This window comes from Dufourea novaeangliae, unplaced genomic scaffold (genome assembly GCF_001272555.1).
Source record: "Dufourea novaeangliae isolate 0120121106 unplaced genomic scaffold, ASM127255v1 scaffold28, whole genome shotgun sequence".
Taxonomy (NCBI): Eukaryota; Metazoa; Arthropoda; class Insecta; order Hymenoptera; family Halictidae; genus Dufourea; species Dufourea novaeangliae.
In genome coordinates, this window is record NW_015373917.1 from 218,070 (window position 1) to 330,264 (window position 112,195).

The 112,195-nt window shown below is 40.7% G+C and overlaps 1 protein-coding gene across 1 annotated transcript; it reads right to left on the bottom strand.

Moving 5' to 3' along the window:
• Nucleotides 1-6,453: 6,453 nt before the first annotated feature.
• Nucleotides 6,454-83,362, bottom strand: LOC107194222 (prolyl endopeptidase FAP-like). The gene is made up of 5 exons (XM_015583812.1): nt 83,225-83,362; nt 82,913-83,132; nt 59,764-59,858; nt 59,332-59,406; nt 6,454-6,510 (listed from the first exon to the last, which is right to left on the bottom strand). The coding sequence occupies exons 1-5, from the start codon at nt 83,360-83,362 to the stop codon at nt 6,454-6,456; spliced, it is 585 nt and encodes a 194-aa protein (XP_015439298.1).
• Nucleotides 83,363-112,195: the final 28,833 nt, after the last annotated feature.

The window sequence follows — 112,195 nt, forward strand, 5'->3', positions numbered from 1 at the left end:
ATGGCTTCATATCACTTGGTGTTCTATAGTAAATTAAGAAAATTGGCAGCCCAATCGTGCAACTAACGCCTGACCGATACAGAGTTATTCGGCAATAGTGGGCAAGGGGTTACGGTCCAGAATTCCTGTTGGTACGATGGTGGAATTCGGGAAAGGATGTGCAACTCGATTGTGCGGAATAAAAATTGATAGAATTCCGTGCGTACACGGGACAGCCGTGGGGTGCGGTGGTGTATCGATCGTAATCAAATTCGTTTAAACGACTTGATCCCGGGCCTGGAAAGGCTTGATTGAACAAACAGAGCAACCGGAAACGGCGGTATTCTTTTCCATCAGGCCGATTCTAATGGAATTTTCCGATCGAGCCTCGGAAAGGACCAGAGGCCGGATCACGCCCCGGGAAATTTATCCGACCGGATGACAAACGATTCCATCAATTTCGTTAATCACGACTGACGAATAATTGCTGTGGTTCCACGCCGCGTGAACAGTCAGCCTTTACCGGGCTGCGATTTAAATCTGTCGGGGCGAATACCGAAAAGTGGCTGTCAATTGACTCGTTCGAGTTTTTGGAACGGCAACGGTGACGAGTTATCGGTTCGAAAATGAACGGGGAAACATTGTAACATTATTGTCCTGTTCATCGGCCGGGGATATTGAAGAGCGTTCGAACATTTGACAGAATCACCGAACTTGGTTGTATTTATTAGTTTTCACTGCTAGACCGATTCCAGTTACCATTTAAAATTTTGTAACGAATTAAAAGAGAAGTAATTCAGACAAATTATACTGTCCGCTATATTAACTGCTCCGAAAAGGGGAATAGGCGCCGTATATGGTCAGGTAAGTAGAATAAGACCTGTATCTGAACAGACAAGGAGAATAACTCATTCGTGTGAGCAGACAAGTAGAATACGGCCCGTATGTGATCAGACAATTAGAATAAACGATGTGTATAGTCGGACAAGTAATATACGATACGTGCATGGTCAGACAAGTAGAATAATACGCGAAGTACCAGACAAGTAGAATCAGACTAGAATTACCAGACAAGTAGAATAAGACTTGAATTACCAGTTAAGTAGAATAAGACGCGAATCACCAGATAAGTAGAATAAGGCTCGTAATGGCCGGACAAGAAGAATAAGTGAAGTGTATGGTCGGAAAAGTAATATACGACACGTGTATGGTCGAGCAAGCAGAATAAGACGCAAATTACCAGACAAGTAGAATAATACTCGAATGTGTTCAGATAAGTAGAATAAGGCATGTGTATCACCAGACAAGTAGAATAAACCACGCGTATGGTTGGGCAAGTAAAACAGGACGCGTATGTGGTCAGACAAGTAGAATAATCCCTGCGTGTCGTCAGACAAGTGGAATAAATCCCGTGTGCGGTTAAACAAGTAGAATAAGTTCCATATATGGTCGGACAAGCAATATACATATAGCTCGGTATATTATCGAATAACCCGAATGGAAGCCGTTCCTAAACAGATCAGTGGATAGGGTCAATATATAGTCTGGCAAGCGGTAACTAATTACTGAAAACAGAGGGGAAGTTCCGCGCTTGGCCATTCCGTTCGAACTTTCCATAGTTGTTGTTATGGTTATAACTACAATTTAAGCATCGTTACGTCCGCTTTATGAACTTCCATCGTTGGCGTTTGGCGGTCGGTTCCAGAAGATGTGAGAGACAATGGCCGCGGCTATGCGGGGCTATTCGCGTAATTAATTTGTTGACGTTGGAACCCGGTAACGAAATTAATCGAGAAGCCACTAAAGAAGTTACCAGGCGGATAACGTTTAAATAATAGGTCGCCGGGTGTTTTAGCCCGAATCCTATTAAACGGAAATTAGGGGCCCTGTTGACTGCGCGGCGACGAGAACATGTTGATTGAATTTCGCGGGTTCACTCGAAACAGCCGCCGCTCGTCCGCGGCTTATTTTACATTTATCGTTCGCTCGAACCGACGTGGCTTCCCCCATCGTTTGAATATTACGCGTCTAGGAAGCTCTGCAGTTTACTTAGGTGCCCCGAAAGAGGCGATTTTCGTGGAGCGTCAAACGCCATGTTTGCCGACAAAATGTCGGCAGCTCTATAGAGAGTGGCAGCAGCCAGAACTCATCGTCGTCGAAGCTGCCCCATTTTCGAGATCGAGAAATTCCTACGTTCTTTTCCTTTTTCTTCAGCCTTCGACAGTGCATCATCGTCAGAAGGCCTAACTGAATTTCTATTTAGACACAAACTGTGTCTTTATTGACGAATAAGGGAGTCTAACGAAAAGAAAATACGCGACTGAGGAAAGCAAATACTGTATCAATAATCCAAAGCTAAATTTTTCATTTCTTATTGCTACAAAGCGATGCAACAGAGTATTTGAAACAGGGATCGAAATAAGGAGTTATCCTTCCTTTTTAAACAAATTCTGTTCGAACTTATATCTGGACCCTAGAGCCGGAGTGTATGAAGTCAGACTTTGCAAACTTTAGAGAAGAGCAAGTCAAAGGTGTGAAAGTCTTGTAACATTGGAACCGTTGGCTAAGAATTGAGCAAGAAACAAATGGTGAACTTTGCTTTAATTTCCCTATGTGATGGACTTACATTGTATGGTTTCGAAGAAAATATGAACTTTATATTATTTTTCAACTACTATATGAAAAACTACATGACTTAGAACAAAATAAATTTTACCACCGAAAAGAGTGAAATATTTGATACAGAAAGCATGTAAAATGTAATTTTTTTTAAAATGTGCACTTAATACACTCTGACTCTGGGGTCCAGAAATATATATTTTGTTTAAGAAACTTATCTGATCCTAGGGAATTTTTTAGGAAAGTAATTTTACCCTCAGGAACTTATTACAATGACTGAGAACTTTCTTAATATGATGAACAACATATCTGTTCCTATTATAGAAAAATTTTTAGTTTTATACTTCATAAATTCCAGTCGAATTAAAACTATTATTTTCAAGAACTCATCTTTGTTCTCATCGGAACTTATAATGTGACAACGCTTTTTAAAAATGTTTCACGGTCCATGTTTTAAATAGAATCTATTAAAAAGTTCCATATATTTTCCGATCCCTGATTTAAAACATTAGAAACTTAGCCGAACGTGCTACCAACATGAAGAATATACATATATTCCCTGTAACAATTCAATCTTATATTGATCCTACATTTATGTTCACGGACAGTCCTACGAAAAACGGTGACCGAAGTATAAAATACAAGAAGAATGGGGATTCCTCCTGCTTTCTAATCCCGGTTTCGAATATATTTAGCAGCCGTCTGGTGTCGCGACGCGAAATATCGAGGGTGAAACAACGCGCGCCACGACAAGATGTTATTGGCGAATTGAAATCGGGAATTCATATCTGCCATGCCGCCGAGGCGAATCTTACATTCGACGTCCGCCTGGAAAATTTCCCTTTCGCCTGTTAGCAATCCGACCGTCTCCGTGGGGTCGGGAAAAATGTCACCGGCAGAAATGGTAACGTTTCAACTCCCAACCCCTATTCCTCCCCTCCACTTTCCCGTGCCGCTTCATTCATTGTGCCGGTCACGTCACCGTAGTCATTCATGCGCGCCGCCCTACTACGTTGCCCGCGAGCCTCTGTTCTTAACTTATCGGAACATTTCGCCAGCCCTTTGCACGCCCCTTCCGGCAAACTTTCGCTGTCATTTCACTCGTTCCAAGCTGCTGCTCGATGAAACCGATGTTCGGAATATTTCACCCACCGACGACGACCGTGGATTTCAAGCTTCTCGCGCTGGTATCGTTGTGTCCCGACGAAACAATTGTAAATACAGTGACTGTCATGAATATAGCAACCCCTTCAAGTTTACGTATCTTGAGACTTTACGGAAATAAATTACATCAGAATATTACGTTCCACTACTAGATAATGACGTGCAAAATAAGCATTGAAATTATACTTTTTGAACAGACCTCGTACGCTACCAAAAACAGAAACTCCCTTAACCGACCTCTGGGTGAAAACTGGATCCGATCGAACTCATTAACACTGTCAGAAATCGCTATTTCTTTACTCCTACTGAGGTGAACGTTGAAACTGTATCAACCTTAATGGATTAAAATCAGACGCTTTCAAATCCGCGAAGAAACGTCAACCTGTCAGGTGTCACGGCAGCCTCGCAATTACAGCTCGATAATGCAGAAGTCTGACATTCTGTCCCCTCTGTAATTCTGGCCACTTTCGTCCCGGCAATTTCGCCGTAATTGCGTCCGACGTCAAAGCAACGAAGAAGTCCCCTCCCCCCCCTTCCTTCACCCATCACCCTTCTTTTCTTTGTTCCCGATCGCTAATTGGAATCGTTTGTCGTGGCCCGATCAATGTATGATAAAGTATCTCACGAGGCCGCGGAACGAACGGAAACCGTTCGCCACTTTATCTCAACCATCCGCTTGGACAAAAACATCCGAGCAAGTTTTTTTTATGCCTCGCTTCGCCGACGAAGCTTTCAGGGTTTTAAAGGTTCCTGCAGAGGGTCGAGAGGCAGGAAAGTTGGGGAAAAAATAACGGCCACGTAACATATTTCTTAACATCGAGGGTTGAGGAGAGGAAGGGGTTGGTTTTAAGGAGAGTCTGGCAGAACTTTCGGAGAGTGAAATGATGTAACGAAAATGCCGTTGAATTATGCAGTGGCCGTTAAATAATAAATGATTAACTGTGTTTAAAGTCGAGGTTCGCCCTACCCCTCCGGGATCATAGCAAGCGTCGGCTACAGGTAGCTCGGCAGAATGTAATATCGTTTCCTTCCAAAGTATGGGAGAAGAAAACGTATCCTTACTTTTTCGGAACCAATACGGTGGTTAGAATTGGTACCGAAAGGAAACTGAAAAGATCACAAGACCCCGTTTGTGTAAAACTCAATCGAATAAAGAATTCTGTAAAATTTAATACTACAATTTTTAATTCTTTTTTATTTAAATTTCATTAAAATTTTTTCTTCCATTTTATTTCTACCCTAGTAAAATCCTTGTATAGTAAAACACAATCAAATAACGAATTCAGTGAAATTTAATACTCCAATTTCTAATTGTTTTTCTTTTAATTTAATTTGAATTCTTTTTCCATTTTATTTCAACTTGGGAAAAAATAAATCTCTGGCATTTCTCTCTTAGTACTTCCTTCCTGCTGAAAATGGTAATGAGAGGTAACGAATCCAGGGAAACGATAACACCTGGTATACGAAAACCATATATCACTCTGAGGAACTTCGAATACTGTGTGTAAGTATAGTTTATGCAAACATTTGAAGTCCTTCGTGTTCACCGATGCGCGAGATGAACCGAGATATCCGGCGAAAGTCATTAAAGAATAAATTCAGGTATGGGGATATGGAGTGGGGGCAGCATCACACGCGTCTCGTCCGTTGAACGGTATTTTCCTATTCGAGTTTGAAAGACGGCTTTCATCTGTCGTCAGCGTATCTAACGCGAAGTTGAAGGGCCGAAGTTTAAAATACGTCCATAAAGGGATAGGGAGAGGACAGAGGATAGGGAAGTTTCCTAAGAACTATTTTCAAATTCCTCGAACAATATCGGTTGTTGCTCTTTTTCCAAAGTTCCGGACGACAGGCTCTCCCACGGAACTTTATAAAACGGGCTGCTGCTGCCCGCAATTTTTCGTACGAAATTCCCGCCGAAAGAATGGAGCAATATTGTAAACACGTCGAAGCTTAACGAGAACCAATTTCACGGTCTAACGAATTTTCATTGTTGGATTCGGAATTCTCGCCGTTCGCAGCTCTTCGACGGTAATGGGAAATAGAATGATTCGATTCCTCTAAACATTAAACACACGCATCCTGAAAATTCCGTGGGACGGACTATAGTTTCAAAATGGTCCCAGATGGAAATTATGAAAAAAGAGCAGATTAAAAAACAAAAGTAAAAATCAAACTAGACAAAAATAACGATTTTAGGATAGATCTCTGGTATCGATAGATCTCTAAGAAATATCCTCGATTCCCACTGCAATCCTCAGCATAATTCTTCAAGGTCACCTGGTACAGATGAAACCCTCAGAGGGTTAATCCGCTCGCACCGAGGGTTGGGAACGAATCCTGAAGCTAGAAATCGAGGGGGTGGCGAGGGGGCGTTAATCGTGATATAAGCGACTCTTAAACGACGAATTAAGGTTCGAGGGACTGTGAGAGGACGATTCGGTCGCGTCGCTGAGGACTCGACGAAGATCCCAGAGTCTGAAAATTTCGCGGGGAGAGGCCATAATTTGCGGGGGCGACCGCTGTTTCCAGCCGGCGGTGGCGCGAAGATTAAAATGCAAATCTAAACTCGACCGCGGGAATAAGTTTGAGATACGATTATCCTAAATGGCCCCTTGGTGAGGAGTACGGGGAGGCGAGAGGAGGGGAGGGTGGAAAGGAGGAAGTTGGAGGCCGGGTCGGCTCGTTTACTTACAAGGTTTTCAGGTTCACGATCCTGTAGTTGGCCAGGTACGTGTGCCGATAGAGCTGCAACAGAAAGAAGAGGGACGGTGAATGTTTATTAGCCGTGTTTGCTCTTGCCAGGCCGAGTCGCTGGGAAATTGGATGCCCGCCACGATTTTAAGGGTTAAATAAACGCCCCGGGGTTACGACTGGCCGACGCAGTTACCAGCCCTGCACAGTGCAGGAATCAGTGGAGAAAAATCGAAAAGCCAAGTACAGTAAATTCTGGATGAGTGTTCGAAGGCTCCTACTGAATACTGCGAGTCGAGAGACGGTACGATTCGGAGTGGTGGTTTCCGTGAAGGGTCTTGAAGGCAGGGGTTGTTGGTCAAGATGACCTCGAGAGTGATTTTATAACCCGCTTATGGACCTCGGTTCAGTGACCAGGAACAAGGATTAGGTCGAAAGAAACTGGAGGACAATAGCAGGTTTGGAAAAGATGAAAATGCTCGGGTAAGGACCGAAAGACCGTAGGAAGATGTGTGTTATTTATATACGTAATATATAAATTCTACGTAGAATGGCTCCACTTGTACGGTAAATCTACAGAGAATAAAACTAAAGCTCGCGACTTGTAACTCCAGTCTACGTGAAACACGATCGCTGGGTCGTTTGTCGTGAATTTATGCACAAAATAACAGAGTCACGCGGCGACTATAATTTCTTCGATTCATTCGACGTGGAAACGCACGACCACGATGGCAGCATAGACTTGTAATATCTAGACCGCGCGTTTCGAATATCTCGCATAGTCAGGCCGTGTCAAAAATTAGAGAAACTACTGTGCTGTAGACTCATTTTCGTCTCTTACTGCGCATTCCAACTTTCCGTCGTATTAAAATCTGACCGCCAAGAAAACAATTTGGGAGCATTATGCAAACGTGGTGTGAACGCAGTCATTTTAATTTGGGATCTGACATTCGCTATGCGATACCTGATAGCGAGTAGGTTGTGGTAGCCATCTCAGTACGTATAGCAATTATAGTTAATAGGATTGCCCATATAAAAGTAAACTAAAGCGGTGTCAAATACCAATATTAAATAGAAGTCTGTGGCAGTGATGCCAGAATAATACAAGGCTTTATTTTATTTTGTAGCGTAATGTATATTAAATTGTTTCTATTATATTAAATTTTTCTACTAAGAATTGAAAGTGATAATGGAAAAGAATGCATTTTTCATTGGTAATTCGTCCGCTACTTTGTATTTTAAACTTACCGGTTCTTAATGAAACGATCGTACTGGTTTACAATGCAATATGGAGGGGGTCTTAGGAAGGGCACGTTATTGGGTAATCTCGAAGGCTTCGCACGTGCACACCTTGTATCCTTGCATCATGACTCAAAGCATGCTATCTTTTTCAACCATCTAACGGCCTATTGGCCAAATGCGCAGTCTAGATATTATGCGTCTATGGATGGCACCGTAACTTTCGTAGACGGAGTGGAAGAAAAAAAGAAAAGAAAACATCGAACATGAAACGATGATCCGTCTCGTCGCCATGCATTTTCAAACGCGTGTAAATTTTACGGATGGAGGGAGGGAAATTATCCGACCGAGCGAAATATATCGCCGGAGGAAATAAAATCTCGAGAGCGAAGGAGCGCCGGTCGGTAGGTACCTCGAAGTCTGAATTCTCCTTATCCCCGCCTTCTTATTCTTCGATAAATACTTCCGTGCTTCCGGCACGGCGGAGAATTCGCCATCGTGGTGTTCCCGTTCGTTGTTCGGTGGAAAAGTATGTAAGTGCTGGCTCGGTCACGACGAGCACCGTGGATCGGCCAGGGCGTGCGCTTTTATCTTTGTAAATGTGTAAGTGGTTATGGCACTTCTGCGTTCGCCCCTTATGGTTCATGGGGTCGTGTGCAGTACAATCTTATCGAAGAAGGGGCGAGGGAGGATACATAGTAATTTTTCTCACGCGGGTAATTCACCGTGCTCGTACCCGCCATCCTATCGACTCCCAGACACACCGGGCAATAATGGTAACTGCGTTACCTTTTTATGCTACGATACGAATACTTCTCACGTTCTTATTTTACTGCGTTCAACGAACAGTGCTTTTTTTTCAGGCTGTACGACGAGGGGAATGGATGAAGATGGTTTCACGGGAGGAAAAAGTTACTATTGGAAGTTTAAAATTATCTGCGACACTAGCGGTCGGTACGCGAACTAATTTAATATTAATGACAATAATATTAGCGAAATATTAATATTAATGAACGTCGTAATTTACAGACTCGTCCCGATTATTGTCCCGAACTCGTGTCCGCGCCGGGACAATAATCGTATAGGAAGAAATGCTTGACTCTCGTAAATTCATTTTTCGCCCGAAGCCCGAGCCTCGGTAAGAAAAGTGGAGGGGCAAAAAAGTATGCGCATGACAGGTTCCACGCCCCCTCCCCTCCCCAGTGGTGGGATTGATGCCTGGACAATAATCGTGTAGAACAAGATAATCGGACGATAATCGCGAGGAGTCTGTACTACTGTTCACATACACATAGTACTTGCAATTTTCTGTGATTATTACAAATAATAGTTGAACCCTAAGCCAAAACTACACGTAGAGACATCTGCAAAAAAAAATGGCGACCAAGTACCGAAGTATCCACCCCAAATGTTTGTAGTAAATTCTTTCAGAAACAGTCCTTTATCGAGAAATCCTGACGCACAGTTTTTACACAGGTAACAAATCATTCTGGTGTACCATATACTGTAACAAACTGCAAAAATACGAGTTACAAATAATTGAGAGCGCCACAAATCGGCTGTGAGGTTCTTCCAGCGGTCAGCTTCGTGTCTGTTAAAGGCTACAATCGCATCTGGCACGGTTCTCGTATTCCCGGGAGTTACGTCCTCGTCCTTGCGATTTCAGGAACTTCGTTGCAACCAGTCCACAGAAACACGGTGGGTGGGGGATGGGTGACAGTTGCATTGCGAACTGCGCGCGCGATTATGAAGAATTCACAGTCGGTGGGTTTAAGCATCGTCCTTATGAAATATTCCGGCCGGTTGTTTGTTTGATGTTTGCCCGTGGATAAAGGTGATATTCCATTGGTCGGAGTGCGGAGCAGCGTGCGCGTTTTAATGACGGTTCCATTATACGCGGGATCTTAATGCGACTTAAATGACCGTATTCATACCCGCAATATAAATAAATGCTCGCGATACATAGCCCCTGTCTGGTAGCCTTTACTTCTGCTTTGTTTTTTGGGAATGAATGACGGTGACGATGATAACGAGTAAACGAAAAGCTTCCCAACCGAATTAATGGTTATCATCATTTATTATCAATATCTTTATCGTAACATTAAACGTTCTTACTGGTCGGGATTTTAACGTCGAACACGCTGGTCGACGACGACCGAAGTGCAAATTCTGTTTCCGTTTCGAGTTCCATTATACGAATAATTGGATTATAACTTTAACTGCTTTTGGGTCTTAACGAATCGGACGAGAATTGCGGCCATAGATGTCTCCGTGAAACTGCGGAATCGTGTTTCTGTAACGTACGAAAACGGGATTACGAGTTTGCACCGAAGTCGATCTCCGATCAAAGTACGGGAATGAAATCTGCAGAAGTGAGTCGCAACGATTGAAGCTGTAAAGTTCGCGAATCGTGTTGAAATTAAGTATTTTTCAAATTGGTCGAGTACAATTACCCGAGAAAAATTCCGTGCTCCACGAAATGAACACGAAATACAGGGTGTCTCAGCTAACTTGATCACCTCGAAAAATGACTTAACGGTACAATACTGTATGAATATTTTGAGGAATGAAAATTAAGTGGCATCAAAGGGCAGATTTTATAAAGTACGTGCTTTTTTGGTGGGTGGAGGCATTTCAGAGATTTCAAGGTAACCCTGATTTTCTTAACGGAATGTCCTATTTTTCGTGCCATACATCGATACAGTATCAAATTCTGAGTAAAAATGTGTTGAGTTTCAAATAAACGTAGAAATTCTGTATTTACAATGAAAATCGAAAGAAATAAAATTTTGTGAATTTCCCATTTTTTACAAGATATTCGAATTCAGTAACCCCGAAAACACGAGAATACCGATTTTTATGAACATCCAATGAAGTTATTTATTTTGGCTAGCTTTTCGGCAAAAAGGACGGCAAGAGTAAACGGGAGGAATGGAAGCGGAACGGAGTCCCAAATTGAATCCTACAAGTCGAAGCCACAAGACACACCCAAGGTTGTCCTATAAAACTGAACTTCCATAGTTGGAGATTTAATTACAAAATTGAAGCGTTCCCTGTCGGTATCTGCTATCAGACCTGGAGGTTCACGGAAGTTTCGCGAAGCAAAGCCGCAAAATTGACGCGCTCAAGGGGGGGGGGACCATTCAAGCCCCCGAAAATTCGTCCGCAGAATTGAACCATCCTCAAAATCTCGTATCTCGACCCACGCAAAATTGATCGTTCAATGATTCGAATTCCCGTTATAAAATCGCGAACGAGTAAGCCGTCCTTTTCCGTCATTCCGTTGCGGAAAATCCGCTTGATTCCTGCCTTCCTCTCTCTCTCGATTCCGATTTCTCGCAAATTAAAAATAGAAAACAAATTCCACCGGCACGATATCAAGATTTAACTTGGCTGTCGCTTCCACACATGGCCATTATCTTTGACCTGTAAATCAATTTTCGTCGCCGTTCGCCAGGCCGGAAAATCCTGGCGGCGAAAATATTTTCGAGAAATCATGTCTCTCTGTATCTCTCTCTCTCGCTCTTTCCGGCCTGCCGTTACGGAAAATTCCCCGTTCGATTGATCGTTACCGCGCCATTCATGACGCTGAAATGTAATTAATTAACTTTCGGCCCCGGCTGCTGTTCGATAAATCTGCTGCGTTTTTCCATTCCATCCCCTATACTTCTCGCACCCACTCCATCCCTAACTGCACCCCAGATTTTTCACTCGTCAGAGAGTGTCGTGTATGGTTCGTGTGGATATACAGTTTGGGACCCGTTTCGGAAATGATTCGGAAGTTTGAACGACCTGTTTATTGGTAGGGTCAACTTTGAATGTTTCCGGTCTAGAGAAAAATACTTAACTTAGATTTCGATTTTTTACTATGTTTTCTTAAAACACTCCCCATGATTGTCTACATATAACTGCATTTAGTTACATAACCCGACGTGAAACAATCCTTACAACAATAATATTTATGAATTTGTCGGAAAAATTTTTCTCGTCAATTTAATTGTACAGATTTGTTTAATACTTTCTTCACAATAAATTCCCAAAAATTTGTTCATTTTTAGCCCGTTCACACCAGGCTCCCCCTTAAAGTCGTAGTAGATCATAGCACGAAAATATTAGCGCTGAAGTTCCACGGTGACGATTGACTTTTTATTTTTCTAATTTACGAAAATGGGGACATGAAGCACGAAGCCATAGTATATCTTATGACTCAGACTCTCCCTGTATGTTAAGTCGAAGTACAACTTACCCCGATTTTTCTGTGATCCTAGACCGGAAACATTCAGAATGGACCCACGTATAAATTTCAATTGACAGCATAGCGTGTGAAAAAAAAAACGTAAAAGAAAAGAAAATTGCAAACAACGAAAGTTTACGATTCGTGACCGTGTCACGTTTTCACATCTAATGAGACCCGTAAATTCTCGATATTTCCCGGGTCTCTGTTCTGATTTTGCACGGATAACTACGGACTGCTGATTTTCCCCCGTTTATAAGAAAATGAGTCAAATGCGTCGAGTATGCTTAGCGGACGCTTCGTTCGCTCCGTGGAAATCGTATTTCAGGCTGCGTCCTGGATTAAGCTACCATTAACCGAGTGCGCGAGATTGTTTAAAGCCGATTTCCACGGGAATGTATCATACCGAGCGGAGATTCTACAGGGTGTAACAAAAATGTTGGAGAACCCGCAAATAGGAGTCTCGCGAGGTGATTTGAAACAAGTTTGTCCTTAGTAAAAATGTTATCTGAGGCTTTGTTAACATTTTTGCTAAGGAGAAACCTGTTTAAAATCACCTCACAAGTCTCCCATTTCCGGGTCCTCCGACATTTTTGTTACATCCTGTATACTTTCCGTGTATATTCCACACGGTGGGTGAAAATCCGAGATTTTTGCTTGAGTCCATCTAATATTGTCACGAAACAAACTGATCGTTCCACTGGTGTGGAAGATGAAAGAGGGGTGTTACTCTTCAGAAAAATGTCAATAAATCAAACTCAGCCCTAGTAATTCCGATACAATATCGAAGAATAATTCCACAATTATTTCTAAGAATTGTTTCAAATGATTAGAAAATAAAATAACATGTTTTTTGAAGTAAAATTTCAAAAAATATCATTTGAGAAATGCCCAGGTCTGGCTGAACTTGCGGGGAGGATGGAGGGGGTGTCGATAATCAGCGACACACACGCTAAAGTAGCATTATACCATTCTTATCGGACAGCCATGATGTACGCTGAGGAGGAGGGGGGTCGCGTTCTGAAAGAGTTAATGGTGCCAATAGCAGCACTGGAAGCGAGGCAGAAAGGTTTGGGAGGTGAGCAGCACGTCGTGAATCCTTTGGTATCGCGGTAACAGTGTCGATGGCGTTGTTCGATGGTATCGCGATCGAACATCCTACCCTCTCCCCGATCCCCTTTTGTTATTTATTGCCGAAATCCGGCTGTTTTTCGTTAATCGATCGCCACGGAGAATTTTGTGCGTGTTATGCGAGAGATAAAAAGGGCTCCCTACGCTCTGGTATACCGGAATTTTATAGCTGACCACACATTGAAATATTACGGGGCGAAATTTATTTTAAATATCCGAACGAAAGATCACTGCGTTTGTTCCACCTATCGAAATTTACTGTATCGTTTCAGGTGGGATTGAGCATTTTCGGTGTGGAATGTTTTATTGTTCAATTGTAGAATTGGGTTACATTATTGGAAAACGTAATTTTTCGTATTGTTTTTCGAAGAATTAGATTCAATCCTTTTCAGTTTTTCAATAATTACTAAGGAAATAAGATATAAGAAGATGTGTATGTTGAATTTTTAATAACCTATAATTCTGCATACACAAATTTCTTAATTTTTCGTCTTATTTAAAAGCTCCAAAGCAATCCCTTAAAAGGGTGAGCTTATTTATAGCTTGTACACACCTACAAGTAACGGGCGAAATATTATTTCTTAATGTTAAAGATGAAAAGAATAGTAAGTCGTCACAAATGTGCAAGAAATGACCCACAGTGATTCCTTGATCGGCTTTGTGCAAAATAATAAATTTATTAGGGGTTGAGAACCTTTCCGCCTTGACACGAATTCTTCGAAGCGAACCCGAGTCAGTCACACTCTTCGAGTCATTATGAACTTGCTTCGCTCTATAGCCAATAATGTAGTCAGTATGTATTGGAAATATGTGAAAGACGTAGTTTGGTACGGAACGAAAAGTTTCGAAACGGTACACGATGTCAAGTAACAAAGTTGTTTATTAATTATTTCGTCAAACATAATTAATAAGCGTATGCGGGTCCCTCTTTCCCGGGTTTTGTTTCACCGCTAAACCCGTGCACACGACGATGCATAATTTCGCGTCCCTGCCGAAACTGCGCGGAGAGTTTAACAAGTTCTCCGAACGCAGGTATCTCTTGCCAGGGGCTTCGTCGGCTATTATGCTTATCAAAGTTTTTCCTCGTGGCCTATAAAGTGATTAAAACTTCCGCAGAATTATTACCGTCCGTTCCCATCGAAAACGTTCGGGAGGTGTGATTGTTTACCGGTTGTGCGCCGTTCCGCCGGAACGTAATTTCTTCGAGGGAACTCTCGGCAAACAGAATGGCGAACGGAAAAATCGCTCGAGAATTTTCGTTGATTTATCAGTTCCTCGAACTTCTGTACTTTCACAGGCAGACAGTTACACTTTGATTAAGTTCTATCGATTAAAATGATATCGAACTTTTCTGCGTAGAACCAATTTCATTCTTTATTAAGTGATTCCGTCCTTAAGTGAATAATTTTTAATATACAAGTAGTGGCCACTTTTAAAGAACTTCGTAACCACTTTATGGACAGCGATCTAATTAGTGTATTATACAGTGCTCGTCAGACTTAAATGGCAACAAAAAATGTTCATGTTTATTACCTTGCATGAATTTCTAACACATGAAATGAACGTAGTTCGTTGAATTCTGAATAAAAAAATTATTTTCGATAGGAAAATGTAAGATGTTAACTACATTTTTAAAAATAATGTCTAGGCCAAAAATTACAAATACAACGTTAATTAATACATTAAAACTAGCAACATAAACATTATTAATAAAACCGCCATTTTTTGTAATAATTTAACAAATCGCAATTTTTTCATATACCAGTAATACATGGAAGATAATGAACTTGACAAATTTTAAGGTGCCTTATAAACCCGACGAGCACTGTATGCATCTGTAAAACTTGCATAACTGTGATACAAAAAGCATACATTCATGGTCGTCACTCTGTGTGTTCTCTTCAACATCAATCAACGGAATAATGCTTGCGTAATCACGGATATTCTGCAGGCCGAAATTGCATAAGAATCTCGTTAAACGAAACATCGACAGAACGAAAGGAGTTTCCGACGTTCCGGAAACTAATTACATTTTGTGAAACCTGTTACTGTATCTACAAACAAAGCGATGCCAGGAATTCCCGGTATCGATGCAATTCCGCCACACTTTTGCGTTACTATCACCGTTCATGTTACGCAATTAATTTGTACAATAGCGAAAATTCGAATTGTTTATACTTCTCGATACCAAGCTGTGAGCGAAACGAAATCGGAACACGGCGAATCAACACATTGGAAACAACCGTGTGCTCGTTATTAACAATTCACCGAAATGATAATTATAACAAGGGAAAACAACGAATGAAAGGTTCCAAGCTGTCGGTGATTAAACGCGGTTTGACAGCCGGTGTTTTCGTTACCAAAAATAATTCATTGTACGGTAACAACGGAGACAGAAAAACGTCGAAATCACATGAAAAATGATCTTTACGATCAAACAAGAGAATTATATACAGATTCCATTCGCCTGAAATGCAACAGAATCCCATTAGAAATCCATTAATAGAACGATACAAGGAACGGAAACAGAATGGTGAAGAAGATCAATCATTGTAATTCTTTTCCTTCGAAAAAAGTTTTGATCCTTGTGGAGGTGAACAGTGTTGCGAAAGAAACGATCCGCGGAATACAGATGGCAATACAGAAAAGAATCGTAAACAATCGAATAGAAAAATTCGGGATTCTCTTTAATCTTCCGAGAAATATAATCCTTAATGGTCCATTGATATACAAAAATTGACTTTAAAAAAAACGGATTTTCGAATTTCAATATTTAAAAAAAAAAACAAATGTAATTGAAACAATAAAGATGTATTCATACGTATTTTAACACTTTGCGGTTTATTTAATATTTATGGAACTACAAAAATATAACAAAATAAAATATACTCCATATAAAACTAAATAAAAAACAACTAAAATAACTAAAATCCGAACAAAATAAAAATTACAAATCTTTATTTCAACTATTATTTTTCTTCAGAAAATATGATACCAAAAAACACAAAATGTCCACTCAACCATTACTTAATCTTGTTCTTATTTCAGATACAAACTTGGCTGAAATAGAAGATACTCTTTTACTGGCTACTGAATTTGGTTTTATCATTTCCAATGCATCAAATAATAAATCTATCTTTTTTGGTCTTTTAGTGGTTGCCGCAAATACTAAAAAATCCAAGTCCCAATTTAATAATAAAATTCTTTGTATACAATACTTTATACGTTACGTTTCACTAAATAAAATAATTAAAATCACAGTATTAGGGACACTGGCAGTGATTGGAACATTTACCCTAGAAGACCATCAATTTCCAATAAAATAACACCAACAATTATTACAAAGATTCCTCAACTTCCAGTAAAAGAATCCTTCGAATACGAAATATACTGTATCGAGTGCAGCTCGAGGCGAAAGATCGTCGAGGCTTGAAAATCCAAACGAAAATCGAGCGAAGTGAAAACGAAGAAGTGGTAAATCCTTTCATTCAGCTCGCGATGGAATCGGATTCCGCGATAATCGGCGGCGGTTCATTGAAACCGAAACCAGCTCGAAAGTTCTGCGGAAGGATGATGAACGATCCGCGTCGGTGATCGAGGGGCTCGCCGAGATTCTTTTAATTTGAAATCCCCTGGCCGAAACCGGTCCATGGGACGGGGGAGGGGGCGAGGGCCAATCTCTGACGGGTTAATTAATCGTCGACGAACGCGGGGGAAAAATGAGGATTTCACCGAGGAAAAGCTGGTGTGTGAATAATAATAATACGACCGCGATATACGCAGAGAGGAGTATCAAGAGTGGGGAGACGCGGCGGGGAGGGCGGGAAATACGCAGAAGATCAATACTGTCCTAGTGAACGCACAAGACGTAACCACTGCTGCGGTTATTTTCCCGTAATTGCGTTTGCAGCATCGATTATACGTTCGGGAACTTCGTTTCAGTCGTGTGAATCTGCAACGATTCCACGGCCCTTTGATTACGGAGGCAAATGGCTTCCAACGGTAAACGTCCACCGTATGTGCCCCTCATCGATCAAAAGGTTTGCATTTCCTGTCGATATTTGAAACAAACCTGGACACTTTTTAAATGATATTAAGTGAAATATTATTTAAAACTAGCTTTTTTCCCGCGGCTTCGCTCGCGTGGATTTCGGGATTTGGCGAAATTATTTTTGCAACAAAAATGTTTAAATTGAAGAATGGTAAAAAAATAAAAAAAATATATATATATATTATACTATGTTGTTAAATTTATCCCCGTTTATTCGGACACCTTTTCGCCCCCTGGAGATGGAATTTCGAAGAGTTCTGAAATTACATTTCAGGTAATTGTAAATATAAGTATCATTTTGAAGCAAAAAACAGTCAAACATTACGTCTGGGTTAAGAGATATTATGAAATACATAGAAACAAATTTTACACCTTTTCACCCCCTGTAGATAGAATTTCAAAAAATCCCGAAATTACTTTCTAGACATTTGATAAGTAGCGTTTTAAATCTTGTATTAATGGGGAGGTGAGGGAAAAAGCGAATGATTCCCGGAACACTGAATATTGTCGTGTTTTGCACTGTACGAGTAAAGCTCAGAAATGGGAAAAATATGAACGCTGTAAAGTCGTGAATTTACGGTCGCTGTAAAATGGGGTAAAGTAGTCGAGCATTCTAGTGCTCCCGACAATTGATTTATTGCGCTCGTTGAGATGTCTGATAACATTTTCTCCATTAACGCCCGAATTTCTGTTTGTAATTGGGCAGTTATGCAACAATCAAACAAGAACAATAATGACGTTATTTCTTCATTCCAAATAAGCACCGTTAATGCTTATCGATTAATGAATTTATCTCTTCCCACGAACTACAAATACCATATTATCATTAACAATTAATTAAACGGTTCCTACATACATTGTTCTCCATTAAGATATAACCATTAATTTACTTAACAACGTCCATGAACAAATAATAATATTTTCCTTCATTACTATTGTAATTGTAATACTGTTTTATAATTGTACATAATATTGTAATACTGCTTCCTTAAGTGAAACATTTTTCTGTCAGAAAATACACAACCTCAATAATATTCGGTTCAATTTCTCATCGTCCTGCGCTACTTTCGTTAAACAACCAGAATACAATAAGTTTGACCAAAATAAAGCTGTACCTGTCAGTTTATTGAAAAAATTATGGTTTTTACGTTTAACGCGCCCAACAATGTTATCTGTGCAACACAAAGGAGGAAAAATTCGATGAAAATAGAAGTTTCGAGCGTGGCAAAAATTGATCCACAGAGTGGCACCATTTCCCGTTCAATCTTTATCTACAAAATTCACGGGGGGAGGGAGTGGGGTGGGGCGCAATTCTTTCCCCGTTTTTATCGAAATAATCTGCATCGCGCCGGCTCGGGGAGGGAACAAAAAAATCGCGAAACGAGATCCCTTCTACGGTGGTCGAGAAAACGCTGTGTCAACACTGCAACGGTGGAAATGCAAAAAAGATCTTCGTTCAACGTTTACCGGTCCGCGGCCGCGTTGTTATTTACCGAAACCAACGACGGCGCTCCGTGATTCGTGTTCCACTTCTTTTTGTTTCACGTTTTTTGTTCCGTCGAGCTTTCGTAATTCGCGCCGAAACAGAGGGAATGCGGGTGAAAAAAAGTCCGTGAAGCCTTCTATCATCAGCAACTGGAACAACTCGTGACAACAAAAAATATTATATCGCCCATACCGTTTCAGAAATAACCGGGAACACTTGTCAATATTAGCCGTCTAATGAAACACGCGGAAATACTGAACGGGGTTTTTGAAATTCGTGTACACCCAATTCCGTTTTTACACGAACGTTTTGTGCACGATTTTGATCCAACACGAATTAAAAACAAATTTCTTTTGCTTTGATTTAACAGGATACACCGAAATTCAACGAAAAACATTTTAACGAAATGTCTTAAATGAAGGTCTGAAACTGGTCAGAAAATGTAGTAATCATTTTGGTAAATACATGATTCCAATGAGGAAGAAGATGGGAAGTTTCAACACGATCTGATGTCATTAATGGTCTCTTACAGAGAATCATACATTAGAACTATCGAACCCGTCAAAATGACGGATTTCAGAATTTTTATTTTACAATTACGAAAATCCTACAGATACTTTCATCGGAATCTATGTTAACTTTTAATTTACCATAAATTTAATATTATCCTATAATATGCTACATGGTATTATATGTATATTACGAATTGATAGGAATTATTCCCGATAGACTTATTAAGCTAACGAACTAGTTGATATGCCAATCCCGCATCGTGTATCTGCAAATTAATCTATTATGTATGTAACTAATCTATGAGAGATAACAGAGTTCGAGAGTGGCCTTTGCTTATTGTAGCATGTATACACTCACAACAATCCCGTTAACGATGTTATTATCAACAATCCAACTTCCTTGTAATCAACGACTATGTAATATGATGCACCGAATTGATTGAAAATATAACGACAGGTATTAGATCGAAGTGTCGTGATACTTTTACTTTCTACTGCATATGAAAAAAGAATTCTCATTCCGAATCTAAAAACAGTATCGCTTAAATATTCTTTACATAGAAAGTCATTCGATAACACTGAGTCAGATTACGGTTGAATCACTGACTTCGATCACTCTTATATCTAAACAGAAATATGCAAAAATCATTCTCGTAGAATTTACTCTCTCAAAAATACTTCTCGTAAATTTAAGTACCACTCATTTGTATTTTGATTAAGAATGGAATTGAAAGTACACTAATAATAGTACCTTTTTTATTACAAAACATATTGCTATGTTTGTGCTGACATATGACAACATTTATAATTTATCAAAAAATATATGTATCAATATTTCGTCACGCTACCCTTCGCGTCTATAATTGCTTAAACTATTCTCGGCATACTTTCAATATTTCCTTGACACAATATAATATATTACTGTTAGAATAAACAATAATCAGGGAAACCAACAATCACCAACAGAAACGCATAAATTGATAGTAACAAATCATACTTACGAATTCTGAACGATTTCTGAACTAGCACAATTTGTTAGCTTATTATTATACGAATATGCGTCTTACTGTACACTGATTACTAAACATACCAACATATACTTATATTATGTAATTGTGTATTGTAAATTCAATATTATTGAAATCATAATAACACCGAAAACATAAAATATGTAATTTCTCCATCTGTTCATAATAATTTCATCACCCACTATATCTATGCATATCTTAACACAGAACACATTGAAAACGAACACACTTCACTGTAAATGTGCACAATGGGGTTGAATAAATAACGATCCAAGGATAATGAATTGGACATCTCCATACCCAATCGCCTAATCCCGTACACTCGAGTGCCTCCCAAACTTGTCCAACTGCACTTCCCGAATACTCGAAACATTAAAAATCGTTCGGCGAGCCCGGAAGAACGCTTCGTCCATTAATAAAAGAATTTCCATAGCCTGGTCCTCCAAACTCCACTCGTCTATCCCCCTACAGCACCCCACTCCACACCCTACCCCGCCCTCTCGAATCGAACTCCAATGGAAAATATCGCAACAACAAGCGAGCCGGCTCCCGGAGAGGCGAGACGCTCTCGCACAAAGGAGCAAGGGTAATAAATCTCGGCCCGATATCGAGTAAAGCGTTTCAATTCCGCGGTCATATTTATGCACTCCCGACGACAAAAACCGACGCCTTAAACGCCACCGCGGTTCAATTGCCTAATGCACCGATCCTCGACGCAGCCGTGAAACTCGAAAGTGCACACATCATTTCACTTCACCGACACAGAATGAACCGATTGTTCGCGTGATCGACGGATTTAAGGCAAATGGCCCCTGGTTCGTCAGGAATCGGTTTGTATCGGTACCACTTTGCATGGAAGATGGTGCAAAACTCTGTACTCGATTGTTCGTGTGATCAATGCTATCGATTCGAAGGTAATGGTGGCCTGGGTTCGTTAAGAATCGGTATGTATCGTTATCGGTTGGCACGGAGGATGATGGAAAACTTGGTACTCGATTGTTCGTGTGATCGACACGACCAATTCGAAACTAACGGGCCCAGATTTGGTCAACAATCGGTATGTATCGGTATCAGTCGGAATGAAATATAATGGAAAACTCTGTACTCGATTGTTCGTGCGATCGACACCATCGATTCGAAGGTAATGGTGGCCTGGGTTCGTTAAGAATCGGTATGTGTCGTTATCAGTTGGCATTGAGGATGATGGAAAACTTTGTACTTGATTGATCGTGGGTTCGAAAATTGTACTAAGCTCGGAGCTCTTCCGTGAAGTCCCTTTGGGACGTTATTACAGTCCGGGGACTGTTGGGGGCTGTATCGGTGAAAATACATTGTTGGATGATTTCTAGACCGGCTGGTGTGTCTCGGGAGATATCGAACGGTACAAGAAGACGTTGTCGTTCGGGCAGCAATAAAGTTTCTGCTTTGAAGCGGTAGGGTACAAGAATGCACACCGAGACACTCGATTGCTTTTGGCACAAGTGTCTTGTATCAGATGTTCGGTCCCTGGGATCGTTAGGAAATCGCAACTCTACAGATTTCAGACTTGCTTTTGGAAATTTCAGGAAGGATTTCGAAGGAGTATACTCAGTTTCTAGACTGGTAAACAATACTTCGTGTCCAAATGTTCGACTATACTAACCGCTAATTGGAAGCCGTGACGTTTACGGTGGCGGCTTTGCACGAACTAGACCTTTATGGGTACAATGGTGTACGGACCACCGGATCTAGTTCAAACAGCAACGGCGTCAAAGGTGTGATTAGAGTATTCAACAATAACCCGATCATTCACAGACAATAATAAGCACACGCCGCGCACTATATCACCAGAGTGCATTAGAAATGATGAATGACTGACACGCTACGTCCCGCGGCGAGGTTTTAACGATCGAATCAATTCTCATCAGCCGCTGTACCACGTAATTAGAAACTATGGATTTCAATGATAATGCCATTATTTAATAAATTAAAATAATTAACAACATATGATCAATTGTTCATCGTGTACCGAAAATTAAGTATTTCTTTTTCTACTTTCTACTTCTTTCTACAGGAATACAGTAAATCCGCGATGAGTCTTCGAAGGCTCCTCGGCGCTAAATATTAAATATTTCATAAACTAATAGTTTCTGAACACTAGAACTACCAACGATAAATGCATATCTTTTTCGATCGATCGATAAATATGACACTTTTGAAAATTTACGAATTTATAAATTAACTAATTTCTTCAATGTCGGATCGTAATAAACGTTACAAAAGATCTGAGAAAATGGATTGTCAAAACATTTGAATCATCGTTGTAAGAATGTATTGGCAAGTCATTTTGAATTACTTGGTAGTTCTAGTGTTAAAATTTTCTTCGCTTCCCTTCAATGTATCAAAAGCAATAGTATGAAAACACTTTTTGAGTTCACTGTACAAATCCCGGAAAGGTGGCGTGTCCAGCTACTTTTACACGCTGTTATACATTAAACAGTCGGTCGGGTCGTGATTGCGGCGAGCAGCAGATCTAAATCATTCCCTAAATCATCGTACGACTGCCAGGACCGTTTCAACGCTGTCGAACACCGTTATCGAAACACGCGCGCGCAGGTCCCTCCCGTTGACGCATAATAACCTTCACGTGCAAAGATAATAATTGCGTTGCACAGGCACCTGTCTAAACGGTTCTCGCGGCTGAGACACGAGAATTCTCGTGATTCCCCGCGCCATCCATTATGCACGGGTCACGAGGACACCGGCGCTCACCCCTCGAGAGTTTTAGATTTAATTGTCTCGACAAGCAAACGCGCGCCCCGGCATAATTACGCGCGCCACTGGAAGAAAAAATATTGGACCGTCCCTCGTTAATGTCTACTCGCTTTAATTTTTCATCATTTGTACGCGGTATATCTGATTTCCGTCGTTTCTAACTAACGACAAAAATTATGTGGCCATCGGGGACCATTTATTTTTCCGACCATTTTCCGGACTATTTGTTGGGATCATTTTCGGCTGAGTTTCGGACCATTCTTTGGACCATTTTCAGTAAAATGTTGTGCACTATTCTTTGGACCATTTTTTGGATCATTCTTTGGACCATTTCGGCAAACATTACAGCTATTGCATTATGAAATGTTGAATAATTCAATCGCGACCTAAACTGTAATCCGTCGATAAGTGCTGCATGTAACGGCGTGGATTACCCTGTGCACATGGTGCATACTTTTATCACATTCCGTTTACGAAGAATTCAATCGAAAGTTCCTCGACTACATCGGAACGGAACAATCATAAAGAAGATGGGGAAGCCTGAAGGTGGGGTAGCACTTCTCGACATATTAATTGCTATTCAATTTCGTCGACGCTGGAACAACGATACCAGGGACGAATCCCATGGAAAACCTGGTGAGGAAAGAGCCATTAAAGGTGATCGTCGGAGGTGCTTCCGGAGTCCCAGGGATATTCCGGTTGGTTCATTTCGCGTGATCGTTTCAACAAACGCTCTATTCGATGGCAGCCTTGCGAGCCAATCTTCCCTCGGGTTATTCGCATGCCCGCATACCGCATAACCACAACTCACGTGTTCCGCGTACCAGCATCCCCCATCCCTCTCTCTCTCACTCTATCTTTCTCTCTCCTGCCCCATTCTACTGTAACACAGACGTCTATTCGTCCTCCGCCAACTTTCCGCGGTCCTAATTTCAGGATCAAGTGGATCAGGATCCGGTCTCGTATCTCCTTCAAGGAATTAATGGCTAGGGGACCCACCTAAGTATTTAATGATAGATCTACCTAGAATAGCACTTGCAGGGTCGCTTGTGATTCCAAGAATATAAAGAGATCCATGGACGCATCCACAGGATCCCTGTTAGACCGACGAAATCGTCGAGCGATTCCAGGAGTAGACTACCAACCGCGATAAAGTCTAAAGATAAAAGGATCCCGAGAACACCATTCGTGTTCCATTAGATCCAAAAATGGTGTCACGCCAGATATCCAAAGACATTTTAATGAGAATCACGATCCTCGAAGAAGTTCGAGTAAAAGTTCAAGAGATTCCGTGGAACACCATCGGGATACTCCAAGAATCTCGAAAGATTCATTGATCTCACCGCGGGAAATCCCACTGGATCCAAGAAATGGTCAAGTGGTTCGCGGGATACCGCAAGGAACTGCTAAATCGAATCGTGTGGAGAAATCAAAGAAGCAATCGCGCTGCGAATTCCTTGGAATTTCGTAAATTCCGCTAGGATTTCGTGGAAAATTTCGAGGTGAATCGTGTGTGACTGGGATATGCGGGGTGACGCACACACACCGGGGAATTCGGGGGAAAATTTTCGGAAAACGCCAGACGGCAACCAAACGGAGCGGAGTTTGATCATTCCGTGGATCCGTTTATCGCGAGAGCATCATGGACTGGGGGGATCGATGGGGGACACAAACGTCGGCTCCACCGCCGATTCTACCCCCTCCCGCCCCCCTTTTTCCCCGGCCGCGGATCAACTGTTATTATCAATGCAGAGTGCAATTTGCATCTGCTCGCTGCCGGGCGCAATTGGCGTTATTAAACGACACGGACCGCCGGACTCGATTTAAATCGGTATTCCCCGCGACATCATTCATTAAACGAAGTTGCCGGCACGTGAAAACGTTATTCGGCCCCCGTCAAGTTCGAAATGAAAACCCCGGGAAACGAAGACACCCCAATGATGGCATAGAGGGACGGGGAAACCCTCGAATTAAACTAGGTCTATCGTTCTGTCGATACAGACTGATTCAAACATGGTATCGGGCATACTTGTACATCCAAAATTCCTCAATGTTATACTAATAAATAGACTGCGGATATTTACGCAAATGCATATTTTATAGAATGTAGGTAAAGTAATATGTAGACTGCGGATGTATCTGCGAATTTGGAATTTTAGATATTAATTTATAAACATGAAAATTAGCATAGACATTTAGTTCATGTACTAAATGTATTTATTATATTGACAGTATGTAATATATAGATATCATTAAGTATTATTAAAATCTTTATTTTACTGAATTTTGCATGTTAAAATTTACTATAAGTGCATAAACATCCGCTGTCTACTGATTAAGGATACCTCGAAGAATCACTTTTTCTCTGACCTTTTTTTCTGAAAGGGTATTCCCCGCTCGAATTTCCAAACGAATCCGCTCGCAGGAATACAGCCATACATTTCTCTGACACCCAGTGTACTCGTTTGGGAATTGCCACGGGGACTTCGCTTATCGTTCCGATAAAAATCTGCATTTTTCCGCGGCCGAAAATTCCGCTCGCGATTCTCGCGTGGCGTACACGCCCTTGCCGCCTCCACCCTGATGCTGCTGTTCAACGTTCGAAAATTTCGGTAAACAGATTTGACTGTTTAATCGAGCCGCGACAGCCGGTCAAAATGAGCGGAACGTTAAATAAATTTAATCGTATGCTCGAAACTGCCGGCCGGAAACGTGCATCGATTGCTTCGCACGAAATAATTATTTGTCGGTGGTAGGGCGACCGTCGAATAAAATTTCGAGCGGAACTATCGCGTGATGATGGATGGGGACGAGAGCTTTTTTAAGCAGAGACACTCGATTTCATTACATGTACATTTCTCGAAATCGTACGGTTCTTTTATTTTTTTTTTTTTTACGGTGGCTCCGACAACAATAACTTCACGACTATTAGGATGATAAGTATGTTATAAATAATATATCCTTACTCAAAATGTCCAATTTAACAAATTATCGTTTTTCAAGATTCTTCGAAATATTTGGAGTATCACATGATTGTCACTTTTTAGTTAACGCTAGAATGCACTGCGTGCTTTTTAGTGCTCAAGAAACAGCCCAGTTATAAATATTCGCGACAGAGTTTTTTGTTACGAAACACAGACGGCAAGAACATTTCTGTGTTTTAGTCGGAAAAACTGATTCGTACGAAAAGCTTAACGATTTTTTTCCCCGTTGTCGAATTGCATTGCAAGCTTTTAAGCTTGTAACGTAGTGATCGAACCAGAAAACAGAACGTTCCACTTATGAACACTTACACCTGAAATTTTTGAAGTATAATCGGATGTTTCAAGGAACTATGACTAAATAATTCTTAAAGAGTTTAAAGTAAGTGTATATCAGTCTATTTGCCACGGATGTAGGACAGCATAGAAACGTTTTCTACGATACTCGCTCGTGTAGAAGCTACTCGAAACGTTTTTAACGCGCGTCCCCATCGATTTCGCAGAAGCGGAGACCGAAAAGTGGAACGCACTTGCGATACACGATAACTGCGGCGTTAAACACCGTGTACTCGATTGTTTCCGAAGCGTTCAGTAAAACTTTCACGATATCCGGAGAGAAAAGAGTATTTTTTAACAACCTGTCGACTGGCTATTTTTGAAGGGCTCGCAATGGCCGTCACATTCAAGTTGCTTCTACGCTTTTATTTTATCGACCGAGAATGTAACTTTTAACTGACGAACCGTTGTAGTACAGTGCCTCTATAACTGTCACCTCAAAAATTAAAGTAATTCTTATATACTTTAACAATTCATTTTGTACAATAGATATAGATTGAATAATGAAATTACAGCTCTTTCTTTAATATGACTTCGGTGTCACATCCTACTTACGTAATGGTGTTTTGGACGCTCAAATTGCACTTTCATGATTCAACCTACATTTTTAAACACCGGGTACATCTAACCTATCTATGTATTTCTTCATATCTTTAAACATATATGCTAAACTATGTATTTCTTCGTTGTCAATGTAAAGCAAAGAGTCCCAATTTACTAGTAATATTTTCCCGTACATAATATTATACGTTACGTTTCTATGATTAATATTTCTATTCGTTATTTTATTACACGTTACGTTTTTATAATAAATAAAGTGGCAGTATTAAGGACATTGACAGTAATTGAAACATTTGCATTTACCCTATTCGACGGAAGATAAATAAAACCACTGTTTACTTTTGCATCCAACACCTAATGCATTGGTTCCCAGCAACGTCGTGTCGATTGTCCTTAAAACGTCTTTGATCGATCGATCTCGAAGCAGCCTCGAAAAGTAGCTTGGAATGAGCGATGAGATTCTTTTCCATTTAGATTCGCTTTATTCGTATCGAGTCCGACGTTTCGACTCGATTAAGACCATTCACGATGCGATGGTAATCGGACGACGGCAGCCGCCCTTTTAGCAAAATGCTAACGCCTCGTGTCCGAAGGAACGGGAGAATGGGGCCAGAGTGGGTGGTGGTGGCTGCGGAATAAACGGAGGAAAAACAGAGCCGCGTGGAATTTTAAGGAAATGCCGTGTGGCTCGCCTTGGAACTCGGAGAAAATTAGCCCGACCCTTTAAGGAAATTGCTCCGCTCCTTTTCCGCAAGTTTGGGAATTTTTAGAGACCCACTCCCCCTGTCCCACAAAGTCCCCTTTAATTCCATAAGTAGCATCAAATTTACGAATATGCGCCAAATACGCGATATACATATACAGGGTGTCCGCGCTAACAGTGCGATATTTCTTAAACTATTTGGAATACGAGAAAACTGTTTACATAGAATTGGATGGCACGAGGAGGCTAATTTACAGGCTATGACGAATTTTTTTCGACATTATTATTTTAAGAGATACGAAGGTCAAGTTTGGTTTTTTAAATGGAATTATATATTTCTTTTTAGATCATATGATAGTGCGTTTCGAGACGAATTCAATTAATCTTAATGTACATACCCTTTTTTAAATTTTTAATCACTTAATCACAATTAACCTTTATGTTTAGGTCCTAGGAAACTAAGGTAAGTAGGTCCTATGAGTTGGATCCTAAAAACCATTGTTTTGCTTTACAATGTTCAACAATTTTTTGAAACTTTTTCTCGATCCACATTCGGAACCAAAAGATGGTTCAATTATAGGTAGTTTATAACAATTTACTCATAGAGAAAATACCTACTATAAAAAAAAGAGATTACTTGCTTTTTTTTCTTTGCCGAAAACGTATATAAATTGTGCGGCTAGAATAAGCTTTTCCTTAGAACTCACCGACAGAGAAACACTATGATACATTGGACGCAATTTCTGCTCTTAAAATACTCTTGAAATGTTCATTTGCATACATGTTGCGTCAGTTACGGCTTCATATCATTTCTAGTTTTGCCACCGCACTCTGCAAACGCGAGTAAATCCTGTCGTCCATTCTACGAAGCTCACGAGCATGTACAACAGCAGTCATACACGTCTACAAAGAGGAACTACAATTCGGATTATAAATGTTACGTATAAATATAATTTTCCGTGCAATCAGCAACATCTTTCTCTATTCCCTTTGGTTCTAGGCTTGCATGAAAATGAACGTAGATCCTCAATTACCTTCGACGAACAGTAATAGAAATAATTTCTCGAAGCCAGATACGGTAAATCCTTGATGCGTGTTCGCAGGATCCTCGGCACTTAACATTAAATATTTCATAAATTAATGGCCAGATGCAGCTGAAACAAATATTTTTGGCTTCAGAATTCCAAGCGCGGTAACTATTTACAATAAACTAACCAACTCTGAATTACGTTTTCTCTTTAACTGTGCCTGACTCTGAAGCATTATATCGATGAGAGTTGTTTAGAGACAGTTCATGAAAAAAAAAGTAACATTCCTAATAACAACTACCCCAAAACAATAGACGAGTTTCTACTTAAAGTGATACACCCGAGGAAAGGGGTTAAAAAAACACACCTGGGTAAATACATTATTTATCCATTGCCACGTCTCATCGATCGGTGCAACGATCGCAGTGTCATTTTTATATCGACGCCCATTATATCCGACACTCTTGCATGGGGCTTATTTTTGTTTAGAAAATGGGTACGTGCGAGAAAGGGTGGGTTTAAGAGCCGCGACGCCGCGTCGTGTCGCTTCCTCTACCGGTCGCCGCCTAAGAGCAGAGATAAACTTGCCCGGGGAAATGTAAATTAGATGGAAAAGTATGGAAAAGTACGCGGTTCGCGCGTACACCCGCATTTAGAGCATGCATTTGGCCGCCGGCCAAAGTGCACGGATTACGTTGTGTTTTAAATCGCATTTTTATTATTCCCCCCCCCCCCACTCCTTCCGGTTCAGCCGGCCGCAATCAACCCCTGCGGCTCGATACGCAAGCGTTCGTTGTAATATCGCCTACAGGTACACGGTTTTTGCTGGTTAACTAATAATTTCCATCGATACTATCGATACCTGAAGCGTGAAACCGGGTAAAAGCTGCGTTACAATTACGACCGCAACGCAGAGCAGCTCCGAGGCTTCTTGATCGTTAACCTTGTACGCACATGTTTCCAACTGCGCTCGAAACATCGATTGCCCGAATTATTCGGCGAGCACGATTGTCCACGAATTTTGAAACCAACCAGGGGCCGTGGTTACCTTACCGATACCGATTTTTATGCGTTCCACGAAAAAAGGACATAAATACCGACAATAGGACCATGGATAATATCATGTTATTCAATATCTGAACACCAGAGCCAGAGTGTATTAAGTCAGACTTATAAAACTTTAGAGGACAGTAAGTCAATGATGCGAAAGTCTTGTAAAGTTAAAGATCTGTTCGAATACTTTCGAGTGTTTCGAAAATTTTGTAACTAAAAATTCATCTTCACGTAAACCGAAGTCTCACGAGCGCTCGAATATTCGAGTCGTTTGAGTTTTTCAAGTATCTCGCATTTCTTTCAAACAGTTCGTCGATTTCAAGTAGGTTGACAAATTCAAACACTCGATTCGGCTCGATCATTACTTGACTCCAATAATTCGAGTACCGACACACCCCCAGTTGCCACACGAGAAAATTTTCTGTTTCGTTCATTTAACACCGAGAGATTGCGATGGCGGTCAGCGAGAGAGCTTTGATGTCGACGTGAACGAGGAGCATAATTCAAAGTGCCCCACCCCGTGTATTAAATGTGAATTCATTAAACACGTAACGGTATATCGACGGGGCTGTTGACCGGGGTTTTAAACATTTTATTTATCGGCCGATGTATCGATCTCGTCGTCGACGGGGACGCTGAAAGTTCCATGGTTTTTATCGGGTCCCCTCTGATTTATTTCAAGAACTACCGGGCACTATATGAGCCACTTCTGTTGGAATGCTGCCAGTTGAACTGAATAGGTGGCGCGGCTCGCCTCTGGGAAATTAAGTGTGTACACGGAAAAACGTGCGAAACCAAAAACGCCGCGCCTACACCACCACCACCACCACCACCACAACCACCGCCACCACCATCAACACACACCGGTTCACTTTAGTTACCTCCACCTGAGAAACAATTTAATGGATCCGGAGCTGTTCGATGGTGGAAAAACGGTAGTCTTGGCTACTGATGAAAAACGTGTAACAACGGTGTAGTACAGAGGATTATCCGAGTTCTTGGAAGAGAAGGATCCCAACTGTCCGATTCCGATTTTAACGGGGTTTTGTAAGATGATAGCATACAGGTGATTAATGATGTACGTGAAACAGTAGGTGTGGACACTCGATAATTTTAAAGATATAAACAAGTAAAATTACATAGGGGTTGAAAGTACCAATTTTTGGTTTTCATAAAGTACAATAGTCTATATTTTAGGTAGAGATTTAATGTTAATTTATACGGATAGGTTGGGGATTCGATATTAATTCTATAGCGATAAAATGTTTTTAAAGTAATCGTGAAAAAAAATGTTATGACCGTGAAAATTGACCGAGCCGGATTATCACTTATTACCCAAACTCGCGGTTAGAAGTTGGGGGTAAAGTTGTACCACAAATAGAATAAGCAAAATTGTGCACAATGAAAAACGAGAAATAATTAAAACTAGGTAATAATTACAGAGAATGAACATAACGTTATAGTTTCCCCTTTAATTGACTCAACAGAACATTATTGTTTTCGTGCCATCATAATCTCCTTAAAGAAAATCTATAACCACCTAATTTTTTATAAAAATGTCACTTTTTGTATCTGACTAAGAAGTGATTTACTTCTCAGTATCAACTACAGTGTTAAAAAGACAATTTCTATAACGTTTCTTTTTCAACAATTTTATCGTTGACCTTGCGATCTTTTGATAGCAATCGAAAGTTGAAGCTTTTAAGAATGTTCTATTAAATTTTCAACGAAATTTATAATTATTAAAAATTTGTGTGAGCCACTTTAATGTTCTATTCTCTAATCGAAAAAAAAAGACGAACACCTCCGTGAAAATAGGAATTCACGGAGATCAAACTTCGCGAAAGAAACTTCCAAGCGTGTTTTCAATAGACGCCCTGCAAGTCGATGATTCGCAACAAAACGTGGGGAGCCGGGGGGCTCGACTTTTCCACGGGCGCGAAAAAACGCGAGCAATGCCGGTCGTTAGACAACGAACGATGTTTTATTCAAGGCGGCGCGTTAAATCGCAATAAATGCGGGCAATTCTGTTCGGCGAGTTTACACATTCCCAGGATACATAATGCATAGCGTATTCAACGCGCGGAATTCATGGCCCGCGACGATGAAATTGGGGTTACGCGATAAATACGCGAGCCCCCCATTTGGTTTGTCGCGGTGCTTTCTCCGGTTTTCGAGTTTCTTCTATGCGATTCAAGTTTCCCGCGCTTTTCCCGAAGAGAATCGTCTGTTTGCTCCGCGAACATCGTCGATTTATTCAGAATTAAAACGATCGATTCGTTTTAAGGATATGGTAGAATCTTAAACAAAAGTCCATGAAATTTGAAATACTTGATTATACAACGTCGTTACACGTCTCGATCACATACAACTGCAAGTATAATAACTCGTTTTTCTATCGAAATCTCTACCCACATCCGACATTTCCAAAAAGCCGTGTTCCCCGTCGATAAAATAAAGCAGCATCACAATTATTGGAAGAAAATTCATGTAAGCTTGACGAGAGAAACTATTTCACCCTTCCAAATTCCACGGGAAATCGAACGATCCATGGGTTTTTCCATGGTAAATTTGGGTCCGATCCGGATTCCTCGTAAGGCTACCTCGAGATAAAACTTCCACTCGCAATCGACGAACCGATCAAGCACTATAAAAATCGAGGTCAGTCGAATTCCTTCCGAGGTATGCATCCCTACCCAGCCCCCACTTCCCTCAAGATTGAATTTCCACGGACAATTTAGAAGTCGGGTGGTATTTTATAAAAATCGATGGCCGAATAGTGGGCCGTGGTATGATTCGGCGCGGAATCACCCGGACATCTGTCGTCGGGCAGCACATTCTCCGGCTCCGTTTTGTCGCTTTCATAGGCAAAGCGGGGAGGATCGACCCGGTATACGATAACCAGTGGCCGCTACACGAAACGATGAATTCAGCAATTCGAACGGAACTGCCGGCCGAACGGGGTTAAACGCTTTATACATACGTAAGCCACCGACGACGATAGACCGATTCGAACCTATTTTCCCCAGTGTTACACACCCCACCACCCCCACCCTGGTTTTCCTCTTTTATCTTTTATCGTCCAGATGCGTGCAGATTGTTTGCTTATACGGGCCAGCGATCGGACTGCAACGTGATGGATGCTCGATTGTAGGAACTGGACAAGATAATCGGACCGATCATCGCTAGACGGCGGATTTTATGCATTTATAGTCTACAGAACTCTGTGAAATGCAATAGTAGACAAACTTTCGTCGGATGCAACGAGTTCTTTGTTTCATTTTTAACCCAACAAGATACTTAACACTAGAACTACCGACGATAACGTATAGCGATTTCTATCGGATTGATAAACATTTATAAATCAACTGATTATAATCCGTAGTCTAATCGTCACTTCACAGTGTTCCTTTTTTACGATGCTAGTGACTTCATGGAAAAACATGATGAAGGAAAAATTTGTGCTGCGCAATTTCTAAGGCTGGTATTTCTATTCGATTTCGTAAATAGAACAATAGAGTTAGATTGAAGGAAGTTCTGACAGAAACAAGACGAAATGTGTAGAAACAAAAAAAATTATCCCGAGTAATTGAGTAGTAATACAGTAAAAAAATCAGCCCCTAAACGTGAAAAATAGACTCAGGAGAAATACTCAGAGACATGGAACACTTTGTATTTTCGGAATCGGCAATGCGTATTCCCATTTGCAAACAAGAGGTGGAACAGGAATACACAAATTTCGTTGGGTAGAGCGCTATCGGTCCCAATACGTTAAGAATTAATCCTAATGCAGTCGGAATTACCGCGAATTAAGGACGATACACGAGGGTCAGGAGGATCCTGGCTCGAGCACTTATAGTTCGACATGATTTCGGGGCGGCTGGTCAGAAATTCAGACGAAGTGGTCCAATGTAAATCATGAAGTGCCCGTACCACGAACCCCTTAGCACATCCACGGGAAACCTGGCCGCGTTTTCTCAACCCTGAAAAATTCGGCGGCCACCTTGGGAATTTGCATCGCCAGCGAATTATTGCGGAATTATTTACGAGCCGCCGAGCTGTTAGACGCGATGCACCGTGCGTCCAGAAACAGAATTTAGCAACTTATATTTACCTCAAGCAACGAAACATTTTGATACTTATAATTTAAGTAGAAGAAAATAACTAAACAAATTTTTATCAATTTTATCAGGAAAGTTTAATTATTTACGGAACTTGTTAGTTGAATTCTTGACTAAGATTGATGTCATGAAAAGTGTGAGGGGATCAGGAATGCATGAAACATATATTTCATTGGTTGGCGTGAGTTTCTTTGGAAAATAAATGAAATTTGTTTTTGATCATTCGAGCTGTTAAATTTTGATTCTGAACCTGTGTGAGGATGAATAGAACAGAACGAAATAATAAAAATCGAAAATACATACTTCTTGGGTGAAAAAAAACCCGATGGAACCGAGATTCGATGTAGCTCGCGATAAAGTTTTAATTGTTGGTGTCGATCAGAGGAAACAATGGGAAACGTGACGCGAAATTCTTTCACGTCACGACTTTTGAAATTCGGTAATTTTAGCAGTTCACACTACAATCACCGTTTGGAATGCGAATTTGATCAATTATGCTGGTGTACTCGTGATCATATTCTCGGCTCGTCATCGTTTCAAAACGATCGAATTCAGGGTGTCGGCGAACACGTGCTCCAGAACGTTGAGTCGGAAAAAGGTATGATCGCTTTAATTGCAGAGGCGCGCGCGCGCGGAAGTTTCAGTAGTTCTCGTGGAATGTCACCGGAACGAGCAATTATGACGTCGTGAATTCCTGATCGAATCGAGGTGGTTCACGAGAATAATTCAACTTTTCGAAATTGAAATACTACAACTGAAACTGTTCAAACTTGATTGGATATACTAAAATAATTTCAGGGAATATCAATCGTACGTTGAAATTAAATGACGCTCAAACGTCTGATGATATCTCCCAGTCAAATACGATAATATACAGAGTGAGTCAATAAGAAATACTATCTTAAATAACTCGTTACCTATTGATTTTATCAGAAAACATGTTAATCAATTATACATATAGCATTTTAAGAGATGCATCAGATGGATACAATTGTTTTCTTTTATATTTAATTTCTTTTTGAGATATCAAGGTGACCTTGAGTTTTTTCAAAGTCAATGCATCGTTCTTAATACCACGTTGTTGCCAATAAAAGGAAGATTTCAACCACCTATGCCATGGTAGTATTAAAAAAAGATGTTGTAACAAAGTATGTCTCTACTATATTGGAAAAATGCAGTTATTCGGTTAAGGGGTTAACGGGCTAAATGCTGGAGCACACCCATTAACGAATTAAAGCAAATGTTAATCTCTTCTTAATCCAAGGCAATTCGATCAACAAACCGCGGAACCCTCTTTCAAATCGTTCAAGTTATTCACCAATATAGAAGCGATTGGAAACGTACGGAAACTAACGGACAATTACTACCGGGGGCAGCTAATTTTTCCTCTGAAAGTGGACTCCGCGAAATCGAAGCTCCTCGGCGTAACGACACTGTTACATTGCCCGGTTCGATATCTAACGAACCATCTGTCCCGTACGATCGAGATCGCGGGGCAGAAATTGCCCGCGGCAATTCATTACCATAATCAGAACTCGCTCGCGCGCTGCGTTCGCCAATCCGATTTCTCCAAACAGTGTGTATCCCGTTAATGGGCTCTCCGCCACATCCGAGATTAATACAAGAAGCGGGTATGTGTGCGTTTGTGTGTGCATGCACTGGTTGTCTGAAGGAGAAGGCGGCTGACGCCACCTACTGTCTTCCGGAACCACACCAGCTCGATCTCTCCGTATCTCTCTCATTCTCTCTCTCTCTCTTCAAATTCATGGCGGAAGTCGTAAAGTTTGTACACTGCGCAAGGAGTGAGATAGAGGGAGAGCCTAGTCTGGCAGACACGGAATTTGATGGGTCGTGCTGTTTCAGGGAGAATGAGTTCCGTTAAACACGAGGATCTAGGAACACAGTTTTCCGACGTCGAATTCGACGCGGAGAAACTCGAGTCTCGTGCGTACGATGGTGAATGTTTACTTGAACAGTCGGGTAAGAAATACGTTTGAGGAACAGGCTGAGGTGATTCGACTAGACGGGGGAGGAGCCTTGACGACTTAGGGGATTAGAAAAGTCTCCCTGTGTTTCACCGGCCGCGTAATCGAGACACATTGGTAGGGGGTGGTTTCGACAGTGGTGGAATTCGAACATCGCGTGGGCTGATAATGTGTGGTTGCTACGGTTATAAATGAGAAAAAGATAATGCTATAGTTGGAAAGAAAAAAAAAGTAATGCTATGGTTGGAAATACGAAGTTAATGTTACGGTCAGAAATAAGGAAAAGGTAATGCTATAGTCAGAAATAAGGAAAAGGTAATGCTATAGCTAGAAATAAGGAAAAGGTAATGTTACAGTCAGAAATAAGAAAAATGTAATTTTATAGTCAGAAATAAGAAAAAATGTACTGCTCTCGTTAGACATACGAAAAAGGTATTGCTACGTTTAAAAATAAAAAAAGAATGTAATAGTACGATCAGAAATAATAAAAAGGTGAAATACTCAAAATAAGAAAAAACAAACTTGCACCACTGACAAAATGTGATCCATCAAAACACGTATACTAAAATTTCGAATTAAATTAATACTTTCGTTAAATTCGACTCGAATGTGGATCCTAAAGTTATCCCACCAAAAATTGACAGCAAGATCTCATGCATGGATCCAGGGTAGAATGTATCAGACCGGAATGGAATTGCATGAGAAAAGTAATTAGCTCGGCGTGTGCCACGATCGCCGTTGTTATTTCAAAGAATCAGGAACTCCGCAATAAAACATCGCATGGCGATGGTAATTGTTCTCGCGTGGACCGTGGTTCCCATCGATAACGCCTGATTAGGGTAATATTTCTTACGGCATACGCGAGTAAGTAAAGTACATGCCGGGATAATAGAAATTTAAATGCTCAGTCGTGACTGGACGAAACTTATGCTCGTTTAACGGTGACAAATTGGGGGCCGAATGTTAATGGGTATCCTCGTTTCGACTTGTCACGATCGAGAATTCAACGTGTTCCGACGAAGAAAATTCGAGAATTTTTACTTCCGAGACGAGTCGACCGCGGCATTGGGGTCTCATACATTTTTGATACGCGCAGATACAGTGAAATGGAGGATCCACACATTATTTATTACACGCCATCACTTTGCCCAACGCGTCCTATTTGTTTAATGGAAATCTTGCGACGTGCAGACACTGCATGTACCGTGTCTCGAAATATTCTTTCGGGATATTACGATTATTAATGGATATCCAGGGTATTGGGAAAGTAAAAAGTTCGATGCGTCAACTAGTGAAAGAAAATTAAACTACTGAGAGTAGGTCAAGTATCTATGATCAACAATCCAAGAAAACCAGTGTTTCTATATTTGTTGTGCTATTTAATTCTTTTAAATTAATCGGTATAATAACAGTCGAAATTATTTAAACGGTTTTCAAAATTTACACCATGGAATTTCCCCTAAAAAAAAATACAAGTAAAATATATTACTGTGTGTACATTACATTGTATGATATTGTTCGCTTTTACCATTTTCCCAAGCAAAAAGAGAACTTGGTGAAATTAAGAACTAAATTAAATCAAGAAAAAATTAAATATGAAGGACGTACTGTCAGTAGTTTTCCATCTTACTACCAAAGTGCCAAAATGTAAGCCACGCCTCTACCGACTTTCAAACCACCAAAAGTTCTTTGAAATCTAGTATTTTGCCACTCATAAGATAATAAATTAAATAATGTCTTTTATCACGCTGGATGGCCCAGCACATATTGAAAAGATCGATCTGACTGAACCAGACAGAGACAAAAATAACACGAATTAAAGTTGGGGAACAACGAAGATCAGCGAATAAGGAACACACAATTCAATCCGACCCAAGACAGATAAACTTCGAAATGACAGAATTCGATTGCTTAATAAAAATCTTTCCTTATCACGGTACACTCTTGAAGATTTTCCAAGCAAAGTTCCAAGTTAGCGGCACGTCGATCGCTATAACCCGGGCAGAACCCGAAGACGGCCAACAGTCGGTCGAACTGAACGCTCACCGGATCGAATCCCGGAGTTAGTCTATCAGGTTTCTGAAGTGCATCGAAAGCTGGAAGAACACGTACTCGAGGTCAGCGATTCCGAACGGAACCTCGAAGACGTCCGAACGTTTCTCTGAACGAACAGTTTCAGAATCCAATTTGAACTTATTTACATATATCTCATCACTTCCTCTCTCCGACTCAACTGTTTTGAATGTTCGTTTAATCTCCCTGCGATTTGAAAGACCAAAAAATGGAGTATAAATAAGTAATAATTCGATAAGCTTCCAACAGATTGTATGCAGTCTAACGGCTAAAAATTTCATTTCACTAACTGCAATCAATCGATTTCACCTAACCCACTCACTATCTTTGTCTACTGTACAGGACATCAATTTTGTCAATGGGTTACTAATATCAGAAACATGTTTTATCAATCGTAGACTCATAGATTCTTTGAGTAATTCCTAAACAATAGAGAATCGATGTAAAAACTTCTTTTGTTAAAAACACGTATTTCGTTTGCATGTTCGTAATACGTCCGCTATAGTAGACAAATGCAGTCAACGTTCTATAATCAGAAATAAGAAAAAAGGTACTGCTGTGGTTACAAATAAAGAAAAGGTAACTCTATAGTCATAAATCAGAAAAAGGTCACTCTGTACTCATAACTAAGAAAAAGGTAATTCTATAGTCAGAGATAAGAAAAAATGGTGCTGCTCTGATTAGCTCCGCGATGATCGATTTCGAAAATTCCCCTAAAACACGCGATGTTCTTGATGCCAATAAGTAGAAAGAAAATACAACGATCAGACGTGCATTAATCAAATACCAGCAGTTATTCAAATTCAATTATCACGAAAACAGAGCCTCTGACGAACAAATATTATTCTAGAAGTTTCATTTGTGTCGCTCTCTATGACTCCACTTTCTTTATATTATACAGTTCTGTCTAGAAATCATCGTGGAATTCGAGCAGGATGGAGAGATTCGATTCATTCCAGGATGTTCACGCGACCCCCACGAAACCTTTCGTTATGAGCACATCCTGCACGCGTAACACGCCGCTTCGTACCGCGCATAACAAATTCCCCGTACAATTTCCTCGGCTGCGTAAATGGGACGGACGGGGTCGGGGGCTCATCGAAATTTAAAACTCGCAGCACGGGCTTGCATCGCGCGTTAAAAAACGGAGAATTTATTCCCGTTGAACCGTGTTCCCAATTTATTCATACCCTTTAATCATCGCGTGAAATATTTCGGTCGACTGGCAAAGGGTGGGGAGGAGGAGGGGGGGGGGTTACAAATGCAGAGAAAAATTCGTAAGCAATAGAACGACACGCGAGCGTCGCGAAATCGATCGTGGATTTTTAAATTGAGAAGCTTATAATTTCACGTGTGCGTTTAATCGTCGAGCATTTTATTTGCAATTCCTGTTTAGTGTATATACCGATCATCCCCACTCTGTGCTTCAGCGCGCATTTATAATGGGCAAGCATCGCTAAAAACAAATCCTATTTGGCGGACGGAAACGTAATGAATGGGGTACGAACACGCGGGCTCGTGCAAATCCACGATTTCATACTGGGTGAAACGCACGGAGGCTGGAATTAAACCAAATTGAATAATTATACCACTGCTATTAAGGAAATCTACGAGGGCCTTTGTTGAATCTCTTGCCTGATCTCATTCTACCTGTACTATACGTGTATCCGATGCAACTGTCTGCCGTTTTTTTTTTCTTTTTTACATTATACACGATGGGTGAAAGTGTTATTTACACATTCGGTTCTCTGGTGCAAAAATATTGTGAAATATTGTTGAACAGAATGTGAAATACGCGATGGTAGAAACGCCATGTGTAATGTTCACTCACTGGTACGTGTTTATTTACTGGTGCATCTACCTATCATAAAATAAATGTATGCAATTGTAAATATACAAATTAAGAACAGTTAATATAGGAAAATTCAAAAAAAAAAAAGAAGTATTTTTTTCAAAACTACAAGGAATACCACTGATCAACGTGATCTCGAGTTTCCGCGATTTATACGTAAAACACGCGTGCAATAAACAACGCGTTCGCCACGGTGTTTCAGTCGTGCCGAAACACAGCCTCGTTTATTTCTCCCCACGAAGTACAAAATAATTTTTAATTCGAATTCCCCCGTTACGAGAAATTATCGCAAGTCGATGTAAACCGCGATCAAGCGGAACCACACCCTCCCCCCCTTCCCAGCGCGCATTGTTCCCGTGGTTTTCTCGATTAATTTCGCCGGTGAGCGTGCAACGACATCAAGAAGGATCACGAGTAGGACAAGGCGATTAATAGAAACGGGACCGTGTTTGAAAAAAAACTAGGTACGATTAATTCTGGTGAACAAACTTGTCGAACAACGCACAGCCAACTCCCATAAAAGGGATTCGGGCAGAGAAGATTTTCGGTGGGGAAATTTATTCAACTCTTCCACCCCCGTCACCTCTCCGCACCTTTTCATCCTTCAGCTATAACGAAATTGCAGGTCGCCAGTTTTCGCGGAATTGTCCGCGGTGCTTTTCGCTCGCGCGCCCCTCAATGGCTGAATTAACTAATTAACGTAATATTCCGCGTTCCGCGCGTCTGCGCTCGCACAAAACGCCTCGTGAGAGTTCAACAAAATGCGGAAAGAGAAGGAGAGAGAAGCACGTCGCCTCCGTGGACCTTAATCCCGTACAGTACCGAGAATGCTCTGTTAGCACGAGTTTCCCTCCCATTGTTAATCCGTAATCGTTGGGAACAAAGGGGGGGGTGGGGGGAATTACTCGGCCGGAAGGTCTGGCATCGATAGATCGAGTCTACCGATTCGGTGAACGTTTCCGGGGACTACTGGGGTCCGACGACCTATCAGTGAATCCGATCGATCGTTTATTATCGTTTATATCCTGCAAGCTCGGTTGCTTGGAACTGATTCTTTAACGAGGTTCGCGAACGCACACACGCGACGGGTTCCAGGGTGATAATTGGACGTTTTAGCGGGCTGTCCGGAACATTTGCAGGAACAACGGAGGACGTGTTACTCTGTTTGAAAGTGTTTCTCTTAGGAGATTTAACGGCCGATTGTGTACCTACTTGCTGTGAAAAATCACGGGAAATGTTAGGATGACGGAAAATTTGGAGAGTAGAAATTTTAACTAGCATTTCTTTTTGGTATTCTGTACGAAAAACTTATGTTTTTTATAAAGTCAAGAAGTAATAGTCATTTGAAGACTATTTGAAACGTTTTTTGGTGAAAGTTATGTTTAGGGGATGCAGCTCCGACAACTTTGATCTCAACGTGTGTTGTTAAGGACAATTATCTGTGTGATTCCTGAGATGATTTAGCCGTTGCTCGTTTTTTATTGAGATGTTATCAGCAAAAAGATTGTAACATATATCAGTTATTACAACCATTTATTCTAACCAACTTCGATCAGTGTAATCAGAGACCATAACTCTTCTGATTCTTTTAATATAACTATTCTATTAACACCTTTGTTCAAATGATTTTGGTTACGAACTACTATTATGAGTGATTAAAATTATTTTTGCTAACCAGTGACAATTATGAATGGACGGAATTTTTTTTGCTTATCGGTAATCAATATGAAGGATGGGAATTATTCTTTGGTGACCGATAACCGTTATCGTGGACAGGCACTTTATTTTGGTCACGTATAACCATTATCAACGACGAAAAATTATTTTGGTTACATTCGGCCATCGTCGATTGTTATTAACACTACTGATAATTAGTATCAATCAACAACATAAAATGAGTCATAGAATGCATATATTTTACTAAACAAAAAAGAGTTATAGACATTTATAAATTTGTTGACTTCAACAATTTATAACTTTTAAAATAACCTTTTTTTCTTAATAAAATATGAGTCATATGATTATTTTATGTTGTTGACGGATACTAATTATCAGTAATGTTAATGACAATCGACGATGGTTGAATGTAATCAACAAAATGTTTTAGCATGGATAACGGTTATTCGTAATCAAAATAAAATTCTCGTCATCAATAACGGCTTTTGTTGAAAAATTTCACACAGAGATTTTTTGTATAAAATGTATCAAAATTTTATTTTAGTTCAATTATGTTTTATTTTTGTTAATTTCACGATTGGTATGTATAACGTCCCACCATGCGAGTTGAGTATAAAAAAAGATGGGACATTCTTCATACCATCGTGCTTCAAAGTGTTAAACAATGTAATAAAACTGTCATAGACATGTACAAAATTTAATATAATATGTAGAAATAATCAATATCTCTTGAGAATTCTGAATCTAAAGCATATGTAAGCCCCCACTTATGCTTGAAACGTTTAAAATAATGAAAAAAAAAAACCACATTTCGATCATTTAAAAATCAGTGTAAGAAACCGACGCAAGTCATTATACTCTGAAAAATCAAAGAATCTCATTCAAGTGAAACATTGAAAAATCAAAAGGTCTAGAATGGGTACTATTTTGGCAAATTAGTCCACGAACGTGTGAATGAGCACAATTATCCCGAATCTAATCGATCTACCATCTAACATGCTTCTGCCAAAGGATCGTAACTTCCGTGATATTCGCGTCAGCTTCGTGTTACGCCCTACAGAACCGATTCCCACCGAAATTCTTGCATGCACGACGAATGTGCAGCCATCGAAACGCAGGAGGGGGTTTGAAGCTTGTACAGGGTGCTCTCGCCATTTGCACGCTGCCGTCCGCAATGCATCACGAAAATTGGCCATCGGACGTGCATCGGGCCCGTGACGTGCGTTTAAGTCCATGGATTAATTTCTTCGTGCCAACGCCGGGGCCGCCCTCGCGCTCGAATCATCGGCAATTTTTCAAACGTTCCTCGCACCTGTCGGCGGCGACACGTGTGGCACGGTCAACAGAATTGTCTGCCAGTCCGGCACAATTCCGCCTGTACCGAAGCAGTTTACCCACAGAACAATTATTTTTTGTATCGCCCCAAAGAAACATCGAAAAGCGTAATTTCCTCCATTTAACCGTTTACATTCAGAACTCGTCTCGTACCAGGTGACAAATACAGACTTTCGTCGACTAATTATAAGGAAACTCGAGTGAGAACAAAGAAATTGTTCATTACACGAAGAGATCTGTCAAATTACAAACAATATTGAAACCTAATGAAACACGACTAAACCTTCTACAGAATTCACTTCGAAACAATCCCGTATGATGTAAATCTATTTATCAGAGAAGCACACATACATTGCAACAGAACGTAATTAATTTCACGATGAAACAGTTTTAATAATCGAGAACTACCATTTTCTTGAATCCAGGAAAAAGAATTTTACTCACGAATAATTTGAGTTGCCGTTACTGCGACTCCGTTGTAATGAGAACCGAGACACTAACCACATCACCACTCGATGCCAACTGCGTGTGAAATACTGGACTGTTATCAACACGTTCCCTGTCCTTCGGTGTTTACTACCTGTGTTTTTCATTGGAGAGGCCGCGTGGAAGGGAGGCCGAACTGTGTACCTAGTGTACGTAGCCAGTCGTTCGGAACATTGACCCCCCGCTGTGTGATGGTTCGTATCGTCTTTCTCTATTCTGTCGCCGCTGCAACGGCAATCAAGGACTAAAGATGGGGCAAATTACTGCCGTCCGCGTTAAACACCGAGAATCTAAATGCTCCGGCCATTAGTACCGTCGCGTCGTCGCGCGCTTTTATGGATACAGTAAAGTCGCGTTAACTGCGCGAAACTCGGGACCGCATGCGCGCAGTAAGCATGGACGGTCACAATTTCAACCCGTCGTAAATTTCGTGCCCCGATAAATACCAGCAACGACAACCCCAGAAAAAATTGCCGAGAGTATCCCACGTAACACTTACCACGATTTTTCAAGCACTTCCGGCGACGAAAAAGTATTGCAAACAAAAGTTTTTCAGTTTTTAATCAGCTACATGTTACAAAAAAATGACAGAAAATTCAACCTTGAAGTCACTTTCAATGCACTAATTTTTTTGGCAAAACATGTTTTTTTATGAAAAATTGCCGGCAATCTAATGGTTCGTCTTTTTTGGGCTTCCCTCGTTCAGCTGTCGACTCATAGAAAGGATACCGTCGGCGTAATGAATCATACACTGGACTGGTTTCAGAGGGGATTCCCCTAATGGTGCGGATGACGCGTGGACCGTTAACGTAGAGACCTTCCCACGCAGTTACAGCTACTTTACTGTACTTACACAATATAAAAGTTGAAAAGTTCACGGAAAGTACATACCTGTCCTCCATATTTCACAGCACTTTATTCGCGATGTGTGATAAATCATAGATCTCATAATGAAGTAATAATAATAACAGTCTCCGGTCGGTACCGGTCACGACAGAAATAAATCTTACAGTGCTTTAGATCGTTTGAGATTAGGGTGTCTCGAAAGCGTTGGTTCGCGTGCCTGTTGACGAATCACACAGGCCGCGGGAGCACTGTGCTTGAGACAAAAGGGTTCCGTTCGACGATTACCAACTTTCCGGCACGGCTTAAGACCGCTGCTCTCGGCGTTCGATTCCGCCGACGATCTCGCTAATCGCGAATAAAAGCAGAAACTTTCTGATTGCGTTGTAACGTTTGCCTCGCTCGCGAGCTCCAGTTTAATCCTTTCGGCTGCTCCGACCCGCCGCTGCGGCGGAACAACTTCTTTAATTCCATAAACTTTCCTTTTAGTGACCCCCGAATACATTAACGGGGGCCAAAGTAAGGGGTGGAAGGTGGGGGTGGGCCACTAAAACTGTAATTTATCTTGTGAGATACTCGCGCGACACCGTTTCTTGCGACCACCCTAACTAAATACTGGCGAGTCACGTGACGTGTACCCACGGTGACATTGTTTTATGATACTCTTGTTTAATTTGTCCTCGTATATCCTATTCTGATGTGAATTCGGTTATTAGTAATCTAGTCACGAGGAAAAGAAATAAGAGGCGAGAATAACGATAAAAAATGGCTGACTGGGAATATTTTCGAAACGGCGCGGGGCGCTATGAATCCGAACGGAAAGTGAAGGGTTGGGAAAAATATCGGAGAGGAACTAAATTTCTACAACTTTTACACGAATTCCGAAACCCGTGCACCGAGAACACGCGAGTCACCGAACTGCATTTCTATTTCGAGTCCCGATCAAAATCGACCAACACGCCCCCGCCCAACCCCTCTTTTCAAACCTCGGAAAAAAAGAAGCAAATACTCACACATACAGCTCTAAGCAACGCGTCAACGATAAATCACGGTCCGTGTCACAATAACTCGTTCCACCACGAATGTAAATGTCGCGGTCCACGAAAAGCCAGCAAACAAACCTGGAAGAGACTGGGGAGCATCGTTGCGCTATTTGCAGCCCGCGGCCATGGCGGGAGGTGAACGCATTCGAGGGTCGTTGGATTTGCGGCGAGAATTAATTCGTTCGTTAATATACACCAAAAGAATGGGAAATTTTGCATTTTTCACCGTACTTTGGTTGACGCATATCAAACATGCTCATGGTTCTTCCTCGACTATTTACCTTTTTAATACGTTACGTACACTACCTTGCTGAAGTATTAGGACACCTGGTCTGCACGAAGGAAATGTGACGTTTCGTGAAAAAATATGTATTTTACGCCCCTTTTATTACTCTAAATTTGTTCTTGGAGTTTTAAATATTTGCAGTATTACGTCTACTCCATAGTACCGGATACCTACAGCCACCAAATTATACCCATGTCTGACTAGCAGAGGGCTCGAGATGACCCTCTGGGAATTAGATGTGCTTTTGCAGAATAGTAAGGCAGGTTAACCCATATCTAAATCCAAAAACGTAGGTTCGAACTTTCATCAATTTTTGAAATAATCGATATCAAAGTTTTATGGAGCCCTTACATACATTCAGCGCGATCGTTGTACTGTCGGAGTCGATGAGACAGTGGCCTAGATCATTGCCTATTACCACACGCCTAATATATACATATAAGGGCCCCGTAAGACTTTAATATCGATTATTTCGAAAACCGATGAGAGTGGACACCTATACTCTTGGATTTCGATAAGGATGCATTTTGGCTACTACAGTAAATTCTCGATGAGTGTTCAAAGTCTCCTCGGCACTGAACATTAAATATTTCATAAACTAATGGCCATATGCGGCTTGAAAATTCCAAGATCTATCACTGTGCTAAACCTCATGAAAAAGTCAGCGTTACACATGGGGAACTCTCGTTGCCAGTGTCGAGGAGCCTTCAACGACACATCGAGGATTGACTGTATTCTGAAAATACGCATCAAAATCTCAGAGTGTGACAAATACGACCGTGAAGGATTAACATTCCCCTAAAGAATATTTATTTCACCCTTCCAGCAGTTTCATTATGCCACGTTACATTTACTTAATTAATACGTACGAGCAAAGGGGAGAGGGAGCATGTGTAGAAGTTAAAAGTGTTACGTAACGATTGAAACGGAAAGGATGATAGATGACCGAGAAAGAACGGAACGGAACTGTTAATTGAAAATCGTTTATGCGCACCTTGAATACGGAAGCGGAAAGGTTGCACAGTTTAGGGGAGGGGGGGCAAAGCTGCACTCGTAGCTACCCTCTGTTAAATAGCGTCACGGTATTCCCCCCGGAAACTTGGATAATCTTAACATTTTGAGCAGCGACGACGGCGGCGGCGGCTTCCTCGCGCGCGAACAAACTTGAAACTTCGTAGTTTGTGTTTCTTTCGTCGTGGAAGAGACGTATCCCGGTCTTTCAAGTGGGTCTAAAGGACCGTTCGGAGCGAGAGCGCCGAGGCATTGCTGTATTTTCAAAAGCCAATTAGTTGTTTCGCTGCATCGACACGCGCTAATCGGCCAACTTCGGGCCGCGCGACAGGTGAATCGTACGTATTCCAGAAGCCGAACTTTTGGTGTCTTAAACTTCTCTGGTCGATTTTGGGGACAGGACCATCGGATGGTTTCCTTTTAACCAGTCTACCCAGCCCGACATGGACATCACTGATCGCTTTTGAGTAAATCTTACAGGTAAATCGTGTGACCAGTTTGGCTGATTTTACGATACTCGATCACCTGTACTTCCTGCCATGAATACCTTGAATAATAATACTGATTACCCCAAGTTAAGAAGCATGTAAAATCCTCTTCGAATCGATCCAGGCATCAATGGATTAAAAAGTCATCGTTGATGATCGATAAAGAAGCAAGTGTTTGCCTAACAGGAGCGGATTTATAGGCTCAATTAATCGACACCCGCCGGATACAGTAGAGATTAACGTTACCTGCTAATGTACCAAAGCTTCGGAGGGAGGGTGCCTGATTGACTAGCGTGATTGGAATCTCGGTGCGATCGCTCTGAGACATGCTGACAAAGGAAAGACGGGAATGGAGTGGGTACGGTGAGTAAACAAGAGCGTGAAGATAATTAACGAAAATCCCGGCTGGGGAAGGATTGGATCAACGAAATACGGCAGACAGGGTGGTCTAGGCAGATCCTCGGGTAGTCTTAGGCTATCTTGGATATTAGCTGTTTTAATTGTCGAAAGTTGGGAGGGAACTTCCCCACGAAAATTACTTCTTGGCGCAGCTCTCCCAGATTCAGGCGAATGTAAACGTACATCGTGACTCGGAGGATGAAACCAGTACGAAAAATTCTACAGAACCTGATCGACCTAGTGTCAACTGGAACGATCACAAATCTTTTCCATCTCAAATAACTCAGTTCAGACTGTCCAGTCGCAAGATACAATTTTTCACCGTCCCTCTCCATGTTTCCAAGCTCGTCGTTCATTTTTTTTTCCACCCAAGATCAATCACCCAACAGGACAGAGGTACCCAGTACAGAATATTCCCGCGACTAATGTAGGAATCTGTTCCCGATCCGAATATCAATATTCCCAGCTGCCTACCAGGCACACCGCCGCGCCGGAATTATGTAACGAACACCTACTTCGCGTCGGGCCAGCGTAAACAGTACCGTCTGTCGGAGGCGAAACCCGGTCGCCAAGGCGGCAAGAAAGCTCGCGAGTTGAATCACGACCGAAATTATACGAAATCTCATTGGCCCTATGCATAATTCACCAGCCGACGATTATTGAAAATCGGCTTCGAGGGAATCATAAATAACCAGGATCAAATAATTCCGATATCCAGCAGGGGGTAGACAGGTGGAGGTGGATGGGCAAAAAAGAAACCAGGGACCACGGCACGGTTTTCAATCGTTCCAAGGGGGGGGGGGGGGGCCGTTTATTGCTCCCGGTCGACGCACGAGCGACGAATTCCAGATCGCCATGGAGAATATCGATACACAACCGCGAGACTCTTTACCGTTGACATTTTAATGGGACCCGTAGTCCCTTCGCCCGGTGTTGCGGAATTTTGCTAAAGGCTTCTTGCGGCGCGCCACACACCGGTCTACAAGCTAGCAGCGTACGCCGTTCTTTGTGGCCGGCGTCAAAGGCCCCGCCGGTGGTAATTGATCGGTCATCCGTTTCCTATGGTTCATTGTTATTGCGCGCGTGCGCGCACGGTCTCAATCTCCGCAACGGCGTTTTCGTCCGACGTTACACACGAGACAACAATGATTAATTAATGAGCCAGGGCCTTCGACGCTGCTGAACTAATGCGACAGTTTTTACCACATCTTCGTTGCCAACCCCCTTAAGATTGCTCGAATAAAACAGTCTGGTCGTACGGGAAAGAGAAGGTCTAAAGGAAGTAATTTCGCGGTAGAGCAAGTAGATACAATTAAACGAAAATTATATTGAAAAATGATAATATAATATAGACGAAAATTATTGAAATAAAGAATTTATACACACAGTTCCAAGATCTTTGGAAACACCCCTCGTAGAAGTCTGTATAATTGTTTTTAAAAGAAGGTAAGATATGTAAAACATCCAGGCAATGCACTTGCACATTTCCAATAGTATGTACGAGGAAAAGTGGGACAGGTTTATCGAGATCCAATATAGGGCGACGTCGATCCTCAAAACACGCTGCAATCGACGAAGAGGCTGCTCGATGTCGCTCTCTCGTGATAGTCGAATTCGTAAACGAATGTTTATCCCTGAAGCATCCTCTTTCCTTCATCGAAGTTAAGAGCCACGGTCGTGCTCCCTGAAACTTCCCTTATTTTTCCAACGTAGGGGCAGCGAGTCGATTTAGTATCCCCTTTTACGCGGGGTGTGTTCCGCCAAGCGGAATATATCCAGTTCCCTCTCTGTTTCCACCCCTCGTTTGCGCCGGTCCTTTTATTCTGTGGGTGTGCGAATAATCTCCAGGTATTTTAAACTTTCGTATTTACGACACCGGGTGGCGAAACTTTCCTATCCCGGTCTCTGAAATTAAAAAGAAGCGCGACCAGTAGCTTGCATAGAAGGCTGGTCGCTAGCGCCCGTTGCGGAGGCAATATTAGTTGAAGGGAATTTTAAGAGTGGTGTATTTACGATATCGCCGCATGATCCTGAGAAGATCGGGCTATCGTCGAGGGGTTTGGGTTTGGTTTCCAATACCAGGCAGCTGGCGTTGAAAGCGCCGCGAACGGAAGAGCCGTACCACCCCAGCGGTTCTCAGGACAGGGCGCGATGGCGCACTGAGTAGAGGATGCTAATGCGACCGATGAACAAACGAGTTCGCTTTCTATGCATGAGCCCCCGGCCGAATGCGAAAGTGACTTTTTGGAATGTCGGGCGTGTGTGGATGTGTGTGTGGCTCCGACGATCGAACCGACCCTGGATCGATACCCGAGTATCGACATTCATGAATTTACAGCGTACCCGATTTAGTACGTACAGGGTGGTCTAATTAACCGGGGGCCAGTGAAGACAACGTTTGGGCTGCACTTTGGCTCTTTATGCGACTATATTTTCTATTGACATGTTAACGCGAGATGTGTCCTGTACACTTTTTAACACGTTGACGCCCGACCTTTTTGCCTGCAACCTGACACCCTCTGTTGCGGCGTAGTCGCAATAAATAATTAATACCCCGGAGCTCGTTGGAAATGTGGTGTGGTGGTGTTAAACGGGGATATGCAGATCTTCTGTTTCTTGTGAATCACCCGCTGTAGAAGGAACTATATCTGTGGTATTTTTATTTTAAATATATTTCTTGCCTTTCGTCGTATATTCTATGCCTAAAAGTGGCTAGTGAACTAAAGGAATCCAGCGACTCCCAGAATTTATTGACGCAATTATATGAATGCAATTATGTTGGCCATAATTTGTGTGAATATCGGGGCAGACGATGAAGCTATTTTAATCTAATAGTAAGTCAAATGTGATACGTCTGCATTCCAGGGACGACACTTTGAATTGATTATGCATATGTAAGAGAAATCATGGTCGTAAATCGACAATTGGATGACCCATTCGATGAGCAGCCAAAAGAAATTGTTTAATGATATAGAAAGTTGTCCAAAGATAATCTTCATACTTTGAGAAGGTTCGTGTTATGTTTGATACCATGTGTTATTAAATTTCGAGCTCCCGACACAGGCTCCAAAATGATTATGAATAACGATGTATACCTAATATTACAACGAGCAGTCTATTGAGAAAGATAGTAATGTTTAATATTAACAATCCACCGCAACGAAGTACGTAAAACGTAGAAGTGAAAATCAGTGTGTTAATGATTAATGCCCGGCCCGTTATACCCTTTAACCCCATGGATTTTTTGTTAATAGGAGAATGGAGCGGTGGAGTTTGTCCTGACGGTGGCGGGCGGGTGCGGTATTGCCGTCGTGCAATTAATCATAATGATTAATGCCGTGCCGCGCAGTAATTAACGCGTGTAATTAATGACAAATGTTATTATTACCCGGCGGTTTACTTGGAGGGAATAAGTAAAGTGAGTTAGACCGATGATTAAGACAATAAATCAGATCATATTAGCGTACAGATGTGCCCGTAATAAAGCTCTCTGCGTACGCAAGAAATTCTAATAACGATAGTATCATTTCAATTTCTCACGCACGCATATTACGTGAACGTACACATTTTCTCGGTGATTTAAGGAACGTCTACCGTATGCCACCCGCGGCATGTTTCAAAGTCTGCCGCAGCGAAAGGGTTAGAAGAAGCAGGTTAAAGAGGGAAAATTCGCAGAAACAGCGAACGAAGCAGATGAACGGGGTGGTATACAGAGAGACAATAGCAACGAGATCTGCAACTCCAGGGGAAACACACGCCAGCGATCCGATAGGCCAGTCGAGAGCTAAATGTAAATGAACCGATCAGGCGGTTTAACAAACAAGAAGGAACAGAGTAATCAAGGGAAGCCAAACGGAAGCAGCGTCGCTTCGTACCCGTAAAATAAATATAGCGTGGCGTAGCGAGCAACGAGGAATAATACTAATTGGCGCGTGCAACATCACACAATGCCTGTCTAACGAATTTCCGGTCGTGACTGCATACACACACACAAACACACACACACATACTCGTGGCACAGAGTTTGCTGATTATTGGAATTTTCCATGCGTCATTAGAGGACGCGTCGCGACTCCGCGATACCGTGTCACGGTTGCACACCTCATAATGTGCATACACACACACACACACACCTTATGCGACGATTTTTATCTTTCAATGAACATCGCCTATTTAATGAAGTCACGCGGAGAGGCCACTGGCGCCGCCTGGAAACATTCAAGGCGGAAAATCGGCCGCGACGCGCGATCCCCCACCTCGTTAACGTCGGACTTGTTACTTTTACGCCGTGACAATAATTCTCGCCCTTTTCTGTTTACATCCCCCCACCCCCCAAACTCCTCCCGTGCAGCTACACGCGTTACAGTCACGTACGTCTGAGGTTCAAATAATGGGCAGTCGCAGACGGTGTAACAGGGAAAATGGAACAATTTGTGACCGTATTCACTGTCAGAGAATCTACGATCGTTTATGGGGTTGTGTACAATTGGTAAAATAAAATGTGCTCGCACACGCTTTAACCTTTATCTGGGCAACCGAATACCCAGGTATCCAGGTACTCATCTCTATATTCTCTTTTTCAAGTTTTTATGTTCTTGTATAAAACAGTACTTGTTATATTATAGGAAGGGAAACTAAGAGTTGCGGAAAAGTATGACAGTAAAATTATGCATATTTATCTAATCGGTCGGAATAGAATGTTTGGGGTACTCTGATTGCTCAAGAACATCTTATTATTTAGTTATTTCAAACATTTTGGTTGCCTAGACAACGGTTAAAAGTGAACACGTTTGTTAAAAATTGACCAACCGACTAGGGTTGTTTTTATGACGTTCGAAGGATTAGTTTATATAATGATGTGTAAAAATAAATTTTCACATCATATTGGCAAATTTACAATTGGTCGGGATCGCGAGGAATATAGTAAAAGTCGTTTTTTACACCATAAAGCTGACCCTCCTTTGCAGTTTTAACCTACATAATTAATAAGCAATAATTTATTAAAAACTTCTTATTTGACTTGTGGAGCGGCACGACTAGTGTTATTCAAATTACTGTAACTTCGTCTATAATTCAAATTTTTGAAATTGAGAAACGTACATGACCCCTTAAATTGCTTTTACACTGAGTAGATAATCAGACTTCACTGCGTCTATGGAATTATCACACAATTGATTCGATGGAATAGATTATACAGAAATAAGTAAGAATTCCACGATGACTGTGCTATCGGACATTCATCTACAAGAATATCTCACAAAGAAATTTCTGAATGTGGAACGATTAACGATACAGGTTAACCAATCAGTAGATTCCATTTTATAAGAGTCTCGAAGGATTTCTGTATTCGAATGTCATTTATCATTTTTTCCTGGTATAACTGTTCGATGCGATTGCTGTGCTCCACATCGAATAACACCAATGATAAACGTCAAATATCGCGATAATACAGTCCGGCAGGGGTGGTTATCTGCGCGTGTTTCCATAATATATAAACAAGGTATCGCGCTTCACGCGCGTGCAATAACGATCGCGTTATAAAACATTAATCGCCACAACGATCAAAATTCTGCGAATATCAAAGATAAATACCGAGTGATACAATGATGTCGTTCTGTACAGGCTTTTTCTGTGCCCAATGATACAGTGACAATGGTGGCTCGAATCGGCAGGCATTTGAAACAGAAGCTATCGATATTAATATCTATTAAAATATCGTTTATATAGTTGAAATTTCTAAAGCAACCTATTATGAAAGAGACGGTACTAGGATAAGTGAACCAATTACGGATAAATTCGTGGCCCCATGAGCTTGTTTTTGTTAAGAAATAATAAGAAATTATTGATAATTGCTTCTTTTTCGAGCTTTCTAGTAAGTTTCATTGTTTTGGGATCCGCAAAAAGGAATTTTTTATGGAATAATTGAAAATTAGTAAACTACCGAACGAACGAAAAAAAATATTTGTTGCACCTATTATGGAATGTCTTATTAAAAGTATGATATTTAGTGTATGTATGTTTCTTTTTATTTTATTCCATAAAAGTATATTATTTATCTTTACTCTCGTGCATGTGGGACTTCTTAGCACTTTCGCTTGGACTGTTTGAAGAATCACGACCAAATTGTCAGTTTCAACATTAAAATACGAAACTTCTTTTTCCATCGTATGAATTATAATTTTAATTGTATGCAGAATTTTCTCTATGTATGCCTACACAACGTTTATTTATTATTTTAAGAAAAACAGTCCAGCCATCGAAATCATAGTTCTATCAAACACATGTTGACCGCACGAAAACGGCTGATTAACTACCAGCACACAAGTTTACAGATCCAAGATTCGAATCCGACAGTTTTCCCACGCGCGAAAACACTGTTCCCGTGATCCGAGATACCATCGTGCCGCGGACAAACGACTCAGAGGAACGAGCCTGGCACCGCGGACCCGTTTGTAAAGATCTCCATCAAAGCGGGCAACAGCCCGTTCGTGAGTGGCCGGGGGCCGTAAAACACCCGAGGTCCCTCGTTTTCGTGGGACGACCATGAAGATTTAATACCGTCGGTCATCATCGGCGCGATCGCGAACCGTGGACGCGTTATTTATTCACCGCCTCGCCACCCGATAAAACTCTTGGCGCCGTTCGATACGACCAACCACCCACCCCCTACCTGCGAACGGTTACTTCGAATATACGCAACAAAAACAAAAAACAATCGCGCGCAAATGACGCCTAGTAATCACCGTGCGTCGTCGTTCCCCGCCGAATCGTGTCTCGAACCGAAAGGATTCGTTTAGTCGAAAGATAAACCCGTCCCGTTTCGACTAGGACACGTGTTTTATTCGCCCCCTTTTTTTACGATCTCGAAATCTTCGTTCCACGGAAGATGGATGGATGAATGTTCGGGGGGAGGGGGGAGAGAATGAAATTCAGGGAATAACTTCGATTTGATACGACATCCTTGAAGAGTGTCGGGATTATCGATACGGTCGTCCTTGGGGATAGCGTGTAGATGGTAGTATCTGGGCTTGTTCGATCTCTCGTGCTACGTAGATACAAACACTGTACGTACATATTTCAATTCGTTTCGGATATTCAGATTCGATAGAACCTCGGTTCACAATTTTCTCGTGATCGTCGGACGTCTAGGGATTACCGATACCATCAAGGTAATGATACTTTTACTCGTAACTTGTATCGAAAAAAAGTATTGATATTTACTTACAAGAGAATATCCCGAATTGATAATCGCCGATTTTTATGCAGCTCTCTGAGATTGTAGTTCTCATAAAATTATTTGACATGTATTGTGTTTTAGATTCTGTTATGATAAAGCGGTGAGAACAGCCCTCAAAGTTAGGGGTGTGAACTGTATTTGGTCAGTGGATCGTCATCATATAGCTGAGTTCCTTATGAAAAAATACACAATATTGTAAGTTATACCGTTTTTCTATCTCCAATAGTTTCCGAGATGTTCAGCCGCATACAGTTCACACCCCTAACTTTGACGGCTGTTTTCACCCCTTTAACGTGGAGAAGAGCAGTTAAAAAACAATACTGTCAAATAATTTTATGAGAACTACAATCTCAGAGAGTTGCATCAAAATCGGCGATTCTCAATTCGGTATGTTCCCTTGCTAGTATCGTATCAAAAGTATCGATACTAGATTATTAACAATCACGGTTAACTTCCATGCTCGTGACACATACGGGCATTCCGAAACGTACGAATTTAAATTCTCAATTCGGTATATTCCCTTGTTAGTATCGTATCAAAAGTATCGATACTAGATGATTAACAATCACGGTTAACTTCCATGCTCGTGACACATACGGGCACTCCGAAACGTACGAATTTCAACTATAAACACACGAATTTCTTGACAACAGAAACCAGACTTCGTGCATTTTTGGAGGGAAAATTCCAAAGAAATTTCACCGTTAAGGGGTTGGTAATCCAACGAAAAGTAACATCGTGTCGACCCAAATCCCAGGTAGGTTAGTTCCACAATTACCATCAGCCGTCCTCGCAGTCTTCGCGAGCGTTGGCCGGGAACAGCCGGTTAAGAGGAGGCTGGTGTGTCCTCCCTTCGGAAATTCAGCCGGTTAAGTTGAACATACATAACTCAGGATTTCACGTGCAAACGGTAACAGGCCGCGCCCGTGGTTCGTTGCCCGCTACAACGCACCATGGGACGCGGCTGGTCGAAAAAGGGGTTGGTGCATGCAGCACAAGCGGCGGATGTAGCGCGCGGGGGATCCGAGGCTTTGAAACGCGGGCAAATAGGAAAAGAAGAAGATCGTATGAAGAGAAAAGTGCTGACATAGCAGCCAGCCAGCCGACGACAAAACGATGCAACCGAAAGAAAGAGTGAGAGCACAGCTTGACGAGAGAGGGGATGGGGATGGCCAAGGGGGAAGAACAGGCGAAACGGGATTCTAAAATAAACCTATTGGATTCCGAATCTGAATACAAGGTACGCGGCTATGGCGAATGCTGTATTACACACTGCGATGGGAACCGAAGCCGGGTCTAAACACGCGACGATATACAGGGTGGTCGGTAACTGGTCGTGCAACCGGAAAGAGGGGTGATTCTAAAAAATAAGTCGGAAATATAGAATTAAATTGTTTCGTGGGAAATTTCGTTTTCGAGAAAATCGAATTCGAAAATTAATCTGAAACGCGTGTATTTCGAAAATGGAGTCCTAAATGAAAACAATTTGATTTTATGTTCAAGACTTATTTTTTTATGTAGAATCCACCCAGAAGCAACGCTAATACAACTTTTAGCTGTCTTAACTCTGCTTCCCTTCCTTTCTCATTCGCTGGTCTTTTCTGTGCTGGCAAAATACAAAGGCCAGCTGCAGAGTCTCGGCTCGAAAATTTACGAGGGGTTGAAACATGGTGACCGTACACGCTTACTACGGCATGCGGTCCCCAATTTCGCGCAGTTACGGCGACTGTACTGTATCTGGTTTTACTGGGATGACGAACCCCTTTATAAACTCGATAATAATGTAGTATAAAGCAATGTTGTTTCTGTTGGAAGATATTTTTCTTTTAGCAAACAATGCTTACAATCTTAATTCCTATTCTCGTGGTCGATTTCAAATAAACTGTAGGCAAGGAGAATTTGAGAAATAACACGAAGAAAAATTGAATTCTCATAGATGCTTTTGAGTCTCAGTTTGTCGCTGTAAATTCATGAACACTAAAAGGTCCTGCTGTTCACTTGAAGGAGAATAAAAGTTATCGGTTGCAAAACTTTGAAAGAAAGTTAAATCCACGCACAGAACCGAGGAATACTGATAAGAGGACCGGCGAGACGCGAGAGCAGGGCGAGAGGCAAAGATATTTTGGATACAGTGAGCATAATATATGCAATTGGGACGAGCAGGGGTGGTGGCCTGTTGGTCGATTATGCGTGGTGCTGAATGGCGAGAGTCAGCCGAGAAAGCGGAACAGAGGGGCCAGGAACGCTCGCCTCGTCCACGCAGATGCTATGCATGTCAGGTATTATATGGTATTTAACGTGTATCTGCTGCTCCACGCACTCCGTTGTTTAGCATTCTGCAGGTGGAATTACGCCGAGACACGTGTTCCAAGAATATCGTGCGTATGGCCCGATTAGAGATTCCCTGCTGTTCCGAGAGGCAAGTGTTAACGGCGCCACTAAAACGCTCGACGACAGAATATTCCCACGACCACCTTGTCGAACTGATTCTCCTGTTGGGATTTTGGCTTTTGAAAATGGGTATTCCGACAGTGAACCACACATCGAACGTTCTTAATGAACTACAGAAGTTTTAAACTGTATTCAACTTATTTCTTTATACAAACTATACTTTATATTATTATAAAGTTCTTCCGTTTTATTGTAACCCCCGTATACCAGGTGATTCACGAGGCACAGAACACCTAAATATCTCCGTTAGAATTGGCGATAGAAGGAAACGTTAAAAAGGAATGTTGTACTGTTCAAGGACACACAAATGAGGATATAAAAAAATTTTAATTGTTGTTGCCTTCAAGGTCTTGTAAAGGTCATCGATGGTTTTTTAAATGGCACCATATATTTTTAACTTCATAATGTCCATCACTTTCTAGAAATTGTTTTAGTGCAAGGTCATTTGAAGGTCATAGTATACTACATCGTTGAACTTGTCTTGACATCAGCTACTACACTGTGAAGTTAAAAATGTACCATTTAAAAAATCATCGATGACCCTCAAAAAACCTAGAAGACAACAGTAATCAGAAAATTTTGTTATGTCACCATATTTGCCTCCGTCAACAGTACAACCTTCCTCTTAAAGATATTAGGTGTTGTGTTTCTCGTGAATCACCCGATATATGGTAAAATTCTGTTCTAAATTTAAAGTTCTGTAGTTCATGAGACACCGGATATATCGAGACGCTCAACTTCCAGCGAGGTCGATTTGAAAAATTTTGAAACCTCTCAATTTCTTCCAGTTTTTCTCGTTATTGCTGTCTCGAACTAGGCCACCGGATACGCTCGATACGCTCTCAAAATCACTCGCACAGAAGAAGCACTTCGGGTGCGTATATTTGCCGCGGTATAGCGCTTGCTGTGACCAACTTTCCACGCGGGTATAATTTTCGAACTTGATAATCCACGGTTCGTGCGAAAACATTGGAAAATTCGCGGACAAAACCGTCCAGAAACGAAGATGTAAGTGGCGTTGACGACTCTACTTGGAGAATGTGTAGTGAAAATATACAGGGAGGTCTGTTACTTGTAGTAGAACTGATCGGAAAACGAGTTTTCCAGATGTAAATCGAAAGTCTAGACGAAAATGTTTGCAAAGTGGCCTAAATTTATTATGCAACTTTGGCTGAAACGCGAGCAATGAAGAAACGCTCGTTGTGTCTGACCATTGCTGGTTTATACTACTTATTTAATAGAACTGGCATCTGTTAGTCGTAGTAGGGTGGATGCACCAGTAAATGAACACGTACCAGCGTATAAAAACGAGTAACTTAAATTATTGAAGTAAGCAAATTATTAAATATTGATTTTGTCAATTTCTCGTTTCATATCCAAACAATTTTTGCGCCACTGGTTATAAATCCATTTGTTGGTTAATATTGTTTGTTCACTGGTGAAATATGTATTTTTGCTGTTTAGTGTAATTGAACATTTCTACAATTTTTCAAGCTGAAATCTATACGTTGTAAAAAGCTATAAATAGTAGAAAATCTAATTTTCATGTGTCACATATTTACTAACCCACTAAATGCATTTGTGCACTACAGTAGACGCCTACTTTGTCACTTTAGTGAGAATATTTGTTTAAGTGACATTCAAGCATTAGATAAACAGTGTTACTGTGACTAAAATTTCGGATTTATTGTGAGCAAACACATCTAAAAATGACAGAAACAGTCTTAAAATGACTAATGGTTCTTAATTTTTATGAAAACAAAATTTCTTCTACAAGATACTAAAACGACACATTCAACGGATCCATATTGTTATTTAAAATTCGACTTTAATAGATGCAAGATCTCTTAACTGTTGTTTCATAGGTGCGTTTACTCTATGATACTATCGTCTACCACAACCATTTAATATACAGTAAGTTAAGAAACAGGGTTCAGTAGAAACAGTCATTAATATGTCAGACACGTTAAATATTCAAATTCGATTTTCTCGAAAGCAGAACACGGCACGAAAAGAATATTCCGAACACTTTTCAATTTATATCCGCACACAGAATTATCTCGTACACAAATGTTTAATGTGCCAGTTATTGAATATCGAAAAACAATTCAATTTAATCGTCGCGAATGGATTCGACGTTAATAATTCCGGTATTTCATCCATTAAAAGTGATCTATTGCTCGTTCGTACGCGTTGTTGCGGAATTTCGTATTCGTTTCGACCGACGAGCATCATGCGTTTCCTTTCGCGAGCCACGGGAGTAAATGGGTGCAGGTGTCCGACTATTGATCGGAATTTATCAGACGGGATAATTTCGTGGGCCGCGCCGGAACAAAATTTACTCGCAGTTCTGGCTACGTGACAGCGAAATTTTCGTTTCCACTATTGTCCCGCCACGGTGCTGAACGAGGCGCGGAGGATTCCCTGCTCGCGACGACAAAAGTTAGAGGATCGTAAAACGCGTGCCGCGACGTGTAAAATGGTACGTTACCTTCTGGTAATCGGTGGCCAGTAGAAGATACTTCCGGTCGGCTGAGAGTTGATGGTCGAAACTCGATATCAGCGCCTGGAAAACAAACACAACGGCGACAATTAATTTTGCTATTTCGGTCTCTCTTCTGTTTGACATTACAGTCGGTGAAGAAATTATTATGAACACTTCGAAGTACCACTCGTTTGAATTTTTATCGAGAACAGCATTGAAAATACACTTATTATAATACCTTCTTTATTACAAAACATATTGTTATGTATCAATATTTCGTTACGCCAACCTTCGCATCTATAATCGCGTGAATTCTTTCCGGCGTACTTTCAAAATTTTTTTGAAGCAATGTAATTTAATAGTACCAGGCGAAACTCTTTTGTTAAATGTCGACGATGGAAGAAATGTATTCAAAAAAAAAAACGTGTCCACACTTACCGCGTTACTGGAGCTGAGGACTTTCCTCGGCTGTCTCGACGTGACGTTATAGATCACGAGATTTCCGGTTTCATCGCGGTACAGTATCTCGTTTCCTGGAACAGAGAGATAACATGTTTTCCTGTAATCTGGAGGAGAATCATCGCTGTGAAAAAAAAAATTGTTTCGCGATAAGAACGGCCTTGAGTAGGAGAATAAGTGAAATTGAATTCGTTGCTCGCGATGTTGAGATAGAAAATGTTGAGGTGGATCTAGAGGCAAGTAATCGATTGGATCGAGACTGAAGAGAACTTTCAGTACTGTACTTAGTTGCCTGTGAGTTAGATTTGAATTGTGATTAAATTGGCTAACTCGTGGTTCTGGATTTTGATTGTGGTAAGGTCTCGAGAAGTCTGTTTGGTCTGTGAAGTCTCCGGATTAACTCTGTACACCTCTGTACAAACTTCATTAGACACATCAGATCTAGATTAAGATACTAATGAAGTCACAGTTGGGATATATTATGTTTTCTCGAATGTCTGTTGGATTTACGTTAGATCTGCGCTTTGCTAGTGTTAAGCACACTTTAGACAGACACATTAGACCCCGAATTAAACGTAATTATGTGCAACAGCATGAATTTCGCTAATCGTTTCGGTCATTGGCGTTTCTAAAGAGAGCCAAACGATAACGTGTACATTTGTCCTCTGGACAATGAATATTAATTCGCAGTCTCGTGTGTTCCACAGAGTCACTGGATAATTGGCATACGCGGGGGGTTAAGCGTGTTTAATCTCGGTTAAGTCCAGATTTGATATGTTAGGTGTATTAAACGCACAATGAAACATTGCGCCTGTATAAAACATAACGTGACAATTTCGAAGTGACCAAACGTATCGACTGCAATGCTACGCTAACGGGAAATACATAACTAATCTCGTTCGAAAAAAGACCACAATTACTTCTTTACTCAACTTACTAAAACAAAAAAGTTTCTGTGCGATTACTGCATGTGACTTTATTCTTCAGTTTTTATTTCATCTCTACCTAATGAAAACGTTACTTTTGTGTGGGGCGAAATTTGTGCCCTTTACCCCACATTACCCACTGAAACGAACAATTCTCCCTCGAAGCCTGTTTTTTACCGACCAGAAGCAACCGAGACATTCGAGTTTTAATCGACTCACCCAAATACGCCAGACGCCACCTTTTCGAACAAGTTCGACCACGGAGAACCGGAACTCTCAACCCCCCCTCCCGATACCACTAAAGCTTCTCTGCTCTATTACTCGGAGCCAACCCGTTTCGACTCAATTGATCCGTTTAATCCGAACGTCTATCCCTAATTAACCGATATTGACGAACTTCTACCGACAAACAGAATCAAACCGCAATAATCCGCCTTTAATCATTAACCCTTACCGTTCCCGATCACTTTGAATTAACCGGGCACAACTCCAACACGCGATCCTCCACAGTGGGGATCTACACACACACACACACACACACACGCACACAGTCCCGACATCCGGATCACCCGAAAGATCGGATACATCACGCGAATGAACCGCCTGAGGGCACCATTGAACACTCTAGGCCCGCGGATATTTTCCCGTGTGCTTTCTTCTCGGGTTATTGCGTGGACGGGAGGGTTGGGATAGGGAGGGTGGAAAGGGGAGTAGGGAGAGTAGAGTATGCGACGCAAACTGTGACGAGTCACCATGGATAGATCAGAGGAGCTTTTAATATCCGCTCAGAGAGCTGGGAATAGGTGAATCAACGACGGAATCGGTACACAGTCGAATGAGGATCGTTTGAAATTGTAGGAACTGTCGAGATATTTACCTGACAGGAACGACATTCTGCACACGGGCTCGATTTCGCGTTCGGATCGATATTACGAATGATCCGATTTCAACGGCGATGATCGTTTGTGACACAGGTAACGGTGCTCGAGTTCGTAAACTGATTATAAATTTCAATGCTTTCTTAGTCGATTCGTGAGAGAAAAGGTGTGGTTACCCGAAGGTATTAGAATTTTCGTAAGCGGGCATGCTCAGTCAGGTGGCCGAAAATAGTGTTACATTTAGGAATTTTTCTCTTAAGAACTGTAACACCTTCTTCAATAATCCTTTTCTTATTTGAAAGAACGTACTTTGAATTACCTCTATGAATTTTGGTATTACAAAATATTTATTAATAACAACGTTATTAGCGATCCCCGACAGACCACGATATCTCGGTAGTGGATCATCTAAATTGAAAAATTCTCAAAAAATTAGTTAATGTATTAAATTATCTAGGGCGCAAAAATTAGTTAATATATTAAATTACCTAACCTAGACCTGCAGTAACATTGGCTACGTGCTACCGCGGGAGCTCAGCCGACAACCTCGTGCTCTAATTGGTCGGGGTTTTTCATTAATATCTCGTTAATAAAGCCTCCGAGATTTTTTTGGTTAAGGTAAAAGTTGTTTCAAATCACGCCAGGAATCACCCATGTCAAGGACTTACGACTATTTCGGGACACCCTGTATACCTAAAGAGACCTAGGAAATTGTTGCAATTGCGGCCAGATCATCATTCGCAGAAACTCGATACGCGAGCGAACGACTGTTTCATATGTTTCAACGGAGATCTATGCGATCGCTTTAGATTTCACGGGTCACTGTTGTCTATCAACGCGCACGCGGGCACCATTACAAAGCGTAACTTCGAAATGTGCTGAACTCAACGGTACACACGTTCCACTCGCTCACGGTGTCGAGTGCGTCGCGTAGCATTTCGAGTATACACACACACGCAGTTGTGTTTGTAAAATTCACACCGACGCGGAATGCGGTCGAACGACACTCCAGCGATAACGCCTACAAACTGACGTATGATTATTCCTGACACCACTTCTACATGGACTATAAATATCTATGGAAAAACCGATCTTGACTCACGGCTACAGAATCTGGAATTTCGAAGAACCTTACAAATTATGTACCATAAATTATGAATCATTTATTATTAATGCCAACTTATTCTTTCGTGTCGTTTGATTTTCCCTGCACTTAAACGACCTATATTATCTCTTATGCAGAATACGTAACTTACTCTTATCTTTTATTGTTAATTTTCTATTTTTACACAGTTCTTTCTATTTTTCTGTTTTCTATTCCGTTATTTGTTCTTTAATTGTACTTAAAGTCAGCCTTACACCTGAGGACATCTCCTTGTCAATACCGAAGAGCCTACGAGCGCTCATCTAGAATTTACTGTAATGTAAGTTTAAAGGTCAACATGTATGTTTACATCTTTCGAATAAAAAAGTTCGATTATTATGTATTTATTAAATATCATTTAACATCTTTAATTCCAAAAAATTCTAAAATTATGAGCTCATCTAATTAAACAGTTCGATCCACCTTGACAGGTTACCTAACCCAGACCTCACTAAAAGAACCCAGTGTTATACCTGGGGACCTTGTCTTGTCAATGCCGAGGATCCTTCGAACACTGACCCAGGATTTACTACATACACCTCGTCCTAAAACACGTCATGACCTTTAATTTCTCCATGGTATCAGCAAGGATACCGCAAGAAAGAATCTAAAAATACCGCTGGCCACGATCAGTTAATTAATCCACGGGGAACAGTGTTGATCCGCGAAAAAGAAGTCATTCCCGCAAATCCGCGAAACAATCCGCGAAACAATCGGCGAAACCAGCCGGGGCGCGTTTGCACGGGCGTCGATTTATTTACAGAGCGAGAAGCTGAGGAAGGGGGGGTGGTGCCTTGATGAAGTTCCCCCGTCGAGGATAATTATTCGCGCAGCTACGTGGCCCACTTATAAAACACTTCGCTCGCGCGTTCCTCCACGTACGAACGAACCCGATTATTACGAGACGCTGACAGGGGAAGGTTGGGGTGGGGATGAAGGGTGCAGCCTCGGGTCGCAGAGGCCACTCTGGCCACGATGACGCAAATTGGAAGCCAACAACGGCTATCGATATGTCAGCGTTTTTTAAACACGAGTCCGCTAAACACGAGGGTTCGTTAAAAACTAGGGGGTTGGGGGGCAGGTTGGAGTGGATCATCGTGAACACTTGCGGGGTTGATACGAGAAGTGATGGCATGGGGCCAGGAAGAGTGTCTTAGTAACTGCCTGGAAATTCTGATTTTTTTTTTCATTTCTTTCTTTTTTCATATATTTTTGGAGGGAATACTTGAAACTTGGTGATCCATACAATGATGTAGTCCAGACGTGGTAGAATGATGGTTTATATGGAACAGATCGTTATGCTTGAGAGATTTAGATGGAATGTTAAAAGTTTGTTAGCTCTAGTAGATCCGGGAATATAATAAATCCGTTTACTATTTTATAAATATAAATTATATTAAACACTAAACATATTAAACACATATCTTGATTATTTTCAACACTGTCATTTCTGTTCAACGTACGACGTGCTGGCAGTCCGGTAACTTCAAATGAAGCCAGCCCAGCAAGAAAAGTTACGCAGCACAAGGTGCGGCTTATGGGGCAGTGTGTTTCAAGTGAACGATGCCGTTTAGAAAGAAGAACGATCACGGAGTACTTGCTGCGTGTGCATGCTTTTATAAGAAACTTGGAGCAAACGCGTCATAAAGCCAAGGAAAATGCTTAGGGCTATCGTTACCGTCGGTGCTGCCGCGATTAAACTTCACGAACTCAGATTTCCAGCCGGAGAATCGTCGTGTTTGATGACCAGGAGTTTCGAGGGACCAATTCCCAAGACACACAAGAAGGGTTCACTTATCTTGCACCTAGAAAACTCAAGAGACTCTACTCTTAATGCTTCTACCGACTACAATGATGTCTCACATGCTCTAGTCTCAAAATTTCTAGCTCTTATACCAACAGCTCTAATGATCCAAAACTCTAACGTTAAAAGAGAACTAATCCCTCGTCACTTGAAACGTCTGATCTGTTCAGCGTGAAATCTCTACTTCGACAATTCAAATGTTCCATCCCCCAACGTCCTGATACCCCCGACATCATCCTTTCATGCTTCTAATTCTGATCGCCCAGAAGCTTTAGCCTCCGTGGATCAAAAGCTTTCCTTCACTCAGAATCGAAACGATCTTCCACCTTCCTCTATCTCTTAAATCCCCCAGTGCGAATAGAAGTTCACCACAGTTCCAATTTCGGAGCGACATTAAATCTCATCGTAAAACTTCTTCGTTGAACTTCGCGCCAAAACTCACACGTCATCGATCGCACAATTTATCAGTTAGAAACTTCCTACTAACGCGTCCATTTTAAGTGAGGTCTGTATTCCTGGGAGATTCTAGGGTAAGTGCTGTTCGGTCACTCACAGTCCTCTTACTAAAAGGCACCGTTGCCTTCCCCACTCTGTGGCCAGATCCTCTAGGAACACTGTCCTTATTCTTAAAAAAAAAAACGCAACATAGGGTTTCTTGCCATCCCTAACTTTTACTCATCTGTTTCACATAAACAACCCTCTAGGTCATTGACAGCCAAAGGACCCAAATTGTCTCCCACCACCATGTGACGCCAGGCCTGTATAATCTCATGCACCCTCTATCAAGACATCATGCATCCTGAAAACCCTGTCATAAATTCTTTAATAGTCAATAAGCGACAGACTCCAGTTAAAACACCTTGACGCTGACAGATCAATATCACCCAGCGATGATATCAGGCAGTCAACAAGGTCCACCCAGAAACAAGCAAAAATAACGAGTCGATCAAAGAGCGGGATCACATCCAACAAATAAATCCACCGCGAGAGAAACGAACAGCGAAAACAGGGAGTGCGGAGGGGTCTCGCCGCCATTGGAATTTATTCACCCCCCCCCCAATCTTTCCCGAATTAATAGCCATATTCGTGACGCGCTCGGCTCGCAGCGATGGTTCGTACGCGATCGAGAGATGAATACATAAATATCGCTCCCTCATAGATTTTACGGGCGGGCATAAAGCGTGTCCATTATTTCCAGGCCGTCGGTTGTATTCAGGACTGACACCGCCGCGAGCAGCAGCAGCAACAGCACAGCACGTTTGGGGGTTGTAGGGTGTGCTCCTGGGACGATTCCCATAGAAGGCCACGATTCGTCCAGATGTTCGTAATGGCGAGAAACAGCACGTCATTTGAAACGGCCGTTCCCGCCGCCACCCCCGCTACTAACATTCTACCGGCTGGTACGAGGTTCATCGTTATCTTTTGGGGTAACAGGTCCCACGGGGCTGCTCGCTCTCCTGTGCTCTTCGTCGTTCGTCGTGTCGATAGCTCGTTTTTTCTCGTCCCCCCCCCCCCTTCGGGTCTCTATGGTTTCGTCCGTTGCATCGTTACGTCTTGCACGGTACCCTCTGCTTTTTATCCCGGCCATCTCGTCGCCTCGAAGGATCGCGAATCCCGTTTACGCTCCCACAATATACCGTGGACGATGATGTACGAGTAACGGTCCAGGTCGCGATAAGATGGACAAGGGAGTTCCATTCGTGGAAAACGAGATTTCGTACCGATATGGTTCTCTTCTGGGCGGTTGACAGGTGGGTATAGAATCGTGGTAGGTGGTAGGTACTACGGGGATTTCGATGGGGATGCTTTACGGTTTTCTGGTAGGTGTCCAACGATCAGAAAGACATCAAACGATCTGTGATAGGCGAGGCTTGAATCTTGAAGGAAACTAAGTTTTTGAGCGTTTGAAAAATGGGGCTGAGGCTTTAAAGCGGCTGGTGAGAATACAGTAAATCATCGATGAGTGTTCGAAGGCTCCTCCACACTGAACATTAAAATATTTCGTAAACTAATGACCATGTGCGGCTGAAAGAAATATCATTGGCGTCAGAGTACCAAGCTCTATCACTGTGCTGGACTTTAATAAAAAGTCAGCGTTACACCTGGGGACCTCGCCCTCGATCATTATTGTAGTTCTTCCATTCCAACATTGAATCATTATGTATTCAAGGTTCGGAAGTCCAGAAAGTAGGAACTACAACTGGAAGTTCGGAGCTTATGAATCCTCTATGACGGAACTTTTGAGTAACCGGTCATACTGGTTTCCCTGCATAAACCTTAAATCCTTGCGCATAAAAAATGCAACGTTCCAGAAAGTTGAAGTAAGTAAAGAACCTTTAAGTACTAAGTTTGATACCTGGCGTTTTCCAACTTTTCCATATATGGAGCATTGAGTCTTCGAAGATATCAGTAAGTGTAACAGAAGTGGATAACAGAATGAGGAAAAGGCCTCAAAGTAAAGTACCAAGGCTAGGGAAAATTAAGAGGGTCGAGGGAATTTATGAGATTAGAACCAAAAGCAATTTCCTCCTGCGATCCAGTACCGATGCTGAAACAATTCCACGAATAGCGATACGCTGTGCTAATAACAGTAGCAAAATTTTGACTCGAGATCTGGTGGTTGTTTTTCCGGGACGAGTATAATGAAATTACTATCGGAACGTTGTTCTCGGGGATGGTCTGCGCGAAACTCGGCCGGCCAATTACATCGTTTATGGGGGGCCACTTTATCATCGGGAAGATTATAAAGGATTTTAAGAGGCTACGGGGCGGCTCAAGGGGCGATAACAATTTTTATCGGCGTAATTGCCAGCACGCGAAATTCCCAGGGCCTTCCCCCGGATCCGTTAAATCATCTTAATCTTTAATATCTCAGATACCACGGATAACGTTTAAGAAATCTGGCCGTGGCCAATAAAAGAGCTCCACGGGGTCTAATCTCATAGAGATCTCCGGTGCCCGATACCTTTTAACGAGCCTTTTAACGCGAAGGCGTATCGTCCAGCGGTCGTACGAATACGGAAACCATATTTCTATGATTAATGGCGTCCAGTACCCGTGTTAATCGCGATCTAGATCGAACTTTTCCTGGCCTCTGGACCTCTACGAACTAATCTGATCCTCGATATTCCGTTGCGATTTCTCGCGGAATTGTTCCATTATTGCGGTGGTCTCTGTTGATTCATATCTGACAAGGAAACACCGCGAACACTGACTCGCGGATTGGAATGAAACTTTGTGGATTTATAGAGTGATTCACGACAAAAACAACGGTATCGTTCATTCGTACCGAATCGGTCTTTAAGGATGTGAAAACTAACCTCAACGTCAAGTAGGTGCTCCAACTTTTTCGCGTGTAACTCTTCAAGTACAAGAGATAGAAGAAAAGGTTTCAAACAAAAGTTTAATGGTACAATAAGCGCTATAAACTTGCATTAACAGAATTTTGAAAAATGTTTTTTTCCTTAAACAGAAAATTTTAAGACACGTTTCTCAATATTTTATTAACGCAAGTTTATAGCTATTGTTGTAGCATTAAACTTTTGTTTGAAAGATTTTTTTCTATCTCTTGTACTTTAAGAATTTCACACACGAAAAAGTGGGAATCCCTATTTGAGTTTGAGGTTACCTTTCACACCCTTAAATGGCGATTGGGCACAAATAAACTATACCGTTATGTTTATCTTGATTCACTCTATAAACCCACAAAGTTTCATTCCAATCCGCGAGTCAGCGTTCGCAGTGTTTCCTTGTGAGCCATTCTGTGCACGAATGGTTAAGCTATTAATTCATAGATTATTCGTTGTTTCTCTTTGTACAATGGTTTAGCAATATTTTGTAGTCAGTTGCAGATTTTCAACGGTGCAATAGATGCTGAGAAATGTATCAGAGAGATGGAGGAATTGTATCGCAATAAGTAGAAGCAGTATTTACAGGTTTATTCTACTATTTAAGTAACGAATCCAATTAAAAGGTTGGATGAGCTTGGTCTGTCCATTAGGAGAAAATGTTTCATAATTCTACTTCGCAGATATATTACATGAAAATGTTAAAGTTCATTTCGGATTTTTCAACGCTAATGCACGTGTCTGAAATTAAATATGTGAATATTAAAAGGGAACGACGACAGTATTTCCTCCGTGGGAATAACGATAATTATTACTTATTGCCATTTAAGACCGAAAGAAGTATTATGAAGTGTAATGCGGATAATGTCCCCGCCAACGAACTGTTACTCTCGTCGTTCATTTTGTAAAGGATATTTTATTACACGAGTGATCAATTAACATGGATTTTATAAATGTCTGCGCTATTCGTTATATCAGAGCGCGTTAATTGAAACTTATACATATATACTTCATTCTTTATATATTATTTCGGCGAAACGGTTCGGCTCGATATTCATTCGAATAATTTTCCCGTGACAAATCGAAATTAACGTATTACAGACGATGTAATACCGCCACGAAATCGTTCGTTTCATAATTAACATAAAATGTAGATTTTTGTTTAATTCATACATTCTACAGCTGACTATTAGAAATTCATCAACTCGATATTATTTCGTCATTAATTGAGCTTATATTCTCGTCGCGTTATTTGCCTCAGAACCGAACGAAACGGTGAGCTCTATCGCTCGTGACGAAATTAAACGAAGCTATTTTATTAAATATCGAAATCCATCAATAAAGGTATTTTCAATTATAAAGGCTCCGTCGCGTTTCTGCTAGCTACACATCTACCAAATTCGGGATAATTTCGCGCAACAACCATACGAGGTAATTAAATTTTCAATAAATACATTAATTATAAATTCAACTTAATCACAAAATAGACTATTGTCGTATACAATTTTGATGTATGCATGTGCACTCGAGATCTACAGTTCTCTTGTAAGCTTCCTTCGTTGCACTACTCCTACCATGTCAATAAAAAACATGACACACAAGCTTTTAAACCCAGAATGTATAACGTGGGTATTTCATACCCACTTCAGTATTTATTCTTAGTTTTCATTCTTGTATAATGAAATAAATGCATGTGGCTTTGTGCATTCCTAAATTGCAAATTGATATAGGGAATAATGACTTCTTAAACTTAATAACCGAAAAAATTAACAAAAAAACAGTGGAAATTCAAATTTTATCGCCATTTTCATAAGATGGGTGTATTATACCCATCACTATTGAAATTATAGATTTCACCAGTGATCGAACATTCACCAGTAAATGAACATTTCTAACCAATTGCGCGAAAATTATTTGAATATGAAATAAGAAATTGTGAAAAATCAATATTTAATCATTTCGTTATTTTAATAATTTAATTTCCTCGTTTTTCATATATAATGTTCATTCGCTGGTACGTGTTCATTTAATCGTGCATTCACCTTCGGAATTTCTACATAGGATCTCAGTCAAACCTCCGTTCATTCCAAAACACCATATGTGGATAAATGTCTCAGGTTGCATGCGTCTAACCAATGACGGTCTTATCTCCTAATGCCTGACCACTGACGCCCATATCTCCTGACGTCTGACTAATTCGATATTGTATCCCTGACGGGTAGAGGTCGTAGTTAAGTGCACCACGGGTGCGAATTCGATGCATCAGGCCTGACTTAAGAGAATTACAGTCAACGTTCCCCAGAAAACATCGCTACGCCCGACAAACCCTGGCCAAACCGACAAGCGCCAAAAACGGAAACTTTCTAGCGAACGGAACAAAACATTCACGGGAGCTATTCGCGTGGCGGGAAGGTTCCTGATTTGTTGGACGGTCGGCGCGAACCTCGTTAAGTTCTTCGTCCGTTTCGTGGCTGGTCTCCAACCGTGGAGGTCCAAGTTTCGTCCGGATGCGACGCTTTCTTGCCTACCAGCCGGTCATAATAGCGGCCGATAAGAGAACGTGCAAACGAAAGAAAAATGCGAACACTGCCGGCCACCGAATGCTCGGCGCGAGAGATCTACCATCCAAAAATGTATGTGCCCCGTTACCAACGGTTCTTCTAATTTCCTAACTCTTTTTAAGGGGTCCAGCAACTGTCAAACCCAGAAAAATGAGCATTTTTGGGGAATTTTTTTTCAAAATCTGAGGACGATAGAGCTATTCAGCTTGCGGATTCGTATTTGAAAGGAGAAACTGTACAATATCGACTTAGTGAATACTACAAAACAGAACCAAGGTTAAAATTTGTTAGACAGTGTTATTATACAGGGTGGCCCAAAACTCACTAGAGCGTTTAAAAATAGAATAACTTTTATGTATTAAAAAAATCACGTTTATGCTTTTACAAACAATAAATCTACTTCTTCGACATTATATTTAACTAATTATGTAGATCATGCCCTTCAAATGGTCACCATTTTGTTCTTGACAGTGGCGGTTTCTTTCTAAAAAGTTGTTATATTTTATAATGATTTAGTAACTTTTGGGCCAGCCTGTACATTGAGCCTAAGTTTCGAGGTCTAAACATGCCATCTAGGTGAATTTATCGCAACACTGAGATCACAACGACGGGTCAGATATCACCCAACCTCGGCTGGGCGACGTGTAATATCCGTATCGAGCAACGAACAAAACTTCACACGAAATATTAAGGGGTCCGATCCAGCCGAGGGGAGGGGAGGGGGGTGAAGCGGAACAGAAAATGAAATCGAGGAAGTAGAAAAGTTTCAGGCAGCCGGAGACAAGACCGCGACTAGACAAGAGGAAGAGAGAGAGAGAGAGGAGGAAAAGAAAAGGTTCGCGCTATTTTAATCCGAGAGTGGGTGTCCCGGCAGAAGCAGATTTAATCAACGGCCATTATGCGCCCTCTCGCTGAAATGATACAGTTTTGTTCGAGTTTCCCCGGGACCCATCGCGCCGTCGTCTCTGAAAGAAGAGCTATCTGTGCTCCAGGTTACCAATTACCACCTGGAAAACTTATTTCACCGGTTTTCTTTTTCTCCTTTGCCATCTTTCTATCGCGTCCTAATTAACGGCACCGACTGGAAGGCAAGAGGATTGCCCCCTGCAGCAATCCTTCCCACCCCCACCTACCAGAAAACGATGATTTCACTTTCAACGTCGCTCGCGGAACTCTCGTTTCTATGATTCATCTGGCGCCCCAAACCCCGCCCCTATTCCGTTATTATCGAATTCCGCCATGAATCTATTTCGCCCGTCTCCGGACGTCTTGGTTCTCGATGGATTTTCTTACTTGGATCCGTGGGGTAACGAGGACAGTATCGCCGCGAGAACTCTTGTTCAGGCAGAATTTGTGAGAGCAAGGGTGCAACGGTGGGTGAATGGGACAGCTGATCAGCATGGGGGATTTTGCTTCTCTTGTATTGTTCCCCGGAGAACCGATAGGAACCCGTAGAATGTGTTTAATTGAATTTACTCGTATTACAGCGACTGGTGCAAAACGCGACGCAGCTGCTCGTGAACTGCTTGAAAACTTGCTCACCCATCCCGTTCGAGGATGATGATTGCGAAAGTTCGCGATCGGGTCTGCCGTCGCTGGCCCCGTGAATATTGGCAACGTAAATGGGTTCTCAGTAATGTTTGGAAGGATCAGTTCCGTCGACGCATTGTGAAACAAATAGCCTGTCAAGGTGGACCGAACCGTTTAATTCCATGAGATCGTAATTTCATAATTTTTTGGAAATAAAAATGTTAAATGATAATTAATAAATACATAATAATCGAACAATTGTCAAATCCTCGATGAGTGTTCGTAAACTCCTCGGTATTGACAAGGAGCGATTCTCAGATATAACGCTGACTTTTTAATGAAGTTTAGCACAGTGGTAGAGCTTAGAATTCTGAAGCCAATGATATTTGTTTCTACTCTGCAATGGTTGGGTGATACTAAAAATCCGTGTCTTTCGAACGAATGTTAATTGATTAACTAAAACGTCAATTACCAGACTATGATTGTTAGACTGTAGGTGTTCACTAAAATTTCCGTCTGTTCAAACGTAAATTCAAAAATCCAAAGAGAGTTCGCATATTCCAGTGTATCGTACACCTTAAGATTCACGTGCATTCGATCGCAGTTTCTTATAGAACCAGTTCCATGATCAGCAGATTTCCCTTCAAAGCAATCGATCCAACGATTAGTAGCCGCAGTGGATATTACTTTACCGCAGAAATTAGCCGCCAGCGATCGACATGTTCCGCAAAGCTCTCAGATTGACCAGAGGGGGAAGTATTTACCGCGCGTTCGATCGATAGAGACTAACTATAGGATTATCCCTTAATCTGATGGTAACCGTCCGACTGGTCGGGAATAGGAATCGCGTGATGTTTACTTAATTAGGGACGGCCGAACAATTGCATCGCAAATGGACCCACCACTGCCGTGCATCTGTATCTCACGGCTTTAATAGCGCGAAAACCGTCAGTCCGTGTTCCTTATTTTTTACGAGAGAAAAAGTACTTTCGTGGACGGTCCACGTCTGTTATCCACGTTGATGTCAATAAATGTCCACCATATTCCGCTACCTGTCTTGTTTAATCTAGATCGAAGAAATACTGCCAATAATTCTCGAGTGGTTCCGAGCTGAATGAAATGTTGAAAAAAAATTAAGCAAACCGCGAGTGTAAAAACAATTCCGAATCGAAATGTAGAGCTTAGAAAATAGTACGAAATGATTACAGTTAGAACATAGTACAAAATACAGTCCATTTTCACAAAAAAAGGGCAAAAATCGCAAAATTGAAGGGTTTGCATTTCTTAAACAAATTCGAAACGCGAAAAATGATGACTTAAACGCCCTTTAATTTCACGTGAACTACATCATATCCTATTTTGAACAAAAGATTTGGCGTGGAATGACCCAGAGAATTTCGTTTAAAAATTAAAGGTCATTTTCATTTCTCGAAAAATATCGCGAACATAAAAAATTGATAAACGTTATTATGTTGGTCATAAAAAGCTGCAAAACTTTTTGCTATTTCATTTTTTTCTAATACTTACTGTTTACGAGAGAAACTCTGGCTAGTAACAGCGTGAATACCCTGTGGAATCTAATAAGGGACGACAAAGTGTCACGACGTTGTACGAAATTTCTCGCGAAAAAAAAAAGCTACATGTTGCACATTTTCGGGCGAGTGTTTGTTTTCACAGATCCGAGAGAGGATTCCTCATGAATAAAGTGGGTGCTCGTCACACGTCGAAACAGCGAAAAAACCGTTTCAGCCTCGCGTTATAATCGAACATTTTTTTAGCACTTTGCCCGAGAGTTGGAAAAAAAGTGATCTCAAATTTTGCTTTTTTCTTTTTTCGGTGCGATGAAAAACGGCAAGAAGTATCAATCGGTCCCTACACTGAAACGGATTTATAGAGGCGTCAGGGTGCAGTAACCATAAAATGAAATCCGCGAAACTAACCGGTAAACCGTGATGATTCGGTAACCGAAAACTTACAGAATTATAGAATTAACTGCAAGCTGGGTGAAACATAACAAACCATTTATCGTCCGACTTCTCGACATTACTCCAAGTATTTGATGTTCAAGCAGTGAACATTCAACGATCCAAGATAACAGACGTATACCTGCGTTATATAACAGGGATGTATCGCGTAATAAAAAGAAAAATAAAAAACTAAAAGAATTCATCGAACGGTATCCTCCATCTTCGCTCTCCTCTTAGCCGAGACACAGAGCCAAATGAACCCAGAAAAGGGGCAACCGTGCAACCGGCATTCACGATTCCGCTTACAATGAAAAATGGTCCGGCCAGACCGAGCCATCTTTCGCGATCAGCCCGAACAGTGGAAATATATATAACTCTCCCTCTCCTCTCGCTGTTCGCAGAAGAAACGGCGTCGGTGGATGCAATTACAGAACGAACGGACGCGAAATTAATGCCAATCGATTTCGTGGAAGTCGTAGATTTTCCGGGCAGTCGAGCCAACAGGGAAGAAAAGGGGCAAAAGGGAGGGGGAACGTTGCTGCTCTCAAAAATTAACGACGACAAGTCCATTCGCGTCGGTTTTTCTTAAGACTTCCAAGGGGAAAAATCGGACCGGAGGACGCTTCGACGGGCACACAAAGTTTACACAGTACCGAACCGATCAACTGAACTTCCTGCGATTCTCCATTGTCCGAAACAGTCATTGTCTTTCCTGTTAAGGGAGAAAGCCTGGTGTAAACGGGCTAAAAGAATGAATTTTTGGGGATTTATTGTAAAGAAAGTATTAAATAGAAGATGCACTGACCTAGAAAAAACTCAAAGTCATCTTGACATCTCAAAAAAAAATAAGATATTAAAAAATCAAATTCTATCCATCCCATGCGTCCTTTAAAATGCTTCATAATTCATTAAAACGTTATTTGATACAACCAATAGGTAACGAATTATTTCAGATAGTAGTTCTCATTGACTCATCCAGTACTTCACTCATATTTTGCCCATATTTTTTTTATGTCATTTCAACAATTGAGGACTCGAAAACGAAGCCTCGAACGCAATTTCATCATTCTTGATTTTCCTCTCACAATTAATCTGACGTGTAGAATGTCACCCTGTGTGAAAGTGTCGTACATTTTTATCAACACCCTGTATAAACGAACTCAAAGAAGAGCCCAGTGTATTTGGCAACCGGAGGAACATCGTTCGTTCGAATAAATTGGTACGAAATCGTGGCCAACTCGAGAGTAGAACGCTCGAAAAAATGCTTGGGCGCAGGAGGTGGTTGGAATTGTGCTGGAAAGGTGTACTGTATAGCGGTAATTATGGTGGTTGATGAGAGTTTCACGGTAGGTCGAACCACAGCGGTCCACCATCGACCAACTGCGAAATCGTGGCGAGCACAGCTCACGCCTGGTGTATTTAGCTCCGTGTTCCTCCCTGATAAACCGTGTACGCCGAAGAATGCTCGTTTACGGTGGATAGAAGAATATTTCGGGGCGATGAGAACGGAGAAAATGGAAGGAGTGGAGGGGTGGGGGGAGAAATAAAAGAGTGGCCGTTCGCGTCGATCGAACGCCAACGGTGTCCGTGGTGTTGTGGCTCGCGAAGCCGTAAAACCAACGGGTACACACCGATTTATCTTCTTTCGAAATCTGTTTCTCGTTTGCAAACCCTTCCCCTTTGGTCCCCCTGGTTGCGCCGTTAAGAGGCTTTATTCGGTCGACAGAATTCAAACATTTGCTTGCCCCATCCTGGACCTACAATGGCTCACGGACAAACGTATTTGTCGGGGGACTCGAATGTGCACCACCTTTTTCGAGTCAGAATGTTACGCGGAGATAGGAAGAAAAGGGGATAGAATCGAAATAAATCGAACACATACACAGGGACGGATTGTTTGACAGCCTCGACTGGAAGTGTCGTAGAACCAGAAAACTCTTGTTCTTAATCATTGAAACAATTCGATATGTTTTTGCGCTGTCATAGTGAAATTAACAGGAATCGAAAAAGTTATGGAACTTTTTAATAGGTTCTATTTAGAACATGGATTGTAGAGCTCTTTTTAAAAACGTACTGGTATTACATTTATAAATAAAAGTTCTTGAAATTAAAGTTTGAATTTGAATAGGACTTATAAAATATGAAAATAAAAATTTTTCTATAACAGGAGCAGATATTATGTTCATTAATATTGAAAAAGTTCTCCATCATTGTAACAAGTACTGAATACTATTCAATGAAGTTTACTACAACAATATTACATAATTATACTAATATGATAATATTATTATAGTTATACTACTATCACCCTGAGTAGCAAAAATGAAATAGTAAAATAATACGTAGGTGTGTAGTATGTATTTGTATATTCTATTATAGAAATATACATACTGTGTATATATTATCAAATCAGACAATATCTGAAGATACTGTCGCCACAACATACATACTAGTGACACCATCTTTTAGCACTACACGTTAGTAACTATTTGCGAAAGAAAATTGCAGTTAAATTCTATACTACACACGTAGAACATTTTTCAATAAAAAGCAAAATTCTCCAAGTTTGGAACTTACAGCGTTTTCTACGAGCACTCGTCAATTTTTCACATGGTGAGGCAATAATATTTACCATTAATACATTATTATCGTCCCATCGCGGCTTCATAACCGACCGTCAATTGATACCGAATACCGAAAAATCCAGAACGATCGTGCTCGCATTTTTCCCGTCGAACTATTTGGCTTGTCATCTCATATCTCCCATGACGTGGCCACCATCGGACAGGTGGACGAACAAACGCATCCACAGCACACAATTCCGTCGGAGCTCAATTCAAGCTCGATTGTTAGATAAATATTTACAATAAGGGAGCCACCTCCGATTTCGATGATTATTTAGTATGTTTTAAAAATTGACCTTGAGTAGTATTGTGAAGATTTTAGTTGGGGATCGCCGTTCGATAAACGACGTAGCGTAAACCAACCAGTAAATGACCGAATTGTTGAATTCATGATCGTTTGAAATTAATAATTGAATGTATTTATTTACAACAACAAGGCAGCTGTTGAAATTGCAATTACATTCATTTTTCATGAAAGTGTTATAAAAATAATTACTTACTCCTACCGTAATTTTTAAACAATTATTTATAAAATGCAAAACGTGTAAAAGCCCAATAAATGACTGCTACATTTCTGAAATATTTTTAATAAAAATTGTACTCATTAATGTTTGCTTAATACGCTAAACTAGTAATGTAGGATGTTAAAGGTGTAACTCCACTCCATTTATAAACACTTAATAATTTAAAATTTATAATTTAAATTTCTTTGCCTAATAGTCACTAATAATAAATCACTATAATTCACTGGTATGCAGTCGATTACTGGCTGGTTTACCCTATGACGGTCCGAACGTAACAATTTACACTCCGTCTATACAACTCGAATCGTTCTACACACGGAGGATCAGGACGTAAATAATGTAACTCGTTCTCGAATCGTCGCCTCGAACCCGAACAGGGACACACAACGCCTTGGGGGAAGTGGGGGATAGGTGTACAGAAGAGAAGAGTTTCTTGAACAGCTTCGAACCGACTTGGCTGACGTTCCTGGCCCGGCGGCTGTGGCGCGTTTTTACGGGCCCTTCAGCCCTGCGCGAGCGATAAGATCAAAGAAATAGCTCGCAAATGTCTTCTTTCTGCGAGGCCAACTGGGGTTGCTCGCATGCACCGCACGTGACGAGCAGTCCGTGCACTGCTTCCGAGTTGTTTACGAACGTCCGTATTTCACGTTTTTGCGTGTCGACGCGGCGTGGTCCCGGCAAGTTGGCCCCGCCGATCTCTTAACACATTACCGACTGGATTTATAAAGTGAGAATGAAAACTAAGTGTAGGGGAGACCAAAGACAAACGTAACAATTTTTCATTTTGAACCTGTAACTTTTGAATAAGGTGGAATTTTTGAAAAATTCTTATACGACGAGAAACCTTGATTATTGGGCAACATAACAAAACTTTAAAACTTGGAATATATTATACATATCTACTCAATTCACTGCCGGCACGTAACGTGTTAACTTACGGGACGACTTCCTTTCTGACTTTTTTCGGCTATGAATTTGATGAACTACCGCCAGTTTCGCAGCCGTTTATACGGACGAATCAATCTTCCGTGAGAAACGGGCAAGATCCACGCGTATCTTGCAGGAGAATCGTGGTAGGAACGAAAAACAGACAACGGTTCCCCTCGAGGAAAGTTCCGATTTTTCAGGAAAAATAGAAGCTTCACGATGTGTTCAGTTCAATACCACAGGATAATTCTTCACGACAAAACACGTCGAAAGTCTGGAATGAGATTTCCATCCGGTCGGCGTGCTCGTTTTCGAGGAGAAACACAAGTTTAGAAAAATTGCCTGGAACAAGCTATGAGCATCTCGTGTGATCTCGTTGTTGCCTGGGGAGGTGATCGTGGGGCCAATGATTACCGAAAAATGTGGAATGATATGATTATAGAGTCACTCGAGAGTTAAGAAGACATTATGCGTTCTATCTCCACTAGTCTCTAAACTGAGAAAACTGAGTTTAAGGTTCACAAAGTGTAATATTCCAGAAGCAGGGAAGTCGTGAAATAATCAAACACTTATGTCAATTAATCAAAATGTTAGCTCACTATCGACATCAATTTTTAATTGTTGTTAGTATTTGGAGATACAACCATTAAGAAAATAAAATTTCAAAAATTTCGGAGTTGGAACTTAAAAGAATATTTATTGCTTTCCCGGTTGAATTTTGTAAAAAAATGGAGTTAGAACAGTTAACCCTTTAACACCAAATCTCAAATGACCAATGTTGCCGTTCTCATTCCTATTTCTCTGAAGGGTTCGGTAGGTTTAGTGTTAACTCCCAGTATTACACCGGCGCAACACTGACTTTTAAAATGCACTAAATTTTGTCACCCATTAGTACCTAACTTTTGTCAGCAAGGAACCGTAGTTTCACCACGTTTCCAGTTGAGAAATTCAAGTCTTCCCTATATAAATGGATAAAAAAAGAAAAAAAATGAAAAAATCACTCTGTTCAATATCGATATTTTCGACTCCTAAATAACAAGATACACCATATTATATCAGTCCGATAATTTTGAAATAACGATTTAAGGGTCTGAGCGTTAAAGAGTTAAGAACTCGAGCAACGATATAAGTTGCAAGGAACTGCAGAATTGATCGTGGAGAAACAAAGCTTCGATTAACCGATGCAACCGAGTCACCTGATGCCACTAAAAGGAGCCAGATCGACTGAGAATAATCGGATAAGAGAGTTCTCGAACGGGAGGAAGTAGGAAAAAACGAAAGGAATATCTCCAGCTGACAGTTAACTTTCAAGGAGTGCCTACTCTCTAAAATGATCAGCCCCCCCTTGGGCCAATAGCTGACGGGCCTCAGTGCCTCGTCATGATTGCCCCTCGAGCCTCCCGGCAACTTGCCAGAACCTTGTGCAGCCTCCGTTCTCGTACTTCCTTTCCAGGCAGAAAATACTGTCCAGAACGATTCGTATCACTTGTTACGTGGTGGCATGCGGGTCGCACAACGTGACACGCTCGCGACTGCATTTCTCTGGGAATGCAGCAACCCTTGCAGTTCGATTACGTAACGGTGAACGGAACCGTCTTTTACATGACCCTATGCGCCGTGTTGGATTCATGCACCGAATAACTTGTTTCTGTCGAAGAACCGTAAAATAAAAAATCATAGATAAGCTCGATACAGTGAAGAAGAAACTTTAGGTGTCTCACCAAAATAAGACACGTTCTACTTGCCAGATCAGAAGCACGACTCAAAGTGGTCGATTCTTCTAACAAATGGAAAAGAAATAAATTAAATTATTTTGTATATTGAAGATTGTTGTGTAATTTGAGTTACTAGTGTCTAATACGTATAATCAACGAATTCTTTTCTGTTTGATCTCATTTACAACTGAAAAAATTGAAATAATTGGAAAGTACGCGAAGTAGTGTATTTGTCTGACCAATGTAACACACGTTCCACTTGCTAGATCAGAGACAAGACGCAGTCTGTGGGTCTGATCGAAATAAGACACATTCTACTTGCCAGATCACGGGCACCGCACGTTCTACTTGTCTGGTCCGTGACGGTGATATACTACTTGTCCAATCCAGCATGTGCTGATTCCACTGGTCTGACCAAGAACGATTCTATTCTACTATTCCAACAAAGACACAAATTCTGCCTTTGTTTTCCTGTACGAGGATGGTGTGTATGATCTTTCTCTGCCCACTGGCAGTGTCTTAAGTGTCTTGCTAATACAAGTTTTTACTTCAAAAATCTACTTAACACTAAACCTACCACGACAGTTTCCAAACTTTTGTTTAAACATACCTGCATTCAACTTTATCACACCGTCATATAACTTCACGACGTTTCTTGTAATATACATATAATCAATATTCATGTCTATTTATGTCTCGTTTCTTCTGAGAAATATATACATATGCCTCATCTACCGTAACCCGACAATTTGCCCAGATGGAAGGTTTACGTTCTTTTGTAATGTTATCTACTCTGAAGACTCAATTCAAAAATTATGCAGCTGCAATTGTATATTACGCAGATGCACAGATTGTACAATATGCAACAATCACTGCGGAAATCCACAGCAATTCATGCCATTGTAGATAGAGAGACATTTGACGACGGGATGTCTGGTTGGAAACACGAAAGGTAATCCGAGTGTGGCATAACTTCGATCATACATGCACTCAATTTCAAGAAATATAACTTTTATTTAAAGACCGGTGATTTGACTGGTTCGGTAGAAATTGATATATATAAATCGTCGGTAGATTCTGTGTCAAAAGTCTCTACTCGTTACTAACTTTACTCGTTACTAACTTTACTCGTCCGACCAAGATCACAAGCTACTTATTTACTCACGAAAATTCATTGATCGTAAGAACCGAGAGAACCATAATTGAAAACGTTGCAAACCCTACAGAACAGCAGGTCTTGGCAGCCGCCAGGGTCCATTGTCAACGACTGTACACGGACGATCGCTGCGACGGCGAAGGTCTCCGGTGTTTCCCTACAAATTTGACGTAGGCAGTAATTAGCGAGCGAGGGATCATGGATCCATTGCGACTCGTCCCTTGCCGCGCGAGGGGCCAGGCTATTCCCGCAAATTGAGGGTTTCGATGCCTGTTGTATCTACCCGGGTACACGTCCCTGTGTACCGGATGGCACGACGTTAATTTCCCTCTGCTTATACGAGCTATCGATTTACGCCATTACGTATGGAGCAAACATCATTTTCAACAATCATTGAATTACGCCCCTAATGAACGACGCCCGTCCGACTTGTACGGAATTAACTACCTGGTTTTTCCGTATCCAACCCCGTGTTGCTCGTACGTACAAGTAGAGAAATCGTAATCTAATCGATGTAACTGGATATTTCAACGGTGGGATATCTTTTGAAACGAAGACGATTGAGATATTTTAAAACCGTGTTACTTGGTTGGTGCTACTTTTAGACTTTAAGAAACCACCCTTTCTGCTAGAAGGGTCCCTTTCACTTATTCCCTTGCAATTCGTAAACCGCAGAAGATATGGAAAAAACGTTCAGATAAAGATTCTATCCTTTTGAATTATCCATATATCGGTAGAAAAAAATTTTTGAAATAATGTTTTTTAAATTGTTTAACTGAAAATAATTTCATTTGAAAATTTCATCTTACCGATATATGGAGAACTAAAGACGATACAAAATTTATGTAAACATTTTCTCGATATCTTTTATAGTTTATCAATTACAATCGAATAAATAAAAGAAAAATTGAAGTTTAAAAGTAGCACCATCACCCAAGTACGGCAAAATTCGTAGGTTGGTCTACAAACAATCAGAAAAATCGACGTGTATCACTTCGCCAACATCCTTTGTGAGAATGTAACCATCTCCACAATGTTTCCTAAGAGAGTACACGTGTTTAATCCTTTCTACACCGTTTGAAGACGCTTCATTGAGTTCACTTTATCTTACAAAACTGTCCCTGTACTCGCGAACGAGAGAACAAGGGGTCTGATTTATCGCGATTTCTTCTGGGATGTAAATTCGGATCCCTCGAAAGGTAGAGCCTGGACGATGAGCAGTCGTGGAGAGGGGGGAAAACCGTACGAACTATTCGAACACGTTTCTCGGGAAACTTCACTTTCGCTGCGGCCGCAGACGCGTTTGTTCCGGAAACAAGGATGCCATTTGCAGAATTAATTGCGTCTGGCCATGCCGGTGAAACATAGAAGCTTTCCCCCTTTGAATTTGGAGACGATTGTGCCCGCCGTTCCTCCTCCGAAGTCGTATCAATTTTCAAACTGTTTACCGTCGGACTCCCGGTGTAACTCAAGACTCGGGGATCGTTCGAGCAAAGGAACATCGTATTGCGCGAACAGTCGTACGATAAAACGAGAAGCCTTGACTTCTTACATGTACCAAAGCTACCGTATATCACTTTTTCAGTCATTATTTCACCTGAACGACAACGGCATTAATTATATTTTCATTTAACCTCCTCAGAGACGAATTTCTTAATACCAGAAAGAATATTTTGTTTATTCTTCAAATGCTATAGTAGTATTTACTTCCAGCAATACGGGTGTCCACCTCATAACAATTTCCCACCAAAACGTTTCCGTTCGTTGATTCCAGCTTTCTGAATTCAAGGTCAATTCAAAATTACAATGTACTAGATGGTTGAACTCAAGAAATAAAACTCAAGAAATAAACCTTGACAGTTTTATCGAAAAAAAATTTCTGAATATTTTTCTTTACATGTAACCGAGTAAAAACTGATCAACTTTTATTTAAAACACTGTTTCGTCAGATCACTAGAAGTGCTTGAAAAATCGTGGTAACAGTCACGTGGGACATCCTGTATATTTAAATAATAAGATATTTACCGCTGATCCACGTGCCGTTGAAGCTCTTCGGGGACAATGAGCCCGCCAGCCATTCTTCAAGGGAGATACCAGCCGCGGCTGGCGTTCCTGAGTCGGAGGAGTCCGGACTTCCGGTCAGAAGGATCGTCGCTGTGACGACCAAACCGAGCACGACGGCGACGATCAAGCCACCGGCGAACAAGTGTCGCCAGTTCCTTAGCTTGTTCTTCGTCATCAGGTCCTGCAAGAAACACCAGCCCAACGGTTAGCGACCTGTCCTGCAACCACTACGGGATCCAAAGAGGTTTAACGATCTTGTCTCGCGACGATAACGAAACCACGATTGGACCCTGTCCAGCACAATGTTGCGACACCGTTCGGCGGCCGCGGGTACAAACTAGCGGTGGTCGACGGTTGCTGAAGGCAGATACCACGAGAAGACCCTGGTTTATGACACGGTTCTGTTGCCATTATTGAGACTAGGGCTAGGACTATTCGAATAATTTAGTATTTGAATATTTTATAAGTATTATAAGAATATTTTATAAAAATACTATTCGAATACTTATTTCAATATTCGAATATTTAAGTATTCGAATATGTTCCACAGTGATCAAGTACGTATTTAGATATTCGAAATACACATTCGAATGGTATGATGTGAATTAAAAATGAAGGTCTTTGAGTTTATTATAGTTCTCAAACTTTATTGTCATTTAAGACATTTCACAATATTTACCTCTTTTTAGTTTTAGCTGACAGTAGTGGAGTGGATTTAGCTCCGTTTATCATCTTTTGCTAATGATTTATAATCAACATCGTCCTATTTGAACGCTTGATCACTATTCGTATACTTAAATATTCGAATATTATTCGAATTATATTCGTCATGAATTGAACAACTGAATTTTGGTTTAAAAAAAAAACCTCCCGGCGGACTTCGAGGTAAAAGTTTTTATGGTGGCAACAAAACAGAACAACTAGCGCACTACTCGGATTTCATGTCGATGGTGTTTTTCTAAACAAATAATAAACACTTTCACCCAACTGATGATTTCTACACCACCTCCGAGACTTTTGTCCCGTTACATTGGTTAGATTGATGAAACAGCCCACTGCGCGACAGTCAGAGAATATCCTGACAAGCTTGTGTATTCCCTACGCAATCATGTAATAGCTACCTTTATATTTTCATCATCATGGACAGTAGTGCAAATATTGAATTCCAGGGCAACTAAGTGTATGCTCGGAACGGCAGTTTCATACCAAAGAATCATTGAATTTCGATCTGTGTCGGGCGAATCGCTAATTAGGTAATTATTGAGAACTCCGGAGAGTGTATTCCTATTGGTCTCTAACTTAACATCGGCTGTTCTGTCGTCATTAGCGGGAGCAGACGTAATTATTCCTAATGAATGACGATTGCTCGTTCCACGGTACGGATTCGTTCGTATTACAGTCGACGGTTCCGTGAGCTGCCACGATTTTTGTTAGTTGAAGCCGGTCGAGAGGCACATCCCTGAAAGTCCCTATCAGTTTCTCCCTTGTTTACTCACGGAACCGTTTTAACGCGACGTTCAACTTCCTTGATGAGAACTTCATTCATGCATTCCCAAGCGCCGCGGGAGGAAACCGTTCGCCGGAGTATAAAGGGATCTTTAGGCTCCGTTCATACGGCGCTGAAAGAGCACTGACCTACTTGAGATTCGGAATAAACTTGCACAAACTACCGAAACTTTCGTCCCGATAAAAAGTGAACGAACTGTAATTTAATCAATAAATCTCCCTTAACCGTTGGAATCGCTACATTTTCATTTAATACTGTCTCGCGCGTTCGCAAACTAATAATACTACTGGAATGTCTCGATGAGTGCGACGTATTCAGGTCCATTTCGGAGCATTCATAACAAGACGGAACGGTTTTCAGCCCCCCATAAATTTATTTTTTCCCCGAAGCTGAGCCTCTGCTTAGTTTCTGTTTAATCTATTCTGATTGGTTCCACAGGGGGACTCCCCTAGTGGTGGGAATAACGTTGTTGCTCGTGTCGCATTCATCGAAGCACCACTGTAATACGTGTCCCGCATACAATATGTTAAGTATCTTCCAATGAACATTTACAATCTGTAACCGAACGAAGATCCACCAAATTATAAATTATGATAAATGAATCATTCTATTTTACTACAACTCATTATTTCCCTCGAGTCGTGTGAAAGCAGCCATAAGCTTACGATACGCGATCGAACATAAATCACAGGATGATTCAAAACGGAACGGATTCACCGAGAATAATCGCGGTCCAGAGTAGCCTGGGTGCAGAAATCTTAAGCAAATATCGATTAGGATTACGCTGGTCTACAAGATCGTCGTCAAACAAGGAACGGAACGAAGGAACTTTTCAATTATCGAGATCGATGGAACCTCGGGTCGACGCAAGAACGAGGACACGTTCTTCTACGTCGATTACATTATATTCGATGGGCGGTGGGTGGGGGTGGGTTGGTCGAATGGAACTTTTCTGAGACGAACACACACCCGACTAACCCCGTAGGAGAGAGTTGCGACGACGACGACGAGCCACGAGATTTCTGAAGATCGCCGCCGCCCGGTTTTATCGTAGCGTTTTATTACATCGTGGGTTTCCGGGGACGACGACGAGAGCACCTAAGCGCGCTACCGACCCTGCACAATTTCATTTTCCGTCGGTACTCGTAAATTTCCGAATAGATCCTTCAACTCCTTTCTAACGGGGCACGCGACCTAAAAACCGCTGCTGTAACACGGGGCGACCCGATCGTAGATGATTCATCGTGCCGGATAAATCTTCCATCGATCACCGTTGACCACCACCAATCACGACATTGGGAAGAAGGAAAACCAATTTCGCGAAGTAAATGACTGTAGCCCGGCTCGTGTATGGCCAGAGGACACATGATATTTCGTACCAGAGTGCTCATATTTCTAGGTGGTGAAGTTTATAGATAGTGTTCACCTATACCACAGGAATTAGGGTATCCGAAGTTGTTGTGTATTTAATTTTACACCACTTTATATTTGTGTGAATATCATCTATTGGACTTTGATATTCTTTAGACCAGCGTTTTTCAAACTATGGTACGCATATCACTTAGTGGTACGTGGAAACTTCCAGATGGTATACGCGAACTATAATTGTCACTCGTACTGCACTGCAATATTCATCTTAATTTTGAATCGGTGGTACGAAACTGTTCGTATAGATATTTAAGTGGTACGCGAAAAATAAAGTTTGTGAACCCCTGCCTTAGACAATATGTAGGTACTTTAATTGTTTCTCCAGGCAGTTTCACCGAAATCGAACATAATCCGCGGGGTATTACATGAAAATTGAATACTTCTGTTCCACTCGAGCCGAGCACGGTATTAAGAAGGGACTATTACAGGTCGGCGTCAGATAATCTGCTGTTAAGAATGAACTATTAATGATTATCTCTTAAACGAGCGGATAGATCGCCAACGGATGGACCGGCGAACCTCCTTACAGCCGTAATTGAGGATTCGCAAGCCACTAGGGCGCAGCGATAAGGAATATATGGGTGAGACGTGAGGTAATATCTGGCGAGTCTTATCGCCCACCCTTGGATTCCATATTCTCAGAAAAGTAACAGGCCCCACCTTCCCTCCTGTATGCCCCTATAACGGTGCCACTTAAACGATCCTCAACGTCGCGCCGTTCTCTCGTTATAAGCCTCTTTTATCAAAATTAAATTTGGCTCCCTATGGAGTCATCCATTCTCGACGAAGCCTATTACAGGGGAAAGGGATGAAAAGCTGGAAGGCTGCTCGTTGCGGTATTTCATTTGTACGAAATAATTATTTTCAGAAGACACCGTATATATCTGATGGTCCATTTATTAAACGTTATTCTGATAATTTGATCGGACCCACCAAAGCATTGTACATCGGGGAAAAAATATCGAGAACAGAAAAGTCATCCATGACTCAAGAAACTTATTGTATCGTCTGTACAGGGTGAGGCACCTAAAACAGGCTACCTGCATTTAAACAATACGAAGTTGACCTTCATATGACCTCTATGATATTCAGGTGGCCTGTTTTAAATGCCTCCGCCTGTATACCGCACAAAAGAAAAACTATGGACAGCATTTCGTCCACGTTCAAAAGCACCCCGTGTCTCGCTCTACTGTGCCATTTTAGCACGCAGAATAAGTACCACTAATGCTAATTAATCCTATTACTTAGTGTTTCCTCAAACACTACTCGCGATTCAAGCCATTATACCGTACCAGCCGGCGCTGTTTCGGCCCTACTTCTTTGTTTTAATACGCCGGCGGACTTAAAAAGTCTTAAAAACCGGGGGAAACGAGAGAAAAGTGGCCCCGGTTGTCTACCAACCCGTCAAGTGGAGTTAATTCACGAAGGTGGCCGGGCGGCGTAGACGGAAACCGGACTACGAGAGGACGGGCGTAATTTCATTTCTCTGGATTGATGAAACTACTAGCTCTCTCTCCTTCTCTCTCACTATATATATACAGGGTGTTTCAGCTAACTTGATCACCTCAAATAATAACTTAACGAAATACTTTAAGAAAATTTTGAGGCGTAGAACTTAAATGGCATCAAGGGGCACATCTTATAAGGTACGTTTTTGTGGGTGGAGGCATTTCAGAGGTTTCAAGGTCACCTTGATTTCTTTTTATAAGAATTACCTATTTTTTGTACCAAGGAGTATCAAATTCTCAGTAAAAATGTGTTGACCTTCATACGTCCTAAACCTAATAGTTAACGAGATATTTACAAAATAATCACTGTATTGAAGTTGAGTGGCTCGTGCTCTGATTGGTCGGGGTTTTTCGTTAACAAAGTCTTGCAGAATTTTTTCGCTAAAGAAAAAATTGTTTCAAATCTCCTCAGGAATCACCCCTTTCGAAGACTTACAACTATTCTGGAACACCCTATATATATATACCGCTCCTTTCGACCCTTTGCGAAAATCGACCGTTAGCCGGTCGATAAAAGCGTCGACAAACATGGGCCTCCTCCTGCGCGCCGACTTTAAAGTGCTCCCGACCATTTTTTTCAGATTTACGGGGAAGAAAGAGAGAAATAGGGTAACAGGGTCGTCAGGATTTATCGAGCCATCGCGTAAAACCGTAACAGGACTTGAATACGGACGGAAAGAAGGCGTAACTTTCCCCAAGGAACAATTACTTTGTCACGAAACCCGCTGGATTAAACGGAAAAATATACGGGACGCGAATTTAGCGGAACCACAGACGAGATGTTTAAATGAATAGACATGTGTCACCTTGCAGCTTTTGACCGAATCGATAATGGCCGAAAACAGCATTCACACGTGCAAACTAGAGATCATGGTTTTGAACGTGTATTAACACTAGCTAGAACTACCAAACGCGTCAAAATGACGGATTCCAGATTTTTTATTTTACATTAATTGAATTCCTAGAGATATTATACTTTCATCGAAATGTATGTTAACCTCTAATTTCTTATACATTTTATATTATAGTATACCAAGTTATATTGCATTATATATTGCACGTGATGATTAGTTTTAATTTGTTCAGTCTTGCAAAACTTGAAAGTTTTCCGGCAATTTTTATATACAATTTTATAGGTTATTGAACCAGGGTGGATAGACTAGTAAATGAACATCTATATAAAAAACGAGTAAATCAAATGATTAAAATATGCAAACGATGACATATTGATTTTGTTGCAATTTTTTGTTTTATATTCAAGCAATTTTCGCGACATTGGTTGGAAATATTAATATCTTTAATTATGTTCATTTACTGGCGAAGTCAATATTTTCTTCTTCTAAATTTAATTAATTACATCAAAAAACTAGAACATTAGACATTAAGAAATGTAATTTCCATGTGCCAGACATGTATTAATATTACCATCATTTAAAATTCGACTTTAATAATCCCAAAACCTCTTAAGTGTACATTCAATGGTGCGTTTACCCTACATATAAACGTAGAACTTCTATATAATAATCTAGGATTCTCCGAAAGTATTTTCAAAAAATATGTTTACACTGTTTCTATTCCAAGACGACTTTGTATTGACCATTGTGAATATTTTACAGACAGGTAGATGTATTAATATCACTCTGAAACATGATGTACATATAAGATATCAATCTGCAGAGAGTAATAATACATTTGCACAGCGTAAACATCTCGTAGTACTGTGACGGTGAATATCTCTTTAATTTCCAATATAACGTGAACGGTATCCGCCATCATCCCATATCGATTCGCAGTTTTTCACTTTACTTAAAAATAGCTACGACCATTTCTCTCCTTTATTTATTTATTCCGTACCGTATATTCTATTCTAACAATTTACGGCCCAAAGAATACCGGCTCGGACAATGCATAGGGAGGGAGAAAAAAATATAATAAGAAGTATTGGAATTAACGACGTACGATAGCTCTGCGTTTCCTTCGGCATAGAATAGAAAGGGATGCTTGGGGGGTGAAAAGGAAGAAAATAAGTGGTAATCCGCGCGAAACGCGGCACATCATTATAAATGAACGCGGAGTTACCGTAATTACAGAATTTTAATTGGACCCTCGGAACTGTAAAAGTTACGGGGCCGGAGGCTGCGGGTAACTTTGCTCGCAAATCGATTTCATTGGAACATTTCCCAATTACGTTCAAAATAACATTTAAGTATTATTCATAGTCACCGTCTATGCGCTTCCATTCATAAAACTCAACGAACCGAATATAGTTAATATTAAAACCCACGAATCATGAATTGAAACTTCGAATTCGACGATTCATGCTCGCTGGTACTTCAACATTACATCTCATTCAAGTTTAAGGAAAATCGGGGTAAAATGGTAATAGAATTGGGAAAATTCGTCATCTAGATCAAGAGTTCCGAATAACGAATGAAAGAAAAAAAGTAGTACTTTACGATTTATAATTGATTTAACGTGGGCATTCCAACTTTTGTAATAAATTAATATTTCTTCTTGAATGTATAGACACTTGGCAAACAATCATTTAAGGTGACTTCCGCGTTTGGTATCATATCTAGCAGGGGCTTCATATGGCCCCTTATACTTTTTATTAATTTTACTACTATAATTGATCTGTTTAACAATAGTTCCTTGGCTGTTGATCGTTGGTTCTACTGAAACTATTAAATAACAATCGGTAGATAATGTGTTAATATTTACTGAGTGTGTTTAACGTGTCCATGTTAGAATTTACTAAAAAATTAGTTATTAATTTAAATAAACTGATATATTTTTGTCACTGAAATATGTAAGATTGTTAGGGTAAACATTATTAATTTTTCTACAAGACATAAAAAAGTTACACTTATTTCCATTTACTATCACCATCTCACCCCGATCTCTCCTACATCTTTACTTACTCTGTGGTCCAAACTTAAAAGTTTCCAATCAAAGAGTGTAGATACTCGAATGCTTCGAGGTTTAAATCGAGACACTGAAACCCCCCTTAACATGTAAATTTCACCGAGTTGAAAATTGGGCACACAGGTGTGTTTAAATTTAAATATTCAGACCTGACGAGGCTCGAATTCAGGGGTTCCGGGGTGAAAAAGGTCGAGACGAGATTCGATGCAACTCGGACACACGTATCGTCGCGAATACTAACGTACGTATGAAGGAATAAATAAGTGGGTTCTTCTTCGGGTTATTCGGGAAGAGAAAGGATGCAATTAAGTACCTATGCCTATCTTACCCGGTGAAAGCCAGCCGAGCGAATGAAGATGCGGGGAGATCCCGCTCACCCCACTCGAGATTAATGCCCCTTTCACACCGGAGCGAACCAGGTCATTCAACTGGCGCATTGTGCGCAAGTTTCAGTGCAAGTGTTCGCGCCCGTGCAATTGGTAATTGCTTCCAAATGCGTTCTAGTCACGGGATACACTCGAGAGGGCCGATCTTCAGCCACGAATCGAGAGATTCGTCGGCCGGGAATCGTGTTACAATGGTACTCGTGACCGAGTTACGAGTAGAACGACCTGCTGAGATATATACGTACGTTAAAAAATCACGTAACCACATTTTCGAAAAACGATAAAAAAAAAGCCCACGATATAAAGTTCGATAGATTGGAAAATGGATAGGGTAAACTATCCAGTAAATGACGATTAGGCAAAGAAATGTAAATTATGCATTTAAAAATTGTTAAATGTTTGCAAATGGAGTGTTGTTGCAGTTTTAATATGCCACATTTTTAATTTAGTGTGTTAAGCAAACATTAATAAGTACAATTCTTATTAAAAGTATTACAGAAGTGTAGCAGTCATTTACTGGACTTTTACGTGTTTTGCACTTTATAAATAATTTTTTTTAAAGTACGATAAGAATACGTCATTATTTTTATGAAAGAAAAATAAATGTAATTGCAATTTCAATAGCTGTGTTGTTATTATGAGTAAATACATTCACGTATTAATCTCAAATGTCCATAAATTCAACAGTTCAGTCGTTCACTGGTTGGTGAACCCTACATGGAACTAGCACGAACGATAATCACGTGTTATTACGAGACTGCGGATTTTTATGCAACATAACATTTTCTATAATAATTCATAGTCATGAGCAATGGTAGAAACATCTCATAAATATCTTATTCGAATCAGAATAAAATGGAAAAATCGTCGAAGCTGATGGAAGTTTTCTGTTTTATTGTATTTCACACACGCCTGTAGGCTATAAATGCATCAAATCCCCAAGCTTATGATTACATATAAAGGGTGTCCCATTTAAATCGATCCCCTCGAATATCTCTGAAATTCTTTGAGATTTTAACATAATTTAATGTCAATAATTTTTTTGTAGATGGAGGCGTAGAGCACATATAAAGGTCAACTTTATTTTTTTAAATGAAATTCACCTACAAACAAAACTATTGACATCAAATTACGTCCCCCTCGATACCATTCAACTTTTGTTTGAAACACTTTCCGATGTCACGAATAATTTCAGAGATATTCAAGAGGATGGATTTAAATTGAGTCATTTATACATTTCTCTGTATACATTTTCGGTGACTTTTCAGCTATGATTATGGCGCGCGTAATTACACTGTTGATCCTCATTATTAATCACTCATCGTTCGCGATGAACGTTAATCGTGCTTGTGGTGATTCGACCGCAACGCCAGACCTATTTGCTATAGTATATCTAATTAACTGACCCGTCACCGTAAATCCATGGTTTTTCAACAAGCGAAATTGAAATACGCCATATGCGTTTGTTATGAACGTTAATCATACGTACGTCACCGTAAATCCATGGTTTTTCAACAAGCGAAATTGAAATACGCCATATGCGTTTGTTATGTTAACACAGATTCGTGTAATTTACATGATTCCCATTAAAATGGGATTGCGAATGATCGTGAATTGATATGAAATCATGAACACTTGAGCATGATAATTTTACAAGCTGGAATCACTGATCCCAGGCATCGATTGTAAGTATTTAAATGGCACGAGTGTGCGTGACGACGAACGATGTATAATTACATTCCTCCGGAGTCTCTGAAAAGTTTCCCGTCTATATACATTGTCTCTAGGCGAACAATGGTGCGATATGCAAGTTGCTCCATGCATTCTGTCTTCCAGAGACGCCGTTTGCATCCCAACCTTGCAGCTTTCAAGCGCGCGCGCGCGCGTTTCCCAATCCGCGAATTCGACCCTGAGGAACAAAACCGATTCGAGGAACAAGCATTAAACTTGTTCCTGCAATGTCATTGAAGATTGTGTAACAAGCGATATCCGCCTGCAAACACGATCCTTGGATCGATTTGATTTTTAATTCAGAGGTCATTCGACGGGAAATCAGACACTTTTTGGAATAACGTATTGGATTCTGTTGATACTTTGATATGTTACAGTCTTTAGTGATATATAAATCTATCTCGAAGGACTTTTGAAAATGTTATAAATCGTTGGTTTCTTACAGCTGTTTGAAATATAGTTTCAACGTTTCTTCAATAAATGTTGAAGTAACAAAATAATCAAAATGAGCTTTGTTAGTGCTTATAGTGGAGGCATAAGAGTATGTAATAAAAATTATTTCAGTTAAAACAAATATTTTGTAATTATTTATTTTGCAATTGTTTTAAAGAAATTCAATGTTATAATAGCGGGGCACTATTTAAAAATTTATATAAAAGATATATGTAAAACCAGAGGTTCCTAGATTTGATAATTCTTTTTAAATTCATCCCCAAAAATCACCTTAAAGAAACAGCCATCTACACTAGAATACCCTCCTAAGCACAATTAGACATAAATTATTAACTAGTCTCGCATAATTGTTATATATTTGCCATTGTTATTGTGTTTCTTTCGTTTCATCTTTTATTCACGTGTCTGTATTTATATTCATGCTGTGTTTGTATCAAAGGGTTTTTCCCGTTAAGATAAATATTGTTATTAATATTATTATCTCTTGTGCTTCGTGAATTGAAACCATCTTCGGTGTGTTGTTAGGAAAAAATGATCACCGTGAAAGTGGCACGCGATCCTCAGTTTTGCTACTTTCCCCGATGCAGCGAATCCGCCATTAATATTCATAAATGTAAAACTGCGTTCGCGAACCAGCCTTCGTTGCTATCGGTCTAGAATTCATTTTTAAAAGTAACATTTCACTTTAACGTTTCCTGGACTGATGCTCATCAAAATTCTTCGAAAGTCTGCGCGTTTTACCAAATTACCGTACACCATTCAAAGCGAAAAATCGAAGGACAGCAATTGTGCATCATAGAGATGAACCGATCCAAGCAAATACAAGTAAATAATTGATACTTTCGTTTCGATACCGAGTATTTTTAGTATCGATACTTTTGGTCGCGATATATGTATACTCGATATCGAAACAAAAGTACTCGTATCGAACGGAGCGAATAATCGATATGAAAGCCAATGAATATTAAGGTGGTTGTCGTCCAATTATGTTACTTACTTTGTTAATAAAATATTTCTCAGTTAATAAATGTTCGTTAACAAAATATATCGTTGAATTATGATTGACATTATTTTCTATGATCTTTATAGTATCTATAACATTACATTCCAGTTTCGAATATAACGAACAAAAGATAAAAAATGTACTTCATTTTTAATCGTTTAAACGTGGAAAATCCAATCTTTACAACAAAATAATACTTCTTCTTGAGTGAATCGACATTTGGCAAACAATTATTTAATCACATTAACTGTTTAAAACTCAGTATTATTCAAATAAAATTCTGCTCAAATCTGGTTAAAATATATTATATTAATAAAAAAAACTTTATATTCGTTTTACCTCGATACAAGTAGGTATCGATACTTTTGATGCGATACTAAATAGATATCGATACTTTTTCTCGATACAAATTATGAGTAAAAGTATGGATACCTTGATGATATCGATTTATCCCTATGTGCATCGGGGAGGATTTTTCGTCCCGGAACCGGCGTTCTGTAAACTCACGATATTTTTTGCAACAACGGTGAATCGGAAACGTCAATACCGTGAGAACGTGTCTCGCGGACGAGTTCTCACAACGCGACGTCATTATTAATTGAATTTACACACAGAATCCACGGGCGTACACACGAGGTGGTGGGTATCGCAGGAATGACGTTTACGGTTTGTTCCCATGTAATCGTTTTATCGGGTTCGTGTCAGGGGGCTATGAAAAGCACCGAAACAGCAGCAATCATTTATTAACGAAACGTAATCGCGTTGCTTAAAACCGTGGCCGTGGTTTCCGTTGACCACGCGAAACACGGTAGAATTGTTGAATTTAATGCAACCAACGTGTAGATCCCATAACACACGCATGAAAAAAGAAAATGAATACACAAACACAGAGATTTGCGTAATGAATATAGAGGAGACGAACTATAATCTTAACGGGCTGAAAAAGTGATACCGTGTGATTCCTCTTCCTTTTTTTTTTCCTTCTTTTTGCTGGTGAACACAGTCAAAACGAAAGTCGAGAGCGTTCGCGATAAAGCTCAAGATAAAAAGTTAAGCGGCAATTCATTGCAAGGGATTTAAGCGGGAGAGAGCATTTCTCGAGAATGCTCGACGAGCCCCCGTTTCCGTGGTTTTCAACTTTCGAATAACTCGCGCGCAGATTAGGCGAGAATTCAAAGTGAAATGAAAAATTAAGCTTCCAAATTAATCCAAGAGGTTCCTGAGGGTAGTGTAGCGTCGCAGATAAGCCGAGAGTAACCGAGAGTGGATGTCCTTATGGTTTTTGATTTCGCTCGAGGATATACACGGTTGTCGAGCGGGTAATTTGAATTTCGAAACGACTGTTCGCCGGCCGGAGATTGAAATGTAAATGTCCCTATTCGTTTGGAACACCCAAATAATTGCACGGCGCAATTGTGAAGTGGCTGCAACGATACATTTTCGGTAGTCGTGTAAATTCCTGATCTCTGTGGATCTGTGAGGTATTAGAAGGTATTAGACAAATTCTGTTGTTTGATCAGCAACATATTTGAAGTAGGTACACGAGAGTACTTCAAGTATCTGAGATTCTGTAAGTTACTTCAGACGTCGGATTACAAACTGATTCGAAGTTATAGTCTTTTGATTTAAAAGATTCGCCCGTTACTGTACTATACGTAAACTATACTAACAAATAATCGTTTTTCAAGAATTTTCAAAACATTTGCAGCCCATATGCTTTTCACTTTTTAGTTAAAGCTAGAATACCCTATGTACTTTTTAGGGCTCCAGACACAGCCTAATTTAGTTGCGAATGATTTTACTAATTTGTATTGTTCTATGTAACACCTACTAACTTACACAGTCCTAAGTTATGACTTATATTTATATTCACGATATGTGTAAAAAAAATTTTAAAAAGTATGATTTAAACCGTATTCTATATTTGTAAGCGAATACGGACGTGCGTAAGACCACCGTAACCGTGGCCGCCTGTAGCGGCCACCGACGACCGTCTTTTGTTCAAGAAGACTATAAAGATGGGCGCGTGCCGCGGCACGCAGTGCCCTCTCAGACGACCACGCGACGATGTATATATTTTATTAAACAGTTATTTCTAGAAGAACAATCCTGACATCCCCTACATATTAAAATGTTCTATGATGAAAAACCAAGACGACACAAAGAAAATTATAAAATCTCATTCTTCTCAGATTTCTGAATATGTCGGTTAGAAAAATTGAGCTATAGAAGACAGTATAGGAAAACGACGTTGCTCTCCCACCAACCGAATATATCGTAGACAAGCGTAAATATGAATCATAAGCAACAAGGAAAGTTTCTCAAGGCACACAACAATTATGAAATAACGGTCAAGGAGGAAGTTATGTAGAAAATTACACAGTTGATTGTCTACGTGGCGACGTGGTAACGGATACGAAAAAAAAAACGGCAAAAGAAACTACGAAACAATGAATGCTTACAACAAATGCGATCTTCGTCGTTCTGAAAAAATTACAACAAACAGAATTCACGTAAAGGAACGGAAGTGTTTGCATAACAACAAGAATAACGGTCGTTCCTTTGCTTTCGTGAAGCAATTTCCTTATCTTTTTGCTTGTCGAAATAATTTTCAGTTTCTCTATTTTTTTAAACCCACCATAACACGAATACGCAAAGATAGATTAATCTCGCGCGATAAATCGCGATAAAGACCGTTTCAAGACCTCCTCGAAATCGAGATTCAAATACAACGATGGAGTCATTAGCAACTTATCTATCGCATACTAATCAACCAGTCACGTATCGATTCACGTGCATCGTCGGCGAACACCGTTCTCCGTGCTCCTATTGAGTCACAATCGCCGGCTACGCTGCTTGAAACCTGTTTCGAAATACGTTCACTTGGCCCGAATTCCCGCCAGGCGAATGATCTTGTCGAGTAGTCCAAGTGATTACGCGGCAAAGTTAGCACTGACACAATAAAGTTTAGCAATTTCTACTTTTTACTGCCACGAAATAATACTATAATAAGTAATGTAAAAATAAAATTTGAAAGAAAAAAAAACTACGTCAAGCTCTCAGACCTGCACTTCTACGATCATGATCGATCGCCAATCAAAAAGTTCTAGTCGAGGGGACAACCTGTCGAACCCGATCACGTTCATAATCGACGTATGAGGACGGACCTGTCTTCTATATAAGGTATGATAACCCAATAACCGATGAAGGTGAACACCGATACGGTAGAGCCCGCGCAGGTAGAAAGTAACAAAAGTGAACGCTCACGTGTCGGAAGTATCGAGACGGGAACCGCATCTATAAGTACACACGGTCCAGTGTCCCCGAGGATCGCGCGTGTGTGTGTGTGTGTGGGTATGGTTTTCGTTGTCCCGCCTAAACCGAACACGAGGATTCGTTTATCGAATCGGTCACACAGCTGCGGAGAAAATCCCCGCACGATCGAATACACGGTGGATCAGCACGATATCGCGCGCGCGTAGTATACACCTCTCCGTACGCCGCCCGCGACTCCTTCCTCTCTCTGTTCTCAGGTGTGTTCCCCCTCGCGCGAGCAACTCGACACGAAACCGCAGCGCGCTCGGCTACGCTCGGTTCCCATCGGTCAGGTGATTGTTCCGCGACGACTGTCGGAGATCCGTAGAAAGGAGAAGTTTCACCGTGTATAACGGTGGAACGAACGTAGCGACTTTCTTGGGGGACCCATTCAGCACGGGGCCTTATGGGGCTAGATTGAAGGTGACCCCAGACGTACCGGATTAGGCGGGACTGTCCTGCATTTCAGTTGCTTTATCCCGTGTTGAATATTGCCGTGGAAAGTGTCCGAGATTGGACATACACGGTGTCCCAAAATAGGTGTAAGTCCTTGAAAGGGGTGTTTTCTGGAGTGATTTGAAACAACGTTTTCGCTAAGGAAAATGGTGTTTCAAATCACACCAGGAATCACCCCTTTCAAGGAGTTACAACTATTTTGGGATACCCTGTATAACCTACTTGTGATTTTAAGTGTGTTACTTGATGTTATTCTTTAGATTGTTATAGTTATTATTAAACTGCGTGAAATACAATGAAGAAGAAAAGTTTCGTTAGATGCAACAAGATTTTTATTTTACTTTGAACCCAATAAGATGCTTAAGGGAAGAAAGAACTTCATACTTTTGGTATTCTTTTTATGAACTACCTTCTAAAATGTGATAATTAATATAAATTATTATTAAACTGTAATATATAATCTACTCATAGACTTTTATATGTATATAATAAAAGTAATATGAACAAAGGTGTGAGAAAGGTCTGAAAAAATGTGTAAATAGAAGAACTAAGTGGGAATGTGTAAGTGTAACAAAACTCTATAAGTAGTTTCTAGTGTGAAGTAGGGCAAAGTGTAACTATAAATGAAGATAAAATCAAAAAATAAAAATAAAATATAACTAACAAGAAGTTCAAGTGAATTCACAATAAATGTCACCGAAGAACCACCAATGTCGTGAAAGATCCAAAGTTGGACGATAGACAAACTTCACCCAAGGCGTCAAAACAACGCGTCACGAGACCAGCAGCGGTACGATAAATCTCGACGGAAGGGCGTAATTAAAGATGCAAAATGGAACGTTAATTCCTCGGAGAATTGCAGCTCCCTAAAACGAGCCGCGGCGAGTCGGGAATGGAATTTTAATTTTCAGCGCGGTTTCAGGAGATACATACAAACACAGAACACGTTAAACAAAAAGTACTATAACTCTCTTCGCTTGCGGCAGGGGGGTGGGACGGCAGACGTAAATCGAGCTGTGTAAATAACGTTCGTGCATATTATAACACGAGCATTTTGTCATTATGCAACCGGAGCAATCGAGAGCACACGACGTCGCAGTACTTATGATAATTCACCGACCGAGTAATTACGATCTTATCGCGTCACAGCTGTCGACGAGAGCGAAATAGGTAACGGCGATGTATAATGTTGTTTCTGCCTCCAACACGCCCCCTCCCCCGTCACAACCACCGTCACCTTGTCAGACCCGCGGCAGTAAGACTTCGAATTAAAGATAACACGATTATACGAGGAAATATATTTCGGTAAACACGCTGCACAGATGAGGCGATATGACGAAGCCAGAACTGAAAATCTGCCTTCATTCGTGAAAACGCTAATTGAAAAATGCAATTTACAAGTTACGTTTATGCACCACCGTTCCTTTATTCCGTGTTTCATTCCACGTGTTTCTGTCAGGAAATTAAGTGGCTCTCGGAGTCGCCAGAGGGATGTTTCGTGTCATTGTCTTATAGTACGGAGTCGCAAATATGAAACCACAAAGGACATTTTTTTTCGAAACCTTGCGAAAGCACGTCAACGAATAAACGGAGCGTACCTTATACCGGTTTTCTGTCGTTCCACGGTGGTTGGCGAACAAAAAAAGACGAACTCTTCTAATCGAATACACAATGCATCGCCATTGTTGCGAAACTATTCTATTTTTATTCTCGCTGCACCATTTGAACGTTTCTCTCGTAACGTTGATTCATTTGACCGTTGGGTAATTCTGTTTAAGTATTTATATAAAGGAACACCGATTCGGTTAGATCGATAATCTAAACAGTCGATATTTTCAATAGTACCGCAACACACACACACACGTGACACGGACAATTAATACGCTGAAATAACCAATCCCGAAATACATTCACCGTTCCCGTACTGGTCGCAATTTTTCAGCATCGACGGCATTGTGTGTTGTCATCGCGGAATTCACTCCGAATGTTCATTCCGTCTATTTAGTTCGACACTGCATACTGTAATTTAAATCGTTGCAATACAATAACAGAACCGCCAGAGTCTCTGTAAACAATTATACAGAAATGTTTGCGATAGAAATTGAAATGAACACAGGTATTGTTCCGTCATTACTCAACAATTAAATTGTGTTTGCAAACTTTATCTCCACTTATAGTTGCATTTTGTTTACTTGACATTGGAAACTATTTATACATTTTTGTTATACTCATACATCCTCAGGGATTCCTTCTATTTACATACTTTCTCAGACTGTTCATTCACTCCTTTCCTCATATTACTTGAATCATACATACACTACCGCTCATTAGTTTAATCGCACAACGCAAAGGTTTACTCACGCATACAATATTTGGATCTTTAACGTTGTCGTGCTATTGCCCGATTGGATATCTTCATATCGTGTAATACACGTATTCCAGCTGTAGTTTCCAAATCTGGAAAATACTTTCTTATGAAATGCTCTGTTTTTATGATATTTCCATTTGTCAACTTAACCCTGTATATTAGGTCGTAACATATGAAATTTCCGTGTTTTGTTCAATTCATCAGGAACTCATTATACCGAAGAACTTTCAACATTGTTTTTTTAAACAAAAGATACAAGAACCAAAATATACTGCAGGCAGACGATATATACAATTTCTTAATACAATCAATGTGCAGTATCTAAAGCATTCTAACGGACATTTCGTGTATTATTACTTAATAAAAGTCTATGAAACAACAAATAAATGTAACGACTCTTTTAAAAGTTTTCATTTTCTATTGCTCACGAACTTATCCGCCCAGAAATTGAAATTCTCAGCAGAGGAGGCTATTGAGGAGTGAGGGAGGGTGATCGTTTCATTAGCTGCTGGCTGCACTTTTACCTTTATTTACTATTATTCGCTCTGAAGGAATCGAACGTTTCCGGCAGAGGGGCGCTTGTTAACAGAATCGAATCGAACGGGAGTGGGTAGGGCGCGACGGAAGCGAAGGGAGAACGATCTTTTTTTCCTATACGTTTAAATAACGCGCGGCTCGGTCGAGCACGCGCGTAATAGAATAGAATCGAATCGAGGTGAAATGAACCGAGGCAAAAAGAATCGCGCCCCGGCGCGCTCACGGAATATCTTTTCCCTCAGCCAAATATTTTTATGAGCCGACCTTAAGGCCCGTTTCCACTTAACCGAATCGTATAAATCGAATCGAAACGATCAACGTTCCCGACTGCACACCGGCTTCCGTGTAACGTTTCCGCGAAACGCATTAAATTCTGACGGAGTTTCTCCGCGGGACAGTCACGACTGCGACGCTATTCTCCGAACAAGAGTAAGTTAATTGTAGAAAATGATATTAATAATCGTACAACAGAGTTTTCCTTTTTCTGCGTATATATTAATTATATCGATAATTATTTTTCTTTCAAATCGGATGATCCTATTGTAGGGGAGACCGGGGATAGTTGTCACGTTTTTGATTAATAATTTTTTGTTAAATATTTAAAAATTTTCTTCATAGTAACAGAAATAGTAGTTATTTGTGATTTAAAAGAAAAATATTCATAATGTAATGCCAGTATAAATACCTGTTGGCTTGGTGTTAATTAGGATAATGTGACAACTAGGCCCACGTTAGGGTTCGTTGTGTCACGCAACAATTGTTTGTCATAGATATCGTAAATGGTAAGATTTTATTAAAATATTTGAAAGATGAATGAATTCTTTTAAAAAGATTTATTTGCAAAAGTAATATTGGAATATGTAATATAATGTAAGTGACTTTGCGATTCAAAGAAAAATTCTGCTTATTTCGATATATCTAATTGTAAGTTCTAACTTTTTTTACACGAACTACTGCTATTATGTGTTATTTTTTCTACATGTCGGCATGTTTGTCTCTAGTTCTTTTTTCACATGAATATCTGTAAATATAATAGACTATACCCACGTGTGATAAAGCATAAGAATGAATTACAATACTACAACGGAGTAAAATATTGGAAAAACCTTAAAAATGAATAATGTTCGTGAAAATAAAGCTAATCATTTGTGGTTTCCATACGTGGTATTAAATCGAAAATTTCCATCCACAGTATATACCAAAGCCATTCATAACTTTATAATTACATCAGACACACTCATCTCGTTTCCTTTTAGATCACGAATCACAACGGAAAATTTAGCTTTTCACGATTCCTTGCAGGAATACCCAGAAAATATTCTAGTCGCTTCTCGGTTTTCATTTTTTCATTTCATTCGACTTCGTCCGCCCACCGTCCCCAGATCATATTGTATTCGAATGCATGAGCGAGAATAATTTTCTCCTCAATCTAATTCGACGTGATTTTCGCCGAAGCACGAATGAATCCCTGCGCTCCGCCAGCAAAACGATACCACGTCGAGAGAACCCAGTATCGATTTCGAAATCAAACGAAAAGGGACCTCATGGAGATAAGCTTCGACGAAAATATCTGACTCCGTCATCTTTATCAATTTGTTCCGAAACGAAATCCATGCACGCTTTTATCGATTTGGAAATATACATACATCAAACAGTAAAGCCGACCGAAGTATTTCGTTACGGCTTACCTCCAACGAAAAACGTTAAAAAATCAATGTCCCTTTGGAAAGACGACAATTAACACTACAGTCCCTGGCCATTGAATTGAGACCATTCAGAGGTTTCAGCATCATGCATATTATTAGTAAAATTGATGGGTCCAAATGTAATTTAATAATACACTTTATTACCTACTAAAGTGCACACATACCTTTTTAATTTTTTATTTTGTTTTTATACACATACAGTCTTCAACCGCTCGTCACGCACAACATAGCTCATATACTGAATACTCAATACTAATAAATAAGATATCATGTACAGTAACATATAAATTATTAATATGTACGTATGTAATATTTCAATAGTTAATACAATTTGTAATTAAACGTAGTTCAGGTCTTTCAATTTTAGTGAAAACACGAAATATGTTTCAAATTATGAGTAGTCCTAATTCAATGGCCAAAATTCAATTGCATAATCCATCAATATTTATAGTATATAATACAGTATAGCAGAATATAGTATAATGTAAATTATATAATAAATTAAATCTCGACCTGAATACCCACGCAAGCACCTTAATAATTTTAGTAATTGTAAAATAGCAGATCAAAATTCCATCCTTTCGAGGGTTAGGTGGTTCTAGTATTAAATGAAACAGCGTACCGAGTAACCAACGACGCAAGAAATCAATCTTCTGCCGAGGGCCGTATTCAAACATTCGTGCCCGATTAACACGGTACACCTTGTCCCGTATATCTGAAAAATTTTCCATAAACATCACACCCCCCCCCCTTCCCCCACCGACCATTTAATGGTAATCTGCTTCAGCCCCATTTCACTGCCCTTTTCGCGGAGGGATCGCTAATTACTTGCAGGATTAATTTCCCCCCACCCTCCCCCCCAGGCCGACCGGCGTGGATATTACGGGAATAAGTTGCTCTTTTACGTCATGTTACAGGCAGGAAGCCATTTTTCTTCGGCGGGCTCACGGCCGGACGTAAAAGAAAGAGGCAACAACTGCCGGTGGAATTTATCGTGTTTCCAGCCTTGCAAACGACAATACGATTTCGCCGGTGTGGCTTCGAGTTAAATTGCCCCCCCCCCCCCTCCCGTCCCGTCTCTCCGTCATGTTTCGCTATCACCGTGGTCATCTCATCAGCGACTTCGCTTCTTACTCGCGGAACAATGAAATGGAATTAAAAGCGCGCCTTTTTAACGAGTAGATTTTATTAAAAGATTGTTTTTCAGTTTACCTACAGTCAATAGATGATTTTCACGGAAAATAATTATCAATATATTAAACTGACAGTGTAGTGATAATTAGACTGCGGATTTTATGCATTTATAGTTTAAAGGAGTATGTCAAATGCAATAGAAGACAAAACTTCCATCAGTTACAATTTCATTCAGTGTTACAATTTTCATTTACAAAAATCTTTAAAGGGCCCCTGTTTTACAGTGCTTACATGAGAATGTATCCTTAAATTGACGATTCCTTTATCTATGAAAATGGTGACTACCACGACAGTGAACCCGTTAATGAGTAAAATATTCCGAAGTTACTCACGAAAACGACATTGTTCATGGAATGACTTGACAATTACTCGATATCTCGTTTGATCCAAGCCTTCATCCCGATTTCAAACCCTTCCCACGATCGCTATTTAACCCTCCTCTGCTCCTTCTCTCCGCCTCGCGCCGTTCCAGTTATCACCCCCAGTTTCGCCCTCAAGTTGCACGAAAAGTTGCCGTCTTTTTTATTACGTTCGAATTGCTCGATTGCTCTATGAGAAGTTAAATGAGGGCCCCCGGGGCGAAGTGGCCCCGAGTTTTATGATCCTCGGAGGGAGAGCGAGATAGAGAGTGAGGAAGAGAGATATCCCGTGAAAAACGCTGAGATCGCCTGAATCTTCGAGGGCGTTGCATATCGCTCAGTTTCAAACAGACTGCTTTCGTTCAATTTTTTATTAAAAAGAAGAAGAAATATACAGTGTATAACCACAAAACTGTCAACGCCATTTAAACGGTTTCGATAGATCCATAGAACACGAAATATCAGCACACACAATTCTAAAGCTGCGTCTACACTACGTAGCAAAATAATGTTATATGACAAATTGTTACATAACCTTGCTATACAACATGTTTTTATAATTTGTTACGAGATTATACATTTTAGACAAGTCTACAACAAGTTTATATAACATTTGGCATTTCATTATTAATAATGTTGTCACACTTAATGGATAGCATATAACTTGCTATATGAGACTAGAAGCATTATGTAACATTTCTGTTATTTTAACACAGGAGTCGGCAAACTGCGGCTCGCGAGCCACATACGGCTCTTCGGGTACTTATTACATTATTTTTGGTATGATTTTTTCTTGATGTAATATAAATATAATCAATATCATAACTTGTTATAATATTACTTTAAATTTTCCTTATTTGTAAAAATATATTTATGACTCGAATAATTTTTAAATTCTTGTGAGAGGCAGGTTTGACTTTTTCAACTCAAAAGTTTGCCGACTGCTGTTCTCACAAGTATTATAACTTTGCTATGTGTATAACGTGTTGTGCTACATAGTGTAGACGCAGCGTAACAGATAATCGAGTTAGCGCACTCCGGATAAGATCATTCCACTGCTTGACATTGATACAGTGGCACAACACAAAAATTTCCAATTTTCTTTCATCGAAATACAAGATTTACATTATATTTCTATTTTCCATCACATAAAATGGCATTTTTATAATTCCATCAGTTTCCCGTCAGAGGACAATTGTGATGCCATCAACCTGACCTTAGCCATAAGTACAAATAGTAAGTTTTAATAAAAATCTCTCCACTAAAATTGACATTTTGTTCGTTCTGCCACTAGAAATGCCAAGCAGTCGACTTGTGAGCACACAGGCTTCGATCAACGACACTTTCCTTCAAATTTCCGTTCCAATAACGCCGTGACCGCGCGTTGCTCGAGCGATTCATCGTCCACCCACCCCGTTGGATTTCCCGCAGAAGAAACACCGCGATGAATGCCGTGAACGCGTATCAGAATCTCATTTAAAAGCAATCAATCTCGCGTGTCCAAGCTTTGTTCACTGGCAAAGACATTCGAGGAGGGGGTTGAACGATTGGAAATAGCCAACAGGACCGAGACTAGTAATAACATTAAACACCGCCTGATTACGATACGTGTTCAACGGCAATGGCTCTCGTGTGGCGAACAGGCACAATGGAAAGTCCACACTGCCACAAACCCCCTCCCTACTCAGAGAACGGGATAAAGGATTCATTTCAAAAGGAAAAAGTCATCGGTAGTCGGAGATGGAGGGGATGGGGCCGAGCCGTCAGCCAAGGGTGAACAAATAACAGGTAGCAGGCGGAGTGGAGAGGGCGACGATCGTGTGCAACTCCGTTCCCCGTATCGCGAATTGGACGGTGGAATTAGGTCACCACCCGGGCACAAAGGATCTTGAAAATATATATTTTTTTTTCCCTCCTTTGCTTTCTAATACATACGAATCGGCTTAACGCCGCGCGCTGCAACCGTCTTTTCGGTATCCGTATGATTATCATTCCTCCTTTTACGGGAGGCTGTTTCTTTGTGACAGGGCTTCTCTATCGGAAACGCTACGGAAATGGAGAACGCAAGGGGACAAAATTTTGGTGCACAGGAAAACGTCGGTTCTAGATTGTGGGTCCGACGACATAAGTCTGAAAACTGATTATACGGTGGAGTTACGCGTTGACCCTGTCAGGCTGAAGTGTTGCGAAATTTAGAGTACAGGAGAATTGGTTATTAGCAACGCTAGAACAGAATATATGAAGAGAAATGGATAGAGTAGGTTAGTGGTGAAGAAAAATGTGCAAGGGAGGGAAACAAGCCAGTAAGATATTAAAAGTAAGAGACTAATAGTTGATTGGATAGGAAAAGAAAGTAAAATAACGAGATTTAGAAAGGGAAGGGAATGATAGAAGAATTCTGAAAATTTTTTTTGTAACATGTAACCGATTAAAAATTGATCAAATTTTGTTTAAAACACTTTTCCGTCTGGTCACCGGAAATGCTTGCTTAATTGTGGTAAGTAATACGTGGGACACCCTGTATATATATTTTTAATAATTATTAATTAATATACAGTAACGCCGTTTTTCTAATTTTTACTGTCATTGAAGGAAGTTTTGTTCTGTCGATTTGCAAGAAATGTTTCCAAATATTGTCACTAAAATGATAAAACAGGCACCTAGTGTAGCAGACAAATACAGTTAGCATAAACTGTTAGGTTAATAAATCATAGTTAGGTTAAAGGGTCAACATTAGAATTTTCCACGTTCAAACGTTCCGAGACATGTTATAATATCCTAATTGCGAGTTGTATAAATTGACGCCACTGCAGGGCCTTGAGATTCCAATTCATCGTTGCTGCCCGCACACGCGATCGGTATTAATAAATACGGACAGTTTTATTGACCGTAAGCAAGAAGACCCGCCGAAGGAGAATTTAATCAACTTCATTGAAGTAACTTCGACTGACCGTCCGAAACCCACTCGCCTCTATATCCTTTGAACGAACTTCCGACAACAGGTTTCGTCCGCGTAATCTCATCCTTTGTGTCCCGACGCCTATCTGTTCTCGTTAAACAAGAAATTGGCTGATCCACCTTTGCATTTCACGCCTTTCGCTGATCACTCGACCATCAGTCTTCCTTATGCATCACGAACGTATTGCTTGCGATTTTATTTTTATATTCTCATTACCAAATAAAAAAAAAAAAGCGCAGAAATCCTTACTATCGAAGTATCGATCGATTAAAAGCAACGTACGAATCGGTCAGTTTCTCTACGTCTAACTAGCCCGAATTTTCTCTTTTTTTTTTCACCCCGATTCACGAATTACTCGACCGAGCATGCACGTTTCGGGGAACAGCGCAACCGACTGGATTATTAAGAAGGAAGCGTAACGATGGCGTAGATTCAACCATCGACGTCACTCGGAATTACTTTGGGGCCGAGGCAGGGATCACTCGCGTGAAAGAGGGTGAGTGGGGACGAAAACTGGGGGGATGGACAGAAACGTTGGCGAGAAGAAAATAACAGGAATGTCATTCGTTTTCGCCGTTATTGTAGTTGGACCCGGTCCCGAGTGTACGTACACGTGTCACGTGAACGTGTACGTGTACGCGCTGGTGTACCCCCTACGAATTCCTTCCGGAGTCGTGGTCGTTCCACTAAATACGCGAGATCCAATTTGGACGAACCCCAAAATTCGAAGAAATAGTGCCGCATACATGTATAGGTATATACGCGCGTGTTACCCCGGGGCTTTTATGTAAGACATTCAATGGAGTAGCGTTCAATTTCACCCCCCCCCCTCTCGGTAGAGACTTCCCTCAAGTATTACTGGTACCGGTGACTGCTGCTGTTTAACACATTGCGCATGATGTACTCGAAGATCATCCGACTTCTAACGATCCAAGAAACAACCATGTTGTTATTATGATTTACCTTTGGGCATTCTTGGAAACTTGGTTGGGAGTTTACCCCTTAAGTAGTCGTATTCAGAAAATCAGACAAATGGTTGCATGGGGTTTTAAGATACCCAAGCTTGGTATCAAGTTTTTGTTCACTTTCATTTAACCCTTTCAGACCTGGTGGTCACATTTGTGTACATGAAGTTTCGTACAATTTCACACTAAGCCTTAGGTGCGGTGTGTTGCAAAACCATAGTATTCTTATAAATTTGAATTTTCTCCTGTTCTGAATGTTTTTAGTGGGTCTAGTGAATTCAGAATTGTATAACAAATTTATTTTTTTTGTAATTTTAAACATGATATAATCTAAAGAGTTTACTGTGTTAAAATGTGTAATCAAATTTTTTTTTTACTCTTAAAAGAAAATTCAGATCTGAAAGGGTCAAGGATAAGTGTTCAATTATTACTAAAATTCGTAAGAAAACAACTTAATATGAAATTTAAACATAAAAAATCATGAATCGAAACAAAAATCCGATAAAATAATCGTATTTTGGCATATGACGAGATCAATTGTGAAAATGGAACTAATCGAATGAACAACATTATCTTCGCATTCTTTGCAATAAATAGTGAAGTGATTGTTGCAAATAAATTTTTTTACACTTTTTGCATGTAATCGTTGCATTTCTGTCATCTCTTCTAGGACAGAATCTTCTTGGGTCACAACCCAAGAGAGCAACGACATATGTGCTCGAGGTAACGTTTCGATAGCGACTGAAGTGTGAAGTTTGACACAAACTAGATAGCTAACGATGGTGCAGGCGCGTTACGTTTAATAAAAGCACAATTTTTTCTCGTTTGGAAAATGCGATAACCCCATGCGATTAATTAAAAGTTAAACATAAAATATCAGAGTTTAAACACACACAGAAAAACGAACCCAGCTTTATTCCCATTCATCGTCTATTTAAATTCGCTTAAAACCATTATTAACCATTTTCCTTAGCATAGAAACACACCCAAATGTCGTGTCAGCCCATAAAAACGGCTATTTTATATGCAACAACCGAAATTCGTCGTTTCTACTAGCTTTCCCAACTTTCGTACTTGAACTTTCACGAAAATAAAAAAGAATACTTTCCACCGCGAATTTTTAATCTCCCTCGAGCCGTCCTAGAAATTTGGGGGAGCCCCATCTGTTGGTAAAAAACAAAAGTTCGGGATCGCATGCAAATCTACTCCTGCAGGGTTGCCAACGTTTGCTAGAATCTAAACCCGAATCTTCCGAGTTATCCGCGAAACGCTTCAGTCGAATTCTACAGGGAGTAAGCACGTAGACTGCAAATGGAAATTTTAATAAAGGTTGTCGCAGCGCGGTGTAATACACGGGTAACGTTTCTAATCCGGAAATTCCGTTTCGGCGGCAAATATTCCGGATATTTCACTGATAGACAGTTCAGTGAATAATCTTCCTGTCTCTCTCACTCGTTCCCTTGCACGTTCCAGACTGAGCAGCTACTCCCGGATACACAAGATTCTAGAGTCAGTCGTGGAGCTGCGCAAGATGTTAAACTCGAGGAAGATGAAAGTACAAAGTCTGCTCGTGACGCTAGTTACTTCAAACGCTCGGAACGGCGACGTTTCGGCGTGTCTAGTTGGCGACAGCTTTGTTAAAGAGATATCGAATACGGTGTGCAAAAACAGGCCTCCGCCGTTGGAAACGCGACACACAAGTTTACGAAACGGTTCGGTTCATTTCCTCGCTATAATTACCAAATACCTATAGGGATTATACAGGGTGTCTCGGCTAACTTGATCACCTCGAATAATGGACTTAACGGTACAGTTTATGAAAATTTTAAGGCGTGGAACTTAAATGGCATCAAGGGGCACATGAGGTGCGTGTTTTTTTTGTAGGTGGAGGCATTTGTACGTATTGTTTGTACCATAGATCGATAGAGTATCAAATTCTGAGTAAAAATGTGTTGAACTTCATACGTCCTAAACCTAATAGTTAACGAGATATTTACAACATAATTCTGAGAGGCCTCTGCTTAAAACAAATTGCTGTAAAGACTACTAAAATAAAAGCTTTTTGTTGCATATTATTTTCAGTATTCTTTCTTTTGCCAAATTTGAAATAGACCAATAACAAAATAATTCATTATTCGAAATTGTTATTATGTCAAATGAATCGATAATATTTTTATTTTCATAGCAGTATTGAAAATAAAATTCCGAAATAAATTATTTGAAATAGTTATTTCTTATATTCATTTCAAATAAAATTTGCCCAGGTCTAAGGTATACTGTACAAAAACGCAGAAATGTACACTAACCGAAATTTTGTTAAGCTTGCAAGAAATTATTATGAATAATAGAAGATTTCTAAGCTGCACAAAAGCAACTGATGGACAATAACGAATGAAACAAAGAAACATTGTGCTCGTATTACGGAGAAGGTAGATCTTGTATAATAAAAAAAAACAAAAGCTTTCGCGCTACTTTCCTTCCATTTTCGTGACCTCTTTTCAGCACTCTACCGCATGGTCCATGCTTGTTCGATAAGATGCCCCGTTTCATTATCTGCGTACGCGATACGAAGAACTGTTGCCGAGTATAAACAATACTGAAATACCGGGTATAAGGGAGGGGATTCGGTGTTTCGCTCGGAGAACGGACGGCGTAAGTGGAAGAACTCGGAAGCTAAGATAAACAGAATTTACAATGGAAATTCCTTTTCATAATCAGTCTAGTTCTACGAACTTGCTACATATTTTAATCCCGGATTCACCGGCCATGGCAGCTACCCGTGACCTCGTTCCATCAACTAGAAACCAAGACGAAATATCCTTGAATTCCTCGCATTTTCACGGGTACAATTTACACTTTCGCATAATCACAGTATCATGAGATCGATCGTTGCTTCACTGTATGCCCAATTTGTCCACAGATTTCAACGATTTAAATATTTGTTATCAGTGAAAGTTCGTTAAAGAAGAACACTACTATGAAATGTAAAATAATCGATTTTTTAAAAATGCATTTTACTTAAAGTTTAAATCTTCAAAAACACTATCTGAAAATTTCCAATCGATATTCGAAGAATGTACAAAGCTACAGTGCATTTGGATTACATATATTATGTCAAGTCAAACCTTAAACCCGATTTCCTCGAAACGACATTTTATAACTGGCAGGTAGGATAACTTTGTAAATTTGTATTCAATCGACTTAAAGGTTCGATAGGATTTTAGAGCGTGTAATCAAGTGTTTCTTACTCTTAAAGAAAAATTCAGGTGAGAAGGGGTCAAAAGGGCGACCCCTCGATTATAAATAGGATGGAAAAAGCTCGATCACGGGGACACGTTTCCCATTTCCGGCTGGGCCCTTTAAGCCCATTCAACGTTAACTAATTTTGAGCGGCGCCAATGGGTTTAAAGGCCACTCTTCATCATAATGCCGAGCACTCTGTGGGGTGAGTGGGATGAACATTCGAAACAGGAGGAGGAGGAGGCGGCAGCGGCGGGATATGTCCACCTGTTTAACGGGTAAACAGACCGATTTAGCTTGGCCCTAACCTATCCTACAAATCCTTATTAGAGCGACACTTGGCTAATTGCGTGCCGGTTCTATTGTCCAAGAGGGCACGCAGCGAGGGAGATGGGGGGGGGCGCAAAGTGCACTCGAACCCGGTACGAGGTTTAGATAAAGCGATAATGAATGGTCTCCGGATTCTGTTTATCTCCCGATGAAAGCTCCCTCCCTCCTCGTTAGAAAACTACCCGTATACGCACGTAATTACAATTACTCCCGGTTCGACTTTCCAGTCGCTCGAAACCACCCCTCCTATTCGCATCTCGATAAATTGTACTGGTAACGAGCTGATACATTTTATTTGCGTGCGCAGACGGCTGTTACCTAAAAAGGTGGTGTCGAACTTGAATGCAATGTATTCTGCTCGTTATAATGATAAGTAAACTCTGGGTATTTACGTGGATACGCATTTCTATAGGGCGATTCGTAACGATAATCAGACCTTTGTTGTACCACGGAAAAGACAAATGTAGTAAATAATGTGAGTAATGTCCCTTGTGCAAGACTAAAATACCCCTCTCAAAGTTGTAGAATATATTCTATTAAACCTTTACCTTACCTTTACCTTTATCGTGACACGATTTTGATGCAGTTTTTTTTTCTTTTAAAGTGTATATTTCCGGGAAAGTTATTAGCCATGTTGGATCAAAATCGATTCAATAATTTCCAAGGGGAGTTAAATTTTTAATTAATCAGTTAATAAACCGTTGTTTTTGTTTCGGTAGTTTTTTTTTCAATTTTTAAATTGAATACAATTTAAGTCACGTACGCCCCATTTAATGGTTTTTGAAGGAAGAGTGAAAGTTGGTGCTTCCTTTGGCACACGTTGAACGTCGATATTCCAATGCAGTACACAGAACAATGGCAACTTTTGCTCTTC

What these genes read in the sequence shown, in the direction of transcription:
- LOC107194222 (XM_015583812.1), bottom strand. Translation starts at nt 83,362, where the DNA reads ATGGCAACAGAACCGTGTCATAAACCAGGGTCTTCTCGTGGTATCTGC. An exon ending in CAGGGTCCAATCGTGGTTTC is followed by an intron (nt 83,133 to 83,224) that starts GTTATCGTCGCG and finishes TGTTTCTTGCAG; the next exon opens with GACCTGATGACGAAGAACAA. An exon ending in TGGCCACCGATTACCAGAAG is followed by an intron (nt 6,511 to 59,331) that starts GTAACGTACCAT and finishes TTTCTGTTGCAG; the next exon opens with CTCTATCGGCACACGTACCT.